Below are 144,179 nucleotides of genomic sequence, written 5' to 3' on the forward strand. Positions count from 1 at the left end.
TGCAAGTAGCCAATAATTGATCATAGTCTATATAATGTATCTGTTGTTGGTTAATAGCTTTCTCTACTTTCTGCAAAGCAATTCATCCCTCATCAGTTAATTGTCGAGGGGAATTAGGACTTGCATCCACCTTGAGGGTATCAAACAGAGGTTTACATTCTCCTGTAGTACGCTTAAGATGAAGTCTTAGCCAATTAACCTCTCCTGATAACCTTTGAAAATCATTCAGAGTAAGAAAATTATCTTTCCTTATTTGAATTTTCTCTGCTACAATTTTTTTGTTGTTGTTATTGTTTTTCTTTTTTGTTTTTTTGAGACAGGGTTTCTCTGAGTAGCCCTGTTGTCCTGGAACTCACTCTGAAGACCAGGCTAGCCTCAAACTCAGAAATCTGCCTGCCTCTGCCCCCCAAGTGCTGGGATTAAAGGCATGCAACACCACTGCCTGGCTACAATTTGTTTACGATATAACTGATATTCCAAATATTGAAAAAGATATTGCCTTTGAATCTTTTCTGGAGCAACAACTGCTCCCCAAAATTTTAAAGCCTATGGTAAGAGCAAAGGCCCATAATAAAACTCCATGAATTATATACACTGAAAGATTCAAGGTCCTAGCTTCTTGTATTGAAGCTGAGACAAAAGTTTTTTCTCACATAAGGTTAGGCTATTAGCCACTCCTTGAGGCAAAACTTTCCAATGATATTGCTTCACACACTCTTTACCATCATCAGGATGCAAATGAATAATGTAAAAACAATTCTCCTAAAACATAATAACTATATATGAGATAGGCAGACCAAATTTTAATGACATCATAAGTTCCATAGCCTCGTTAACCTTTCATAAATCTTAAATTTGAACTTTATTTTGAACAACACCTTGATAGATCTGCAACAATGCTGCTTTAGTCTAAGAGAAATTCATTGAAGGCAAGACAAGGACCCAATAAAACTTCCCTAGGCAAGGAGGGTCATGCAAGCCTTGAGGCAGCTCTGAGCTTTGCAACTTCAAGTGGAAATATTTCTTTACTGAGACTATTGCTTGAAGCCAGGCCCAAAGATTACTGCTGGACAGACTCCAGGGCAGCAATTCTACTTCCTGTCTATGTCTTTAAAATTTTTGGACAATCTTTTCCAAAATTATTTATGCCACATACTTAAATCATTCCTTATCACCTCAGCACTTCAAAAGCATTAATTGTACTCTAGATCCCTGCAAAGAAGCAGCCATAGCTAGACCCTGATTGCATGAGGGTCCAATTTAAGTATGTCTTTGCTTTGTATAGCTGGATGGCAGACAATATTAGCATTCTCATTAGCCAATTGTGTAACAAAAGAAACACCTAGTTGAGACTCTCCAAAAATTCCTCTCACTTTTTATTTTTGGCTATACAAAAATTCCTGAAACAGTTCATCAGGAGCTTGTTTGATACCAAATAAATTCCCAGTAAAATTTCCTTTCCAATCTTAGGTTAAATTTTGCTTCTACTACTGCATCCAATAAAGTTTGTGTAAAAGTGGTAGCAGGCCCATATTGACCACAGCTGTTTGTAACTTTTCTCACTCTTGAAATCATTCTAATTACAGAATATGGGTGAGTTAAAAATCATGAGCCTTGGATCGAACTGCAAACTGCAGTCGATGGAACACTGGCAGCTTAGCCTTAATTGTTAAGTTTCTTTTGCAATACTAGAGCATAACCACAACTTTGGAAGACAAAACCCAATTTTAAACAACCCATTCTCTTTAAAATCAGTAACAAAAGCATTACTTTCACATTATAAAGTTTGGCTGCCAGTTCTTATATATGAATGCTTGGCAGTGCAACTTTTAATAACACATTAAAGAAATATTTGTTTAATCTTATCCCTTATAACCCTAATTTTTAGGATAAGAATTGCACAAAATGGCACTCCGGACACTACATCTGGATCTGGAGCAGCCTGAGCCACTGGCCCTGTTCCCAAACAGTGCAGAGGGCCAGTGGTGCATCCTGAGGCTGGCTGCAGGGAGGCAGCTTGCACAGGTGAGTCCTGCATTGACAACAAGGCCAACTAACACCAGTGAGATCTAGATGGCAAAAGGCAGACATAGGAAAGTTACTAACAGAAATCAAGGCAATATGGCAGCATCTGAACCCAATTCTCCATTAATAACAAGTCCTGGATACCCCAACACACCAGAAAAGCAAGATTTGGATTTGAAATCACTGGTCATGATGCTGTTACAAGAACACATGAAGGACATAAATAAATATCTTAAAGAAATTCAGGAGAAAAATGGTCAAAACCTAGAAGCCCTTACAAGGGAAACACAAAAATCACTTAAAGAAATTCAGTAGAATATGAGACAAAAGATAGTAGCCAATAAGGAGGAAATGCAAAAATCACTTAAAAAAATACAAGAGAACTTCAATCAACAGGCAGTAGTGATGAAGGAGGAAACACAAAAGTCTCTCAAAGAATTACAGGAAAACACAAACAAGCAAGTGAAGGAACTGAGCAAAAATATCCAGGATCTAAAAACAAAGTAGAAACAACTAAGAAATCGCAAAGGGAGACAACTTTGGAGATAGAAAACCTTGGGAAGAAATCAGGGGCCATGGATGCAAATGTCAACAACAGAATACAAGATACAGAAGAAAGAATCTCAGATGCCAAAGATACCATAGAAACCATGGACTCAACAGTCAAAGAAAATGCAAAATGCAAAAAGCTTGTAACCCAAAACATCCCAGAAATCCAGGACACAATGAGAAGGCCAAATGTAAGGATTATAGGCATAGATGAGAGCAAAGATTTACAACTTAAAGGGCCAGAAAATATCTACAATAAAATTATGGAAGAAAACTTCCCTAATCTAAAGCGAGAGAGATGCCCATGAATATACAAGAAGCCAACAGAACTCCAAACTGACTGGACCAGAACAGAAATACTTCCCTTCATATAATATTCCAAACCCCAAATGTACTAAAAAAAAAAAAAAAAAGAATGAATATTAAAGGCAGTAAGAGAAAGACACAAAGTAACATATAAAGGAAGATCTATCAGAATCACACCAGACTTCTCACCAGAGACTATGAAAGCAGGATCCTGGGGAGAGCTCATGCAGACTCTAACAGAACACAAATGCCAGCTAAAACTACTATACCCAGCAAAACTCACAATCACCATAGATGGAGAAACTAAGATATTCCATGACAAAACCAAGTTTACCCAATATCTTACCACAAACCCAGCCCTACAAAGGATAATAGGAGGAAAACACCAATACAAGGAGGGAAACTTCACCCTGGAAAATGCAAAATAGTAATCTTCTTTCATCAAACCCAAAAGAAGATAACCAATCAAATAAAAAAGATAACATCAAAAAGGACAGGAAGTGATAATCACTATTCCTTAATATCTCTTAACATTAATGGACTCAATTCCCCAATAAAAAGACATAGACTAAAGGACTGGACACATAAACAGGATTCCACATTTTGCTGCATACAGGAAACACATCTCAGTGTCAAAGACAAACACTACCTTAGAGTAAAAGGCTAGAAGAGACTTTTACAAGCAAATAGTCTCAGGAAACAAGCTGGAGTGGCCATTCTAATATCAGATAAAATTAACTTTCAACCTAAAGTCATCAAAAGAGACACAGAGGGACACTTCTTGCTGGTAAAAGGAAAAACAGATCAAGAACAACTCTCAATCCTGAACATCTATGCTCCAAAGGCAAAGAACCCTCATTCATAAAAGAAAGTTTACTAAAGCTCAAAGCACACATTGCACCTAACACAAAAATTGTGGGTGACTTCAACACTGCCCTTTCTTCAATGGACTGATCAGGGAAACAGGGATACAATGAAACAAATTGAATCTTTGGACCAATTAGATTTAACAGATATATATATATATATATATGACATTTCACCCTAAAGCAAAAGAATATACCTTTTTCTCAGCACCCCATGGTAATTCTCTAAAATCGATCATATAATTGGTCACAAGATAAACCTCAACAAATATAAGAAGATCACAATAATCCCATGCCTCCTATCAGATCACTATGGTGTAAAAGTGGTCTTCAATAACAACCAAAACAACAGAAAGCCTACATACACATGGAAAATGAACAACACTCTACTCAATGATACCTTGGCCAAGGAAGAAATAAAGAAATAAATCAAAGACTTTTTAGAATTTAATGAAAATGAAGACAAAACATACCCAAATCTATGGGACACATTGAAAGCAGTGCTAAGTGGAAAACTCATAACCCTGAGTGCCTCCAAAAAGAAAGTGAAGAGAGCATACACTAGCAGCTTAATGACACCCCTGAAAGCCCTGGTGCAAAAAGAAGCAGATTCACCCAGGAGGAGTAGAAGACAGATAATCATCAAACTCAGGGCTGAAATCAATCAAGTAGAAACTAAGAGAGCCATACAAAGAATCAACAAAACCAGGAGCTGGTTCTTTGACAAAATCAAGAAGATAGATAAACCCTTAGCCAGACTAACCGAAGGGCACAGAGACAGTATCCAGATTAACAAACTTAGAAATGAAAAGGGAGATATTGTAGCCGCCTGCGGCCACATGCAAACTGGAAAACCTGGAAGAGAATTCTGGGGGTAACGGGAAGGGGGTGAAAGAGAAATGAGTCAAGAGGACAGTTGCCCATAGAGACTGACTTTACTATTATTTAGCCAATATATATAGTCTTTGGAAAACCACCCTGCCCCCCAAATGGCTGCAAATTCCTTGGATCTTCTTCTCAGTGGGTTGCCTGCTTCCAGTCATGCAGGTTTCTGCTGGTCTCCAGGTGAGACTGCCCTGAGGCACCCTTGGTAGTTAAGGTGAAAGTGGCTGTATTGTTCCCAACAGAACAAGGGCCAGAGATAACACTAGGGAAAGGGTGGAGGCTGCCAGCCAGGAGGCTCACAGCTATATGCTGTGGGGGGAAGGGACAATTCCCCCTTAATTATTAATTTTTAACAACTCAGTGGATATAAGTATATTTGTCCAATGGATGATGGGCCTTCACCAGTGAGGGAAAACAGAGGTCCAACCCCCTTAAACATTAACAACATCTTTTTCAGGGGAGGGGAAATAGACTGCCTTAATAATTTAAGGACAGTCTCTTAATGTCAACCCCATGCAGCTGGACGTGCTTTTCAGGGAAATTCGGAGACAGGATTTTTTCCTTTTCCCTTGCAGTGCCTCACTTTGCATCTCAAACTGATGCCCATGTTTGTTATATTAACAAACATGCATAGTTCCGAATACTATGCAGCCTCCTTTTTGAGGATCCACTGTAAAGTAAATGCTCTGTGGATAGGCGCTGGCTGGCTGGCTGGCTATAATAACCACCCATCCTCATCCTGGCAGCCATTGCTGGAGGAGCTTATCTTCTGAGTGTTATCTGCTTGAAATACAAAAGGAGATTAAGAGAAAAAACCTGTTTGGTCAGTATCGGAAGGCCCAAGACATTTAATTTGATTGAAAATTTGTGACTTCGGTCAAGAGGCCTGGCTTGCAACTTAACTGCAAGAACATCCACATGGGGAAAAACAGAATTTGCTCAAGTCATGCTTCTGGCTTTGGTGCCAGGTTCACATTAGTGGAGTGACTGCCAGTCCCACCCCTCACCTGAGCAGTTAATAAAATCTATTGCTCCTTGATGGATTTTTTTCCTGCAAGCTAGAATTGATCTGTCCTCTCTGTGATTTGTGGTGATGGTAGAAAAACACCAAACACCACCGGTTGCTGAGCCACTTTGGGGGTGCGGGGGGGAGGGGCAGAGGGTGAGTGGGGGGGGAGGTAGTGCGGGAGAGGGAGAAGGAAAAACAAAGCCAAAGAAATCTACCTGCAAGGCTTTGAGGGCATAGAGGGCTGGGGCTGCTGGGGTAATTTTATGTGATTTATTGGGAATAAAGTGGATCTTATTAACATTTTAATAAAGAGAACCTTTTTTGCAATGTGTTAGAAGTGGCTACTTGTCCCGGGTGCAATTCTAGTTCTTAGGGAAAGTGGAATCAGCTGGCATTGCCCAGCCTGATTTGTGAGGCTGGGCCCCAGGAGTCAAAAAAAAAAAAAAAAAAAAAAAAAAAAAGCCAATGTGCCTGTGCCACCTTCTTGCTCGGAGGGGGCTCTCTCCCTAAGAGGTGCTCGCCTCTATCTGCCATGCAAAACAAGGGAGCGTTATGAAGGAATCCCTCTTGTAAAGCCATTGGTCCTGGTCATCAGCCGCTACCCAATGCTTTCGTGATGCTGCCGCTAATCTATTTGGGAAGTTGGCTGGCTGGCGAGGCAGAGCCTCTCCTCAAAGGCTGGCTCCCACGGAAAATATGCTCAGTGCAGCCGCGTGTGTGAATACAAACACCGCCAGGCGCTTCTTCCAGTCAGGCAAGATGCAGCCGAGAACTCTGCTCACCCTGCGCGTCCTGCTGTCCCAGGTAGGGAATGTGAGCCGCAGCCAGCGCGCTCCCACCAGCTTTCTGCATTCAGATCGCCCTGCTCAGTGATGGCCAAGAACGATCGGAGGGTCGCGGGGCTTCTGCTAACCGCCGTGCAGAAAAACCCGGCTAGCTCAGATGGGAGGTCCACCCCCCCAGCTCCGATCCTAGAGGAGCCTGGCTCCTCTTGCTGGCTGGCTGTGTGTGTGTGTGTGTGTGTGTGTGTAAGCTCATTCTGGGGAGGACAGAGGCTTTTTGCAAGTAAAGGCAACATCCAGGCTGATATCAAGTGGGCTAACTTTGGTTCGCCTCCTTCAGAGGTTCATGCATCGGATATACGCTCCTTTCGAGGCGACTCCTAGGGATTGTGCTTGCTCCGTAGCCCAGTGCCTTAGCTGGGGGAAGAGCCATTCGATTCAGCCGTCTGCCTGGCTGGGAGAGGCCGGAGCTGGCATCACTGACTTACCGGGGCGCTCGTCCTCTCTTCGTCCAGCTCGGCTGGCGAGCTGCAAGGCACCTCCCGCCAGCGGATCTCCGCAGCCCGGCTGCTGCTGTCTTTCAAAGCAAGGCACCCGCCGCTCCCGCTTTGGGAGTCTTCCGGCTCTCCAGCTTCCGGCTCACAGGAGCCAGAGCACGGTCCCCTCTCCATAGCTCAGGCCCACTACCCCAGCCCTTGGGTCCAGACAGCAGGAGCTCCTGCCCTAGCCCAGGCTGCAGCCTCTGTTGTCTTCCCCCGGGCAGGCGGGTGGCGCTGAGCACAAGGAAAAGTTCAAGCCTCCTTACCATGCTGCAGCTGCCTGGCAGATAACCCTCCAGATCGCTGCGGTGCCAGGGCAAGGTTAGGAGAGCCGGGAGAGGCATGTTGGGGCTCTCCTCAACCCGGCTGAAGCTCGGAGATCCCTGGAAGTTTGGGTGTGGGAAAGCAATACTTAGGGGACAGGCACTGGAGGCTGAGGGGGCACGCCCAGCCCTCCTCTGGGGACTGAAGCTCCAGGGAGCCTACTAGCTCAGTCCATCGTCCTTTTAGACAGCCTCTAGGACCTAGAGCTGGCAGTGGGTGGGTGCAGAAGTGTAGGGCCATGCAGAGAGAACAGAGGCAGGGGTGGGGGGGGGTTATGCCCGAGGCATGGGTGATGAGTTTCTAGGCAGGATTCTTGGGTGCCAGTAGAAGAGGCACAGGGTTGAGCACGAAGTGGGGAACAGGAGAGGAAGTCAGGGTTCTGTAGGAAGCCTTCTAAGGGGAGATGGCTGCTGTAGAGGAGCCGGCACCTCAGAAATGCAATGACCATAGAAACGACCCAAGGGTGCGTGGGCATGTGTGTGTGAGAGTGTGTGTGTGTGTGTGCGCGCGCGCGCGCGCGCGCGACCATACCAGGACCCTGAGTAAGAGTAAGATGCTTCCTGCTGGGCAGGCTTTTCTGTCCTGACTTCTGACATCTCCTTCAGTGGACACACAGTCCCGGGGAACACAAAGTTGCTGCTCTTTTCTACCGGAGGTCTTCGAGCTGGTGCTCTAGGGCCCTGCTGTGGATCCTATGGTTGCTTCGGAAGCAGCTTCCCACATCTCCAGGGCTCTAACTAACCCTAAGGCAGAAGGTTGTGTGTCTCCTAACCTAGCAAGGTGGGGCAGAGCACACCTGGGTAGAAAGATCTAGACTGATCCTTCCTGCCCTCTGCTGCTACTAGACCCCAACGTGGGCAAGTTGTTCTCCCTAACAGAGCTCCCAGGCTCTTCGGAGTAGAAGAATCTATTCACCCAGCAGCCTGGGGCTGCTGGGTGAATATGGCAGCGTGCAACAGGCAGCCCTAGGCAGTGCATTTCACGAGTCCCGCCTCTCTGGGAGCAGTTGGCATCTGGGGCATGAGCTTTCGCCTTACTCTGGACTTTTATAGTTCTCCTCTCTTAGTATGTATGTATCAGGTTCCAGGGTTCATCCAAACGGATGCTTTTCTGTGGGCAAAGCAGACTGTGGGGGAGCTCCAGAGAACCTGTGTGTGTGTGTGTGTGTGTGTTGGGGGGGAGCTAGGGGCATTGTATGGGGTATCTCTAGGCAACCAGTGTGAGTCTTCTCCTGCAGGGCCAGCTGGCACAGGTGACTTTGAAAGTCCACTCAGTCACTTCTGAACTAGAAATAAGTGGCCATCCCTGCGGAGCCTATCTCTCACTTTGATTGTGTTGCATAATCAGAGCGCTCATCTGCATGAGGATAGTAACTGTTGTTATCTGGGCAGAAGCACCTGGAGGGGAAATAATCTCCACCCCTTGCAGGGTGCAGTTGAGTTCACCTACAAGAGTCTTAAATGCAGAGGGGTGGGGGTAGAGGGCAGGTTGTCTTTGTGCCTTCCAGAAAAATGAATGTGTGTGTGTGTGTCTCCGTGCTTTTGAGCCAACAAGCCCAACCCAAACTTTCCTGAGGTAGAAAGAAAACAGAGGAAAGACAAAAACAATGTGAAAAAGCATATTACTCACTGCCCTGCAGAGCTAGGGCAAGCCTGTGTGTGTTTTTCCAAGCAGTCAAACTACAGCAGGCACCGGGCCCAACTTGGAAGCTACCAGCCTCTCGCTGCTCATTTGCAAACTCATCACCTTCCACATTTGCATGCATTGGAGGTGGGGTAGTGGGGGCTTCTAAACAATATAGACTGGAAGACCTCTTTTCTCCCCCGCCCCCAGGGTGTTCTGGGAAAACCTGTCCCGGAAGTAGCAGCTGAAATTTGGCCACCAACACAAGTGAGCAGAAGTGTGAATTAGAAATTCCACTGTGGTAGGATTGCCCACTCCCAGGAGGCAGGACTTCCACCCAGCCCAACTTTGCACAATGCATGAGCAATCCCCCAAGAATTAATTTCTAGGGAGTGGCTCAGGTCTTGAGACTGTCCCTCCACAGAGTTCCCAGAAGTATTCCATGGGATTCTGTGCCATTGGTTTAAAGTGGAAAGTTCTCCCCGAGTGTGAGAGGCTTGCCTTTCAGGACTTTGAGTCTCAGCTGCTGCATTTTCTCATGTGGCCGTCACTATGCCCGTTCTATTTTAAGAGCTTGGTTCATGTGCGAAGCCTTTCCGAGGAGACTAAGGGCTCAGAGTCTGCGAGGGCACCGCCAGCCTGTGGCTCCTGCTTACGGCCGCCTGCACTAACTCAGAAGTTTTAGGGAACCAAGGATTCAAAGTGGTAAAAGTTCACATGTCTAAACATTATTATAAATATTTTTAGCAAATCCCAAAAATAGTTTTAATATACCACCAGGCTGCATAAGTGACCTGGATTTATGTAATTCCACCATGTTACTGGAAGCCGGTCTTAGCAGAAGGGCTAAGGTCTTCTTAGCAGATCTTCCTCTTCTACCTCCTCTCTTCTAGAAGTATCCTCTGTGTGTTAAAGTAAAATCACCCATTCCCACTCCCAACCCCCAAAATTATGCCCAGCAATGGTACTGTCTTCAGGAAGTAGGACTATGACAATCACTTGGAAATTAACTCTCTAGATGAAAGGAGAACTCAGGTTTTCAAAACCTCATCTCTCCTTTCTGTCTAAAAGCACAACTACCCGAGGAGCCCAGATAACTTCTATTTTGTGGAAGTCAAGAAAAAGACAAAGCTATGCTTTTGATTCCTACCTGGCTGACAGGCACATTATCTTAACAGTCAAAAATCGTTCAGTGGTTTTGTGTGGGTGTGTGCGCATACACATGCCCATCTTTGTGTGGTTTGATCTTGTTTTGTACCTGATGAAATTTTTCTCCAGAAGGGGGCTCCATCTACAGCCTTACAAAATCCCGAGCCTGCAGTTCTCATTCTGGAGAATTCCTGTGAAGCAAAGCTTGTCTGTCAGAATGAAACTCTCTTTATTCCGGATTCTCTGCTACTCACTGTCCTGGATGGGAGGTTCTATCATTCCCCATTGACTGCTCATCCTTCTCTCTTCCCTTCTTAGTGCTGTGGCCTCTGTTCTATCTTCACTCCTCCTCTACCCTTCCTTCCCTAGAAGGGTGGGTGCAGGAGTACATTTTCAAAGGACTTTGCAGACAAGTCAGTCTGGGCTATGATGAAGTTTGGACATTTCCTGACATTTTGACTTTGGTTGGATCTGGCTTTGTTCTTTGGGCAGCAGAAGCAGAAACCATTCCTTCTGGGAAGGAAGATAATTTTCCCCCAAGATACACACCACCCAGAAGAGTGAATCCCCCCCAGCACCTCTTGAAAAGGAGAGGGAAATATTCGTCTGTCATCCAATCACAATCATCAGTCGGGTAGAATCAAATCAAGTAGCCAGAGGCTTGGGCCCTCCTTCCATTTAGCTGTCAGCAAGGTGTCCAGATGCCTTGGAGAATTTGGCCTCCTGAGGAACGCTGCCAACACAATTCTCCAGAGCTTGTCTCCTCTGCCACCACAGATATGGGATGGCGGCTGTATCCTTGGGTTAAGGGTGAGAATCATCCTTCCCTCTTGGGTTAAAACTAAGGAGGAGAACTGGCATCTGAGACATCTCCCCACATAGGCAGGGCCCAGTGGGGGAGGTGGATTGGGTGATTAGCAGACTCGAGCTCCTGCCATCTGCTTGATGGGATCTGTCCCAATGTTTCCACTCTGGCTTCTGGACAGGACTTGCAGATAGGCAGTAGTTCCTGGTCTGCTTGAACCCATGGGGGCAACTGGTGCTCAAATCTTTTAAAATTCATGACATCGATACCTTTGAAAGATGGTCCAGGCTTCCTGCATTTCTTGAAAACTCAAGCGGCCCTGGCTATTTATTTGAGCTCTCTTTCTATGTGGTGCTGGCTGGCAACAGCTGAGACACTATTGCCCTTTTGGGGCAGAACCTGCTTTACAATTGGCCAGAAACCTCCTCAGCCCCTATCTGAAGCACAGCACCCACTATAGGAATTCCACCTAATTGAACCTATCACTGAATGATTCTGCTGTCATAAACCAAGGCTCAATGCAATCAATGTGGATAACTTTTTAGTGGTATGCTACTTTAAAAGGAAGTTGTGCAGGCGTGGGGTATTGGTCCTGAGGGTAAGAGTGTTTGTTGTATAAGCATCAGGACCTGGGCTTAAATCCCCTGAACCAATGTGCCTGAAACCATGGCTCGGTGACAGATGGAGGCAGAAGGATCACTGGGGCTTGGTGGCCACCATCCTACCTCCAAATTCAGTGAGAAAACCTATCTCAAGGGAACAGGACAGGGAGTAAGGAACAGGGCACTCTATGCTCTCCTGTAGACTCTGAACAACTGCACACAAGTGTGTGCACTCCCCCCCCGCATGTGTATACACACACACACACACACACACACACACCACCACCACCACCACCACCACCACCACCACACATTCACATAATAATAGTGACACACAGTAATGAGGAGGATAAAGGGGAGGAGCGGTGACTTTTGGATCCCCGTGATGAAATACACAGATGTGGGTGTGAGGGCATCAAGGCCACCCCTCCCCCCAGAATATTATTATCAGTGTTCTTGGAGATTAACAGTACCCAGACTGAGGCTCCACTCACTGTAGTGACACACAGACCAGCAGCAGCCTGCAGCGCTGAGTCACTGTGAGCCCTGGTATGTTAGAGATATGATATGTTGCACCCTCCACAGCCCCATGCATCAGCAGCCAGAGGGGCAGGAGCGGGAAGCAGAGAAATCACATTCTTAACTGCAAATACAAAGCAGAGAACAAACTTAGCAGAGGCAAGGCTAAAGAACCCAAAGCCTGCCCCAGTGATATACGTCTTCAGCAAGGGTACCTCAGCTCCCCAGACAGCACCACCAACTCGGATCCAAGCGTTCAAACCCCAGAGCCAGTGGAGGCTGTTCCTCCTTCAAACCTGCACGCTGCTGGTGATGTCCCACGTCTGTCTTGAACATTTGATACCCACCGTGGTCTTGAATACAGTGTCAGTGCTATACATGTTTTCTGGCTCCACAAACATTACAGTAACTTGTGTGTGTCTCATCCACTGTACTGGACAGGCCTCTGAGGACTCTTGTTTGCCATAGCTATAACCCACAGCTCCCAAAGGAGGGTAAAAATAACCACACAATCCAAAAGTAAAGTGATTTTTTTTTCACCTTGAGCCAAAGTCAACTTCTTGAAAATTAACATTAGCAACAGGCATGTTTCAGCATGTCACATCTAACATCAAAGACATCATCCAGTGTCACAGATCTTCTGTAGAGGCACAAAGACTCTGTGTCTCCCAGATGAATAAAAGCTGGGCTGGGTGGAGGGCAGAAGCCTTGACACATCATGCCCAGGGAGGGCCAGAAATGAGCTCATCCTCCTGCAGAGCCTGGGGATGTGCAAAGGAATGTGGCAGCCTTCATCTCTGCCTCTGGTCTGAGAGGCTGTTGCCTCCCTCCTAGGTGGAAGAGTACCACTTGTGCCGTGTGATCCAGGACAGAGATGGTAGCTATGTACTCCCGAGGCACATGCTTTAGAATAGCTGTAGAATCTAGAGCAGTGATGGGTTGGGTTGACTCACCCTCAACTGCCATGAGCTGTGGGCATCTGGGGACATCTGACTCAGAGGTGACAAGTTAAAGCCTATGGGCTGGTTCCTGACTGAAGCATGTTTTTATAAATAGTTTCCTGGGACCGAAGCCACACCTCTTTCATTTATAGAATGGTTATGGCTGTTTTGTGTTTTAACTACAGTGTTAAAACTGCCTGACCCTCAATGCCATCTGTCTCTTTGCAGAAGTCAGCTGGCCCTTGGTTTAAGTCAAAATTGCAGGCATAGAGACTTTTCAAAGGGGTGTGGTGAGGATTTCAGCCACCAGAGACTCTCCCTCTCAGGCCTCAGGACTGAAATAAGTGGCTCTTAGGAGAATTCAGTTTGGACCAGCATGCCCACAGATACCTCGGATTTCCGTGGTGGTCCAGTGTGTTCTGTGTAACAGTGGTGTCTTTAGGGTCCTGCTGCTAATATGGCAGATTCAGTTTCTGTTCTCTCGGGGCTCTGCTTGGCAGGGGGGATCAATATCAATTAATGAATAATTTAAAAGCAATGCAACCACTGTGAAGGAAAGCAACACAGTTGTGTGAGGTCTCACCACCACACATATTGTGCTCGTCCAGTCTTTATCTTTGGCCTCAAACTGAAATATCCACCCCATGATGGCACATATTGCTGTCATCTGATTCATCCAAGCCTGTATTTCTGTGGCTCACAACAGGGCCTGGCACAGCGTAGGCACCCAGCGAACACGAATGGATGAACAGATGGATATTGGGAGTAAGAAAGGCATCAGACCCAGATCAAAGGTCTAGGAGACTTGTCTGACAGCCTTGTGATGGAGCACCAAGCTTCCGGACAAAGGAGGGGTAATGAAGCTCAGGAGAAGGTGGGCATGGGAGAGGCATTCCACATGGAAGGATAAGTAAAGCCTCTGTGCAGCAGGGGCCAACCCAGCCTAGACTGTGGTAAGGGGTGTGGCCAAGAGGTAGCAAGCCTTTGGGCCTTTGTTGGTCACTTCAAGAGTTTCAGTGTTTGTTTCAAGTGATGGGCAGCTATGTAGATCGCAAGGAGTGACACAGTCTGATTTCAACTTTCAAAAGGACATCCAGCTTCAGGGTAGCAAATGTCTGGAGGGGGATATGACTGGGAGAAGGTATTATGGGCCTGAGCTCATGGAGGGGAGGGGGGGACAAGACACTTGAGATTAGTGGACCAGGGCACTAATGGGGAGGGCCTGCAGGGTATGGGGGTGCCTGGCTTAGACATGTCAGACAAGGGCTGAAGGGGAAGGAATCCTGCTTCTGTTCTGGATTTTTAAATGGGAACTTGCCGTTGTTCAAAGAGGAGCACAGGCACTTGAAAATAGCTGAGTCCCTGTGTGCCTGTGTGTTGTGGGGGTGCTAGCCAGACAGTACAGTGCATAGAATTGCATTGGATGCCAGTATAGGGGTGTCTGCAAACCCTGTGTATCCCTGGCTTGGGGATATGCACCATAGGAGACTGGATATGTCCTCCATTGGAGTGGCCCAGGTAAGGTCTCTTCAATTAACCAATCTCTGAGATTTTTTCATGCAAAAGATATTTGAGAGGAACCTTGCCAAGCCTTTTTAATGGTTTTGTGAACATTCAATAAGCAGTGCTAGAAATATTTCTAACACAGAGCAAATAATGATCTACCACTTCCAGAGTCATTTGATGAATGCTAGCAAGCCTGTCTTCCAGAGTAAGGTGTGTCGGCAGTACCTTCCACGTTCTGAGCCCAGGATAAGAATATCCAACAGGGTGCCAGGCAGTGGGGCTCTGCCAAATGCCTAACAACTGCATCTCTCTTTCTTTCCCTCTTTCAAAAAAAATCTAAACCATGTGGTTTGCACCATTTGACCATTTCTGTAGTGTAAATACTCCCACCGTGGGTGGTTTCCACCTACCAATCTGTAAGTTCCCTAAAACATCACAATGGCTGTCTCAGAAGTTATTATTAACTGACTCCCACACGCCACAAACTGGGAAGCTATTTCAAGCCTTCATCTCATTCACAGTGCAACCTTTAGCAAAGGAGCATCAGTGATCTCATTTATAAAATGGATCAGCTCATGTGGTTCAAACAGGCAGAGGGAAAGATGGGTGTGGTGGTGTGAGTGACCTTGTCTCAGAAACAAAGAAACAAACAAAATAAGCAAATAACCTTAGTTGACCCAGGTATTGTGGCACATGGCTATAGTCCTGGCACTCTGGAGGTAGAGGTAGGAAGCTCTCTGTAAGATCAAAGCTAGCTTGGTCTACATAATGAGGGCCAGGCCAGCCAGGGCTACCTAATGAGACTATCTTAAAACCAGATGAGAACCCCAAGGAATGCCAAGGTGGATGGTACCTGAGGGAAGGGGCATAGCTTCTACATGCATATGAATGCATACACATATATGTACATGAACCTACACAAATAGGTACTTACATGTCTGCTGGTTCACACACACACATACACTCATGAATTTGGAGCTGCAGAGAGGCCTGATAAGTGGTGAAGATACTTACAAATAACTATGGTCACGATTGCTGGAAAGAAAACAGGCTTCCTTCCCCCCATTCACCCACCACCCACCCCAGCTTTTCCTTTATGTAGAACTCCACTGCTATGTTATAGGCCCCCATGAAAGTCCATGGTAAGTTCCCAGAGCAGCATTAGGACAGGTTTGAATTTAGCTCTCATTAGTTATGGAGGCTGTATAACCCTTAAAACTTCCTTGTTATTCAAATGTACAGGCATGATAGTTAACTCAGTGTCTTGGTTTGAGTTCTCCCAAATAGCAATGGAGAGATACTAGGTTGGGTGCCAAGGATTACTCTGGAAGGTGAACCAAGGTCTTAGAAGTGAGTGCTCAGAGACAGAGTGACGGAATGCCACTAAACCAGTGTTGACTGTGGCATTGATCTGATACTGTTATGGAAAACAAGCTCATGATTGCTGGGGTCTGTACAGGAAGACTATGGAAAATCTGAATCATCCATCTGAAAGACAGACAGATAAGTAGTTGTTGCGTGAGCTCACCTGCTGGTGTTCTCTTCCTGGTGCCTCTGCTACCATGCAGTCCTCTGTATTTCTCTGGACCCTTTGCTGCTCTGGTGAGCATCTAAGGTTTGGGAGGTTCCTGAGCAGAAGAATGGAGAGGCATGCAGGTGTGTGGAGTATTGGTCTGTACCCTGGTATGAATATATGGTATCCCATTTACTATTGTCAGGAGTTCCTGGACCCCCACCCTCACCCCCTGCTCCCCAAATACAGCCAATAATGGAAGAAAGGACCATGGTAATGGACATTTCTTTTTAAGATTTGTATCTATCTATTTTATTTTTATTGTTGTGTGTGTATGCATGTTTACTTGTGAGTGGGGACATAGATGTATATGCATATTTGTGTATGGAAATGTGTGTGCATGCAGATGCCTGAAGCTGACACTGGTGTCTTCTTTGACCAGTCTTCTCTTTGAGGCAGGGTCTCTTGCTGAAGTCAGAGTTCACCAATTCTGCCTCATCTAGCTGGCTAGCTTGCCCTGGGGACCCCATCTCTGCCTCCTGAGTGCAGGGATTACAAGAGGCCAACATACGCACTTGGCTTTTATGTGGGTTCAGGGATCCAAATTCTAGCCATCTTGTTGAACTTCATCAACTGAATCATGTCCTCATCTGATGAGCATTCTACTGAGCTTTCTGATTTGGGGGTGGGCACGCATCTCTAGATACTCCTTTCCCCGCTAGAAGGTGGCACTGGGTGAATGCCTTGGGTTGCTGCCTTTGCCTTGTTTTCGATATAGAACATTTCCCCACTCCTTTGAGGTAATTAATAAGTAAACAAACTGAGGTGAGAGGAGTGAACTGTGGCTGTCTTTAGGGTAGCAAATGGGAGGAAAATAAGGAATCTGAAAGAAATGGCCCTCACCCACTCGTTCAGTAAGTCATCACTGCCAAGTACCTGCTAAGTGTAGCACCCTTCAAGGCACCAGGAATGTAGATGTGAAGAAGGTAGACCAGATATCTTTCAGTGAATAGTCACAGTGACACAACTGAGCAGGGGGATATATGCTGTCTATCATGTGGCAATGAGTGCTATGAAGTTTTATAAGGCAGGGAGAGAGAGAGAGAGAGAGAGAGAGAGAGAGAGAGAGAGAGAGAGAGAGAGAGAGAGAGTTGCCTCTCCTGTTGGCTCCTGGGTAACAGATTACTATACTCCCATGTTTTCTTAACTCACTTCTGTCACCCTCTGAGCCCTGTGATTATGTGGTTTACTTTCCAAGTGATGTTATGAGGCTGTGGAGAACAGAATTGGTGCTCTGTGGATAGATGTTGAACAATTGGTGTCAATTGCAGCCTCACATCCAGCTCTGGACTGTGGGTTGGTTGGTTGAATTCATCTAGAGAGATTCCACTTTGTTATTGTTGATTTAATTCATCTGGAATAATTCTAAATTGGTATTGTTGACATACAATGGAGTTGAATTTTACTCAGAGGTTGGGCTATAAAGTCAGGGTTTAAAGCAAACACAGAGTTGTCATTAACCTTGAAATCTTTGAAGTTGCCCATTAAAGTGCAGTGTGCGTGGTTTTGTGTATGCAAGCCTGTGCTGTAATCAATATGGAAAAATGTATAATGCATGCAGCCATGTACAGTGCATAACAAAGAATACAGGCAAGATATAATTTCACAACACTTAATTGCAGTAGTGACATTGTTCTTTTTCCTTCTGTTCCCCCCCACCACCCCCTTGAAAGAACTAGATTTGTGATCGTTAATGTGTGTATGATGAGACTCCTTGCATTCATTGAAGCTGGGCTCCTAGTCATACCTTCCACCCCTGGGTTTGCACCTTATTTTTATTTTTTATTCCAGCCAGCCTTTCAGTAAGGGCAGGAGAACTGCAAAGACAGAAATAATAACAGCATTAAAATGGCGGCTGTCTGTGTGGTATTGACGATGGGTGAGGAACCCTCCCTGTGTGGTGTTGACTATGAAGGACCATCTCCAGAGCTTTGAATGGGTCAGTTTACCAAGTCTTTGTAATGAAGAATCCACTCTGACTCCATTGCCCATATGGGGAAGACCCTGGAGGCCCAGTAAAGGTCACACAGCTTTGGGGTAGAGATTCAAACTCAGTCTCAAAAACAAAAGGCCACATGTCATGTGAATCTATGCAATGGAAAGAGCTGTTCTGTAACCTACAAAAACAGAAAGCAGGTTAGTGGTTGCCTAGGGCTTCAGAGAGGCCAGAGGAAGGGACTATGAGGATACAGGGTTTCTTTGGGATCATAGGAATATTTTGAAATGGGATAGTATTGGTGATTCACGCCCACCAGTGCTATGAACATATTACCTAAGCCCACAGCAAAGTATATTTTGACACAAATCATGCCGTATTAATTGTGTCCCAATGAAGTGTGAAGTGTGATTAGACAGAAAACCAAGCAATTCTGGATCATAGTTGTCAGGGCACAGGGCTCTGGGTGCTTGGTGCCTGCACATAGGACATAGGACCTTTGCTGCAGGCATGCGTCATGAATGGATCCACTGCACTTTATTTCCACAAACTTGGTTGCTGCAGAATATGACTGTATTCGTCACCCTCCCTCATTGTTGGCACCAAACACCTGACAAGAGGCAACTTGAGGAAGGAAAGGATTATTTTGACTCTGTTCACAGGCACAGTCTATTGCTGCAAGGTGTCATGGCGTCAGGAGCGGAGGCAGCTGGTCACGTGGCATTAACAGTCAGGAAGCAGAGAGAGATGAAGCTGTAATTCAGTGTGCATTTATCTTTTTGTTCAGTCCTGGAGCCCAGTGCAGTCCATAAGGTAGTGACCACCCACATTCAGGGTGGGCCTTTCTGATTTGTTTGAACCTTTCTGGAAACACCCCAGGCAGACCCAGTAGTGTGTTGCCCTGGTGATTCTGAGTCCAGTTGACCTTGGAAACTAACCACTGCACTTTCCTGTTCCCTCCACTAGAGAGATTGAGAGATGGTGTGAGAAACTTGGTGCTGGCAAGGTGGCAGCACTAAGATGGAGAACTAGATAGTGCGGGCCTGCATCTCACTCTTGTTGGAAGCACGGATTTTTCTCAGGCTGACTTCATCCAATTAAAGTCACCTGTATGACCCGAAGCAGCAGGTAACCTAAACCTAACCCTAACACTAACCCTAACCCTAACCCTAACCCTAACCCTAACCCTAACCCTAACCCTAACCCTAACCCTAACCCCTAACCCTAACCCTAACCCTAACCCTAACCCTAACCCTAACCCTAACCCCTAACCCTAACCCTAACCCTAACCCTAACCCCTAACCCTAACACTAACACTAACCCTAACCATAACCCTAACCCCTAACTCTAACCCTAACCCTAACCCTAACCCTAACCCCTAACCCTAACCCTAACCCTAACCCTAACCCCTAACCCTAACTCTAACCCTATCCCTAACCCTAACCCTAACCCTAACCCTAACCCTAATCCAATGGAGAGCCCATTAGGAACAAAGACAGGGCTCTCCACTAATCTTTTGCTGACTTGTAAAATCCATTAAGGATCCTCTTCATCCACAGGGTTCTTAGCCCAGCTCAGGCTCTCTGTCTAAAGGGCTGACAGGAAACTTGGAGGAGGAAGAGGTTCCTCACCCCAGGCAGCTCAGGAAGAGTGGGGCAGAGAGGAGGGCTTTAGTAGGCCCATGCATGGCAAACACTGTGCTAACAGGTTTTGCCCTTTGCCCTTCTCCTCCTTGCTAAGAACCATTAAATTGCCCAAGGTAATTTCTCTTATTTGGCCACTGATGTTCCTGAGACAAAACACCAAGGTTCAACAGTCAAAATTCATGGTTTGGCTAACATGTCTGTTCAGAATTTACTAACTCACGCTAGCACAGGCTCCCCCCACCCCCACTTTTCCCCTTAAATCCCCATTCCTGCAGAAACATCTTCTCTTGCTTTTTTTGCTTGAACTTGCCTGTTGCTGCCTCTGTAGCACCCTTGACCAATATGTGCACACATACACACACACACACACACACACACAGAGAGAGAGAGAGAGAGAGAGAGAGAGAGAGAGAGAGAGAGAAGAGAGAGAGAGAGAAAGAGACTGCTCACTGATTGCCCCTCTTGGGTAATAAATCTCCCTTATGCTGAGAATTTAGTGTCTGGATATGTCCTGTTTCAATTCTAGGGGATCGACCTCCCTTCCATGAGGGCAGGAAGAAGACAGAGGAATGAACTTGGTTGGCATGCTATAACTGGAATTATGCTCAAGTTGATACCATTTTAGGGAAGGATTTAGGACCTACCCAAATCAGCATGAGCCATGGCCTTATGTCAGTCAAAGACTCTGACAGACTGAGCAGTGATAGGGAGGGAATCTGAGCCTCATGTGGGTCTTTTGCCAACAACCAGCACCTCTTACTTTCCCACTTAAGGATACCCCTTCCTAACCCTCAGGAATCTGCAAGTTCCAGGCTGCCCACACTCTGGAGATGACTCCCTTTTCCTAACAGATGGGTTAGGTCTTTGCACGCGTGCGCGCGCACATGTGTGTGTGTGTGTGTGTGTGTGTGTGTGTGTGTGTGTGTGTGTGTGTTTAAGTACACAGTGACTGAGTCACTAGCCATGTGCAGTGCAACCAGAAAGAGCTGGTCTCCTGGCCAGGCTCAGTTCAGTGTGTTGCCATGTATGACTTTATAAAGGCAAAGCTTAGGAGCTATTTGTGCCTTCCTGGGTCTGCAGCCTCAAGGAACAGGTGTATTGGGACAGGCATTAATGTCTGGGGACATACAACTTCAGAGCTCGGGACAGCTTGTGATGGCACCTGTTAGCTTTGCCTAGTTCGTTGTGTGTGTGTATCCTACTCACTGAGTCACCTCTCCAGCCTTATTCCCTATATCTTAAAAAACAAAGATGTATTTTATTTTTATTTTATGAGTACAGGTATTTTGCCTGCATGTCGGTTTGTCTACCACATGCTTGCCTGGTCCCAGTGGAGGCCAGAAGAGGGCATCAGATCTTCTGGAGCTAGAGTTACAGACTTGCTAACTGTCATGTGACAGCTGAGAATCAAACCCAGGTCCTCTGGAAGGGCAGCCATCTTTGTCCCTGAGTCATCTCTCCAACTCTCTCTGTCTCTAGTTCATAAACATTCCAGAGAATAAGTAAACACACGTGAAGGTTTGATTCTGGTCTCCTTGGTCAGTTTTCTTGGTGTACCACCATGTAGTATGCCTTGAAGAGACACTGGGGTCCACAAGAGAGCTAATAACGGTGGTAGAGAATATAGCTGCAGAATCTGTTTTGGGAAACTCTGCAGTTTCCCAGAGAAGAAAGCCAGGTAGAGGTCAGTGCCTTAAAAATGGGCATTTCTGAGACTTAAGAACATATTTGAGCATTTAAAGAGGGGCTCTCAAGGGCTGCACACTCTTCCCAAATCCCTGGGTATAAGGAAATCTCTAAGGAAAGTTGTAGTACACACAGTAGCAAGCAAGCTGCCAGCATCTCAGATATGGGCCTCTAGAGATCTGTTCTTAGTTGAGAAGCACCCTAGAGCCTCAGAAATAGTCTCTGGTCTGAGCTGAGCCTCTGGGGGTGGACCCAGAGCTCTGTGTCTGCTGTAGTTTGGAAACTAGAAGAAGCTTTTAGAATGTTTTTGGGTTTTGTGAGCCCATCCAGAAGAATCCTTTGGGTGTCATTTGCCAATGCCTGGAGATGCTCTTGACATCTCTCATGATTGAAAGCATATGAAGTGAGGTCACAGGGGGCAACTGCTCCATCCAGGCACTTGGCAGTCATGTCTGGAGACTTGCAGTTTGGAGAGGGGAGTACTGCTGATAGGTGGCAAGCAGAAGCTAAAGACATTGTTCAGTACCCTAGAATAATAAGGAACAGCCCCAGAACCATGAGATTCTTCATTGCAACCCAAATTACAGTCAGCCAATTCACACCAGCCCCAAAGCATAGCTTCCTCAGTGTCCATCAAAAGCAAGGACCTTTCATCTTTCCCCACCCTGTTATCAGCTGGGGCCAGCATCTAAAGTAGGGTCTGTGGAAAGACACCTGGCAGCAAACTGCCAACTGGGTTTAAGTTTCCAGAGGACAAGTGTGTTCTCTGGAACTCATTCACTTCTAAGCAAATAAGGAAGATGCTTTGATGACTCCATAGAGTATGAAGAGAGCACAGGTGATTTATTATGAAGAATTAGAGGAATGCTAGGATAAGGTTGCAAAGTTGGGGCGAAAGTGGTTAGTGTGAAATATGATGCTATCTTCAGGGTCTCTGCATTATGGAATAAAAATTATTTGCATCTCTAATAGACAAAGTTGTTGACCAGTTGACGAGTGACTTCACAAAACCCGACATTTAATCAGAGTGAATGAGAGAAGTCAGAACTGGGCCTCCACACAGCCTTTCTGCTTTAGCCACACTTATGCAGTGATCTTTCTCAAGTTTTAACACTTGGAGATGAATACATGGAAGACAGCTGAGGTCTAGGCAGTAGGAAGAGGAAGTTACGGGAAGTCAAAGAATGGTGAGGTGGTGTTTCTTATCTGTCTTGAATGATCCATTCTGGGTGCTTCTGGTTGTCACTATGAGGTATCCCTTAACACTTTCCATTTAGAAGCAGTAGAGAGGAATTCTGCAGGTCGATTACACGTATGGTTGGAAGGAGATAAAAATAGCAAGAGATCAAGTCCACAGTGGGGAAAAATAGAACCTAGCCAAGAGAAGTGATAAGCTCGAGAGGAACTTAAGTCCAGATTCAAAGTAGAAGCAGTCATAGCATGTTCAGGAGGCAATGGAGACAGCTCTGAGAGCCAGTCAATGCAAATGCACCATGGTGAGATTAGATTGGTACAATGGAGTTCATCACTATTAATAGTATTATTGTTATTTTAGCCACAAGACCTTCTGTTTGCTTCCGGAAGTACCTGGAAGGACACTGTGGCCATTAAAGAGTTCAGAGACCAGTCAAGGTCTTTTAATCCCAGCACTTAGGAGGCAGAGGCAGGCAAATCTCTGGGTATTTAAGGAAGCCAGTCTCCAGGACAGCCAGGGTTACATAGTGAGACCCTGTTAAATCTTGGGGAGGAGAATTATGGCTTGAACCACATCCTTGCCACTGGTGACCTGGATGGCCATCTGCAAGTAGCTCACATGGGTTGTGGCCCTGTTAGGAAGCACTATCCAGACTATCACAAAGGAAGATAGAAGATCACATGAAATGTGTACTTTATGTTTATTTGAAGTGGGAAAAATTAAAGACCATACATGAATAGCAACCCTACACAAAGCTCTTGTTTCTGGATTAATCAATAGTTGTCAGTATTATTTTCCATTTATTCCATCTGGTTAACTTGTAAGACACTTAGATAAATTTTTGGCCAGTCAAATGCCAAATACATGAAGGCAAAAGCCACACTACCTTTTTGTCCAGTTATACCTCAGCCTCGAGGACAATCTCTGTTGTAAAACAGAGCATGCGCAAAGAAATCATATTTAACATAAAAGTACTGTACTCAGTGATTAGCTATCACAGAAACAATAGACTCTGAGCTATCACATCATTGCTAATAACAGCAGGCATTTAGCATAAGCAGAATATTTAAATCTTAGAAGATGTTATCATTTTACCCATATGTAAAATGCAGATGGTAATTCTTTCCAAAAAATGTCACAATCATGTGTTCTCAAAAGCAATCTGACAAAGAACCCACTCTCAGTCACACCTGTTTCTGAATGGTCACAGCAGTTGCCTGGTGCCTCTCTGTATTTCTGTAGTCCCTCAGTTTTGCCAAGTCAGAGATCCCCTCTAGTTCCTTTGCTGTATCCCTGGCTCCTCACCAAGAACTTGACAGAGAGTGGATTTTTGGGGACTAAATATTTGTCCATTGACCAACTGGTCTACTTTTTCAATATGAGGAGTATTATTATGCATCATTAAACGTTGTACTACTATTTTAGGCCAGGGAAGAACTTGAAGATCGGGAGGGCTGGGAATATGCTTCGCTAATCGGCTGGAAATTCCGCTGGAAACAGCGCAGTTCTGACAATTTTTGACGCAGGTGCTGGAGGAGAAAAATGGCTCCTTCTGAGACACACGGCACGGCTGCCATCTTTAAACTTGAAGGTGCCCTTGTAAGTAACCAGAAGCTGGAGTGTGATTGATAGTGGTGTAAGGGAAGTGTGTGAGTTAGGTAGAAAGCACAGCCAAGCCCAGAGAGGCTCTGGAACCCCAGTGCCTTCACAGCTGCAAAGAAGTTGGGGGAAAGGTATACAGCCTGAGTGTCCAGTGAATCCCAACTTAGGAAGAAACCACACGAGAGAGGTCCTCAGAACAGCAGTGCAGACACATCTCTTTCTCCCAGCATTTTTCTAGTATATCTGCCAGGGCCCTGGTTTCAGGAAGCATCTAGTAATTTTGCAGGAATGGATGGCTTGGTTGATTACGAAGATGATATGATGGTGATTGGTGATGAAGTTGGTGGTGATGATGATGATGGTGATGATGATGATGATGATGATGATGATGATGATGATGATGCTAATGGCAACAATGACAAAGACTTCCTCCTGCTTTAGGGGGCAGAAACCACAGAGGATGGAGACGAGAAGAGCCTAGAGAAACAGAAGCACAGCGCCACCACTATGTTTGGAGCAAACACGCCCATTGTTTCCTGTAATTTTGACAGTAAGTTTTAAGCACGGCTGTGAACTCTGTGTTTGTCACTTTTATCTCTAGAAAACTCTTCAAATCTTCAAATATTATATAATACAGCTACATAGACGAAGGAAACTTCCTATTCCTTCACTTCATGAAGAGTATTCATAAAATGCATTTAAAAAAACTATATCATATTTGGGATGAAGAATGACCAAATTACTGGTCTTAATTTCTATTTATAATATACTCATTGTGGCTAGAAAATGATAAATTATTATTTGAATTATGGGCAAAGGGTTAAAATTTTAAGGAAGATCTGATCTCAATGTCAGCCTTCAAGAATTTCAAAATGTTATTAATAGTGGCATATGTTTACATAGGACTTAAAATGTACTAGATATTCAAGCATTCACAGTTCTGAAATTCATGAAGTCAGTCACAATACTTTATTACCCCTCAAATAGTGTGTATCTATGTATCTGTGTATCCGTGTATACATGCATATATCTTCTGTGTACATACATGTGATACAGTGTACGTCAGTGTATGCATTAGTAAGAAGAGTTTGGACATTTTAAAAGTCAGAGAAAGTCTGAGCAGATAACTATCCCAGATATAAATCTCACATAGCACTGAGACCTTGCTCAGTGACTGCTAGAGATCAGGCTCATCTGAAAGTCTGTGATGAACAGCTGTGCACTAAACCTAGGAAGGCCACAATGGGACTAACATTCCTCTGATCGCCAGGCTGGCATCAGGATTGTTCTAGCAGTTATTTATTTGGTTTCATTTTCTCTTTGGAGGCGGAGTTTCTATGTGTAATCCAGGTTGCTTTGACTTCTTGCATGCTGGGATTATAGGTGTGCATGCACCCCAGTTGGAATATAGTAGTTAAAGTACACCCCCATTACACTCATCTGCCTCCTATCTGTATAAAATCTACTTTATGACTCCCTGCCAAGCCCACTTTTAAATCATCTAACAGACAGACAGACAGGCATGCATGCATGCATGCATGCATTCATGTGTTGATGCTTAATTTATATTTTAGGCACAGTAACAAATAAAGCATGGCAACTAATGATAAATAGTGAAGGTATTAAAATGCACTACAATAAAGTGGCCAGTACCATTGTTATCATGCTTTGGGCCTTTATTAAAATAAATCAGAGTTACTTAACACAAGCACTGCAGTGCTATTTACATCAGTCAGCTTGTGAACTGCAAGAAGGAACTACTGAGTGACTTGCAGGCAGGCAGTGACAGATACACTGGACAAATGCATGATCCATGTCCTGAGTGAGGGGCAGCTGGGTGCTTGGAGACTGGTCACGCTGTAGCGCTTACAATATGAAACTTGTGCATCATGTATGTCTGGACTGTGCTGTTTGGTGTTTGTGACCTGAGACTGATTACAAGCAACTGAAACAGGAGAACAAAGCCACAGATGTGGGGACTGTTGTCCTTTTATATGAGAGCACGTGTGGGGATCATGTGTGCTCTCTGCCATGGGGAAATGGGCCCGATTGGCCGGTGTGTCTGCAACATGCATCATCTCCAAAGAGCTGAGAAAAATCCAATTAACAGTTTCCTGTTTCTCATCACCTTCCCTTCAGGAGTCTACATCTACCACCTGCGCTGTTACATTTATCAAGACAGGAACCTCATGGCTTTGGACAAAGACAGCTTTTCAGGTGAAGGGGAAATCCCTAATACTATCTAACACAACAGACTAGATTGAATCTACCGCACACCAACTGGTATCTTGTTTTGTTTTCATTTCCTACAATAAAACCCTTTCCATATAAAGACAACTTTGGTATGCTTGAAGAAAACCACCTAGCCATTACTAGAGGAATTACCAATTGCTTTAAGAACTGTTGCTAGGTGCTAGAGATAGCCAGGATACACACGGCCCTAAAACGCTAATCATCACTGGTTGAGTGTCAAAGTGCCCTGAAGAGTAGCTTTTGGCCTCCTTTTGTGTGCATGTGGAGGCTTTTTGCTTCCTCTGCTGCCTCCCCCACCCTCCCCCCACCCCTCCCCTGGCTACCTTTCTAGCACTATGTAACTCTGAGGCTTCAACTCTGGTCCTCACATTGGTAGTTCACATGTTTTTCTGGCTATGCTCTGTTGGTGTGAATAGAATAGAGGCTATACGGGACTATTTAGGGACATTCCACTGTGAGACCTGCAAGCCAGTAACACTTCCCTGGTTCTTCTGTGGAAACAGCTCTTAAAGCCCTTATCTGACAATATCATGCACAGTGTCCGTTCTGATCCATGTCCCAAGAACTCCTCTTACCCAAGTCTTTGTGAATTATTTTCTTTGCTAATAATATGAGGCCAGATTGTCTAGATCTGGTCTAAAAATTAGATCAAGATTATCCTATTCTGTAGAACAAAACTTCAAAATGTTTTTGAGGACATTTTCAAATAGTATCCACCAGGGGGCACTCCCTCACTGTAGATCCAATCAGAATTCTTAGAAAAAAGTCTTCACTGAGGTTTTATACATAAAGCTCTAACCATGTTTCTCCCAGTTGGATACAAGATTTATCAGTGGGGAAAAAAATAAAAAATAAAAAACTACTGTTATCATGTTGCAAGCTGTAAATCCTCAGAGCAACTAAGCCTTTCTGATTTACTTACCACTATATTCTTGAAACCTGGCACTCAAAGATAAACATTCTGTATAGATAACGGTAGAAGAAAAAGCATAGAATAAACTTTATCAAAACAGAAACAAAAACATAAAAATAACTGGTGTTTATTGGTGACATTGACAACAGGCCCTGTTCTAGGCTGCTCCCCATCTTCATGTCATCCCATTTTCTACCCAATAGGAAAACAGATATTACTTTCATGGCAAAGAGGGAGGAACCAAAGCTTAGGAAGATTGAATCATTTTCTTCCAAGTTCATGGGGGCACAGCACATCAGATGTGTTGCCTGGTTGCAAAGATTGCATTCTAGATGATGTATGTGAAAGTTTGTGGATGAACCTTGTTGAGGAGAAGTGCGCTCCAGAGAGGCAATCCTTTGCACACTGTCAGGGCCTCCTGTTAGGCGTTTCTCACCAGGATGCCATCCTCTGTGGTGTCCTGCTTTCTGAACTCCTTGTCTTCAAGGGGTGGTGAGAGCACAGGACCACTATGTCCAGAAGAAAACACTTTGGTTGAAACGAGCTGTTGTAGGAATCCGACTTCTCTGAGACTCTACTGTTAATATTTTTTTTCTGTCCCTATATCCATACGCTCATGTCTCCTTCCTCCATCGAAGCAAAACCACTGAGGTCATCCACTCCACCCTAAATCCCACCTGGGACCAAACCATTATATTTGATGAGGTTGAAATCTTTGGGGAGCCCCAAACAGTTCTCCAGAACCCACCCAAAGTTATCATAGAACTTTTTGATAACGACCAAGTGGTAGGTAATCTGGAAGTTTAAGGTGACTTGGGGATATGACAGTAGTGTGCAGTGCTGTGTGATCAGGAATGCGAGTGTGGTCTCCTTCTCTAGGGCAAAGATGAATTTTTAGGTCGAAGCATTTGCTCTCCACTGGTGAAACTGAACTCAGAAATCGACATCACACCGAAGCTTCTCTGGCATCCCGTTATACATGGAGTCAAGGCCAGTGGGGACGTCCTGGTCATGGCAGAGCTGATTCTGAGGAACAAGGTATCGCATTGTTCTTGCTCATGGATTTCTTGAGGAGCTGCTTAGAGCGTCTCAGTCATTCCGGGCCCTCTTTGCCTTAATGAACGGGAAGTGCTGACAGCCTGCATTTATTTCACAGGATGGCTCCAACCTTCCCATCCTCCCCTCTCAGAAAGCACCAAACTTGTACATGGTCCCTCAGGGGATCAGACCTGTGGTTCAGCTCACTGCCATTGAGGTATGTGTTCTCTCCTAGTTCTACTTGACCAAACCAAAGGGTGTGGCTAAGAGCAAGGGCCATTAATGTAGGGCATGCATTGTGCTGAGAGCTTTCTTGCTGTTTCTAACTTCCTATAAAATCTGCTCCTCGCCTCCCACCCCCCTAGAAATAGTCATAGAAAATGGAAATCTTAACAAAGCAACAAGAAGCAGATTTCCAAGATTTCTTTTGGGGGGAAATTCACCAGAGGAAAAAAGATAACCCAAGCAAAAGTGCTGTGTGAACAAGGAGAAGGTCTGCCTAGGAGGCAGGGGTGGGGGTTGGGGGAGGGAAGCAACTGGACATTGGAGACAAGGGAGATAATTAGGGCAACACAGGCTGGTGGTGATAACCTTGTGGCTAGATAGACGGGATGCTGATAAGGATGCATTGTTATCCTCTGTCTTGCTGGGCGTTCCTGAAAACAGACCCAGGGACCTTCAAACAGCCGCTCCAGTTTGGAAGGCTTGAAGGTCACTTACCATGCAAGAGGTTTACACTTGGTCCTCCAAATTGCCTCACAGTAGATCACATGAGTCCAGTTCACAGATGAGATCTAGAGGTGCTGACTGACTCATCAGCACTGACAGCTGTGCTGCTTTGTCTTTAGCTATCTGACAAAAGGGAAGGGCCAGAACCGCTTTCTCTGTGTGTCCACAGGCACTTGAAGATAATATGCACTGGTATTTTAGACAAATGAGCATCCCTCCATACTAAAGACTGTACTGTGCACTGTGTAATGTGATTGTGATTGGATCTTTCCATATGTGTATTTGTGTGCATGTGTGTGTACAAATGTGTGCATGTGTTTGTGTTCATGTGTGTGTGTGTGTGTGTGTGTGTGATGTGGGTGTGTAATGTGTCAGGTTTACTTCCCTTCTCTTTAACTTGTTTCCCCAGATCCTAGCTTGGGGCTTAAGAAATATGAAAAACTACCAGATGGCTTCCATCACATCACCCACTCTCGTGGTGGAGTATGGAGGAGAGAGAGAAGAATCGGTGGTGATCAAAAGCCTCAAGAAGACACCCAACTTCCCAAGTCCTGTTCTCTTCATGAAAGTGGTACAGTATCTAGACTGTGCACGAGCCCACACGGAAAAACCACTTATAAGGGTGGAAAAACCCAGCCTTACAGTAAATGTGTCAGAGACTTCTCCCTCCTTAGAAAAAGTGATAAACAGCCCCAGGGACAGGGAAGTATCTATGAGCAGTGCTTGCTTCTTTTTGGTCACTGTTATAGGCCCTTAGTGAGCCCCTCAAGGTGAGATTGTTGACAGTGCAACTGCACACGGACCAGAACCTTCCTGCTAGAATCTGGATGTCTAGGGAAAGGACAGTTGTGGATGACTTCAGTGCGGGTGATGGGGCATGGCTCTAGCAGTCTGTGACTGAGTCCATGCCATGGAACCTTCTTTGACCCTTTGAAGTTTACCTCCTGTTATCAGAATTGTGAGGCATCAGGTGGGACTCGCACAGCTCCACCTGTTATAACTAGAGCAAGTGGAAACTGCCCAACTTGTCCATTTTGAAAAATATTAAATTCTTAACTTTCTTAGTTATCCCTGGAAGTCCTGGAAATCACGCAAGAGTGTAACAAGAAAAAAAGGAAGGCCAGGGGAGGAGGAGACTGCTCACAGTTTTTCTGACAGCAAAATAAACTGAGCATCTGGAATGAGAGGGATGTACGGGAACAATGCAAATACCAGAGCAAAGCCCTGCCTGTCTGCTGCTGACACGTGTACCTCAGCATCCCCTGGACCACACAGTCCATCCCTACCCCTGCATAGAACGGCTGTGGGATGATTTCTTTGTATCTCTGAAGAATTTACATATTAATGTAGATTCTATAGACAAGTTTTGAGGACAGAATGAAGTCTGTGGCAGGACCAGAGGTCCGGCAGACCCCCTCCATGGCACAGGACACAAGTTCCTGTATGCCCCTGCATCCTTCTGAGGGAGGAGTCAAGTCATTCTTGGGGCAGGGGTCTCTGATGAACAGAATAAGAAGGGAAGTGGGGTACAGAAAAATGGCTGTAAATAAGGTGCCTTATCGATCTTCCTGGAGTGAGGAGAGGGTATCCCAGGTGAAAGATGATAATGCTAAAATTAGCAGTATAATGTAATATTGTTATAGTACTAAGTTTTAAGCAACACACACTTACTGAATGGTTTCTCAGCATTTCTTCATTGGATGTTAGAATAAAATAGGTGATTTTTTTAAAGATTTATTTCTTTTATATATATATATATATATATGTATACATATACACATACATATACATATACATGCATTCTCTGCTTTCATGCACACTAGAAGAGGGCATCAGATCCCATTACAGATGGTTGTGAGTCACCACCTGGTTGCTGGGAATTGAACTCAGTGCCCTTAACCGCTGGGCTGTCTCTCCAGACTGTGATATGCATTGTTATAATCATTTCACAGAGAAGAAAACAGAAGGGCTAAATAAGTGGCATAGCTGGGGTTTGAACACAGGTATTCACCATGCTTTTCTCCTGAGCAGTCATGCATTCCCTCGTCGTCACCCTATACTAGTGTCTCCTGTTTGTAACATCTCCCCCCCACCCCCACCCCTCCACCCCCGACACACACACACACACACACACACACACACACACACACACACACACACACACATACACATACACACACACACACAGTTGTCTTCCCCCAACACTGACAAGGCTTGGCCATTCTTTGTTTTGAGTCTTGGTTTCTGGAGCAGCCCAGAAGGCCCCTGATGGCTGTGTGTGTGCACTCCTTTACTTAGAATGTATGAGCTGAGCTGCTACTTGCCTCAAGAGAAAGACCTGAAGATCTCTGTCTACGACTATGACACCTTCACCCGAGATGAGAAGGTGGGAGAGACCACCATTGATCTGGAGAACCGCTTCCTTTCCCTCTTCGGGTCCCACTGCAGCATCCCTGAGCAGTACTGTGTGTAAGTTGCTTCTGTGTGAGTGGAGGTTGTCTGCTTCACCGAGGCTCAGACCTGGGGAGGCTGGGGGTGGGGCTCTGCCTCCCTCAGTGTGGCGTGGCTCTTTTGGTCCATCCAGTGTCACTTTGGACAGGATTATCTGGGAACAAAACCAGGGCAAGCATACTTCCTCATTTATACTGGAGTCTGTTGAAATGGTGGTGCCTGGAGCAGTAGAGTGCCCTGTGTGTAACTCAAGTATCAGCGCTCAGAGAAACACCCCCTCTCCTGTTCTTGAGATCCTGGGGTTAGCGGGTGTTATGGTAGGGATTCTCTAGGCTTTAGGAAGAGGAATTGATTCATAACTATCAATTATCCCCCCCTAAGGATTCTATGATGCCCATCATCCCCCCCCCCCCCATGATAACCCGTGGCTAAGCCCTCGGTGGGACAGCATGCCACTTCTGGTATTTGAATTTGCCTCTATGATAGCAATAATCCTAGATTCCTCATTTTTCTTGAGGAGGGAACCAGACACAAAAAAAATAGACATGCTCTACAGAGTGAGTTCCAGGACAGCCAGGGCTATACAGAAAAACCCTGTCTCGAAAAAACCAAATCCAAATATTGCCTGAAGCCAAAGCAGTATGTGTGTTTTACACCTCTCTGGGAGGCAAAAAGGGTAAACATGTCCCTCCCCAGTTAGATGAGTGTGCTGGGACACACGTGTATTTGTGTGGAATTTGTGCACTGTAGTGTCTGTCATCCACAGTTCTGGAGTAAACACCTGGCGAGATCAGCTGAGACCCACACAGTTGCTTCAAAATGTAGCCAGATTCAAAGGCTTCCCACCACCAGTGCTTTCTGAAGATGGAAGCAGAATCCAATATGGAGGACGGGACTACCCTCTGGATGAGTTTGGTGAGCGCAGAGCTGTGAGTTGTACCCACAATATAATATCTCATTTCTGTGCTGCATTTGGGGGAGGAACATGAGTCAAGGCAGCACCTTGATGGTTTTCTGTGAGACTGTATGTCTGTCCTTACCAAAACAAAAACCTCAGTGTGGGAGGGAATTTTGTCCATCAGGCATCACAGTGGACACATTTTCTTATCTGTCTTATGTTTTACCTGTTCTTTTCAGATCGTAGCCATTTGAACTTGAACTCTAAAGTCCTAATAATTAGCCATTTTGTGTATTACATAATTAACTCACAAGTGGTGGTCCAATGGCAGTGAAAGAAATTCTGTCCCAAAGAGACTCCACCATAATTGACAGTGATGGTGCACGCCTTTTGTCCCCACACTCAGAAGACAAGAGAGTCATGGTAGGTCTGGCCTTTGAAGGAAGATTCATAAGGAATCTGAGTAAGAACATGTAGGAATGACAGTGGTTCCTGATCGTCAACTTGATTCTTGACACTGTATGAAACATGTTTCTCTTTCCATTTTGAAGACGATATCATCAATCTCAGGGGTGACTAGATGCTTAATGAGCTGCCAATGCTACAGGTCATGTATAAACTTGCAAAAGCAAAGGAGAATAAATGGAAAAGGCATTTTAATCATGGTCTGCTATTGGCAGACTACAAGGTGGCTGTGAGCCTCAGTATGGAAGAGTCCACAGCCAAGAGCTATTGGTATCTATTTAATCTTTCACCAGTCCATACTGACCCTGTACATGCTTGGTCATGCCTGTCCATTTTTACAAAGTCTGGGATGATGTGCTGTGAGTTGCTGGGAGCAGCATAGACGTGCGTGTCTGTACATGCACACAGGAGCAGCACAGACGTGCGTGTCTGTACATGCACACAGGAGCAGCACAGACGTGTGTGTCTATACATGCACACATGAGAGTCATTAGCCACAGCAAAACCAGTAAATGAAGAGGGCCGATTAGATTCGGACTTCAGATAAATCATGAGTTTCTTTTAGTATAGCTGTGACCTAAATATTAGAATATCTTATTCTAGATTTCTTCTTCTTTAATTTTTTTTACTTTTTATTTTATGTGTGTGGGTGTTTTGCTTGCACACAGTGGCCATGGAAGCCCAAACAAGGTGTCAGATCACCTGAGACTGGAGTTTCAGAGTCGTCCTGTGAATGCTAAAAATCAAATCCAGGTCCTCTGAAGAGGAGTTGGTGCTCTTAACCACTGAGCCATCTCTCCAGCCCCCGTATTTTATCTTCTGACCTGATGTGTGGGAGGTCAGGCAGGAGTAGAGAATCCCCATTTGCAAAGGACTTCCTTAATTTTGGAGTTTGTCTTTCCCCACATCAGGTATTACTATGCCTTTTATTTATGAACTAATTGTGATAGTTAATGGGCATGTGTTTGGTGAAATATAAATTAGCACCCTTCTTCAAGGGATGCAGCTTGAGGGTATAGCTCAGTGGTGGAACACTATTTGGGGCCCTGGTTACCATACTTGGCACTTTGGGGCAAAGGGCAGGGTTTTTTGTTTTGTTTTGTTTTAATTTTCTACCAAACTTTTTGAAGCCTTATAGGTTAGTGAAGTGTAAAGACATAAATTCTGCTTTGTTGCCTTTTTTGTTTGATTCTCAGGTTTCCTGGGATCACAGATAATGTAGGGGGGAGTATGACAATTATGTGTAACTTTTTGATTTGTGCATTTGTCTTTTCTTTAATCAGACTCAGTTTTCCCTTTCATTCTCTCTCATGATTGTCCTATTATATACCTTTTTGTTAGTCACAAAATTCTTCCCTGTAGAGAACTATCAAAATAAATCTCAGTAATTAGTATTCATGAGCAACCAATGAATTATTCTTCCCAAGTAAGCATCTCTGGCTGCACTTCCATGAGCAGAGGCCATCTCCACTGCAGGGCAGAAGCTAGCTACAGGTGCACAGTTGTTCCTTACAGCTTTTCATTAGTCTGTGAGGTTTCCCTTGGCAACCTGAGATAACATGATAAGGCGGCTTCTTTCCAGCTCTGCCCTGTTTCTCCTGGGGTAAGATAGGCACCATCCTTCCTTCCCACCTTTGAAGTCTCACTTTCATGCCCAGCCCTTACAAGACTCCTCCCATGGTGAACTGCTCACACTAAGTCTGTAATATTCTTTTCCCTGCACTGATTCTCTGTGCAACGGATTCTTTCTACTCAGGCCACCATTGACCCGGTGATCGGCTATACGCCACCTTCAGCTCAACATCCAAATGATCCGAGTGGGACTAGTGTGCCAGGCCTCGGAGGTAAGCTGACCCGCCTGACAGCCCCCTCTCACCCCAAAGAGACTGTTTCCCAAGGGGAATTGGCTCAGTACACAATCGGCTCTCTAGAGAAACAAACAAACAAACAAACAAATAAATAAAACAAAGATAAAAAAATCCAAAAATACTATAATTAAATATCTGCTGCTATGTTAATCTTTTGTGCTTCCACATTTTCTCTTTCCATGCTCTGTATTGTATTTCTTTGGTATAAATCTTTTAAAAGATTTATTTATTTATTTATTTATTTATTTATTTATTTATTTATTTAATGTATATGAATGCTCTGTCTTCAGGTGTGTCTTCATGTCAGAAGAGGAAATCAGTTCCAATCATAGATGGTTGTGAGACATCATCTTTGTGAGATTGTTTGTGGTTGCTGGGAATTGAGCTCAGGTTCTCTAGAAGAACAATCAGTGCTCTTAACCACAGAACAGTCTCTCCAACCCCTCTGTATTATATTTTTTAACTTACTCTAAAGATAATGTTACAAACCCTTTGTTCTGGTTTTGCAGTAACCTTTGTTTCAGTCATAAGATTCTGCCTTAACCAGTACAGACACTTAATCAGACTTCATCATAAGAGTACAGATTATTATCATAAGCAAAGAAAGGCAACATGGTAGCAATAGGAAAATGGTAAATATTGACCAAAGGGCTGGCAGGGAAGAGGCTATTCCAGAAAAGCTGTTTTATTAGGAACAGAAAGTTAAGTGGGTCATGGACCAGTGAGTGTGTAGGCACAAAGGATGGATGTGTGATGTGTAGGAGACTGAAGGAGACAGAAGAAGGCTGAGGTGACTGGGCAAGCACTCTTCCTCAGCTCATCCCTAGGTAGCCCGGTCTACCCTGGGAAGTCCTGTCAGGTTCTCCTACCCTGGCAGTGTGAGGGCAGATGGGTGACGGAAGCCGTCAGGGAATGGCCGGCAGATATGGTAACGTGTGCCATTTTTCCTCGAGGAGAAGAGCAGGATTCCTGGAAAGAGCAGAGCAGTTGTCACCCATCAGGTCTTACGGTGCCAAAGGCTAACATAACTGTACCATAAGGTGTCTGAGCACTGCCAGCTTTTCTGTGCTGAGTAGGAACTGTCCCTGTCACCTGCATATAGTAGCAGTCTTCAAAAATATTACTGTTGAGTTTCTGGGAAGAAGACTATTCATTTTAGGAATTAGGAGGATTCATTTGATTGACTTCACTGGCATTATGATGGGAGATCATTCCCAGGTATTAAGGAAACATCACTGGTAAAGCAAGTATCACATAAAGAGTTACTAGCATTTAAGAAGGGCACAGGTGATTAAAGCTTTTGAGGATTTGACAAGTAGTACTGTCCTCATGTTAGGAAGCAAGATGGCATTTGCACAGGGAACTGTGGAAGGGTTGGGGAGGGAAGGGAGGCACTATGAGGTACGATGAGTCAGCAGATCTGATTGTGAGCATTGGTCTGTTCTCAAATTGTCAATCTCTCTGATCCTCTAATTCCTTGCAACATCAGGGAACTGGATTAAATAATACAGATGGTCTCTAACTAAGAAGTTCCATTTGCCGTTGTTTCAAGGCAGGGTTCTACTCTAGTCCAGACTGGCCTAGAATCCACTGTGAAGTCCAAACCAGTTCTAAATACCAATAGGAGATAAGACCTATTTAAGTATGATAGTTGGTCTGAAGCTGGGAGTCACAGGTTATTTCAGGAGAGAACATGAATGCTAGTAGGAAGGTGGATTTGTAGTTGAAAGAAAAAAGGGAGAATTTTGCATCTGGACTTTGTTATCTCAGTGAAATAAGCAGAATTGTTAATGGAGAATGAAGCTTTCTAGGTAAGACTAACTGCTGGGTGTGGGAGGTTGGGGAGTGTAGCTTGGTGGTGGAATGCTTGCCCAGCTTATGCACTGTCCTAGTGCATTCTCAGCAATGCAAACCATAGGAGGAGGAAAGATGAACTGATTTGACCTTGGTGGCTTATAGTAGCCATCTCAGGTCAGGAACCAAGAAAATGTTGTCTTGGAAATGTTGGAGATATTCAGGAAGCCCCCAGAAGTCGACATAAAGCTTGTGAGACCAGTCAAGATGGTGTGTGCCCTTCTCAACTGGGTTGGGCTGCCTACGTGCAGAGGGAGAAAGAATATGATGTGTAGAGTTGAATAAGCGCGTGGGTAACATGCATGGGGAAGAGGAGGGATCCAAGGGTGTGAGGGGCAATCATCATGTCGGACCACAGTCTCTGAGAACCTAGGAGAGAACTGAAGAAATAAAGGGGGTTCCAGGCAGGAAGATGGTGTAGGTGGTGAGGACTGGGGCTGCCTGTGTAGAAGAGTTGAGCAAACTAGGAAGAATCAAGAGATGCTGTCTCCAGTGGGTTGAGTAATGCCCCCTGAAAAGTCATGTGTATGTGAAATTTCAGACACATCATTTGGAAACAGGATGTGTATGTGGTTGTTTAAGATGAGGTTGTCCTGGATTGTGGCAAACTTTAATCCCGTGACAGGTGTCCTTCGGAGATGAAATAAGGACATTCAGATATGCAGGGAGTAGGTCACATGACTACAGGAAGTGATTGGAGTGATTGGCATGGTTGCTAAGGAACTCTAGGAGCCACTGTGTGGGAAAAGGCAGGAGGACTCTTTCTTAGATGCTTCATGTGGACTATGCCTCTGCCAGCACCTGAGATTTCCCTTTCAGAGTCTTAAGGTGCCAGAGAACATCGCATTAACCCACCCAGTTTGAAGATCTTTGTTAGGATAGTGCTGGGAAGACTCACACCCATTCAGTCAGCAGTTCCTAGCCTGGCATTGTCCTTTGCTGTCATGACAGTCAGTCATTGTTTGTACCTCTGGGTGACATCCAAGCCTAGGTCTCATTAGTGTGCCATGCCAGCATAGGCACTGGTGTGTTGGTAAGGAGACAACCTGTGCAGAAGGGTGTGCTTAGCGGGCTTTGGTGTTCCCTCCTCTTTCATGGAACACCTACTGTTGTTCAGCCCTGAAGGAAGAGCTCCAGAATCCAAAGGTGGAATGGACAGATGCTGCTATTTTTCACCTTCTAGGTTCTCTAAGATTATATTCTATATATAACCAGGTGGTTGAAGTTTTGGTGTATGTGTGTGCATGCACATGTTTGTGTGCGTGTATGTGTGTGTGTGTGTGTGTGTGTGTGTGTGTGTGTTTCCTGTGTGGGCTTGCACAGCTAGAGGTCAATGCCTGAGGACATCTTCAGCTGCTCCCAACCTTACTCTTTGAGATGGGACTCTCACATTGAATCTGAGGCTCACTGAGTCAGCTAAGCTGTTTAGTCAATGAGCTCCAGGGATTTATCTGTCTTTGACTCCCTCAGCACTAGTGCATTTTATGGACTAAACCATCTTCCCAGGCCATTTTTGTCTCTTAAGAAAAGCTAAAGTTTGCCAATAAGTTTCAAAGATTTAGTAACTAAAGAGAGGGAAGAGGTTGTAGGCAGAGTTGAGAGTGTGTTTTAGAGAAAGAAAGGTTCCGTGTAGCTGAGGGTTGAAGTCAGGAGGAAGGTGGCAGTGAGAAGGAGCCATTGAGGGACCTTAGGAGCTAGGGGACATTTGTGGAGAAGGATCTAAAGGACAGCAGAGAGTGAGGACATCAACCTATTGTGTGGGGGAAACTTTCTCCCTTGAATCTGTGGAGTGATTGGGAGGTAAAGGAGGGGACAGATGGGTGTTAAAGTCAGAAACAGAAGACAAGATGAGGACATGGACACTGAGGTGCTCAGCAAGAAAGGGGCTACGAGGGTTATCTTGGTGAGCCTGGCAATTGTAACTTAGGAAGTTTAGCGGGTGGGATCCCAACATGGCTCCTGGGTTGGTTTCTAGAGGAAGAAGCAGTGAGAAGCAGGGCATGGGAGAATGGGAGGTTGGGGCTTGAAGTTTAGCTTTACATTTGGTTCTCCCTGGCATTTCTTCATCTTTTAGGCCCCTGATCTCAGGCTGACTCCTCAGGTGAGCGCTTGCTCACTATAGCTGTTCCAGACCACAGCTCTTCTCTCACTGTCCTTGTGCTCTCTGGTGTTCTCTTGTCTTTGCAAAGATGGCCTGACCGAAGGTCCTAATATACCATGAATGCATTTTCTGAAAGAAACTGTCTTAAGCACCAAGATCCCAGTCAGTGCCACCAAATCATTTCCTTTACCTGCTACCTTGGGCACAGGACAAGTCCAGGAGACCAGGGTCCTAGGTAGACAGCTGCAGGCCAAGGACCATCGCTGTTTCCCCTTCTGTATTTCAGAAGAAGAGGAAGAAGACCAGGGGGATGAAGACAAGGTAGATGGCATGATCAGAGGCCCTGGGCCCAAGGGGCCATCTGGGATAGTGTCAGAAGGTCAGCTTGCTCAGAGGATCACCAAAGAAAAGAACAGTCGGAGGATGCTATTCAACAAGCCTCAGGATTTCCAGGTGGGAAGGGCTTTGCTGCTCTGTGCACCAACTGCCACCCCCTGGGCCCACAGCCCAGCCACTGCTATGATATCGTGATAGACATAGTCCTATAGACAGAGCCTCAGCCACTGGAAAAGGATATAAGGACCTGCACCCAGAAAGGAGAGTCTCTTGTCTATAAGCACGAAGGGTGTACATAGTCAGAGTAGACAAGCTGCTTCAGAGGGATGTAATGGGAACGTTCCTTTCCTCTGGAAGCAGGCCAGGGCTGATTAGCAAAGACTAGCAGCTGCTCAGGCACCAGTTGCACGTTTCTTAGCTCTCAGCATGAGTGCATCACAGGGGCACTTGAAGACCAGGCAATGGGACGCAGTGCCTGAATCTCAGGCTGCCCGGCTTCTCCCAGGCCAGCTCTGAACCCTTTCTTCTGCTCAGTGAGCAGCGATAGCTCCTTCCAGACTAGGAAGTCTCAGTACCAGTTTTAGCCATCCTTATGAGCCAGAGAGCTAAGGTGACACCGGAGGACTTCTTTGTACCACGCCCTGGGGAAGCTTTGGTAAAACCACCATTTTGTGCTTGCAGATCCACGTCAGAGTGATCGAGGGTCATCAGTTATGTGGCGACAACATAAGGCCTGTGGTAAAAGTCCACATCTGTGGTCAGATGCACCACACGAGGATCAAGAGAGGGAACAATCCATTTTTTGATGAGGTAGGTGGGTTGAGAGTGCACAGCCCTGCTTGCCCAGTCTGTCCTGTTTGGACACATCTCCGTCTGCCAATTTCACCCAGTTCGCAGAGGACGGCAACACATGGGCTAAGAATGGGAAAGCCCAGTACAGGCCTCCGCGTGATGCACAGAGAGGTCACATGACCTCAAGCCACCTAACTAGCTTCTGCTGATTTCCAATTGCCCTTGTCTCCCTGTCATTTCTAGTTTCCCCTAGGACCCTTTATCCTGGTGATGGAACCTGCATCCACTCAAGCTCCTCTACACTACAGAATGACTCTGAAGGTTCACTGTGACCTTGTACAATCCAGGATTTAAGAGGTGTCAAAATTTGTTTGGCTACAAAAAAAAAAAAAAAAAAAAAATTCCTATTAAATGAAATCTACATGAACAAGCAATGTAGTCCGGTTCCATTGACTTCTGTGACACGCTCAAAAGTGTTTAATTCCTCACCGGTCACCTCAGACCCCACAAAATCACATTTGGGCATAAACAGAAACAATGTAGGAGCCCCTCAGAGTCAACCCGTGCTATGCTCGGGAGACACAGCTTTCAGATGCCTCAGCCTGGGTCTTTCCTAGTTTCTCTTCTTCCCTACAGTATCAAATCCCAGTCCCGATTCTGGCTCTGTCCTTTTTTTCTGTCTACATTCATAAGAGAAACCAGTTTATTCTCTTCTGGCCCCTGTCCCTTGTCTTATTCAAGTGAGGTAAGGGACCAACCCCATTTCCTTCAAACCTACACTGATGACAACAAAAGCATATAGATGCCTATGATGCCAGTGACTGGAACTTTAGACATGAGACATGTCGGTTAATGCTTTCATGATATGGGATGTATGTTAACTAAGCTACTATGAGGAGTGCAGCAAGGGTCTCCAACTTCCTCAGGCTTTTCATATCCGTCATCTTAAGTAGGTAAGTGTGGTACCAGAGTCTGAACCTGGAGCATCAAACTAGAGTACCCATCATACACCATACTAGGTGTGTCCTTAGCTATAGCCTCAGACCCCTCACCTCTTTACAGGGCCCCTATGTCTCGGTAGTACAAAAAAGTTCCATCTACTGTGTGCTGTAGATAATATGTCAGCAGCTATCAGATTGTGGAGATAGAGAGAGAGAGAGAGAGAGAGAGAGAGAGAGAGAGAGAGAGAGAGATAGACAGACAGACAGACAGATAGACACAGATAGATAGATAAATAGACAGAGATAGATAGATAGATAGATAGATAGATAGATAGATAGACAGACAGACAGGCAGACAGATTTTTTCAGTCAGTTTCACTCTGTAGCCCAGGCTGGGCAGAAATCTTGACTTTTTTACCTCAGTGTCTCAAGTTCTGGGATTGCAGGTATATAACAGTAGGTACTATGCACTAGCTGTGGAATATTTTATAAAACAATTGAGAAAACTCAAGAAAGATACAACTATTCTAGATAAAATGGAACTGGAAAGATAGGATCCAGATTTAGTTGTGATCTTTGTCTGGATCCTAGATTTGGAGGAAAATCCAAGAATTTGTGTTTTGACATATATTGAAAAAATCTTAAAATCGATTGCCTATGTGTTTATTTTGGGGATATGATAATAGCATTGTGATTATACAAAAAAAGGTGCCCTTACTCTTATGAAACGTGCACAAATACACTTTGAAGGAATAAATTACCATGATATCTAAACTTTGTTTTGAGTGATTCAGTTAAAAATTAAAAAACAAAGAAAAAGCAATAAAGCAAAAAAAAAAAAAAAAATCAAGAAAGACTAGCCTTGCTTTAGCTTTTCTGGATATTTTAAGATGGACATAGTCATCTTAAGTAGAAACTTATTTTGCTTCCCAGTTTGGAAAAACTGTAATAAATCTATTTTCCTGAAAAGTAAAACAAGACCTCTGGGTGGTGGTGGTGGTGCACACCTTTAATCCTAGCACTTGGGAGGCAGAAGCATGTAGATCTCTGTGAGTTTGAGGCTAGGCTGGTCTGCAGAGTGAGTTCCAGGACAGCCAGAGCTTCATAGTGAGACTCTGTCTCAAGAGGAAGAGAGAGAGAGAGACAGAAACAGAGACAAGACAGAGAGAGGAAGAGAGAGACAGACAGAGAGAGGGGGGAAGAGAGGAAGAAAGGAGAGGAGAGGAAAGAAAAGAAAAGGAAAAAGAAAAGAAACAAATGTCCTATGTCCTACTATATTAACAAAGACAAAAGGTATTGTTTTTTATTTAAAATATTTCCACATAAGAATTTGTCGAAAATGATTTTGTTTTAGTAAACGCTACTTTTTAAGGTCCTCATTGTAGCCCAGGCTAACCTAACTCACTGTGTAACTCAGGCTGGCTTCCAGTCATGGCAGTCCTCACACCTCAGCCTCTCATGTGCTGGGAAAGAGGTGGTGAGGCTTGACTGAGAAGGAATTACCCCAGTTGAATGGACAATGTTTTCCTTAAAGGCATTAGACAGAAATGATAGAACTGAGAATGTTAGTGAACCGATTGGGCATCCCAGCCGTCAGCACGCACTGTAGTCAAAGTATCAATGTAAAATAATCTAGATCCTCACTTTAGTTAGCTGTAAATATCCCATGCTAAGTGAGCAAGTTTGCCCATGTCAACTATTTCTCATGTTTTCCTTTGCCAGCGTGCAGAGATGGGTAAGTGTTCACCCCGCCATACCTAATTCCGAACATGGTTAGCAGTTTCCTGGCAAACCTTCAGCATCAGCTCCTTCTGGCCTTCATACATCTTCTCTACTTTAAAAGTATAACACTAATAACATTCCAAAGCACATGCTTTGGGATGTCAATGAAGGCCTGTGACAGGCAGACCTCGGTCATACCCTGCCTGTCACTGGAGTGCATTCTCTTAACCACTTTGATCCTTGGTCGCAGAATGGAATCGTAGAGACGGGTAAAGACATCATGGAACCATCCAATCACCGATTAGATTAGTATTCACATTAGGACTGACTGGAAAGGAAGGAAGGTTGGACAGGAACGGGTGAGGTGATTTCCTGTAGGATGATTTCCGGTCCCAGTTTTTCTGGCACTTTCTATGTGGAAACTAAGAAAGTCTTGGGAAAACTGGGACATGCTGGTCACCCTGCTTCCACGGTTTATTCCAACCCGACATCTAGCTCACCCATTCAGTAATGAACCATTCAGAGTCTTCCATATGTCATACATCAGGTAACATGCTGATACCAAGTGAGTGAAGCTGGAATTTAGATCTTGGAAGTTTAAAAGTGAGGGCATCGAATCTAAATATAATGTGGGTTTTTTTTTTTTTTTTGTCTTTATTTTCCCCAGATTGATGTTGGATTTGTTATGATGAACCTGGTAAGTCAGGTCCCCCCCCCCCCATATAATCAACTTTACTTGCATTACTCCTTCTAATTCTGAAGAAAATCCTAGAGCTTAAGAAAATCTCAGAAGAAATTTCTTGAAAAGATTTCTTTCAGTGGTGGGGATCAAGCTAAGGCCCTTGTAAATGCTAGGAAAGAGCTCTCCCATAGAGGCATGCCCCTCAAACCCATCACAGGAATAAGAAAACACTGTTTCTGTAATGTTGAGGATACTTAATGATCACAGCTGATAACAAATACAGATGTCTTATATTTTTAATCTTAACATGCATAAATAGATGAGTTCTTTGTTTTGTGATGATCTCATAATCTTATTAAGATCAAATTGTGAAACTGTTATAGTGCTCAGAGAGTCTCTCTTGAGTCACACCAGGATAGGAGGGCAGGACTAAGATGTGTGCAGAGCAGGAGATGTGGATCATCTTAGAGTGTCCCTGTCCTTTTGCGCCTCTATGTTAGGCCTTGCTGTCATGAGTTAATGGCTGCTTCTCAATGACCCAGAAGACACCAGTTCAGGTGCAAAAGGTTACATGAAAGTCAGCATGTTTGTCCTGGGGACCGGAGATGAACCCCCTGTAAGTACCTCACCCTCTACCTTCTGTTCTTAAAAACGCAATTAAGCAGTGGGCTGTGAAATGGAACTCAGATTCCAAGCTGGGACTCCTATCCCTGATTCCTCCAATTCCAAGTTGTCGTTTGCTGATCACAGATTATCATTGCAGCTCGGATACCTTCTTAGCATGTCCTAGTATTTGTTAGTCTTTCTTTTAGGGGGCAGGGGTGTTGAGTCAGGGTCTCATATAGCTCAAGCTGGCCTCAGATCTAGTTCTGTAGTTAAGGTTGGCTTTAAAACTTCTGATCTTCCTGCCTCCAATTGCTATGTGCTCTGCTGGGGTTACAGGTGTGCATCACAGCACCCAGGGGTAAGTATTTAATTCAAGACATGTTTGTGTGTGTGTGTGTGTATATGTGTGTGTGTGTGTGTGTGTGTGTGTGTAACTTCCTTGTTTCATTAGAAAGACTTGAATTCATCTTCCATGCAAAGATTCATTATCTCATCACTTTCTTCCACCTGATGGGTTAGTGATAGTTCCAGAAATCAGATGGCAAACTAGAATCAAGAATAGGCCAGAGAGAAACCAGAACAGAGGAGTACACATGCATCCTCAGTGCTGGTGCTCATGAGACTACAGGGGGGTACAGAAACACTGAAGCACTGATATTGTAGAGGTTTTAAGGCTGAAAGGAAAGTCAGTGACTGAACGTTTAACCGCCAAACATTAGAGGTCATAATGGAGGCAGTCTGGATATCAATAGCTTGGCTTCTTTTAGAATTGCTTCTTCTTTATGTGTGTGATTTTGACCATGTGTCTCTCATAGCCTGAGAAATGAGACCATGACAATGACAGTGATGACGTGGAGAGCAACTTGTTACTTCCAGCTGGCATTGCCCTCCGGTGGGTAACCTTCTTGCTGAAGATCTAAAATTGCCGTATATATGGTAAGATATAGCTAACTATTTTACACAATAGAATTACAGTCGTATAACTAGTCTGTTCCTTTTTGTCAATGATGTCAATTGTAGTCATTTGAAAATCCTTTGACTTTTCAGCTAACCTTAATTTCATGACATCAGAATGCATGGACTGACTGAATCAGGGTTTCTAGAGTGACTAGAGTGACTAGAGTGCCAGTGGCATAAGACTTGCAGGTGTAGTAAAGTAATTGTGTATCCACTCCTTGCCTCTAGCTAAGGTTTCCTGAATTGAGTTTGGGCAGATGAGGGTGGGAAGTTCCCACTCAATCCTCAAGTACAGTGAAGTCTGAGGCGACTGCACAGTGTTTGAGGTCTAAAGTCTTCTAGCTCTTCACTTAATATTATTTATTAAAGCTATAACTTTATAGGCAGAAGACATAACCTCTTGTTTTACACAGGGCCCGCCTTACCAAAAATGATGTAGTTGGGACAACGTACCTGTACCTCTCTAAGATCGCTGCCTCTTGGGGAGAAGTAGAAGGTGAGTGATCAAGCGACCTGAGGATCAGAGCTCAGCAGGATTCAAAGCTTCTAGAAAAGAACAATGTCAATTGCAATGCTCAGGTAGTGCGATGGTCATCGATCGAGTAGTACACAGAATGCATGAGCTGTGGCCGTCACTTAGAAATCAGGCTTGATGCCTTAAAAGGCAAAGGTATCTGGGCCTGATGGTGCAGGACTGCCACCCCAGCTGCAGAGGAGTCTAAGGCCGGAGAATCACACTTGGGACCTGTCTGGACTACATAGGAAGTGTCTCTCCAACCTAGACCACTTAGTAAGACCCTGTCTCAAAACAGGAATGGGAGATAAGGCCGGAAATGTGGCCCATCTTTAGAGTGAGTACCTAGAGAATAAAAAGTACTGGACTCAGTCCCTGGTGTACACACAGACACACACACACACACACACATGCTCACACACACTCACACACATTTACACATGCTCACACATGCTCACATACATTCACACATGCTCACACACACTCACACTTACACACATGCTCACACACACATACACACACTCACACACATGCACACTCACACATACGCTCACACATATTCATGCTCACACACACACACTCTCATTCTCTCTCTCTCTCACACATACTCACACACACACACACACACACACACACACACAATGAGGCCAGTGAGCCTTGCCCATGATGTTTTGCACAATAGCTAACTATGGAAGCAAATATCAAGCTATACATTTTCATCCCTCTTGCTCCCATCCAAAACCTTTTGCCAGGAGCTGTTTTAGAATTGTCTGGATTGACAGTAGAGTGCCCGCAGATGCCTGGACCTGTTGTTATGGGTTGGTCCATATCTAAGGACTGAAGTAAAGAAAAGAAAAGCAGTTAAAATAATAATAGAAAAATGAACACCAGCACATTAATACCTGCAGATTGAGTTTTGCAAGAGCCAGTATATTAAACATACAGGGTAAAGTGAGGTAATTTAGAATAAAATTTTGTCTGGAGGAACTGAAGTTTTTCTTTTTATGGTTGTTTTATGAACATCGATGTTTGAAGAGCATCAATATGGGAGTGGAGAGATGCTCTGGGATTGAGAACACTTACTGTTAATGTATTGCACAGGCCTCAACATGGCTGACAAACCATCCCTAACTGTAGTTCTAGGGGAACTTAATGCCTTATTGAGGTTTCTGCAGGCACTGTATATATGTGACCCACATACAAACCCACACGCACACCGAATCGCCAATGAATGTAAAATAAGAAAAAAATAGTATCAATCCCAACCAATGTCAAGAACCTGGGAGATCCTAGAGATAGGATAAAGAAGACACTAGTTTCACATCTTAAGGCGTTAAGAAGAAAGACAACTATAAATCTCAGGGACAATGAAGAGTTAGACAGAAATGCATGGCTCAAATATAAAGCCACATGGGGCATGATTTTAAGCAGAGGGTTGAAAGCCAGCAAGAGATTCCATCTGCGTGTTCTCTGCTGAAGGGATCATAAGACTGGGGAACCGCAGCAGAAAACAGGTATTAAAATGGTTACAATGTCATAAGAATGATTTGTTTTGTTTTTGAACAAATGTTCCCAGCTGTGAACAGAACACAAATGCTAGCACCCTTCTGAAATGTAAAACACAAGCACAGAAAATAGAGATTAAGAGGGGACAGAGGAAGGGCAGGCATGCTCTGGTCTCTTTCTGCTGAGTGGGTAATATGGATGGTTTATCATTTGGGGCTGTGATTAATGGACACTGGTGAATGTCCTTCTTATAAAAGTAATAAGTATCTCATGGAAGAGGCATTTACATTCTTCACTCCTAATGCAGACCTGCTACTCAGCTGATAAAGTGTTAAAAGAAAGAAGTCTTACTCTTCTTATATCTTAGAAATAAAGACTACAAAAAGGATCAGAAGACCAGGCACCTTTAATCTCAGCACTCAGGAGGAGGAGGCATGTAGATCTCTGTGACCTTGAAGGCAGCCTGGTCTATACAGTGAGTTCTCGGTCAGCCAGAGCTACATAACAAGATCCTATATGAAAGAGAGAGAGAGAGAGAGAGAGAGAGAGAGAGAGAGAGAGAGAGAGAGAGAGAGAGAGAGAGAGAGAGAGAGAGAAGGATCCTGGTGACTGAGTTATACAGTGGGGTAAGTGAAATCCCACAACCGTCCACTCAACTTCACATTAATGGAAAACATCAACAAAGCAGATGACCAATGCTGGTCTCCTTCTCTAATGCATATTCCAGATCTACGATGACATGACTGTGGAGACCCTGAGCTGTGCTTGAGCACCGTCTCACAGATGGGTAAGTCTCTTTTGACTGCAGTAGAAGTTAAATGTCTCTTGGTCATTTCTGCCGCACCCCCACTCCCGGTGCTCAAAAAAAAAAAAATATGATAGAAAGCTGTGGCTAGGGGACAGTGAAGACAGACGAGGACTTGAGAGCCTTCTGTTTCTCTCCAGAAGATTCTATGGGCAACCACTATTGAGTAGGATGGGAGGAGTATCTACTTTTGACTTCCATATTTTAGCACACCAAGGGCATCTTGGTCTTTTGCTTCCTGAAGAGTCTGGGACTTGTCTGGTAGCCACACGACAGTTTCTTTATTATGAGAAGAGGAGAAAGGGATCCACGTTCATAAATAGACAAAAATGCAGGGTTGTTCCCGATGACCTGAGATGGAGGAGACTTGGAGCCTGTTCTCCTCCACTGCCCTGCTTCAGAGACGGCATCCAGGTCCAGAGTACGACGGCTTCAAAGCCTCCAGCGTTGGTCAAGCTAAGACCCTTTTCCTTTTCTACCGTTGCATCTCATGGCATCATTTGGAATCCATCTGAAAGTTAATGACTCTTCCTTTAGATATTAAAGACTTGTTTGTTTGTTAAAGTAGTGTTAGCCTGATCTGATACATAAACTTTAGCTGTGGTCCCTGTCTATGGGAATAATTTTGTGTTCTTGCTTTTTTAGGGAGAAGGGGTGGCCTACAGAGGCAGAATCTTGGTTGAACTGAACATGTTCCTTGAAAAGAAACCACCAGAAAAGAAGCTTGAGCCCATTTCAAATGATGACCTTCTGGTTGTTGAGGTAAATGTCAGGGTGAACATAGCACAGGATGGAAGGGATTGGAGAGACTAAGAGTCATCTGTGGGAGAGTTGAAGAAAGATCTGCAGCAGAGAAAATCATTCCAACATTCCCTTGATATATCCATGACAGCCCTATGAAGATAATGAGGTTTGCTTCAGCTACTGCGATGTTAATTGGTATATTAGTCTTTGGTAGTCTGACCAAAATTGAAGAATAGACAACTTCCAAGTAGAAGGATTAATTTTGGCTCACTGTTTCTGAAGGTTTCGTTCATGGTTGTATAGTCCCATGTAAACCAGATAGAACAGGATTATGAAAGGCATGTGTGACTGAGGAGCTTCTTCATTGTGGATACGCAACAGAGAGAGGGAACAGAAAAAGATGGCAGTATCTTACACTCCCTTGTGACTTGGGTCCTGTACCTCTTACTGTCACCAACTCCTGACAGTGCAATCATGATATAAATTCAGCAAAGGATAATCCATTAATTATATCCAAGACTCCATGTCTCTGGAAACACCGAGAAATACCTATAGGCATGACTAATCTCGGTTTGTTAATCCAGTCATTCTTGAGATAAAGACTGGCCACCACATATATGTTTATAAGGACAGAGTACCCAAACAGTGCCCTTAGGTGGAGAAGTTGTGAGGAGGAGCTCTTCCCCTGGACAGCTTAGGTACCAGAGTTACCCCATTTCTACTTTCACAGGCAGCTGCTACATCTCAGGTTTCATAGCAATAAGGGCATGTCTGCTTCCTGCTGACCTTACAATGGCTTTAAGTCCCTTTTTCCTTCAAGCCAGAAAGTCTTCTAAGTTCACCTCTCTCTTCCTGAGACTCTCAGGTCAATGTTCTTGGGACACACAAATCTGAGCTGTTTGGCAGAGCAGCTGACTCTCAGACACTCCTCTGCCCAGGTCTCTCCTGGCTTGTTCTAGATTGCCCCGGGCCACCAACTCCCTCAGGGTGCTGCACCCTCCATTGGGAGAACTGAACATTTCTCTCATTTTCCCATGTTATAGAGAAACCAAGCAGCAACTTTAGAAAAGATGTCAGCTCTGAGCCAAGTAAACAGCAGGACAGCTGACATGAAGTGGCTGCTGTCAGAGCCGTGACCTGGGGCAGCTCTCTCAGTCTCTGTTTATCAGCCTTCCAGTCCATTTCCAACCTGCCTTCTTAAAGCTTGGCCCAGTCAGCGCCTTGGGCACATTCTTATCTCCCCTCTCAGGTCCAGCTCTCAAGAGTTCTCTGCTGAGCCAGTGCAGTTTTCTTCCTTGAAGTCAACTAATGTCTGACAGTTTAAAGTCTGACCCCTTTCAGGATGACCAACAGGAAGAATATCCACTTACTGCAGCAGAGATTCTCCCCTCCCCCACCCTCCAAGGCCTTGTTCATGGACTGCCACCAGGATGATTAGGTCAGGCTGGTAGCTGAAGCAGTGCTGATGGACCTGAGCATTTTTGTCACCCCTAAAGTCATGTGTTCAAATCTAACTTCCTGAGTAAATGAGTTAGGAATTAGCGCATTCCAGTGGTGATCAGAGGAGGAAAGCGCTAGCCTCAAAAGGGCATTAGTCACCTTAGAAATAATGCCCTGGAGATGAGCTTTACTCCTACCGCATGAAGACATATTGAGAACAAAGGCCAAGAGAAGGTCCTTTATTAGATATCTAATATATCAGTTCTCCAGAACTGAGACAAATACATAGTCACCATTTATTTGTTATACAGATTATGGTATGGTATTTCTGTTATGGATGCCCAGGTGGATTAAGATATAATTATACCAGTTTACTAGCCAAAAGGATTAAGAGTAACCAAATGCCTGGGCATCTCATGCTGACTTGTCAAGCTAAATCCTATAGAGCAGGCTCTTTGTTGGCTCTTCGGGAGAGCCTCTTTATTTGGATTCCATGAGTTCATGCTGAGAGACACAGGGCAAACCCATTTCCTGCTGGTTTTTACAGCAGACATGGAGCTCAAAGAAATGGACCCCCACTTCCTGCACTACGGCCATGGCTAGAGTCTTTATGTCCACTTCACAACATTTTCAACCCTATAAAGATTTTTACCACATGGTGAAGATAAGTTAGGAGAGAGATAAAAAGAGGAGCAGGCAGGTGGGAAAGTGGGACATCCCCATGTACTGCTTAGTGCAGGATTGCCCAGGAGGAGAGCTACATGTGTCCTGTGGACCTTCAAGGAAAGCTGAAGAAGGTGGCTGACTGCTTGGTGACAATGAGCCTGAGCAGTCATAGACTGTACCTGAGTTTTAAATATGTCATCTGCTTGGGAGGCAGAGGCAGGCAGATTTCTGAGTTCAAGGCCAGCCTGGTCTACAGACGGAGTTCCAGGAGAGCCAGGGCTACACAGAGAAACCCTGTCTCGAAAAAAAAATAAACAAATAGATAAATAAGTAAATAAATAAATAAATCATTTGGATCTAAGGGTTATGGAGAAATGCCATGATGACCCTCTAGCTATTATAATATTCTGTGGGCTTTTGTTTATTTGTTGATTTGGGGGTTTAGTTGTCATCAGCATGCAATTACATCCAGGCCTCTTCTGTTCACACTGAACAACCGTAATGAAAGAAGGAGAACGGGAGTGGGTGAGAGATCTGCTGAGCGCCAAGAGACAAGAAGGCCCGTTTCCTTCATTTGCTTAAAAACTGAAGGCCAAAAATGAAAAGTACCAAGGATGTATATGAGCCACTGCATCCGCCAGCAGTGGCCAACAAAGAACAGCCTGCCATTAGCCAGAACAAAAAACAGAATATGTTCTCTTCGTAACAAATAATTATACACAGATAGTGAAATAACTTATACCACACACTTAATTAAAAAAAAATGGGGGCGGGGGGGGGGGGGAAACAAACAACCCAAAAGAGTAAGCCAAAAAACAAAAACCAAAAAAAGACAAAAACAAAACAAAACAAAACAAAAACCACAAACAAACAAAAAACCCAACCAACTAGCAGTTCAAAGGCAAGAGAGAAACTTGGGGCCTAAGCGCACCCCAGCCATGGCACAGCGGGATCTGGGGCAGAGTGAAATGGACATCTATGCTCAGCTCAGCCTAGAACGTGATCCTGGTCATTGTCCTACAAAGGCTGTGTGTTTGGGGAGAGCTCTGAGACCGCAGTGGAAAGGGAACTTGTTTGTCAGAGTCAAGAGTGACCCACTCCCTGGAGCAGAACTGGCCTGGTTCTGGGTGGGCCTGATGGATGGATCTCACCAGGGGACAGCCGCAGGTCCAGCCTAGTGCTTCCATAGAAGGCTCCAGGCAGAGAAAAGAAGACCAAAGGTTTTAAAGGCAGCATTATTCGAGCACCTACTGCCTTTGTGGGCCTCTGCCGTAGTTTTCTCTTTTTTCATTGTCATTCTCTGGTCTGTTTTCCGTTTTTGCTTTGCACTTCCTGCTTTTTTATTAACCCATACACAGTTACTTGTTGTATTGTCTTATTTTGCTGAAGCAACAAGTCAGACAATAAACACTTGCTGCAGTAATGTCTGTCCAAGTGGCTGACTATAAGCTTCAGAACATGTATATCCAAAGGGCATTTTTAAATAAAGGTGATTAATTTCACCATTTTTGTTTATCTTATAGCATTTCAGGACAGACAGCTTACCCCACCCCCTCTTCTGTTTACACTTCTTGGGGGTGGTGTAAGACTTCTTCTTTTCCTAACACTTCCACAAAGTCTCAACACAAGGAGAAGGAGAGGTAGGCTATTTTTAAATGTTGTAGTCAAAGTATGTCCACCTTGCAGCTGCTTACCAGCAAAGATCAGACTTGCTCGAAACATTCCTTCCTCATCCTGATTCTAGGCCTTTACATGTCTATAATTTAGCTTTCCTTGATAGTAAGCAGTTTTGCCCTAAAGATTTGCTACACAGAGAGATCCCAGAACCAAAGCTGAAGAACCCAGTGTCTCTAAATCATGTTTATGTTTCTACCTCTCCTTACCCTGAGGTCACAGGGCAAGTAGGAAAGGATTGAGTCCTGGCAAAGCTCTCAGTTACCTCATCTAAAGAAGCCGGACTCTGGGGCAAGTGAGCAGACGGTAGTGGAGCTCCTCATGGCGCTCGGACTTGTAAAGTGGTCCAAAGTGGGGTCCATCTTTGTCTGACAGTGTATGCCAGTCTTGGCTAATTGTGGTGATTGCAAGAAGCCCAAACTTCTTTCCAGAGGTCAGGTGTCCCAGCGGGAGGAGCCTGGGAAGCCTTCTGTGGGCAACTGTGCAGGCATTGCATGAGAACATCCCGGGGTTCCTGATGGAATCTTGACTTGCATGTCTGTGCAGCACAAATTCAGCCAGATACATCGTCTTCCCCACTCAGCGAATACCCCATGCAGTTTCTTGGTTCCCTTTGGACCAATCACAAACCTTCTTTCTGGATCCTGTATTGGGTTTTAGGTGTTTTGTTTGTTTGTTTCTATTGCTGTGATGAGATACTGGAGAAAATCAACTTTAAAAAAGAGGGGTTAATTTTGGCTTAGAGTTGAGAGTACATTCCATCGTGATAAGGAAGAAATACTAGCAGGAGATTGTGCCAGCTACTCACACCAATTACCTGGTGCAGCTTTAGTCTGGATATTTGAGTTTATAAGCTTCCTATCTTAGCCTTCTGCTCTGGTACTGGACTTGCTGGGGACACTAAGGCCATTTATCAGGGGCCTGATGCTACTGAGCCATCCTTGCAGTGAAGTTCCCTGAATTATACATGATTCAAGAATGCTGGAGATTCAGAAGCTTAAATTTGAATTTTCTAAGGATTTAAAATAAAGAAGTTCAAAGTCAACATCGGGAACTATGGCAACAAGTTTGATGCAACCTGTAAACCTTTGGCATCAACAACTCAATATAGCCACGCAGTGTTTGATGGTAAGAGTGGTGTGAAGTTCTCTCCTGTTCATGCTTACATAGGGTCCATCTCAGGACAAGAGGCACACGCTATATTTAGTTCTGATGGCTATTATCCCCAGCATCTCATTAGATAATGTAACAAAGAGCATTGGACGTTAGGTACCCACAAGAGTCGTTACACCCATGGGCCAGTGTCCCAGGCTGGACACCAGAGTTCATGAAATCCCAAGGTGATGACCCCAGTATATACCACACTCCCTCAAGCAGCTGTACCCCACCAAGTGCAAATCCCCTTTAGATTCCGCAGTTGACAATGGTCGCACTCTGGCTCAGACACTGGAAAAGCCAGGCTTTTGTTTCTTACTAGTAGTTTCCCAGTTCTATCACCTAGTTCTCTTTTAGAAGATTTTTTTTTCTTTTTAATTGTGTGTGTGTATCCGGCTCTATGCACATAAACAGTCCAACAGAATTGCTATATTTTTACCTAAATTTTTTTTTTTTTTGTCCATGCTGACTTAAAACATAAAAAGCCCTAGTAAGTGTCAAGGGTTTAGTCTTAATTGCAGAAAGTCTCTTGAGTAATGCCAAGCCCGTGCCAGCAGCCGATGTTTGCAAAGAACAGGGGATGGGGTGGTGTTGCTCTTCCAGCTAGAGCAATAATTTAAAAGAACAGTTTTCACACAGAGAAAGTGAGTCTAACCCCCAGTGCTCTCTGCTCTACCACGCCATATGATGTAACTGTCACCCGTGTTCAGCTGTATGGTCCTGAGCCACAGACAGATCCTGATCCGGTTGCCCTCGGTTTGCTGGCGTTTTAGAACAATTTGCTAAACAGATGAATGGACCATCTATTCCTCTGTTGCTTGCCTGATTAAAACTGATGAGTCAGAATAGTTCCCCGGGTGAGGCTCAGCAGTAGAGAACTGTCCTAGCTTGTATGAGGCCTTGGGTTTAATTTCCAGCTCCCCAAACAACAAACAAACCTTAGCCAAGACCATTCTCCAGGCCATTCATTAATGAGTAGCTCCATCAGCACATCTATGTAACAAATATGTTGTCCACTTCAAGCGTCCCTGTTTTCTGACTCCTGACTCTCCATATCAGGGAACTACTATTACTACTTATCTTGGGCCCACACAAAGCCAAATCGTCACCCTGACTTCCTACTGGGAGGATATTAGTCACCGCCTGGACGCAGTGAATACTCTCCTAGTCATGGCAGAACGGCTGGTGAGTTATCTGTCCAGCATTTCCTTTTAGCAGACAGTAAGGTAAGCATGGGGTAATACACACCCTTGGCAACTGTAGCACCAGGTCTCCAACACACAGTGGTCAACAGTAGAGCAGATTACCAACAACGGAGGGAAATGGTACCCGTGCCTGTGCTTTCCCCTTGGCCATTCTACCCTTTACTAAGGAGTTACCTCCGTCCATCCCATAGACACAGCCTCACCAGGACACCCACCCTCCAGCATAAGAGGAGGAAAAAAACCGAGAATGTGACAAGAGTCTCTCTTTAGGAAAAACCCAGATTTCTGCTCACTTTCCATTCACCAGAATTCCAGTGGTACAGCCACACCCACCACAAGGAAGTCTATCTTAGGTTTATGTGAGTGCTTGCTTTCTGATTGAGAAAGAAGGGAGGATGCCACAGGGCAGAGGAAAGGGAACTGGTGTCAACATGATTTGCATATAAAGGGCACCTTGTTCCAATACCCTGGTTTGCAATTTGTATGACTTTGCTCTATTACAGAGATAATTTCTGCTATGGGAAGGCCCACCAGTCTCTGCTCTTGCTTCAGACTGGGGGAACACTCCTTTTCTGAAGCCTGGAGGAGGTTGGGGGGCGTTTCTCTGGTAGACCTGCTTAAGAACAGACATGATTGTCTTCTTGACACTGGTAGGCTACAAGAGTGAGGAGAAAGGGCCACGTTTGAGACACGTCTACTTAATGTAAGATACTAAGCTATTTCTATAAAACCCACCGAGCATTAATATTAATTTAGAGTGCAGGTGGGTAGGTGGGGAAGGAGTGTTTGGACATAATCAATCCATCTCATATGTATGGAAATATCACATTAACCTCATTAATATGTGATTAAAATAAGTTAATAACAATATTGTTTCAGTTTACAGTATTTTATAAATGTTAGACCAAGATATATGAGGAAATATCTGATGAAAAACTCTATAGCAAACTGAAAATATTGCTTTTTGATATGCAGGCTGCTTTATATCAAAGATATATATATATATATATATATATATATATATATATATATAGATATATATATATATATATAGATATAGATATAGATATAGATATAGATATATAGATATAGATATATAGATAGATAGATAGATAGATAGATAGATAGGTATAGATATAGAAACAGATACAGATATAGATAGATAGATAGATAGATAGATAGATAGACAGACAGACAGACAGATAGATATAGATGTAGATGTAGATGTAGATATAGATATAGATATATAAAACCATCTTTCTATACCACCAACATGGTGCATGTGAATGTCCTGGCTGATGCCCTCAAGAATAGCAACAAGGCATGTGCCAGGTCCTTAGTAGGTTCCAAAGCCATAGTCTGGTTTCGGCCTATGGCGAGGGATGTGGTTGCATGAGGGAACTTGAAATCACTGATGACCGCAGAGCTGAGAAGACAGCGGTCAGAAGAAAGAACCTCACAGGCAGTGAGTGATCAGAGTGTGGAGGCTCAATGGAACCTGCAGCTTCAATCCATCACTTGGTTTCATTTGGCTGATAACCCCAGGGAGCAACACAGACCAAACATCCTTACGAATAAGAGGCCTCCACGTCTCGGGAGTGGGCGCACCAATATAGAAGGATGACTGGACTTTAGTGTGATTTCCCGATTAGTAAAGATGGAATGGAGGCAATGGATAGATAGTCCTGTGACTAAGAGTGTTTGCTGTCTTTCCAGAGGACATGGGTTCTCTTCCTAGAACTCACAACCACCTGTAGCTCTCATTCCAAGGGATCTGTTGCCCAATTTTTGGTTTCCAAAAGCACCAGGCATATGTGTGGCACACAGACATACATGTTGGCAAAACACTTGTGCCCATAAAATAAAAAAATGAAAAAAAATTAAATTTAAATATTTGTACATTTTAATTTATAAAATTTTTAAATTAATATTTGTAAAAATAAATAAAGTTGAAATTGAAATGCAGTATCTTTTTTAGATTTATTTATTTATTTTATGTTTTTGAAGACACTGTCGATGTCTTCAGACATACCAGAAGAGGGCATTAGATCCCCTTACATATATGGCTGTGAGCCACCATGTGGTTGCTGGGAATTGAACTCAGGACCTCTGGAAGATCAGTCAGTGCTCTTAACTGCTGAGCCATCTCTCCAGCCCAAAATACAATAATTTTTTATTAGTTTCCATTTTCCTTCCTCAAGGGAGTTGGTGGAGAATCAGCCAACCTTCTAATTATGTTGGGGCCATTCTTCAGGGTTTTGTTTTTTTGGTTTATGCCCTGGTTCCCCTTATCCTCTTCTTCCACTGACCGAGTTGTCTGAGCTCAGGCTGGTCTTGACAAAGAGAGTGACTTCCCTGACCTTGGCTAGGGAGAGCAGGCACTCCCTTCCTCTCTCTGTTGGCAGATGCTCAGCTCTAGCACATCAGCATATTCTGGGCTTAGCTTGTACTTTCCCAACTCCAGCCCTGAAATAACCATTTCTCTGAGATGCTGTGGTCATTTTAATAGGAAGTGACATTTGAAAAACAAGATCTGGGTACTAGAGTGCTCATGGCTACTATACTGTTGCTTATAGGCCTTGTGGCCAAGAAGTTCATGGTCACACTCATATGCATGTGCATATACATACATACACACAGATATATGTATAAACTTATTTATATATCTGTTAAAATATTGAAGGCCAGAATGGTACCTCCAATTTTAATCTACCACCAAGGACTTAGTCTATCTTTCCTTCAGTGAGATCCCAGTTTCTGCTATCCTAACTGTAATCATTCATTTGTTCAAACTTAAACTCCACACATCAGCCACTGTGAGCAAGTTCACAGTGATTCAAGTTTGATACTTTTGGATTTCCTTTGCCCTGAAACTAAGGAGAAATAGCTAAAATACTATTTTCATAGGTTACATGGGTTAGTTCAGCTGTCCATCTGAAATATAACTGAGCCCATACTATTTCCACGTATATCCTTTTGAGGGTTCCCTCACCTATTCCTGATGGTTTCTTTCTGTTTATTTTTGGAGTACATAAAATATTTACATAGTTCCAAAGGTCAAGAGACAGGATAAGGTTTTTGCTATTGCTTAAACTTATCAGTGTCGATTGCATTTTGAATAAAGGTAAATAGCACAAAGCTATGGTAAATATCACTGAGTGAGAAACAAAGCCCTCTGGCTTTCTGTAACTAAATCTTTTTATGTCCCTGACCCCATGCCCACCCTCTAACCTCCCTTGGAAATAACACTTTCTTGAGTATAATGGCAGAGTTATCAGTTCTCTGTCCTCTTTCTTAATTCTTCAGCAATCAAATATAGAGGCTGTAAAATCAGGGATCCAAGGTAAAATTCCTGCAAACCAGTTGGCAGAGGTGTGGCTGAAGCTGATAGATGAAGTCATAGAAGACATGAGGTACAGTAATCGGCCTCCTATCTCCTCATCCCAGCATGCCCTGAATTCTTAGACTGTAATTGCTTCTCGAATCTTGTCAAGTTTTTCTCTGAAAAGGAAAGGAAGGAAGGAAGGAAGGAAGGAAAGAAGGAAGGAAGGAAGGAAGGAAGGAAGGAAGGAAGGAAGGAAGGAAGGAAGGAAGGAAGGAAGGAAGGAAGGAAGAGAAATCCATTTGGGCATTGTTTTGGGCTCCTTGAAAGTCCCACCCCACCCCAAAAGAAGTTTCTGAATCACACAGAAAACCTCCATTCTCTGGTTCGGTGCCAAGTCTAAAGTAGCCCAGGGAGGCCCAGGCTGGACTCTGAGAATCTGGCCCAGCAGTCTGAGGCAAAGGGTGGGGGATGGAAGAGAAGGAGGAGAGATAGCCTGAGCTACCCTCCTGAAGAAGGACTTCTGACTTCCACAGAGAGATAGGATCATGGCTTCCACAACTCGGGACAATGTTCCTAATTCATGTCTTTAGAAATAGCTTGTTTGTGCTGTAGTTGTTGTTACTAAGTGTTTCAAGCACTCTGCGCTCCTTACGAAATACTTAACACTAAAACAGGAGTAGCAGATAGTTAGAACAGCCCCTAAACAAGGAAGACATGCAAATTCATTATATACTAAGAAACAGAGAAGAAACAACAACAACAACAGCAACAACAACACTAACACACACACATGCACACACACACACACACACACACTCACAAACACTCCAAGCTAAGTTAGACAAAGCCAGGACACAGGCTTAGCCAGAGGACATTTCATAGCTGTGACTTGAAGTAACTCAGATCTGTTGGCATTTAGAAATCAAAAGGGAAAGTGACTCATTCCAACCTCATTTTAAATGTTGCCTAATAATAAAGCAGAGGACAAGGAAGGTCAAAAAGAAAAGAGCATGGAGTACTCTGCTCTGTGGAAGTAGACATTTCCCCTTCTAGGGTAAGGCCCTTAGTCCCCCTGTCCAGTTGCGCCTCCTAGTGGTTCATTCCCATCATTGACGAACAGCTAAAATCAAAGAGTCACTGGCTTTGTGAGCATTCAAAGCTCCCACTGACAGACTTAGGCATCCTAAGGAGTGACCTCTTAATTACAGATAAGGAAGCAGGGAGGCCCCAGTGACGTGGAGAATGATTTACCCACTTAACACTTCTGCCCCTCTCACGGCCAGCTTCTCACTTTCAAAGGGCTCAAGTGTTGACTTCTGAGCGCAACAACATTCCCGTAAATTTTTGCCTTACGCGCAGCCACTGCAGGATCTTAACCCTTTATACACGTGTAGCCTCAGTTGTTAATGAAATCAAACAAAAACATGCAGTTACAGCTTTCACTTGGAAAATGCCTGTGAACTGTGGGATTTGCCAAAGAAAGCACAGGCGTGAGAACGCAAACTATCTTCAAAGAAGCTTTCTAAATGTTGTGTAGCAGGAAATTCCATGTTTGAGGAAAACCATGCTAGAATATCCTTCACACAAGGAGTTAGGTGGCATGCAAGTGACGGTAAATTTTAGGTGGAGGCAATATGAGTCGAATTTTCTGGTACTGGTGACAGTCTTGCCCTGTGGTCTCACCTATGCCACGGTGAGAGGGAGGCTCAGCTGGCAGGGGTCTAATCCACGTCCCTGTTTTTCTTGGGGAGTCTTAACTTGGATAGACATTGTCCTATACATGTTATTCTTCCTATCTTCTGGAACTCTCGGAGAACCTTCTGATGAAGATGATGGCGCTGGGAACATTTAGACTTTGCAGATTTAATTTTTGTGTTCCCTTTTCTGTTCTGCCAATGCCACAGACATCCTCAACTACGGTTTAAAGCAAGCAGCCCCTGTAGAATCAGGAGATTACAGACATGTCGATCTACGTGAAATGGCATGCAGACATACATTAAACATGTGGGCAAACATAAGCGAGTTTTGAAGCCTAGAATGTCATTCTTAGCTTTTGTTTCTCTTCTCTTCTTATAGATACATCTTGCCTGTCACAGAAGGAAAAACCAATGTCACAGTTCTAGATACACAGATCCAAAAGTTGCGGTCCAGGTTTCTCTCGCAAATACATGTTGCAGCTCTGAGGATGTGAAATCCACCTTGCTGGAGATCAAGGAGTGGCTCTATAAATTGATGCAGCTTACTGAAGAGGTAGACCTTGTCATCTGTTTCCAGAAGGATTCTTCGGATAACACGAAGGGTGGGGCAGGTGGTGGGTGGGGCCTCAGGTATGATATCTACCACTGGGATTGGATCTTATCAAAAATAAAAACAAGGATTTATTGGACTGAGGAGGCTACTGAAGGATGTATGGGGTAAAAGTCACGCAAAATTTAAGTTGGGTCCCAGAGGAACCTGCATGAAAAGCATCATGTCTGCACTGCTGTCATAGAGTATTTTGCATGATGGAATACTAAAGCACAACACAGAGAATTAAAATGTTATTGTAGTGTGGATGGGAAAAGCCTGAGTTTAAATATTGAATCATGTGTGACCTTGGGCAAGCTCTTCGATTCCTGTCAGTCCATTTTCCCTACCAGGAAAAGGGAGAAAAACACAGTCCTTAGGTGGTAGAACTGTTGTTGGATTTAAAGATGATGATCACAAGGAACGACAAAAGAGGTGAGGTATACAGTAGGTGCAGGATAAGTGTCGATGCAATACCCCACACCTCCATGGCTGAAACAACAAGAGAAAACAGACACCTTTGAGTATCTAGGGTAGTGTCTTAGTTTCTTCTGTGCTGCTGTAACAGAACAGTGCAGGCGGGGAAGTTATAAAGAACAGAGGTTTCTTTTCTATGGTTCTAGAGGCAGGATGAGTCAAGATGTAGAGACCTAAACTTAACAAGAACTTTTTTTTTATTGTGTTGTATCACTGGAGAGGAATAGAGGAACAAGAGAGAGTAAGCACCATGCACCTGGGACTGGGCCTACCCTCACACAATGCCTGTTCATATGCTAACTAAACCACTCCTGCAATAACAGCACAAATAAAGCTTCAGACATATATCCCTGAGGAGCACATTCAAACACACCCGAAATGGCTGCTGAAGGCTGCTTAGAGCTTTCTGATTAAAGCTTTCTGAATAAATCCACTGATGGTTTTCTTCAGGTGATGCTTGAGGGGCAGAGGATACTTCCTAAAATACCTTTCAGATCCAAGTGAGTTACACCTCTTCTTCTTCTTCTTCTTCTTCTTCTTCTTCTTCCTCTTCCTCTTCCTCTTCCTCTTCCTCTTCCTCTTCCTCTTCCTCTTCTTCAACTTCTTCTTCTTCTTCTTCCTCTTCCTCTTCCTCTTCCTCTTCCTCTTCCTCTTCCTCTTCCTCTTCCTCTTCCTCTTCCTCTTCCTCTTCTTCTTCTTCTTCTTCTTCTTCTTCTTCTTCTTCTTCTTCTTCTTCTTCTTCTTCTTCTTCTTCTTCTTCTTCTATTTCTTCTTCTCCGTCTTCCTTTTCATCTTCTTTTTCATCTTCTTCTCCTATTTGCCTCCTTCACTTCTCCTATTCCTCTTCCTCCTCCACTTCTTCTTCTCCTCCTCCTCCTCCTCCTCTGGGATTTACTTGATCCTTCCCAGAAGAATCTCTACAAAGATGTGATGCTGGAGACCTACTGGAACCTCAATGTTATAGGTAAGACTGTGAATTTACTTTTGAATTTCAAAATAAGTGACAGATGTTTCTTTGTTATTGGTGATCTTCTTTACTTTAGTTGAAAATGAGGAAAAATGAGCTGAATAAACAGGTTCAGTGCTGTCGAAATTCACATTACCTTGATCTTTACCTAATTTCCTATCATTCCTTTTCTGGAACTGTATTTTAGGTTCCTATTGGGAAGACCATCATATTGAAGAACAAGGTCAAACTTCTTGAAGTCTTGAAAGGTAATTTCCATGTGCAAATTGATGCAAAAATGCCTCTGTTGAAATTTTAATATTTTCTGGAAGCTCTAAAGAAAAGCAACAATATTAAAATTCAGTCCTTTAAGTGTAGCTATGATTATAATATTCTCTCAAAACCATGCACAGCATTGTCGGTTATCTGATTCATGTTTGCAAGGAATTCCCTTAAGAAAGAAGACAAGCAAACCAATGCCTTTAGAGATAACTTTATCTGATTTATAGTTCCATTAGAGCTATGCGGTGAATCTTCTAATCCATATAGTCTCAAAAGATGTTACAAATTAAATAGTGATAAATATATGACCAAAACCCAGGAATATTAATAGTCCATGGTAAAGTAGATATTCATATTCTTGTAGTGACATCGCTAAGTTTATTGAGAGGTCAGTTTATGAGAGTGTAGAATGATGTCATGAAGAAACCTTAATCCATATATCAAAAGTCTATGAGAAACAAAAAGTCAAACAGTGTGAATGCAATGTGTGGGAAGAGCTTTCATTCAATCTTCTTTTAGTTACTTTGAGCAGCTGCTCAGTGCTGGAAACTATTTCCTGAAACACTTCCAGACTGTTCCTTGACTGTTCAGTGAAAAGCAAAAATAAAACACTAAGTGGGTTCCTCCAACCTCTCTGGCTTTTCTTGGGGCTTAAAATGAAGAGGTGCCTGTGCAAGAATCAATTTCTAAGACCAACTTGGAAGCAGGGTTAGTCACAGTACAAAAAGGGTTGCAAGAGAGGTGAAAAGCTTTCCTGCTTTGACTGTGATTGGTATTAGGAAAGAATTGGGAGGTAACTAATTTTAGATGATCAATAAATGTCCTGACTGGCCATTTCTCAGATCTGCACACTAGACAATCAAGGATCTGGATCAAATACTGAACTTAAGTTAAACCAAATTATTGTAGTTACTCTAGTTCAACCAAAAGAGGAAATCCAGATATCCTGCATGTGGATCTTACTTGTAAGTGGTCAATGCTGAGGGCAGAACTTGTAGAAGATTCCAGAGAAACCAGCGCTATCAAAGTTTGGCATCCTGCCCATCGCATTTCTTCAAGCAAGCCCCTGGTCCAAGTATTTTGAGCAGATTCAGCCCTGATAGTGAAGTTATTCAGAGCCACGGCCTGATCTAGCAAGGGAGGAGCACCACAAGGGACCTCATAGGTGCAAACATCTGGCTACACCTGGCCGACACTTCTCATGCAGATCTAGGGAGGACCAACCACCACTACTCCCACTGCTCATATGTCTGCTCCTCCTTACTATGGGCAGCGACACTGTGGTCAACATACCTCAAAAATGGAGCTTACTTGAGGTTCCCTTACAGCACCTCAATTTTATTAGGATTATTTTCCATGTAAATCTCCAATTTTATCAAAATTTTCTAATTTCCTCTTTATTTAATTTAGAAATATTTTTAAGTCTATCCTTTCAGAGGTATCCCTTTGTAAATCTGCAATTTTCACACTTTTTTCTATGTATTTCTTCATTTTTACTAGGAATATTCTTGAAGAAAATTTTCCCTTTCATCCCAATTCAGAAACCGCCGGCCGCGCCCCCTGACATCCCCCGATCCCCGCCCCCACCCCGTGATTGTGAACCTCAGCCCCTGTCTGGCGCCATGTTGGCGTAGTTGTCCATCACCAGGCAACCACTGGCACCACCCCTGACATCACTGCAGCACCCGCCCTGCATCCAGCCTCCTGGACTGTTGTCATTTCCTGTCTTTAATTTTTGTGAATGAAAGTGGGCTGGGAGTTTGAATGTGCGCGTTGGTCAGAGGTCTGGCAGAGGGGAGAAGGAGGTGAATGCATGCATTTACAGCTGCTGGGATTGCTGAGCTTCCTGGGCTGAGCAGCCGGGCCTGGAATTGTGGAATGGGACCTCATTCGCATGCGCATTCAGATGAAGATAGTGCTCCATACTGAGGGTTTTTTTTATTTTGTTTTTTTGTTTTTGTTTTTTTTTGGTTTTTTTTTGTTTTTTTGTTTTTTTGTTGGTTTTTTGTTTGTTTGTTTTTTGTTTGTTTGTTTGTTTTGCTCTCTTGAGTAACTCCGCACTATCCTCTTGTCATCTCTGCAGACAGGGCCTGTGAGTTTGGAGAGGCCTGGCAAGACATGGGTTAACCCCTCAGGAAAGTTTGCAGGGGGACTGAGTGCAAACCCTCTCTGTGCTCCAGGCAGGGACAGTGGACAGGCAAGGCGCGGGCTTCCCTCTCTGGAAAGTTTGCAGCAAGGCGGAGTGCAAACTCTCTCTGTGCTCCAGGCCAGGACAGTGGCACAGGCACCTTCTTTAGTTTAGGAAATTTTCATTTAGGATTTTATTAGAAATGTTTTCTAGACATTTATGCTGATTGATCTTCTTCACTCTCACCCTCACCTTCTCCTTCTGAGGTGTTCCCTGTGGGTGTGCAACTTGAATGCTTCTCTGTGTCCTGCTTTGAGCTCTGCTGTTGTGTCCTGTGAGGGGACCCAAAGTACAAAAAGGGTTGCAAGAGAGGTTAAAAGCTTTCCTGCTTTGACTGTGATTGGTATTAGGAAAGAATTGAGAGGTAATTAATTTTAGATGATCAATAAATGTCCTGACTGGCCATTTCTCAGATCTGCACACTAGACAATCAAAGATCTGGATCAAATACTGAACTTATGTTAAACCAAATTATTGTAGTTACCCTAGTTCAACCAAAAGAGGAAATCCAGATATCCTGATGTGGCCCTATCTAAAAGGACTATTATTTCATAGCTTTAAAATGTTCTGCCTGAAAGAAAAACTATCAGTAAACTTTATATGCTCTAATACAAAATCCTAGACTCTGTACAAATGGCCATAAAGCCAGTTACATTTTGCAGTTATATTGGGAATATAATTACAACATTTCTTTCCTGCCTTCCATGATTACAGAATCATGATACCTAAAGCCTAATGCTGGGGAGAAGAAAAGTAGATGGTGCTTCAGTTCCCAGGCTTGGAGTCTGGGGTTGAGACCATGAAGGAAAGAGAAGATGAAGAAAGAAGCCTGTGCCATGGGGTAGGTGGATTGGCCAGGAGGACTGGCCTGGTGTATGAGCAGTCTAGGTAGAACATGGAAAATGATATCTCACAGCTATTAACAGGAAGTATACAAAATAGTCTGTCCAACTGCAATAATTTAAATCTTATTATAAATACCAAGTCCTTTGTGCTCTATTTGGTACCTTTTAGATTCAAGTGTGGTAATGAATAAATAAAAAGTAATATTTACCACATCAAGGTGGCTTTAAATATCATTTCTGTCCAATGATTGAAAGGGAATGAAAAATTACGATGGCATAGGCTACTCATTAGTCCTTGTTCTTGTTCTTTCTAGAAAATGTCACATTGTACTGTAAATCATCTTTTTTTTTTCTTTAAGAAGACAACAGGGAAGGATTGTTCCTGTAAGCTGTTATTAGATGTGGAAGTTGAAAGGCAGCCTGCTGCTCCCTGTGGTAGTGCATGTCTAAATCCTCAGAACTCAACGGGCACAAGGGCACAAGAGGAAAATCACAAGGCCAAGACCCAGCTCAGCTATCTTATGAATTTGAGGCTAGCCTAAGCCAAATTAAACCTTGTCTCACTTCCGCCTCAAATATATTCCTCAAGAGTAGATAGAAAAAGTGTCACATGAATACATACATTCACATATATCCCTTTCTACCATGTGTTTTTCTATGTGTCTAATAGCAGTGGGAAAATAATTATAATCAATAACAAAATATTAACATAAATTTTAATGGGGGATTTAAGTTTTCCTTTTGCGTTGCTTCTTTTTCATCTGTATTTGTTCATTTTCTGTATCAAGCATGGATTCCTTGTGCAGTTTAATCAAAGGCACAAGCTGTGAAATATAGTCTACACTACTTGTGTGGCCTATATTGTGCTATAATTTCATTCTAATCCCTATGGATTTTTAAAAAATAATTATTAAATGCACATTTATGTTCCAGCTACAGAAGTCACACATGGATCTGGAGGGTCCCTAGTAGGGGAAGGCCAAGAAAATCTGCAGTGTAAAAGATAAATCACAAAATGGCCTGCATGAGATTTTTAGTTTTCTCATTAAGCAGCAGCAAACTCTGCTTCTGAGCAAGACACTGACTTTGCTTATTCCAAGCAAAGCTTAGTTAGGTGAAAGCAGAGATTGAGAGCAAAATCATCTGAATATGAGAAAGAAATCAGAAGCCTGTAGAGCAGTTCATAGCCTAGATGTCAGCAGTGTGATGAACAGTGAAGAGGGGAGGCAGCTAGGTAAAAAGATGACTTAGTGCCATCCTTACCTCGCAGATGAGCACATCTGTGGAACATGGTGTGCAGTTACTGATCTAGTAAATGCCTTTTCACCACCTTATCTCCATTAACATCACCAGAATCAATTGGCTTTATTTGGCATTGACAGTTATTGACTGTAAAGGCATATACCTTTACAGTTTGTCTTGAGGATATATTATGTTTACATGCCTGTGTCATAACTAAGGCAGTAGGGATCTCTATCATCTGTGTCTTCCAATAAAGAAGATATTAATAATCTGTAGTGCACATTAGGTAGAAATTACCTACAGGGCACAAGGTGTCTATTGATTTGGACTCATTGGTAACCCATAAGTGCATCAGAGGACTGAAAATAGATCCAACTATAATTTAGTAGTCTTCTAATTCAGTAAAATGCTTAGAAATCTAGTGGTGTAGCGTATTCAGAGACATTAATTCCAAGGTGAAAGATAAGTCATTGCACTGGGCCATTGCACTGGGTAAGTAGAAGTTTTCTGGTAAAATTGAATAGTTCCATGGAAAATATTTCTGATTAAATTAAAGAAATATATAGAAAAAACTAAACTAACTGCAGTGGTAAGTAGAAATATTTTCAAATTGTCAATTTTAAAACATTTTCTCACGATATTTCTTCAATTTTATCAGAATTATTTTACATGTATCTTTCATTTTATCAGGAAATGTGTGTCCTTCCTCCTTCAATTTATTTAGAAATGTGTTTTAAATCAATGAATTTTTCGCTATTATTATCCATGAAAATGGTCACTTTTAACACTTAAAAATACTTTCCTTGTTAATCTTCAATTTTTTCATATAATGATTTTTGTTTCTTTTTCAATTAATTTAGTAAAATATTTATGCCTGCATTTTTGTCAGTATAATTTTCCATGAAAATTGACAATTTTAACATGATTTTCTACATTTCTTCCATTTTATCAGACATACTCTCCATGGAAATGTTGCATTTTGATATAAAATGTTTATTATTTCATTTTCAATCAATTTACTAATGCTTTTTTGTCTACAATTTAATCTGTATAATTTTTCATGAAAATCTTTATCATAATTTTTTTCTTTTTTTGAATTAATTTAGCAATGATTTTTATTTTTAGCATTTTATCTGTATAATTTTCCTTGAATTCAGAAATTTTAACATGTTTTTGATATATTTCATCAAATTTATCTGAAATATTTTCCATGTAAATCTGTACTTGTGTCAGTAAATATTTATAATTCCACTTTGATTTAATTTTGAAATATTTTTATGCCTTTCATTTTATCTGTATAATTTTCTATGATATTCTTCTATTTTAACATGTTTTCCTATAAATGTCTTCAAGTTATCATAAGTATTTTCTAGGTAAATCTTCATTTGTATAATAAAGTGATTCTACTTCATTTATCAACTAATTTATCAACGGTTTTTATGTCTACCATTTTATCTGTATAATTTCCTGAGACAATAGTGTATTTTAATTTGTTTTTCGATGTATTTCTTCATTTTTTTCTGATTTAATTTCCATCTAATTCTGTAATAGTGTCAGTAAATACTTATAAGTCAACTTTCAATTAATTTAGAAATATTTTTATGCCTACCATTTTATCTGTATGATAGTCCATGAGGATCTTCAATTTTAATTTTTCCTGACATTTCTTCAATTTTTCTTCAGTTTTCATAAATATTTTTGATGTAAATTTTCTATTAAAAAGAAACCCTGTCTTGAAAAAACAAAAATAAACAAATAGATAAATGAGGGGTTAGGGTTGGGTCGTGCAGTTTCTTTATGTAGAAAATCCGTTGCTTGAGAGCTGTGAAATACACTCAGATTCAAACTGTCTCTGTGTGTGTGTTTCTGTGTGTCACCAGGGAATCCTTACCTCATCCAAGGGCTGGCACCATGTTGGCATCCCTGTCTGTCACCTGGCAACCGCTGGCCCCGCCCCCGACGTCACCCTACCCCACCCCAAGTCCTTCCCTTTCAGCCCTAGGCGGGTGCCTTGTTGACTTCCCTGTTCAACACCCACCGACCACTGTCTCAGCCCTTGACATCACTCAGAGCCACTACTCCTCCCCTCCTCCTTCCATCTCAGCCCAGGGGGTGCGCCTCCTTGGTGTCCCTGTCCATCACTTGGAGATCTCTGGCCCTTCTCCTGACTTCACCCTGGCTCCGCCCCACGCCCAGCCTCCTGCATAGAAGTCATTTCCTGTCTTTCATTTTAATGAATGAAAGTCTGCCAGGAGTTTGCACTTGCGAGTGGGTCTGTGCAAGTGGGTCCGCAGCGTGGCAGAGGCATAGAGAGGTGAGCGTGCTTTTAGCGACTGCTGGGACTACCGAGCTTCCCAGGCACTGAACGGCCTGGTGTGGAATAGGGGGTCAGGAACGCATTTGGATGAAGATAAGTGCTCCATGCTGGGGGTATCTGTGAGCTCTGGAGTGACTCCACTATCCTCCTGCCATCTCCACAGACGTGGTCCATGACTTTGGAGAGGCCTGGCAAGGCGCGGGCTTCCCGCTCTGGAAAGTTTGCAGCGGGGCAGAGTGCAAACCGTCTCTGTGCTCCTCCAGGCAGGGACAATGGCCTCCTGGCATGACCCTCCTGTGGGGACTGAAACCTGATCTTAGCCAGGGAATGGTGCCGCCCACTAGTTAAGATAACCAAGGCTGTCCCTTACAGCCACGCCCCGAGGAACCTCCTCCTTGTTAGGATTCTGTCTAAGCTCCACCCCACAGTTACCAAGCAACAGCCAGTTATGCCCCTCCCCACTGTTACCTGGCAACAGCCAGGTAGGTCTGGTGCACTATAAAAGGGGCTGCTTGCCCCTCCCCACTCTCTTATCCTCTCACTCTCAGCTTCCCTCTTGCCCCTTCTTGGGCTTCTCTCCCTTCCTTTCCCCTCCCCCATCTCTCCACATGGTCATGGCCGCCTCTGCTTCTCTACTCTCTCCTTCTCTCTGCCTTTCTCTGCCTCTACTACCCTCTTGACTCCCATCTCCATGCCCTGAATAAACTCTATTCTGTACTATACCATCTTGTGTCTGGTAACCTCTGGAGGAAGCGATGCCTTGGCATGGGCCCACTGAGGCATGCCCTTCCCCCACACCGCCATTAGAACATAGTCTCTCATCCCTTTCTCTTTTTATGACCACAACACCCCTGGCCATTCTTGATCTTATCAAGTAGACAGTTGGGGTTGATCATCATGGTGGCTGTGAGGCTCGGTCTATTTATCTAGACACTGGGGTCTTCTTTCTCACCTTGCAAGAGTATATGAAATCATTTTCTCAGATTAATTATAATATATAATATATATAATTATATATTATAATATATAATATATATAATTAATAATATAAAATAATAGATTTTATATTAAAATATTTTATATTTCTAAAATCTATTTATTGGAATTTGTGCATTTACTAGCTTTCCCACCAGATCTTAAATGTATTGTGTGACTGTGCCTGACAAAATAGACATTCAAAAGTTAAGGGGCTGGGTGGGTACAAACCAGGCCTAGAGACTCCTACATATTCTGCTCCTTGCTCCCCTCTCATTTCCCTCCTTACCAGGGGTAGTATTTTCCTTCGTTACTGTAATTAACATGGCTGCCCAGTGGCTTCATGCCACAGAGATCAAAGCTCTTCATAAGCTTTACCTCAGTTTCTCCCCTTGGTCTGGGAGGGGCAAATTGCTAGTTAGCCTAGGATGACCCCTCCCACTCCACAGAGGAGAACAAGGGCAAGGACTCAGGAACTGACTCGTGGGTGGAGGGAGCGCCTGGTGGCTGCCTGCCAGGGAAACATGGCTCCCTAAGGACTGTGTGGGTGACTTGGGTTTCCCAGATGGCATTGCCACAGTGAGCGAAAATGGTCTCAGCCTCCACTCCTTCCCCCAAAGAGACTCCCACTGTTGACGTCTTCACATCTCTGTGTAGGGTTGTCAGTGTTATGTTTTGTAACAGGAAGTCAAGGGTGTGTTTGGTGGAGGTGCAGTGTGGGGTGGGGGAAGGGGGAGCCTTGGTGGACCATGCTGAAGCACCACTTCCCCCTGAAGGACCAGCCACAGGATGGTATAGTATAGAATAGAGTTTATTTAGGGCATGCGGAGGGGAGATGAGGGAGTAGAGACAGAGAAAGGCAGAGAGCGAGAGAGACAGAGACAGAGACAGAGAGACAGAGAGACACTGAAACAGTGAGACAAAGAGAGAGGAAAAGGGAGAGAGAGGGTATTTTTATTTCAGTTCTTTTTTTTGAGACAGGCTTTCTCTGTGCAGCCCTGGAACTCACTCTGGAGACCAGGCTGGCCTCAAACTTGAACGCAGAAATCTGCCTGCTTCTGCCTCCCAAGTGCTGGCATTAAAGGATTAAAGGCGTGCACCACCACTGCCCATAGCCACAGTAGCTGATGAAACAGCAGGTGGGCTGCAAACCACACTTCCCAGAAGGCCTCGGGTTCAGAAGAACACGTCCACATAATTCCCTGAATTTAGAGGTTCAAGAACTACAATTCCCAGCATGTACCACTATAAGGACCAAAACTTCCGCCATGCATGCATCAGTGACAGGGAAGCTTGCCCTTCCTCTCCACCCACCTCCAGCCAATAAAAAGGCTCTGTACTTCGCATATGGCACCATGGGCTAGTTGAGAGTCTAGAGAAGCTAAAACTGCACCACAGTCTTTGAGAGGTCTCTCTCTCTCTCTCTCTCTCTCTCTGTGTGTGTGTGTGTGTGTGTGTGTGTGTGGTGTGTGTGATCATGGAGGTTTACTATTCTTTATGTCTGCATGTATTCTTCCTTTCCAATCCCTCATTACTTTCAGAGAAATTTGGAAACACAGTTCTGTCATTGGGAAGGCAGAGGTGAAACTTAGTGGATCATTGAAGAGCTTCATAGCTTTCCTTTAAAAGAACAAAACAAAACAAAACTAGAATTGCCCATTTGTTGAGCCTGTAATAAATAACAGTGAAAAATGTATATCAGCACTTTATCATCATTATTATTATTATTTTGGAATTTTTGTGGGTTTTTTTTTTTTTGAGACAGCGTTTCTCTATAGACCAGGGTTGCCTCAAAATCAGAAATCCGCCTCCCTCTGCCTTGAAAGTGCTTGGATTAAAGGTGTGTGCCACCACTACCTGGCATTATTTTGGATTTTCAAGAGAGTTGGGTTTTTCTTTGTTGGTTGGTTGGTTTGTTGGTTTTTGTTTTTGTTTTGTTTTTTTCTGTGTAACCCTGGCTGTTCTGGAACTTGCTCTGTAGACCACACTGGCCTTGAACTCACAAGAGATTCGCTTATGTCTGCCTACAGAGTGCTGGGACTAAAGGCTTGCATTACCACCAGCCGGCTTAAGAGTTCAGGAGGAAGGTATTTCACTTCTTTGGTGACATGCTGATCATCATGTTTGGGGAAATTTAATTTACAGTTATGATGGGAATTAAGTATCTGGGTGTTAAAGGAATGTGAGTTGACATCACTTCATAATGGCTTTCCCTGTTGTGCTACCACAGATGACAGACAAAGCAGCTCCCTCAGCATTGCTGATGGAGTCCATGCTGACAGCAACATGGGCTGAGTTGGATCACACGTGTGTGTTAAGCATTAGGGATTCTGTACAGCACTAGTACCCTGTACAGAAATCACTTTGATAACTGTCATGGCTGCTGCTCTTGCCTGGTGTGGCAGAGATGATGAGAGTTTATATATTAAACAAATGAGATAGTGGAGTTGATGTGTTAAGCAGAGAGCCTGGCATCTAATCAGTTATGGAGTGCTCAGGGCATGGTTATATTGAAAGGTTAGTCTGAGCCTTATTCAAGTATGCATGCATATATTTTAAAAATAGCAACAGTGCATTTAAAATGTTGACAGACCCTAAAATTAAATTTCTTACAGGAAATAGGACATAGTTTCCTCTTCATTTTGAGAACACAAATAAAATAATAATGAGTGAATGTCGCAGATGTCTAGAAAAGATAAAGATGTATAAGTTTTGACATTTTTTTTTCTCCTTAAAGACCTCCATAATAGACATGGTATGAATAGGATTTGATTAAAAAATTAAAACCTTAAAATATTTTTTATCTACTCAAGTGCATGTTTGAGACAGGTGGAACCTTTTGCATGCTTGTCAAGGGTGTTTGTTTGTTTGCTTGGCTTGTTTTTGTTTTTGTTTTGCTTTTCGTTTTTTTGTTTTTTGTTTTTTTTTGAGACAGTGTTTCATCATTAGCCCTGGACATCCCTAGATCTTGTTCCGTAGAACAGGCCTGCCTCAAACTCACAAGAGATCTGCCTGCCTCTGTCCCCCAAGTGCTGGGATTAAAGGTGTGTACCACCACTGCTTGGCTGTCCAAGTTCTTCTTAAATATGGGAGAACATAGCCTAACTGGGAACTCCACCTGAGACCTGAGACCACATGGCAACTGCTAAACCTGCTCTTGCTGTCCTAATGTTTAGTTGAAGTAGATATACTATAGTGAATACATAGTATACATAGTGTATGTATACATATACACTATAGTGAATGAATGCTATTTGTTGTGCTCTAAAACCTATATTAAGTATACATATACATACATTCAACAATTATTTATCAAGAGAAACCTAACAGAGGCAGGGAAAAGGGGATGCAATAGGGAATTTCAGGAAGGGGGTACCTGGAAAGGAGAAAACATTTGAAATGAAAATAAGGACAATAGTCAATAAAAAAATCATTTTAAAATGACTTGAAATGCTGGGTGGTGGTGGTCCACGCCTTTAATGCCCGCAATTGGGAGGCAGAGGCAGGCAGACATCTGAGTTCAAGGCCAGCCTGGTCTACAGAGTGAGTTCCTGGATAGCCAGGGCTACACAAAGAAACTCTGCCTTGAAAAAAAAGTTCAAAAAACCAAAAAATATTGAAAAAAATTAAAAAAATCAACAGTTGTACAGTCTCCCACTAGGTGCAGACAATGCCGTCCTCTGCTATATATGTTCCTGGAACCATGCACCAGCCCATGTGTGCTCTTCAGTTGATGGATTCGTCTCTCTGAACTCCCAGGGGTCTGCGTTACTTGATACTGTTGGTCTTTTTAAGGGATTGGCCTCCCCTACCTATCCTTCCATCCTTCCCCTAACTCTCCCTAGGGATCCATGACCGAGTCCAATGGTTGGCTGTGAGTATCTGCATCTGTGTCAGTCAGTCGCTGGTGTTCCTTCTCAGAGGACAGCCATGCTAGGCTCATGTCTACAAGTACATAGATGTTTTTCCATCTCAAATGGCTGTCACCCAGTGTAGTCTGTCCCATGTGGCAGGACTCAGCTTTCCTCAAGTAGAAAATGGGGACTTCAGGCGCACAAGGCCATACTGTTGGTTGTGACTCTATAATGATCTTTGAGCAGCTTGTGATACACCTGTCTTTTAATAAGAACATGTGTGCTGTTGTGGGATGTACACCACAGTTGTCTCCTTTGTTATAATTTGGAGATAGATTTCTAAACAAACCTGGTGAACAAACATGTGAATCCCAGCCTCCTAGTCTCAAACCACCCTGCTTAGCACACTTCATCCGTGGGGTGTTTTTAAGGCCATCCTCCATCCGCTAAATGCTACTTACTGTCACTATTCCTAAGCTTGGTAAGTCCTTTACATCACAAATTCTACTCTTGTACATCTCAGTTTAATATGGCAATGCTCCCCAGTATATGAGAGGCCTTTTAACTGCTCTACAAAATTAATTGCACGTGGATCTTACTTCTAAGTGGTGAATGCTGAGGGCAGAACTTGTAGAAGATTCCAGAGAAACCAGTGCTGTCAAAGTTTGGCATCCTGCCCATCGCATTTCTTCAAGCAAGCCCCTGGTCCAAGTATTTTGAGCAGATTCAGCCCTGATAGTGAAGTTATTCAGAGCCACGGCCTGATCTAGCAAGGGAGGAGCACCACAAGGGACCTCACAGGTGCAAACATCTGGCTACACCTGGCCGACGCTTCCCACACAGCTCTAGGGAGAACCAACCACCACTGCTCCCACTGCTCATATGTCTGCTCCTTCTTACTATGGGCAGCGACACTGTGGTCAACATACCTCAAAAATGGAGCTTACTTGAGGTTCCCTTACAGCATCTCAATTTTATTAGGATTATTTTCCATGTAAATCTCCAATCTTGGATATCAAATTTTCCTAATTTCCTCTTTATTTAATTTAGAAATATTTTTAAGTCTATCCTTTTAGAGGTATCCCTTTGTAAATCTGCAACTTTCACACTTTTTTCTATGTATTTCTTCATTTTTACCAGGAATATACTTAAAGAAAATTTTCCCTTTCATCCCAACTTTTTCTATGTCCTTGGTCGTTTAGTAAAAATAAAATTGTCTAAGATTTTTTTAACATTATTTTCAAAAAAGTTCTTCAATTTTAACACATTTTTGTATATACTTCTTCAATTTTATCAGAAATGTTTTACATGTAAATTCTCAGTTTTATCAGAAAATGTTCTACTTCATTTTTCAACCATTTTAGGAATTTTTATGTCTACCATTTATCTGTATTATTTTTCAATTAAAACCTTCAATATTTCAAATTCCACTTCATTTTTTCACAAATATTTTCAGTGAATGTTTCTACTACCCTTTTCAATTAGTTTAGAAATATTTTATATGTCTAACATTTTATCTGTATTATTTTTCTGATATCTTGAATTTTAATACATTTCCTGTATATTACTTCAATTGATTAGAAATATTTTCCATCAAAATCTTCAATTTTATCCAATTTTTTTTCTAGGTTCTTGGACAATGTTCTAGGTATATTTTCTATGTCTACTATTTTACTATTATTATTTTCCAACTAATTCTTCAATTTTAACACATATCTATATATATTTCTTCAATATTCCTTGAATATTAGTTAAGAGAAACTTTAATTTTATCAGAAAATATTTCTATTTAATTTTTCAATTATTTAGAGATGTTTTTATGTATACAATATTATCTGAATAATTTCCCATAAAAAATCTTCAATTTAACACTACTTTTCAATACACTGCTTCAATTTTATCAGAAATATTTTCCATGAAAATCATCATTTAATAAGAAAATGTTTGTAAGTGCTTGATTTCGTAAGGATGATTTATCTTTTACCATTATTATTTTCCAACAGATTCTTCAATTTTAACACTTTATTTTTCAATTTTTTCCTAAAACTGAGTTTGCCTTCACATTTAGTTTTCTTTGTCAACTTTTTATGTGTATTTATTTTCAATGCCAAATCTCAATTTGAAATAAAATTTCTGTATATTTCTTCAATTTTATAAGAAGTATTTTGCATGAAAGCCATCAATTTGATTAGAATTTTTTTACATGGTTTGTCAGTTAGTTTTGATGTATTATCTGTGTGTCCACTTTCATGTGTATTATTTTACATCAAATTCTTCAATTTTAATACACATATTTATATATTTCTTCAAATTCAGTGAAAATGTCACATTGGCATCACTGTCAGTCACTCAGAGACTGCTGGCCCTGCCCCTGACATCAAGCCAATCCCGCCCCTCGCACATCTTTCTCAGCCCCTGGCGGGAGCCGTGTTGGATTCCCTGACTGTCACCCAGCAACTGCTGGCCAAGCCCCCTGACATCCCCCGAGCCCCACCCCCACCCCGTGACCCTGCACCTCGGCCCCTGGTGGGCTCCATGTTGGCGTCCCTGTCCGTCACCCGGCAACCACTGGCACCACCCCTGACGTCACCGCAGCGCCCGCCCTGCATCCAGCCTCCTGGAATGTTGTCATTTCCTGTCTTTAATTTTTATGAATGAAAGTGGACTGGGAGTTTGAATGTGCGTGTTGGTCAGAGGTCTGGCTGAGGGGAGAAGGAGGTGAATGCGTGCATTTAGCGTCTGCTGGGATTGCTGAGCTTCCCGGGCTCTGAGCAGCCGGGCCTGAAATTGTGGAACGGACTGCATTCGCATGCGCATTCAGATGAAGATAGTGCTCCATGCTGAGGTTTTTTTTTTTTTTTTTTTTTTTTTTTTTTTTTTTTTTTTTTTTTTTTTGAGCTTTTGAGTAACTCCACACTATCCTCTTGTCGTCTCCACAGACGCGGTCTGTGAGTTTGGAGAGGCTTGGCAAGAAGCAGGCTTCCAGCTCTGGAAAGTTTGCAGGGGGACGGAGTGCAAACTCTCTATGTGCTCCGGGCAGGGACAGTGGACCGGCAAAGCGCGGGCTTCCCGCTTTGGAAAGTTTGCAGTGGGGCGGAGTGCAAACCCTCTCTGTGCTCCTCCGATGGCTGGGCAAGGCGCTGGCTTCCCGCTCTGGGAAGTTTGCAGCAGGGCTGAGTGCAAACCCTCTCTGTGCTCTGGGCAGGGACAGTGGCACAGGCACCTTCTTTAGTTTAGGAAATTTTCATTTAGGATTTTATTGGAAATGTTTTCTAGACATTTATGCTGATTGATCTTCATTCTCGCCCTCATCTTCTCCTTCTGAGGTGTTCCCTGTGCGTGTGCAGCTTGACTGCTTCTCTGTGTCCTTCTCTGAGCTCTGCTGTTGTGTGCTGTGAGGGGACCTCAGGGAAATGCTGAAATCAAGACATGGTGAGTACAGGATATCTGCCCACAATGGGGAGGAACATGGGACTGCGCAGAGGGTGCTGGTTGTGCTCTCATCAGAATGGCTGGTTGCTATGTGTGTGAAATAGTGTGGATAACTGATGTGGGAAGGGTCTTCCACTGAGGGTGACAATATTCATAAGCAAGTGGGCCTGGGCTGGATGAGAGAGCTACCTGAGCATGGGACAGTGTCCAAACATGGAAGGAAGCCAGGAAACAATGTTTCCCATGCTTTAGCCTTCAGATTGTAGCTTCAGTTTCTACTCTAAGCTCCCAAAGTGATGAATTGTGATCTGACAGAACCATTCACCATAACCATTTGTTACATGAGAGGCTATTTCTCAAAGGATTCCTTCACAGTAGAAGAGTTGCAAGTTAGAACAACAAGAAGAAGACTGGTACCAATAGGTCATAGGTGATTGGACAGAATCTATGTTCCTTTTTTGAGGGAATGTGGAAAATATCAGAAATTGAGATGACAGAAGACATAAAAACCTGTAAAAATTTCTTAATCAATTGTTCACATAGGACTTGCAAGATAGGAGTGTTGAGAGAAATGCAGCCAGAGGAAATTGTGATCACAGAATTTCAGAGGAAAATAGATACTGTGTACATTTTAGTGAGAGTTCTTTGTGTGGTATTTTGTTGAAAAATCTTTACTCTGTGTCTTACACCTGAAATGTAGAGTGGGGTACATTTTAAAAATAATGTGCTGATTTCTAAATTTTCATTCTATTTGTATTTATTTATTCACTTTGCTCACTTATTTATTTATTATTTATTTCTTTAATTTAAATTCTACTTTCTCCCATCACTCCATTCCACCCTACACAGTCCATCATCCCTGACTCCTTTTATCTCTCCAAGGAGCACAGGGACACTGTAGTATCAACCAATCGTGGCATTTCAAGTTTCTGCGTGGTTAGACATATCTCTCTTATTGAGGTCAGACAAGGCAGACAAGTGAGAGGAACTCTGTTCTGGCTAGTTTTTTGTGTAAACTTGAAACAGGCTGGAGTTATAACAGAGAAAGGAGCATCAGTTGGGGAAGTGCCTCCATGAGATCCAGCTATGGGGAATTTTCTCAATTATTGATCAAAGGGATAGGGCCCCTTGTGGTTGGTGCCATCCCTGGACTGGTAGTCTTAGGTCATATAAGAGAGCAGGCTGAGCAAGCCAGGGGAGGCAAGGCAGTAAGAAACATCCCTCCATGGCCTCTGCATCAGCTCCTGCTTCCTGACCTGCTTGAGTTCCAGTCCTGACCTCCTTTGGTAATGAACAGCTGTATGGAAATATAAGCTCAATAAACCCTTTCCTGCCCAATTTGCTTCTTGGCCATGATGTTTGTGCATGAATAGAAACCCTGACTGACTATGAGAAATTGGTACCAGGATAGTGGGGTATCCCTGTGACAACCTGACCATTGTTTTGGGGAGAACTGTGGAAGGATTTTGGATCTTTGGGCTAGAAGAGCCATTGGTTGTTAAGAGCTCTGTGGAATGTTCTGTAGGAGTTTGTATGATAATGTTGAGAACAGTGCAGAAAATGATGGACTGGCTTGTAAAATTGGAGAGGGAAAATTTAAGAATCTTATCAGGGCTATTGCTGTTTTGATTGTGAAGATTCTGTGGCTTTGGTTTGCTGGGGCTGAAGAATCACCTGTGATTAACAAGATACTAGAACTACTAAAGCAAAACCTTTTACATTACTGGGACTATTTATGGCTTCTTATCTGGTGCTGAGAAATGAGTGGTGATTAAGAAGAGACCAGCACCACTGAGGTGAAATCTTCCGGGAAGTGTGTTCTGAGAGCACAGAGGCTGTGTTCCAGAGATAACCACGGTTGTACATTGTGCTGTTGTTGGAATAGGTAATGTGTAAGTGTCACATTGACAGTACTGGTTTTGAAGGCATGAAGGGGTCATGAAGAACAGCTGAGGCTTGGCACTGTGTGAGGCCATGGAAGGCCATTGTTGAAGGTGCAATCTCAGTTGAACTTGATGGCCCAGAAATGAAGGGGTCATGCATAGGAGTTGAGGCTTGGCATCATGAAGAAAGCCTATGAGAGGCTATTGGTAAAACATAGTTACAGCAGAAAACAGCAGTGTTTTGGAGATGCCAGTGCCATCTAATGACCACCAAGAACAATAACAGCAGTGGAGTACAGGCATCTGGGTCCTAGAAGGCAAGGTTGTGCTACAAAGGGCATAGCTGGAGAAGTGACCCAAGCCCTTGAAGGAGCCCGGAAGATGGTGAGCAGGTGATTTGGATTCCAGATATTGGAGTTTGAGTTTTCCTTTTGATTGAGACTGTATGCTGATATTTTTCTTTCTTGAAGGAAAATAGTATTTTAATGGAGCCCACAGTTAAGAGACTTTGAATTTTTAAAAGATGTTGGACATTTTAAAGGGATAGAATTTTTTAATATATAAAGCCTGTGGAACTTTTATTCATCTTGGGGATGAATAAGAAAGTAAGGGTTGAGGATTAATAGTGATATGTTGGTGTGTCAGGTTCACAAGGGTTCTGATGCACTGGCTGGTTTTGTGTGTCAACTTGACACAGGCTGGAGTTATCATAGAGAAAGGAGCTTTAGTTAGGGAAGCGCCTCCATAAGATCCAACCTTGGGACTTTTTTTTTCAATTAGTGATCAAGAGAGGATAGACTCTTGTGGCTTGAGACCATCCATGGACTGGTATTCTTAGGATTTAAGTCTGCTTAGCAGACTGAGCAAGCCAGGGGAATCAAGCCAGTCAGGGAAATTCCTCCATGGCCTCTGCATTGGCTCCTGCTTCCTGACCTGCTTGAGTTCCAGTCCTGACTTCCTTTTGTGATACACAGCAGCATGGAAGTGTAAGATGAATGAACCCTTTCCTCCCCAACTTGTTTCGTTGTCAAGCTGTTTGCGCAGGAATAGAAATCTTGACTAAGACAAGGGTAATGAAAATGAGTAGCAGTTGAGCTTTGCCCATGTGAGAGGCCAGGAAAGATTAGTGGAGAGGTGAAGACACAGGGACAGTTGAAGATTCAGGATTGAAGATATTTTGAAATGAAGCTGGGTTTTGCAGAGCTCTGTGTGTGTGTGTGTGTGTGTGTGTGTGTGTGTGTGTGTGTGTTGGGGGGACATGCTTGTCCCGATCTGGATACCCATTTTCTTTATCTATTTTCTTATCGTGGAGGTTTACCATTTTTTATGTCTGAGTTTATTCATCCTTTCCTTTTGGAGCAATATGTAAACACAGTTTTGCCATTGGGAAGGCAGTGGTAAAACTTTTTGGATTGTTGAAGAGCTTCCTTGCCTTCCTTTAAAAACAAAACAAAACTAGAATTGCCCATCTGTTGAGTCTGGAATTCAAAACAGTGAAAAAATATATTACAGTACTTTATCATCACCATCATTATTATTATTATTATTGATTTTGAAGACAGTTTGTGTATGTGTGTGTGTGTGTGTGTGTGTGTGTGTGTGTAGCCCTGGTTGTTCTGGAACTTGCTCTGTAGACCAGGCTGGCCTTGATCTTACAAGAGATCCACCTGCCCCTGCCTACAGAGTGCTTTGATAAAGACTTGCACCACCACCACAAGTCTTAAGAGTTCAGGAGGAAGGCATTTAACTTTTTTGGTGACATGCTGATCATCATGTTTGGGGAAATTTAATTTACAATTATGATGAGAATTAAATATCTGGGTGCTTATATTGTTCATCTACCTGTAGAAAGGATTGTAAGTTGACATCACTTAATCATGGCTTTACCTGTTTTGGTCACACACATGGCAGACGCTGCAGTTCCCTCAGCATTGCTGATGGAGACGGTGCTTATAATAACATGGGCTGAGTTGGACAACACATTTGTGTTAGGAATTAGGGATTTCATACAGCACCAGTATCCAGATATCACTTTGATAACTTTCATGGCTTCTGCTTATGCCTGGCATGGCAGAGATGATGAGAGATTTTGGTTAAACAAATGAGATAGTGGAGTTGATGTGTTAAGCAGGGAGCCTGACTTCTGTGACACGCTCAAAAGTGTTTAATTCCTCACCGGTCATGTCAGACCCCACAAAATCACATCTGGGCATGAACAGAAACAATGTAGGAGCCCCTCAGAGGCAACCTGTGCTATGCTCGGGAGACACAGCTTTCAGATTCCTCAGCCTGGGTCTTTCCTAGTTTCTCTTCTTCCCTACAGTATCGAATACCAGTCCCAATTCTGGCTCTGTCCTTTTTTTCTGTCTACATTCATAAGAGAAACCAGTTTCTTCTTTTCTGGCCCCTGTCTCTTGTCTTATTCAAGTGAGGTAAGGGACCAACCCCATTTCCTTCAAACCTATACTGATGACAACAAAAGCATATAGATGCCTATGATGCCAGTGACTGGGGCTTTAGACATGAGACATGTCGGTTAATGCTTTCATGATATGGGATGTATGTTAACTAAGCTACTATGAGGAGTGCAGCAAGGGTCTCCAACTTCCTCAGCTTTTCATATCCATCATCTTAAGTAGGTAAGTGTGGTACCAGAGTCTGAACCTGGAGCATCAAACTAGAGTACCCATCATACACCATATTACGTGTGCCCTTAGCTATAGCCCTAGACGCCTCACCTCTTTACAGGGCACCTATGTCTTGATAGTACATAAAAGTTCCATCTACTGTGTGTTGTAGATAATATGTCAGCAGCTATCAGATTGTGGAGATAGAGATAGATAGATAGATAGATAGATAGATAGATAGATAGACAGAGACAGATAGATAAATGGACAGAGATAGATAGATGATAGATAGATAGATAGATAGATAGATAGATAGATAGATAGACAGAGACAGATAGATAAATGGACAGAGATAGATAGATAGAGAGATAGATAGATAGATAGATAGATAGACAGACAGACAGACATATAGACAGACAGGCAGAGAGACAGATTTTTTCAGTCAGTTTCACTCTGTAGCCCAGACTGGGCAGAAATCTTGACTTTTTTACCTCAGTGTCTCAAGTTCTGGGATTGCAGGTATATAACAGTAGGTACTATGCACTAGCTGTGGAATATTTTATAAAACAATTGAGAAAACTCAAGAAAAATAGAACTATTCTAGATAAAATGGAACTGGAAAGATAGGATCCAGATTCAGTTGTGATCTTTGTTTGGATCCTAGATTTGGAGCAAAATCCAAGAATTTTTGTTTTGAAATATATAGAAAAATCTTAAATCGATTGCCTATGTGTTCATTTTGGGGATATGATAATAGCATTGGGATTATACAAAAAAGGTGCCCTTACTCTTATGAAACACGCACAAATACACTTTGAAGGAATAAATTACCATGATATCTAAACTTTGTTTTGAGTGATTCAGTTAAAAAATAAAAAAGAAAGAAAAATCAATAAAGCAAAAAAAAAAAAAAAAAAAAAAAATCAAGAAAGACTAGCCTTGCTTTAGCTTTTCTGGATATTTTAAGATGGACATAGTCATCTTAAGTAGAAACTTATTTTTCTTCCCAGTTTGGAAAAACTGTAATAAATCTATTTTCCTGAAAAGGAAAACAAGACCTCTGAGTGGTGGTGGTGGTGCACACCTTTAATCCTAGCACTTGGGAGGCAGAAGCAGGTAGATCTCTGTGACTTTGCGGCTAGGCTGGTCTGCAGAGTGAATTCCAGGACAGCCAGAGTTTCATAGTGAGACTCTGTCTCAAGAGAAAGAGAGAGACAGAGACAGAGACAGAGAGACAGAGAGAGAGGAAGAGAGAGACAGACAGAGAGTAGGGGAAGAGAGGAAGAAAGGAGAGGAGAGGAAAGAAAAGAAAAGGAAAAAGAAAAGAAACAAATGTCCTATGTCCTACTATAGTAACAAAGACAAAAGGTATTGTTTTTTAATTAAAATATTTCCACATAAGAAGTTGTCAAAAATGATTTTGTTTTAGTAAATGCTACTTTTTAAGGTCCTCGTTGTAGCCCAGGCTAACCTAACTCACTGTGTAACTCAGGCTGGCTTCCAGTCATGGCAGTCCTCACACCTCAGCCTCTCATGTGCTGGGAAAGAGGTGGTGAAGCTTGACTGAGAAGGAATTACCCCAGTTGAATGGACAATGTTTTCCTTAAAGGCATTAGACAGAAATGATAGAACTGAGAATGTTAGTGAACCGATTGGGCATCCCAGCCGTCAGCACGCACTGTAGTCAAAGTATCAATGTGAAATAATCTAGATCCTCACTTTAGTTAGCTGTAAATATCCTGTGCTAAGTGAGCAAGTTTGACCATGTCAACTATTTCTCATGTTTTCCTTTGCCAGCGTGAAGAGATGGGTAAGTGCTCACACCGCCATACCTAATTCCGAACATGGTTAGCAGTTTTCTAGGCAAACCTTCAGCATCAGCTCCTCCTGGCCTGAGCCACTGCTAATGTCCCATGTGTTCTGTGTTGTTTTGACAGTTATTTTTCTACAATGTGCACATCACACCCTCTGAGCTCATGGATGAGGTCATGAGCATCCGGATAAGGGGCAAGGGCAGGAGGACACTGCTCGCTGACCACTGGACGAAGGTCGTCAGCTCACCGTTCTCCTTTCCTCCAGGTTTATAATTCCCATTCTTTGAGGGCAGATTGTCTGATGGGGGAATTCAAGGTAAGTGACAACAGTGTACTACTTTCAATGATACAAAGATGAAAACTCTCCTAATAGGGAATCTGATTCACAGCCAGGCCTCAAAGCACACATGGCGGTGACATCTTTAGGGTTCTAGGTAAAGGGCAGACACCATTATTTTTGCTGAAGGCTTCATATATCTTATCTACTTTAAAAGTATAACACTAATAACATTCCAAAGCACATGCTTTGGGATGTCAATGAAGGCCTGTGACAGCATCAATCTGTCGATGGAAGCAAAGATGTTGCTACAAAGGACTCGCTTGGTCTTGGCAGAAAGCCCCAACCAGCTCTGCTTACCAACAGTCCCAGAGTTCTGTCTAAAAAGCCGGCTGTAAGTCTAAAATGAAAACAGACAAGAGAAGCTACACTTTTTCAGTAGTGCTCACTGAGCAGATTCTTGACTGGCACTTCAGCAGTCCCAGAGGATGAGCTACCTTTAGAAGGAAGAAGAGCCAGTCATTAACATGCTTCCAAGATGATCTGGTCCAGGCAGACCTTGGTCATACCCTGCCTGTCACTGGAGCGGATTCTCTTAACCACTTTGATCCTTGTTCGCAGAATGGAATCGTAGAGACGTGTAAAGACATCATGGAACCGTTCAATCACCGATTAGATTAGTATTCACATTAGGACTGCCTGGAAAGGAAGGAAGGTTGGACAGGAATGGGTGAGGTGATTTCCTCTAGGGTGATTTCCGGTCCCAATTTCTCTGGCACTTTCTATGTGGAAACTAAGAAAGTCTTGGGAAAACTGGGACATGCTGGTCACCCTGCTTTTACGGTTTATTCTAACCCGACATCTAGCTCACACATTCAGTAATGTTCCATTCAGAGTCTTCCATATGTCATACATCAGGTAACATGCTGATACAAAGTGAGTGAAGCTGGAATTTAGACCTTGAAAGTTTAAAAGTGAGGGCATCGAATCTAAATATAATGTGTTTTGTTTTTTTTGTTTTTTTTTTTTGTCTTTAAATTGACAAGACTGATTTTAAAATCTATTTAACTTGTTTTTTAAATTTTCCCCAGATTGATGTTGGATTTGTTTATGATGAACCTGGTAAGTCATGTCTCCCCCAATCCCCCACCTAATCAACTTTACTTGCTTTACTCCTTCTAATTCTGAAGAAAATCCTAGAGCTTAAGAAAATCTCAGAAGAAATTTCTTGAAGAGATTTCTTTTCAGTGGTGGGGATCAAGCTAAGGCCCTTATAAATGCTAGGAAAGAGCTCTCCCATAGAGGCATGCCCCTCAAACCCATCACAGGAATAAGAAAACACTGTTTCTGTAATGTGGAGGATACTTAACGATCATAGCTGATAACAAATACAGATGTCTAATATTTTTAATCTTAACATGCATAAATAGATGACTTCTTTGTTTTGTGATGATCTCATGATCTTATTAAGATCAAATTGTGAAACTGTTATAGAGCTTGGAGAGTCTCTCTTGAGTCACACCAGGATAGGAGGGCAGGACTAAGATGTGTGCAGAGCAGGAGATGTGGATTTGTGGACTTGCCTGGGGAACTGACTGGAATCACAATCCTGGCAGTACATCATCTTTAGAGTGTCCCTGTCCTTTTGCTCCTCTATGTTAGGCCATGATGTCATGAGGAAATGGCTGCTTCTCAATGACCCAGAAGACACCAGTTCAGGCGCAAAAGGTTACATGAAGGTCAGCATGTTTGTCCTGGGGACTGGAGACAAACCCCCTGTAAGTACCTCACCCTCTACCTTCTGTTCTTAAAAACGCAATTAAGCAGTGGGCTGTGAAATGGAACTCAGATTCCAAGCTGCGACTCCTATCCCTGATTTCTCCAATTCCAAGTTGTCGTTTGCTGATCACAGATTATCATTGCAGCTCGGATTCCTTCTTGGCGTGTCCTAGTATTCATGAGTCTTTCTTTTAGGGGGCAGGGGTGTTGAGTCAGAGTCTCATATAGCTCAAGCTGGCCTCAGATCTAGTTCTGTAGTTAAGGTTGGCTTTAAAACTTCTGATCTTCCTGCTTCCACTTGCTATGTGCTGTGCTGGGATTACAGGTGTGCATCACAGCACCCAGGAGTAAGTATTTAATTCAAGACATGATTTTGTGTGTGTGTGTGTGTGTGTGTGTAACTTCATTGTTTCATTAGAAAGACTTGAATTCATCTTCCATGCAAAGATTCATTATCTCATCACTTTCTTCCACATGATGGGTTAGTGATAGTTCCAGAAATCAGATGGCAAACTAGAAAAAGGAATGGGCCAGAGAGAAACCAGAACACAGGAGTACACATGCATCCTCAGTGCTGGTGCTCATGAGACTACAGGAGGGTACAGAAACACTAAAGCACTGATATTGTAGAGGTTCTAAGACTGAAAGAAAAGTCAGTGACTGAACCTTTAAGCGCCAAACATTAGAGGTCATAATGGAGGCAGTTCTGGATATCAATAGCTTGGCTTCTTTTAGAATTGCTTCTTCTTTATGTGTATGATTTTGACCACGTGTCTCTCATAGCCTGAGAAACGAGACTGTGACAATGACAGTGATGACATGGAGAGCAACTTGTTACTTCCAGCTGGCATTGCCCTCCGGTGGGTAACCTTCTTGCTGAAGATCTACCGAGCTTAGGACATCCCCCAGAGTATGTACTGCCTTAGTCATGCATTGGAGGGGGGGTTCATTAGTCTTTGGAATGGTACATGTTGAACTCATACTCTGAATACTGATGGATGCTCCTTCAATAAGGTTCCCTTCTGAAAGACCCACTGAATTAGACTACTCTGTGGGCAGAAAGAAAGGTTTATTGGGATCAGCCTGCAAAAGCTGTCTCTCAGGAGGCAGAGAAAAGAGAAAAATAGCAGAAAAACAAGCAGATATTATATGCAGCCATATAGTATCTTTGGGGTCTTTGAGCTGATATAGGCTGTACAGATTGACCCAGAACTTGATGCCCTTGCCATAGGGAAGTGATCTTTGAAGGCAGACTGTTGTGTGATTTATTTTGTATGCCTGGCCCTTTAAAAGATCCCCAGTGTCTGCTCAATTAGTCTCATAATACAATAGAGAAAGACATAGTTGTTGCCTCTTGGACTTCTGGGAAAAGAACAGAGGAGAATATGAAAAGTCAGTAGAGGCTGAGAGAGGTTGTGTAAGGGAAAGTAGGGTTGGAGTAGGCAAATGAGTAGGGTCCAGGTGAGAGAGTAGGGTTAGAGAAGAGGTGCTAGAAGAAAGAAGATTGAGTCAAGCTAAGGAAGAGTAGAAAAGGCATTGAGGAGAGTGAAAATAAGAGACTGCTGATCAAGGAGAAACTGAGCTGAGCTAGAGAAGATACAGTTAAAGATAAAGATACAGTTAAAGATAAAGATAGGAGACAGTTAGGAGAACCCACACAAAGTAGCAAAGCAAACAAACAAACAAACAAACAAATAAACAAAGGCAAGCCACGGGGACTAAGGGAGATTCCTGGTAAGCATCTTTGGGCCTCTGTTTACCCAGCAATGATCCTTCTGTTTACCTCACCAAAGTCCTTCTATTTAGGACCTTGTCACCAGCGCTGCCATTTTGGAGGTCCCAATTTGGACCTAACGGGGTCTCAGGGATCAAGCTCAGGTTGTAGGGCTTAGTGGCCAGTGCTTTACCCACTGAACCATCTCTCTGGCCCTACCTAAAGAAAGTGTAAAAATTTTTGTAACAAAAATACGCTTACTGTTGGACTATTAAATATACCCGAGCAGCTCCAGGAAAATGGCTCAGCAGGTAAAGGAGGCTTGCCTGCTTTTCAAGCTTGATCTGATTCCAATTCCCCAGGACCCATGTAAAAGCTGCAGGCTTGTGTCTCCAGTCCTAGAACCTCCTAAAGCTAGATGGGATACCAAGATAGGAGGCTACCCCTGAAGTTGGGTGGCCCAGCTAACCTGAAGTACATGGCAGAGTGGCAAACAAGAGACACCCTGCCTCAAAAACAAGATAGAAGTTGTCGATCAACACCTAACATTGTCCTCTGACTTCTATGTTCATGTTGTGGCATGCATGTGCCCTCACACACAAAACATGTATACACACATATGCACATACATAGTAAAAATATCTTAAGAAGTGTTGAGCAAAGTATAGTCTCAGCAAGTGTTTGTCCCTACTGTCGTATGAGCCACGTTTGCTGAGAGGTCTGACCCTTTTAAGCAAATGAGTTACAAGGATTCCATTTATAAGCAGCAAGCTGACAGCCCAGCATCCTTCCCGCCTCCTCTGCCTGGCTCTGGGGAACAGGACTCTTCCCCAAGTTCCCCAGGTGGCAGGCCACTCGTGCTTCAGGTTTTTCTTCTTCCCCAGGAACCCATCTGTCCTTTCAAAGATTCTAGAATGTTCCCATTCCATCTTTCTCTTGGGAATGTCTTCCATAAATGACATTCAACTTCACATTCTTCTTCCCCCCCCCCCCCCCCATGTCACTCTCTCACAAGACAAAGAACATTTTTGCGGCTAGTTCTTACCACCACAAAGAACAGTTCTTCTTCAATCTCTTTTGATGCATTGCGGGAATTTTAAATGGTGTTGAATGAGTTTCGCTGTTTTAAGAGAGTAGATTTCATGTCTTCTGTGTGGTCCGTTCCTTTGCAGTGGATGATGCCTTCTCACAAACAGTGAAGGAAATATTTGGTAGCACTGCAGATAAAAAGAATCTCGTGGATCATTTTGTGGAAGTCTCCTTTGCTGGGAAAAAGGTTCGTATGTGGTCTAAATGTGTGCATCTCTTAGAACAGTCATTTCTTGTTGGTGAATTCTTAGTGATCTTTGGTAAATGGCCCCTGGTCAGTGAACCACTCTGCCGAGACACTGGTTATCTAAATCTGGATATGCCAGGCTTCTCCACAACCTTATTTTAGAGTAAAAAGCATACAGGACTCAATTTTTTTTAAAAAAAAATCTGTCTTTTGGAGTTTAGTGAGACCAACACTGGACTGTCATAGTTATTTCTCGGGTTCAACCATTCCCTTAATCTTGGGTGACATCCCAAGATTTCACCAGTCAGCCATTAATCATTTCTAGCCTTCATTCTGCTGCTGAGGTAAAAACATCTGACCAAAGGCACCGTAGTGGAGGAAAAGGTTTATTTCAGCTCACAGGTTTCAGCCCATCACTGAGGATAGTCACATGGGGATGTAAGCAAGAACTCAAATGAGAAAGCACACAGGAACACAGCTTACTGGAGCAGTGTCCGCCTGGTTCCCAGGCTCACGCTTAGCTAGCTTTCCTACACAGCCCAGGATCTCCTGCTTAGGGAATGGTGCTGTCCACAGTGGGCTACATCCTTCTATATCAACTAATAATCAAGACAGTCCTCCACAGACATCCTCATGTGCCAGTTAGAGCTAGATAATTCCTCAAAGGAGACCAGTGGTTCTCCTCCTTCATAATGCTGTGACCCTTTAATACAGTTTCTCAGGTTGTGGTGAGCCCCATAAATTTATTTTGGGGTTCCATAAAATTATTTTTTTATTATTTTACTATTTATTTTTTTATTATTTATATTATTTTATTATTTATTATAACTTTAATCATTATTTAATTATTAGAGAGCAGAGCAGAAAAGCCCATCTCAGACTTCTGGAAAAATCAGAAAGACCCTTGGTGTAGGGGAGACCACATCCATCACAGAGATGGTCCAACATGGAGCTTTTATCCCATAGAATGGTATGCCCTGGACGGTTACAGGAACCTCAGCATCTTCTTTGTGTTTGAGCTATTTAGTTACTAAAGCAGGAATCCATACATAGCACCCATGTGACCACATGTGATTTCCTAGGAGGGTTGTTGTAGACACAGTGGGAGCCCCTGTCCCTGGGATAAGATGAAGTCTGATTTGAACTGTAGACTTAACTCCACAGTCAGCCTCAGCCCTTGACTGCCTCTGAGTTTCACTTTCCTAAGCTGTGAATGTGAGTGCTAATGATCTCACAGGGGCTTTGAGTTGGTTAATTAGTTTCAGAAGTCATCTGCTTCATGTCCTGGGAATGTGGAAAGGAGCACATGGACAGTGATAGTTCTCGCAGAGCCTAGAAGACATAGACTGTCTTAATCTGTCTTCTGTTGCTGGAACAAAATATCCAAGGCTGAGTAATTTGTAGAGTAGAAGTTTATTTGGTTTTGAGGCTGGAAAGTCCACAAACACAGCATAGATATCTGCCCAGAATCTGGTAAGGACCCTCCACTTCATGGAGCCATGGCAGAAGGACCCGTGACATGAGAGGGTAAATGGGCCAGTTGAAATCTCTCTACTAATACCATCATGAGATCCCCACTCTTGTGACCTACCTCCTCACTTTCAATTTCCTTCCCAAAGGTCCTACTTCCAAATCCTATGCACGTAGGAATTTCACTTTGGGTGCACAATGAAATTATCACATAGTAAATGAGCAAATGAGAACCGAACGGTTTTAGTCAGTGCTGAGAACTACACAGAAAACAAAGTGACAGCAAGTGAGAGATGTGTGTCTATGTATTAATCTGTGTGTGCTTGAATATGCACATGTGTGTATGTCTGAATGTGTTTATGGGGATATGTGTATGTGAAGTTATCAACTGGGATGCCTTGGATGAAGTAACGTTGGAGCAGAGGGTGGGTGTTTAATGACCCCAAAGCCCGGGATTTCCAAGCAGGAAGAGGAGCAGATGAAGAGGCCATGATGGAAGCCTCCTTCCAGGGCGGGGAAGCCTCTGTGGCTGGAGGAGAGAGAGCCAGGAGGAAAGTGAGACACGAGGTCAGCAGGGGTGAGTTGGGAGGGCTTTACACGCAGAGAGAGACAGAGAGCTCTGAACTTCCTCCTAAGTGGACTTGGAGGGCTCACAGTAGAGTGGTGCCAGGAGTAATCTGGAAGCTGGTCAATTAACAACCATAAGATGCTTATCAAAGAGTATACAATAAATGTTCAGTTACCTCAGTTCCTGTTATGGTCACCTGTTAGATGATTAGCAAGTGGAGACAGATAAAAACAACCTTTATCTGGGCTGGAGAGATGGCTCAGTGGGTAAGAGCTCTGTCTACTCTTCCAGAGGTCCTGAGTTCTATTCCTGGCAACCACATGGTGGCTCACAACCATCTATAATTGGATCCGATGCCCTCTTCTGGTGTGTGGGCGACAGGAAGCTCATACAACATTAAATAAATAATTCTTTTTTAAAAAAAAAACCTTTAGTGGACAGGAGAAGCAAAGGCCAAGGTTAAATTCAAACCCATGTCATATTTAACATATTTATTGTCAGGAAAAAGAAAGATTAGGTTTGATGTACATGCACTGTGTGCACAACGTCCCGGTTCAGTCCTGGTCACAGAGAGAAGCGGAGGAGTCGGGAGAGTGGGAGACAGAGAGGAATAGACGGGAAGGAGGAGGAGAGAGGAGAGAGAAGAGGGGCAGAGAGGAAAGGGAAGGACGAAGGAAAGGGAAGGGGAGGAGAAGGAAAAGAAAGAAGGAAAAAGGGACTGAAGAATGAGTGGAGGGAGGCTTTATAGGTTACTAAGTGTGTAACTCAAAGGTAGACCCCTGAAGTCATAATCATGCATGTGTGTGCATGTGCATGAACACACACACACACACATTAGCAGTTAGAACTGTGACTACGTACTTTCTTGTGTGTGTGATCTTTGCAGGTGTGCACCAACATAATTGAGAGAAATGCAAACCCCGAATGGAATCAAGTTATCAATCTTCAGATCAAGGTTTGACTTTCTTTTCTTTCATAACAACTAAGAATATGGGGGGTGGAGGAAGAGCTCTTTGAGAGGCACTGGGAGGGGAGCAACATTCTGGATGTAAATAAATAGAATAATTAATTGATAAAAATAAAATTTAAAAAGTAATACAAAAATAACTTGAAGAACATTGGCTCCACTAGTTAGCAAATTAATGGAGAAATAATTACCGCTTTCTGTTTCTCTTTAACAGTTTCCCTCCATGTGTGAAAAAATAAAACTAACAGTATATGACTGGTGAGTTGCAAGTGTGTTGGATTCAGCATTTACGAGTTAAACATCTGGCTACCAAGAGCATCACTTCAGCACCTTTTAGTGATTTTGCAATTCTACAAGAAAGCTAAACCTGGAAGTGGGCAGCAGAGGGTTCTTTAAACATAAAAACAGTAAGGCAATGACAATAATAATAGAAAAGGCTTTTCAGAAAGGTTTTAGAAATCTTGGTTCAGTTGTTCATAAACAAAATAAAGAAGGTAGTCACCTGAAAATGCTCAAAGATAAGAAATTAAGAATCTTATTTCCATTAGGCTGTCCAAATAGGCCAGAAATAGAGTAAACCAATTTTTAGGAAGAATCATCAAGATGTCTAAAAACAACTCTTTGTTATTATTAAAAAGGAAAATTGAAAAAGTTGCTTACCTGAAGTGGGGAGAAAAAATTATCAAGTTAGGCATGGTAGCACACGCCTGTGATCCTGGCACATAGAAGGCTGAAGGGAATTGTGAGTTCTAGGCTATCCTGGCTACATAGTGAGACTAAGGCTCAAGAAAAGAAGGGAAAGTAGAGGGAGGAAGGAGGAGGAAGGGGGGATTTATTGAAGAATTCTTATTAGATCAACCTCTCAGGAACCAATTGGTCACCGTAACCATTCATAGGAAGTTCTTGTTGGATGGAGTGTTCAAATGACAGCCCTCAGCCCTCTGAGGAAGAGGCAGAGGAACACATGTCATCCTCATCTCCATGGTAACACTGAGGGGCAGGGACTGTTCTCAGCCTCAGCCTACAGTGAGGACATTGAGGCTCAGAGGGGCCAAGGTAGCTTGCCCACAAGCACTTGATGATTACAGGCCCAGCCAGGCTCACATACTGTGAGGTAACCCCACATTGCACATTGCTTTGGTCAAATGCATCTGACTTTCATGTTAAGACAAGCTAGGTGGAGGAGAGACTCTTGTTTAGTGGCCATGTCATAACTGAGAGCTGCAGCTGAGATCTGAGGACAAAATGTCCCCTTCTTTGTTTTTTTGGGTTTTTTTTTTGTTGTTGTTGTTTGTTTGTTTGTTTTTGTTTTTTTGTTTTTTTGTTTTTTTCAAGACAGGGTTTCTCTGTATAACCCTGGCTGTCCTGGAACTCACTCTGTAGACCAGGCTGGCCTTGAACTCAGAAATCCACCTGCCTCTGCCTCCCAGAGTGCTGGGATTACAGGTGTGCGCCATCACCGCCCGGCTTAAATGTCCCCTTCTTTAATGTAAAAATTTCAAGACATTGTGGATCCCCAGGTCATATGCTGCAAGAGATTCCAGGGCCTGAGGGACCCTTGAGAGTATAGATTTAGCCCTAGTTTAATGGCTTTGGTAGAGTCTATTGACTCTAGAACTGGGTGACTGAGCTATACCAGCATCACCTGTGGTCTCTATGAATGTGGGCGTCCCTGCCCTTTGCTGCTCCCTTCAAAGCATGGGCATAGATAAGGACACACAAAGAGTCCCAGCTTCCTTGGGGGATCCTTGGGCCCAGATCTGTGATTGCATATACTGAAGGGCATTGAAAAACAAAGGGAAGGCTAAGAATTCTAAACCTATCTGATGAGTCAGAAAACATTCAAACCTGTGCTTATGATTGACTAACTCTATCTAATATTTCTCTAACAAATTACCTCGAATGGTTACTTCCTATAAAATATTATGCTATGATATTTCCCTCAAACAATGAGGCTTAGGCTTCAGAGAGTGTATGCCATTACATCGTTAATGAATAAAAGGAATAAAACAGATCAATGTTCGTAGTACATTCCCAACCTGAGGCCTCTCTAGGATGGAAAGGTACTCATTCATATTTGCACTTATACTGAATATTGGCAAAAATATTTCCCACAATGTAGGTAACATTTAAGCTTTAGTCATGAAGATGTGCTCTGAGAAACAAAACCTGTCATATACTAGGTGATCAATGCACATTTCAATTTAATTAATTGATAGATCTTTAGATACAGCCCATTATACTTAAGCCACTTTAAACGCCATAAAATTGCCGTATAAATGGTAATATATAGCTAACTATTTTACACAATATAATTCCGGTCGTATAACTAGTCTGTTCCTTTTTGTCAATGATGTCAATAGTAGTTATTTGAAAATCCTTTGACTTTTCAGCTAACCTTAATTTCATGACATCAGAACGCATGGTCTGACTGAATCAGGGTTTCTAGAGTGACTAGAGTGGCATAAGACTTGCAGGTGTAGTGATAAAATTGAGAGTTTACATGTAAAACATTTCTGATAAAATTGAAGAAATATATACAAAAATGTGTTAAAATTGAAGAACTTTTTGGAAAATAATGTTAAAAAAAAACTTAGACAATTTTATTTTTACTAAGTGACCAAGGACATACAAAAAAATGGGATGAAAGGGTAAATTTTCTTTAGGTATATTCCTGGTAAAAATGAAGAAATACATAGAAAAAAGTGTGAAAATTGCAGATTTACAAAGGGATACCTCTGAATGGATAGACTTAAAAATATTTCTAAATTAAATAAAGAGGAAATTAGAAAATTTTGATAAAATTGGAGATTTACATGGAAAATAATCCTAATAAAATTGAGGTGCTGTAAGGGAACCTCAAGTAAGCTCCATTTTGAGGTATGTTGACCACAGTGTCACTGCCCATAGTAAAAAGGAGCAGACATATGAGCAGTGGGAGCAGTGGTGGTTGTTAACAGTTTTTCTACAGATAATCAGGTCAAATGAACTTACCATTTGAAACTATCCAAAGGAAAAGTAACATTGATTTGTTCCTCTAAGATGTGATAATACGTGAGCAGAGCAGGATTGATACATCACTGTCCAAACCGATGTTGAATTGGTTGGGATTATGCTATACAGAATGGCATTTATTGAGTGATAACTATGTATCAACCACACAGTTGTGTGTCTTTTAACTTGTCCTCTCAGATCACAAGTGTGTTTAGAAACTATTAAAGGGCTAGGGATGTAGGTGAATGGCAGAGTGCTTACCTGGTAGTCACAGAGCCCTAATGAGCAGAAAGGCTAGGCAAGATACTGGGGCCCATAAGTGGATTTTTGTTTGAGAAATTGAGAAATGTTCAGATTTTGGACTATTTGGACACACATACACACACACACACATTTGTGGCATTATGGCATCCCCAAAATTTCAGCATGGCATACTTAGTGTTTTCAGATTGGGGTGTTCAACCCTGTGACAGTCACAATAGCAGAGAACATCTGTGAGCAGAGAGAGGAGCTATGTTCTTTCCTAGCAAGTTATTTTTTGCTGATCACACAGATGTATCTCTTTTGGGTAACTGGTCTCAAACTCTGTTGCAGGCTGGGAGTATGGAATCACCATTCCTCCTGATAATAAGCCCAAATCCTGGGTCGCAGCAGCGAAGATGTATGACACTCACAGGCGGCGGAGACTGGTCCGAAAACGCAAGAAAGATTTGACATAGACGGATTCTATTACTGCAAGGGTAAGAGGGGCGGGGGGAGGGAGCTGGACCTGGTGCTCTGCCTGCCACACTGCGCAGAGATTTGCCTTAGGTCCTATCTCCAGGAAGTAACAGAGATGACCTTGGAACCCAGGTTAGACTGATTCTCAACAGGAACTCTTCCTATTGCTCTAAAGGCTCAATTCTTATTGGAGCTATGAAATTTTACTTAGAAGTTAACTTCCAGAGAACAAAAATAGAGCGACATCATTTTGGTGTCCCCCATATCATGTTACTAGGACAGCTGTGGTAGAATCAATGAATCTTAAACACTACATTGTCTCATCCTGATTGGATGAGACTTTCTAGACTTGCTTTCCTTTCTCCTTATACATGAGCACCAACATGACTCTAGAAGAACACAGGGCCCCCAGTCGGAAACCCCAGTTCCACCCATGAGCCTGGCCGGGACTTCAACCATATTCTCTAGCTTGCTTCATTCTCAGTCACACAAAATATGTCATCATCACTATCCAGACTATCACAAAGGAAGATAGGAGATCACATGAAATGTGTACTTTATGTTTATTTGAAGTGGGAAAAATTAAAGACCATACATGAATAGCAACACTACACAAAGCTCTTGTTTCTAGATTAATCAATAGTCGTCAGTATTATTTTCCATTTATTCCATCTGGTTAACTTGTAAGATACTTAGATAAATTTTTGGCCAGTCACATGTCAAATACATGAAGGCAAAAGTCACACTACCTTTTTGTCCAGTTATACCTCAGCCTTTAGGACAATCTGTCGTAAAACAGAGCATGCGCATAGAAATCATATTTAACTTAAAAGTAATGTACTCAGTGATTAGCTATCACAGAAACAATATACTCTGAGCTATCACATCATTGCTAATAACAGCAGGTATTTAGCATAAGCAGAATATTTAAATCTTAGAAGATGTTATCATTTTACCCATATGTAAAATGCAGATGGTAATTCTTTCCAAAAAATGTCACAATCATGTGTTCTCAAAAGCAATCTGACAAAGAGTCCACTCTCAGTCACACCTGGGTCTGAATGGTCACAGCAGTTGCCTGATGCCTCTCTGTATTTCTGTAGTCCCGCAGTTCTGCCCAGTCAGAGATCCCCTCTAGTTTCTTTGCTGTATCCCTGGCTTCTCACCAAGAACTTGACAGAGAGTGGATTTTTGGGGACTAAATATGTGTCCATTGACCAAGTGGTCTACTTTATCAATATGAGGAGGATTATTATGCATCATTAAATGTTGTACTTCTATTTTAGGCCAGGGAAGAACTTGAAGATCGGGAGGGCTGGGAATATGCTTCGCTAATCGGCTGGAAATTCCACTGGAAACAGCGCAGTTCTGACACCTTTCGACGCAGGCGCTGGCGGAGAAAAGTGGCTCCTTCTGAGACACACGGTGCGGCTGCCACCTTTAAACTTGAAGGTGCCCTTGTAAGTAACCAGAAGCTGAAGTGTGATTGATAGTGGTGTAAAGGAAGTGTGAGTGAGGTAGAAAGCACAGCCAAGCCCAGAGAGGCTCCGGAACCCCAGTGCCTTCACAGCTGCAAAGAAGTTGGGGGAAAGGTATACAGCCTGAGTGTCCAGTGACTCCCATCTTAGGAAGAAACCACACGAGAGAGGTCCTCAGAACAGCAGTGTAGACACATCTCTTTCTCCCAGCATTTTTCTAGTATATCTGCCAGGGCCCTGGTTTCAGGAAGCATCTAGTAATTTTGCAGGAACGGATGGCTTGGTTGATTACGAAGATGATATGATGGTGATTGGTGATGATGTTGGTGGTGATGATGATGATGGTGATGATGATGATGATGATGATGATGATGCTAATGGCAACAATGACAAAGACTTCCTCCTGCTTTAGGGAGCAGACACCACAGAGGACAGAGACGAGAAGAGCCTGGAGAAACAGAAGCACAGCGCCACCACTGTATTTGGAGCAAACACGCCCATTGTTTCCTGTAATTTTGACAGTAAGTTTTAAGCACGGCTGTGAACTCTGCGTCTGTCACTTTTATCTCTAGAAAACTCTTCAAACCTTCAAATGTTATATAATACAGCTACATAGACGAAAGGTAACTTCCTATTTCTTCACTTCATGAAGAGTATTCGTAAAATGCATTTTAAAAAACTATATCATATTTGGGATGAAGAATGACCAAATTACTGGTCTTAATTTCTATTTATAATATACTCATTGTGGCTAGAAAATGATAAATTATTATTTGAATTATGGGCAAAGGGTTAAAATTTTAAGGAAGATCTGATCTCAATGTCAGCCTTCAAGAATTCCAAGATGTTATTAATAGTGGCATATGTTTACCTAGGACTTAAAATGTACTAGATATTCAAGCATTCACAGTTCTGAAATTCATGAAGTCAGTCACAATACTTTATTACCCCTCAAATAGTGTGTATCTATGTATCTGTGTATCCGTGTATACATGCATATATGTTCTGTGTACATACATGTGATACAGTGTACGTCAGTGTATGCATTAGTAAGAAGAGTTTGGACATTTTTAAAGTCAGAGAAAGTCTGAGCAGATAACTATCCCAGATATAAATCTCACATGGCACTGAGACCTCACTCAGTGACTGCTAGAGATCAGGCTCATCTGAAAGTCTGTGATGAACAGCTGTGCACTAAACCCAGGAAGGCCACAATGGGACTAATGTCCCTCTGATTGCCAGGCTGGCATCAGGATTGTTCTAGCAGTTATTTATTTGGTTTCATTTTCTCTTTGGAGGTGGAGTTTCTATGTGTAATCCAGGCTGCCTTGATTTCTTGCATGCTGGGATTATAGGTGTGCAAGCACCACAGTTGGAATATAGTAGTTAAAGTACACCCCCATTACACTCATCTGCCTCCCATCTGTATAAAATCTACTTTATGACTCCCTGCCAAGCCCACTTTTAAATCATCTAACAGACAGACAGGCATGCATGCATGCATGCATGCATTCATGTGTTGATGCTTAATTTATATTTTAGGCACAGTAACAAATAAAGCATGGCAACTAATGATAAATATTGAAGGTATTAAAATGCACTACCATAAAGTGTCCGGTACCATTGTCCTTGTGCTTTCGGCCTTTATTAAAATAAATCAGAGTTACTTAACACAAGCACTGCAGTGCTATTTACATCAGTCAGCTTGTGAACTGCGAGAAGGAACTGCCGAGTGACTCCCAGGCAGGCAGTGAAGGATACACCGGACAAACTCATGATCCATGTCCCGAGTGAGGGGCAGCTGGGTGCTAGAAGACTGGTCACGCTGTAGCGCTTACAATATGAAACTTGTGCATCATGTATGTCTGGACTGTGCTGTTTGATGTTTGTGACCTGAGACTGATTACAAGCAACTGAAACTGGAGAACAAAGCCACGGATGTGGGGACTGTTGTCCTTTTATATGAGAGCACGGTGTGGGGATCATGTGTGCTCTCTGCCATGGGGAAATGGGCCGATTGGCCGGTGTGTCTGCAACATGCATCATCCCCAAAGAGCTGAGAAAAATCCAATTAACAGTTTCCTGTTTCTCATCACCTTCCCTTCAGGAGTCTACATCTACCACCTGCGCTGTTACATTTATCAAGACAGGAACCTCATGGCTTTGGACAAAGACAGCTTTTCAGGTGAAGGGGAAATCCCTAATACTCTCTAACACAACAGGCTAGCTTGAATCTACCCCACACCAACTGGTAATTTGTTTTGTTTTCATTTCTTACAATAAAACCCTTTCCATATAAAGACGACTTTGGTATGCTTGAAGAAAACCACCTAGCCATTACTAGAGGAATTACCAATTGTTTTAAGAACTGTTGCTAGGTGCTAGAGATAGCCAGGATACACACGGCCCTAAAACACTAATCATCACTGGTTGAGTGACAAAGTGCCCTGAAGAGTAGCTTCTGGCCTCCCTTTGTGTGCATGTGGAGGCTTTTTGCCTCCTCTGCTGCCTCCCCCCACCTTCTCCCTAACCCCTCTCCTGGCTATATTTCTAGCACTATGTAACTCTGAGGCTCAACTCTGGTCCTCACATTGGTAGTTCACATGTGTTTCTGGCTATGCTCTGTTGGTGTGAATAGAATAGAGGCTATACTGGACTATTTAGGGACATTCCACTGTGAGACCTGCAAGCCAGTAACACTTCCCTGGTTCTTCTGTGGAAACAGCTCTTAAAGCCCTTATCTGACAATATCATGCACAGTGTCCGTTCTGATCCATGTCCCAAGCACTCCTCTTGCCCAAGTCTTTGTGAATTATTTTCTTTGCTAATAATAACAGGCCAGATTGTCTAGATCTGGTCTAAAAATTAGATCAAGATTATCCTATTTTGTAGAACAAAACTTCAAAATGTTTTTGAGGACATTTTCAAATAGTATCCACCAGGGGGCACTCTCTCACTGTAGATCCAATCAGAATTCTTAGAAAAAGTCTTCACTGAGGATTTATACATAAAGCTCTAACCATGTTTCTCCCAGTTGGATACAAGATTTATCAGTGGGAAAAAAAATAAAAAATAAAAAACTACTGTTTTCATGTTACAAGCTGTACATCCTCAGAGCAACTAAGCCTTTCTGATTTACTTACCACTATAGTCTTGAAACCTGACACTCAAAAATAAACATTCTGTATAGATAACATTAGAATCAAAAACATAGAATAAACGTTATCAAAACAGAAACAAAAACATAAAAATAACTGGTGTTTATTGGTGACATTGACAATAGGCCCTGTTCTAGGCAGCTCCCCATCTTCACGTCATCCCATTTTCTATCCAATAGGAAAACAGATATTACTTTCATGGCAAAGAGGGAGGAACCAAAGCTTAGGAAGATTGAATCATTTTCTTCCAAGATCATGGGGGCACAGCACATCAGATGTGTTGCCTGGTTGCAAAGATTGCATTCTAGATGATGTATGTGAAAGTTTGTGGATGAACCTTGTTGAGGAGAAGTGCGCTCCAGAGAGGCAATCCTTTGCACACTGTCAGGGCCTCCCGTTAGGCGTTTCTCACCAGGATGCCGTCCTCTGTGGTGTCCTGCTTTCTGAACTCCTTGTCTTCAAGGGATGGTGAGAGCACAGGACCACTATATCCAGAAGAAAACACTTTGGTTGAAATGAGCTGTTGTAAGAATCCGACTTCTCTGAGACTCTATGTTAATTTTTTTTTTTTCTGTCTCTAGATCCATACGCTCATGTCTCCTTCCTCCATCGAAGCAAAACCACTGAGGTCATCCACTCCACAGTAAATCCCACCTGGGACCAAACCATTATATTTGATGAGGTTGAAATCTTTGGGGAGCCCCAAACAGTTCTCCAGAACCCACCCAAAGTTATCATAGAACTGTTTGATAACGACCAAGTGGTAGGTAATCTGGAAGTTTAAGGTGACTTGGGGACATGACAGTAGTGTGCAGAGCTGTGTGATCAGGAATGTGAGTGTGGTCTCCTTCTCTAGGGCAAAGATGAATTTTTAGGTCAAAGCATTTGCTCTCCACTGGTGAAACTGAACTCAGAAACCGATATCACACTGAAGCTTCTCTGGCATCCCGTTATGAATGGAGACAAGGCCTATGGGGACATCCTGGTCATGGCAGAGCTGATTCTGAGGAACAAGGCATCGCATTGTTCTTACTCATGGATTCCTTGAGGAGCTGCTTAGAGCGTCTCTGTCATTCCCGGCACTCTTTGGCTTAATGAACGGGAAGTGCTGACTGCCTGCGTTTATTTCACAGGATGGCTCCAACCTTCCCATCCTCCCCTCTCAGAGAGCACCAAACTTGTACATGGTCCCTCAGGGGATCAGACCTGTGGTTCAGCTCACTGCCATTGAGGTATGTGTTCTCTCCTAGTTCTATTTGACCAAACCAAAGGGTGTGGCTAAAAGCAAGGGCCATTAATGTAGGGCATTCATCATGCTGAGTGCTTTCTTGCTGTTTCTAACTTCCTATAAAATCTGCTCCTCCCCCTCCGCCCATAGAAATAGTCATAGAAAATGGAAATCTTAACAAAGCAACAAGAAACAGATTTCTGAGATTTCTTTTGGGGTGAAATTCGCCAGAGGAAAAAAAGATAACCCAAGGGAAAGTGCTGTATGAACAAGGAGAAGGTCTGCAAAGGAGGCAGGGGTGGGGGTTGGGGAGGGAAGCATCTGGAAATTAGAGACTTGGGAGATAATTAGGGCAACACAGGCTGGTGTTGATAACCTTGTGGCTAGATAGATGGGATGCTGATAAGGAAGCATTGTTATCCTCTGTCTTGCTGGATGTTCCTGAAAACAGACCCAGGTAGCTTCAAACAGCCTCTCCAGTTTGGAATGCTTGAAGGTCACTTACCATGCAAGAGGTTTACACTTGGTCCTCCAAATTGCCTCACAGTAGATCACATGAGTCCTGTTCGCAGATGATATCTAGAGGTGCTGACTGACTCATCAGCACTGACAGCTGTGCTGCTTTGTCTTTAGCTATCTGACAAAAGGGAAGGGCCAGAACTGCTTTCTCTGTGTGTCCACGGGCACCTGAAGATAATATGCACTGGTATTTTAGACAAATGTGCATCCCTCCATACTAAAGACTGTACTGTGCACTGTGTAACGTGATTGTGATTGGATCTTTCCATATGTGTATGTTTGTGCATGTGTGTGTACAAATGTGTGCATGCGTTTGTATTCATGTGTATGTGTGTGTGTGTATGTGTGTGTGTAATGTGTCAGGTTTACTTCCCTTCTCTTTAACTTGTTTCCCCAGATCCTAGCTTGGGGCTTAAGAAATATGAAAAACTACCAGATGGCTTCCATCACATCATCCAGTCTTGTGGTGGGGTATGGAGGAGAGAGAGTAGAATCGGTGGTGATCAAAAGCCTGAAGAAGACACCCAACTTCCCAAGTCCTGTTCTCTTCATGAAAGTGGTACAGTATCTAGACTGTGCACGAGCCCACGTGGAAAACCCACGTATAAGGGTGGAAAAACCCAGCCTTACAGTAAACATGTCAGAGACTTCTCCCTCCTTAGAAAAAGCTACAAACAGCCCCAGGGACAGGGAAGTATCTATGAGCAGTGCTTGCTGTCGTTCCTTTTCCATGGGAGATGATGAGCAATTGGCCATGAAGGGATCCTCCTGGGCTAACCCTGAAACTTAAAGTCAGCAACTTGTCTTGGATGCTCTTTAAATATGGCCCATTCTCTTCCCTAAATCAGTTCTTTATAACTGAAAGTAAGCATGAAGAAACAGACTAAATATCTGAATTTAAAATTATTGAGGCTGTCGAAAGTTTTTTTTTTTTTCAATTCCTCTCTCCAAAATTGCACTTAAACTGTGATTACTTAACCCTAATCTTGATTTGGAAAAGAGTTAACAAAACGTATTGATGCATCTCTTTCTCTCTGCCTCCTCTGGCACTTCTGTTGCAACAAGGGTCAGTCTAGACAGAAGTACCAAGGACCTGAAGAAGCTGGGTGGCTCTCCATACAGCAGCCACAAAAGTGCTGTATGGAAAGATTAGGATTTCAGAAAAGGACACTGTGCTCTCAAGCTAGCCCAGAGGGCTAGCTTACCATTGTCCCAGCAGAAAACTCAAACTCCAACAAATTCCTAGGCAGTCCCTGCCACTAGGAGGGGTAAATCCTCCAAGCAGAAATCCAAGTGGAAGGATTTGGCTAGTGAGAAACCTGACTTCTTTGTATTAGAAGAGTCATTTCCTACCAGTATTTAAGTGGCATTCTTACATAGGCATGGGGGAAACACAGGAACGTTGCTAACATGATGACCTTCAGCCTTGCGCACCTTGTAACAGGAGAGTTCTTGAAGGGATAGAATGAGGTCGTATTGGGGGCATGCTTTTGTGGCTACGTGTAATGAGAGGTTGGGGGTGGGAAGATGAACCTTCACAAACCCTCCTGAGCACCCACTGTGTTAGCTGATCATAGTCTAGTCCTACCGCACTCAAAGCCAAGCCATTCATGTGTTTTCAGAGAAGAAATCTAAGATATACTCAATGATAAGATGATCTTAACTAAAGTAATTAGGCAATTTGTATAAATGTTGATAATAAGTGTGCAGGAAAATAATGTTTCTTACTCTCTCTCTAAACCTAATGTTCAAGGGATCTTAAACTAAACATCCACGTGACTCATATATATGATGTATCCTGCCTCTTACCTCATATGCCTAGTTTTCAGAAAAGGTAACTATTGTATTGATGCTTGCACATCTAAGATTCATGGGGTGAGGGATGCTGCTTGGGAATAGAGAGCTTATCTCTGCATGTGCAAGGTCCTTGGTTCAATTTTCAATACATGTATTTTCTGCCTATAATTGGAATGCAACATTTTTCCTAACTCCAGGAATGTATTGATGCAAAGGACTTTGAATTCGTTATAACTGTGTGTGCACACATGCACACAAATACACACACTTGTATGCATGAATATAAATGTAAAGACATATACAAAGTTATACATGTATTTAATTATACACATAAATCTACAAATACTTGTCCTCATGTACAAATGAGAAACAACCTTTTTCGTTTTTAATTATTTCATTTGTATGAGTGTGTATATACTTGAGGGCATGTGCACATATGTGCAGGGAGTTGTGGTGTCTAGAAGAGGGCATCAGATTCCCTGTAGTTGACATGCAAGCAGTTGTGTGTGTGCTGGGAGTTGACCTCTGATGGTCTGCAAGAGCAACAATTGCTCTCAATGTCTGAGCCATCTCTCCAGCCTGAAACAGCCTCTCTTACTGCTTGTTGCTCTCCATCCTACAGAACAGGAGGGTTATAAGAGGTGATGCTTATTTTTTGAGCGCATCACTTTCTAAGGCAGATTAGAAAAAGCAGTAATGTGAGTCTCATCCAGATATGACCTTGTTATAAATCAGAGTGGAGGTTGGGTGTGGTACCTCGCACCTGTAATCATAGCCCTTTCGAGGCTGAGGCAGGAGGATGATTAGTTTGAGGTCAGCTTTAATTATATATCAAGATCCTGTGCAGAAAGGGAGGAAAGAAGGAAGGAAGGAAGGAAGGAAGGAAGGAAGGAAGGAAGGAAGGAAGGAAGGAAGGAAGGAAGGAAGGGAAAGAAAGAAAGAAAGAAAGAAAGAAAGAAAGAAAGAAAGAGAGAGAGAGAGAGAGAGAGAGAGAGAGAGAGAGAGAGAGAGGAAGAAAGAGAGGAAGAGAGAAAGAAAGAGGAAGAGAGAAAGAAAGAAAAAGGAAGGAAACAAGCAGGACAAAAAGTGAGAAAGGGGAAAAGGGAAGGAGAGAAATAGGGAAGGAGAAAATGTGAGGAACTAAGCAGGCACTGGCCTATGACTGCCTCATTTATTATCTCTTCTTCCGAACCAAGAACACTCATTAAAACAAGAGATTCAAGGCTCTGGCTGTAACTGAAATCACCTGGGGCATTTGTTTGAATATAATGAATACCTAGTTTTCAGCCCACACTAACTGAATCAGAATCTGAGTGATGGGGTGAGAGCCACTAGTGTACATGAACCACAACCCACCACCACCTTTGTTTCCTACTTTCAAGGTCTCAGGGTTCTTTCTCTTCGTGATCTTATCTGAATCAATTCGATGTGGCAGATGGAGGCAGTTGTCACTAGATGAAGTAACTGAGGGCTAGAGTCCTAGAACAACTTGCCCAAGGCAGCGTGGCTTATAACATAAGGACTGGAACTAGAACCAGCTCACCCAACGCTTAAGGGAGATTTGTACTGTTGCTAGAAGAGCTAAGGACATGGGATCAAAGCAAGCATATGTTAGAAATGTCATTCTGATTGACTTAAGGATGCAAACTTTAACAGTAAAGAAATGAAAAGAGACAAATAAATAGAGCACGAGGTCTAGGAAAAGCATCTAATACAGATGTGGGTGTTGAAGCAAAGACGGCTCACCAGGGGCTGGGAAGATGGTGCAGTGGGTGAAGTGCTTGCTCACAGTCTCAGGGACTTGAGTTCTAGCTCCAGAATTCATGTGAAAGATGCTGAGCATCGTGGCAGAAGTGGAGACAGAAGGATGACTGCATTTGCAGGCCAGCAAGTCTAGCCAAATAGTGAGGCCCAGGCATCAAGGGACCCTGTTCACAGGAGGTGAACAGCAGTCACGCTATGTCACCTGAGGTTGTTCTCTGGCCTCCACATGTACTCCTACATATGTGTTCTCCTCTACACACAGGCATCTACACGCACACACATACCACATCCATGTCATTGGTTGAGTTGAAGTGTGGATGTGTTGTCCACTGTGCATGTAAACAGAGACAGATAATCTCAGAACCATAGGTAGCCTTCCCTTTCTCATCTGCTCCATAGCAATTTTTCTGTAAGAAATCAGAAATCCAGACTGTCAATAAATATTTTTTTTTCATTTGGACGTGGCTTTAGGAGGAAGAAATCGTTGACTGGTGGAGTAAATTTTATGCTTCCTCTGGAGAGCATGAAAAATGTGGACAGTATATTCAGAAAAGCTATTCCAAACTCAAGGTACTTGGACCTGTGCTCTTATGAGTGGGGAAAAACCAGTTCCAGCATGCCTTAGAACCTAGGTTTCCAAGCCTCATGGTGGGTACTGATGGAGAGGGGCCAAGAGTGCTTCTGCTTTCCTGGAGAGCCTGCCTGCAACAGGCTTGGCTTTGCCAAGCACCAGGGATTGAGGAAAGTTGCTGAGTTATGGTTGCGTGACTGCCACTTTGGGAATTGGGGGCATCTGGCAGAAGGCTAGGCATGGGTTAGTCCCATACTAATTAGGCCAACAATTATCCAGAGTTGCTTGGCTCAGAGAGACCCAGAAGTCACTGTGTCCTTTGCAGAAAAAAAAAAAAGCCAAGACACTTCATTTTGTCTTCCAAACAGTGATCAGTTTTGCTAAAATAAAAGATGATTCTGTTACATGTATGCCTTGTCACCTCACGGCCGTGGGGCACACATGTGCAGGAGGACGCTGCGGAGCCGGCCAGGGATGACTATCTGGACTATTCTCTTCATGGTCTGAGCTGTCCAGTTCTTTATTCAGTTGCTCTGTCAGCTGCAAATCCAAAGTAGTCAGGGCTAGGTAGAGGAGAAAAATGACATTAAATGAGAAACATCTATTTATTAAAATTATTCCTCTATCAAAGAAGGATCTCTATACCCTTGCTTATTGATGGCATTATGTATTTGTTTAGTGTAAGGAAAGCCAGCATGTTAGCGATCACGTGGAAAAAGGATGAGACTGGGGTGAGGGGACAGACTTACTGTCCTTCCTCTTCTTCCTTCCATCTTTCTCTCTTGTCCAACTTTTCTTTTAAAACCATATAATTTATATGCCGTAAGCTGATCCTCCCAGATGTGGTGTTGTACAGATCTGTGTAAAGCAGCACCCACAGCAAGGGGAAGATCATTTTCACACACAGGAAGCTCCTCTGTGCTCCTGTCAAGCCAACTCTGCATGAACTGCACCCCTAGGGTGCACAGCGGATCTGATAGCTACCATGATAGGCTGACTTCACCTGTTTATGTGCTCCAGATAACCGGACTCAAACCATACTCATTCTGTATTTGGATCCTTTGGTCCCAAAGGAGTCTTGTTGTTGTGGGTATCACAAGTTTGTTTACTCTTGCTGAATCCTATTGGATCAGACTGGGTTGGAAGTGTGTCATGCTCACACCTTATCTCCCCTCCCCCTCCCCTTCTTTTCTCTCTCTTTTCCACGGTTGTTGACTCATTCTTCCAACACTGGAACTTCTTGAGCCACATGGACGTGCTCTTGTTTCTCTGGTAAATTCCTAAAAACACCATTTCTGGATCCTAGGATAGTTGGGTATTTAAGTCCCTAAAGGAAGTGTGCCAGTTTTTCCAAGTGGCTGTTCTATGCTGTACCCATGAGGGTCCCAGGAGTTCTGTCCATCCTTTTTGTACTCAGGCCTGTTGCCTGGAGACTCTACTTCTGTCTTAAAGAGAAACTGAGAGTCTGCTGATGGTTTTCAGATCTATGACTGTGAACTGGAGGATGTAGCTGACTTTGAAGGCCTGACAGATTTCTCAGATACCTTCAAGTTGTACAGAGGCAAGTCCGATGAGAATGAAGATCCATCTGTGGTAGGACAGTTTAAAGTGAGTAAAGTGTGAGTGTGTGTGTGTGTGTGGGGGGTGTACATGCACTAGTGCTTTGGGTGTCTTGTTGAAAAATCCATCTTCTTTTCTTCTGTTGATCTCGGATGAAAGGCAGTTGATGTCTGCAGCTGGACATGTCCTCTGCTCTCTGCAAGAAGGACAATGCCCTAGGGGAGCCATGGTATTGCTGTTCCCTGCTTGGGCTGGCCGGACTCAAATCCTCCCAGATCAAATCTTCCCAAGACCTCCTTTCTCCTCTGTTCTTCTGCCCCCTGAGGTTTTAACAGGATCACTGAGGCAAATTCCCAATTCAAGGTCTTAGCCACCTTTCTGCTCCTCACCATAACCAAATTCATCCTCCCTCTGAATGGCTTAAACACACCTCTTGCATGTCACAGCTCAGGTCTCAACTCCTATCAAAGCTGAGCTGTCCTTTCACAAGCCATGGGTCCCTCCCCACACACGGAAGAGCCACTCCCAAGTCCTAAACACACTTTGAAAGTCTTGGGCTAGCCTGCCCTTCCTTCCCTGGGTGCCCTTCCTTTCCTCTCTGTATCTGACAAAGCCCTGCTCATGCCCTAAGACATCTCAGATGTCAGTGTTTGTCAAGAGTGCCCTGGTTGCTTTAGGCAGCATGACTCACCCATGCTCTGGGCTCCCACAGGCCTGCGTTCACCCCCTGTCAGGTTTGATTGCTGTTTCTCCTCCCAAGCACAGTTGGCAGGGCCTGGGCATCTAATACTGCCTCTTCCTAATCCTTTGCCAATAGCAGACATGGCTAATGCATCAGGGAATTACACCCATCACAGGGTCTCAAATCCTCCCCATCCCAGCCTCCCACTAAACCCACAATAGGGTACAGAGTAAAGCTAATCTAGCATCTTGTGCCAACATTCTGTTTCTTGATTTTGGGGTGCTCCACACTCAGTATTCAGTGGGTGCTTGCTTCATGACATGTTCCTGAATGCAGCTGGCCAGAATAAATGCCCAAACATCCTAATCCCAATTTCGATACCTTTCCCTGTACTTAAGCTGGTTTCAAAATAAGAGTATGCAGTCTTTTTAGCTGAGATCTGAAACAGAGCATCCATTTTCTTGGGAGTGGGGCCCAGGCAGGTAGGGAGACACCAGAGTGAAATCACCTCAGGATTTATTCCTGTCTCCAAAATAATCTCAACTCTTTACCTTGTCTTGCCACCACATCCCACAATGCTGACCACTCACCTCCATTTCCTACCTAGATTATCGCCAGCTTCCTGTTGCAACATCTTCTGAAATGATGGCTATAGACTGCTGGCATGTCCCCTACTGGAATCCCACAAGAGCCAATACATATAATGTCAAAAACGCTTGACATCACCCAACTGTGTGGGATAGAGGGTGCTCTGTACACTCTGAAAAGGGGCATATTTCCCAAGCTGCCTCTAGTAATCAGTACATGTCTCTCTCCCTCTCCCTCCCTCTCTCTCTTTCTCTCTCTCTCTCTCTCTCTCTCTCTCTCTCTCTCTCTCTCTCTCTCTCTCTCTCTCTCTCTCTCGGCTCCTTCTGAATCTACCCCTTGCTGGATGACCCCAGTGTGCCTGTCCCTCCCAGGCAGTTTCGGGAACTGCCTGACAGTGTCCCACAGGAATGCACGGTTAGGATTTACATTGTTCAAGGCTTACAGTTCCAGCCCCAGGACAACCATGGCCTGGTAAGAGTTTGGGTGTGGGACCTTCTCCTGAAGCAGGATAATTACAGTCATCAGCCATGGTAATTGTCACCTTCTTTCTTTCTGGGCTTCTGTTATCTCCAAGGAGAAAGATACTCTATCAAAACAATGTGAACAGAAGGATTGTCCCCATGGGGATTTACTCAAGGGCTTTGGCTGGGGTTGGGGGCGGTGCTTAGGGTTCCCTAGTTCATCCTTCTCGTGTTGCTGATGTGACCCAGAACAAGATTTGCTCCAGTCACAGGGCCAGTATGAGCAGAGTCAAGTCAACCCTACCTCCACCCCATCCTACCTTTTCACCCACACGGATGCTTTGAAGGCATGCTGGCCCACTGCCACCCAAAGGAGAACCTTGCACTGAGCTCATCTTAGGCCCTCAGGTCTCCCAGCGGCCGCCTTTGTCATCACTTGGAGTATAGAAGCAAGCCTATCCCTGAAATTGACTTCAGTTTGCACCCTGATGATATAACATCTCGCCTGTCTTGTCTCCACAGTGCGATCCTTACATAAAAATAACCTTGGGCAAAAAAGTAATCGAAGACTGAGATCACTACATTCCCAACACTCTCAACCCAGTGTTTGGCAGGTAAATGCACAGTTCAAAATATTCTTTCTTCATGAAATGTGCCCTGCTCTGTTTGAAGTCCTAACGCCAGGAATGCATACAGATACCTTCGTCAGAGAAATAGGTAGAAGGACTGGGAGGGCCCAGGAGGACAAAAGTCACAAGATGGGTTTCTCTGAGTGGAGATCTGTTCCAAGCCCTTGGGGGTGGAAACCAGGCCCCAGGGTGCATGGAGTTTGTGGAGGGGCTCAGCTGCTATAAAATCCTGTTTTCATGGCCAGGAGATAATTCAGATAAGGTGAGGTGGGGTGGAGGTAGGGACGACCTGACTGGAGGTAGGGCTTACTGGACTGTTAGAGTTCTCTCCTTTTGATGTTTCACTGAGGGAGGATGCCAAGCAACAAAACAAATATACCGTCTTATTGGTCTTTAATGTCCCCAGGAGCCTTGACACATTCTTGTTCTCTCCATGGTCACAGCCTTGTTTCTGGTCTAGACTATGTATTGTATATTTTTAAAAAGTTTTTATTCATGCCACTTGTGAACGTGTGCGTGTGTGTGTGTGTGTGTGTGTGTGTGTGTGTGTGTGTGTGTATGTGTGTGTGTGTGTGTGCACATATACATATATGCACACTGGTGCATGTAGAAGCCAGTGTGGCAGTGAACACCCATGTGCATGTGGCGGTCAGAGACAACTTAGTTCTCTCCTTCTACTGTGTGGGTCCCAGGGATTGATCTCAGGTCGTCAGGCTTGACCGCAGGAGCCTTTACCCATGTGTGGGTAATGGTATGTAAATCTTATCAGAGCCATTTCTAGTTCCCAACGTGATCACCAAGTAAAGCCAGCATTATTCAGCCGAGAGCACCTTCCATATTTAATGACACTATTTGCTGACCATGCAGAGTGAGGTCCTCTCACTCCTGTCAGGAGAGGTCCTCTCTCTCCTGAGCCATTTTGTAGAAGACATGTTAAAATCTCACGGAGCTCTGATGGCAACAGAAACTGAGGCCCCAAAAGAGTGTGTGCCTAACACCCTTCTGACCACAGGCTGTGGCCATGATTCCTCGTTTTTGTTGAGGAGGGAACCAGACACAAAAAAATAGACATGCTTTGCCTAAAGCCAAAGCAATATGTGTGTCTTACACCTCTCTGGGAGGCAAAAAGGGTAAGCATGTCCCTCCCCAGTTAGATGGGTGTGCTGGCACACATGTGTATTTGTGTGGAATCTTGTGCACTGTAGTGTCTGTCATCCACAGTTCTGGAGTAAACACCTGGCGAGATCAGCTGAGACTCACGCAGTTGCTTCAAAATGTAGCCAGATTCAAAGGCTTCCCACCACCAGTGCTTTCTGAAGATGGAAGCAGAATCCAATGCGGAGGACGGGACTACCATCTGGATGAGTTTGGTGAGCGCAGAGCTGTGGGTTGTACCCACAATATAATATCTCTATCTGGAGATTCAAAGGGAAATGATGCAGAGTGTACTTTTTTCCTAGGAGAGAGATCTGAGACCAGAGGGGATTGTGTTTTTCAGTGCTACTATGGTGCTTGCTGATGTAAGGGATGAGCCTTCAAATCTCAGGGGCTTGTTCCCCTGAGTGCGTAGGGCAATGGTCCATCTAAGCACATCATGGAGAGGGTGCAGTTCTCCTAACATTACATTAAATGACTTCTTAAAACAACATCATCTTTTACTCCAAAAATAGCAAAATATTTAATATGTCAGTTATAAACTTGCAAAAAAATGTGAACAACAACTTGAAAATCTTAAGATCCTTTTTAAATAGCATTCTTTTTGTAAGGATAAGTTTGTCTGAATTATCCCAGTTTGTTTTTGTTTTTGTTTTTACTATCTTAAAGCTATAGTAAAATACAGCAGGTCCCTTAGCATTCATAATTCTCACTAATGCAACTAATTGACCAACTAAAAGAAAAATTTCATTCCACCTAACTGACTAATAACTAATATTTATTTCCATAGTTGGAATGTTAAAGATCTAGAATCTAATAATGCTGTTTACTTCTCAGCAAATACAGGTGAGACAGAAGTGGGCTTTGTCCCAACGTTTGGACCTTGTTATTTGAACCTTTATGGAAGTCCCAGAGAGTACACAGGATTTCCAAATCCCTATGATGAGCTGAATACAGGAAAGGTTGATTTATCATTTGGGGCTGTGATTAATGGACACTGGTGAATGGGATCCCTTCTTATAAAAGTAATAAGTATCTCATGGGAGAGGCATTTACATTCTTCACTCCTAATGCAGACCTGCCACTCAGATGATAAAGTGTTAAAGGAGAGAAGTCTTACTCTTCTTACATCTTAGAAATAAAGACTACAAAAAGGATCAGAAGACCAGGCACCTTTAATCTCAGCACTCAGGAGGAGGAGGCTGGTAGATCTCTGTGAGCTTGAAGCTAGCCTGGTCTATACAGTGAGTTCTCGGTCAGCCAGAGCTACATAACAAGATCCTATATGAGAGAGAGAAAGAGAGAGAGAGAGAGAGAGAGAGAGAGAGAGAGAGAGAGAGAGAGAGAGAGAGAGAGAAAGATCCTGGTGACTGAGTCATACAGTAGGGTAAGTGAAATCCCACAACCATCCACTCAACTTCACATTAATGGAAAACATCAACAAAGCAGATGACCAATGCTGGCCTCCTTCTCTAATGCATATTCCAGATCTACGATGACATGACTGTGGAGACCCTGAGCTGTGCTTGAGCACCGTCTCACAGATGGGAAAGTTTCTTTTGACTGCAGTAGAAGTTAAATGTCTCTTGGTCATTTCTGCCCCACCCCCAATCTCAGTGCTCAAAAAAAAAAATATATGATAGAAAGCTGTGGCTAGGGGACAGTGAAGACAGACGAGGACTTGAGAGCCTTCTGTTTCTCTCCAGAAGATTCTATGGGCAACCACTATTGAGTAGGATGAGAGGAGTATCTACTTTTGATTTCCGTATTTTAGCACACCCAGGACATCTTGGTCTTTTGCTTCCTGATGATTCTGAGACTTGTCTGGTAGCCACACGACAGTTTCTTTATTATGAGAAGAGGAGAAAGGGATCAATGTTCATAAATAGACAAAAATGCAGGGTTGTTCCCGATGACCTGAGATGGAGGAGGCTTGGAGCCTGTTCTCCTTCACTGCCCTGCTTCAGAGACGGCATCCAGGTCCAGAGTACGATGGCTTCAAAGCCTCCAGCGTTGGTCAAGCTAAGACCCTTTTCCTTTTCTACTGTTGCATCTCATGGCATCATTTGGAATCCATCTGAAAGTTAATGACTCTTCCTTTAGATATTAAAGACTTGTTTGTTTGTTGAAATAGTGTTAGCCTGATCTGATACATAGACATTCTTTAGCTGTGGTCCCTGTCTATGGGAATAATTTTGTGTTCTTGCTTTTTTAGGGAGAAGGGGTGGCCTACAGAGGCAGAATCTTGGTTGAACTGGACACGTTCCTTGAAAAGAAACCACCAGAAAAGAAGCTTGAGCCCATTTCAAATGATGACCTTCTGGTTGTTGAGATAAATGTCAGAGAGAACATAGCACAGGATGGAAGGGATTGGAGAGTCTAAGACTCATCTGTGGGAGAGTTGGAGAAAGATCTGCATCAGAGAAATTCATTCCAATATTCCCTTGATATATCCATGACAGCCCTATGAAGATAATGAGGCTTGCTTCAGCTACTGCAATGTTAATTGGTATATTAGTCTTTGGTAGTCTGACCAAAATAGACAACTTCCGGGTAGAAGGATTAATTTTGGCTCACTGTTCTGAAGGTTTGCTTCATGGTTGTATAGTCCCATGTAAACCAGATAGAACAGGATTATGAAAGGCATGTGTGACTGAGGAGCTTCTTCATTGTGGATAAGCAACAGAGAGAGGGAACAGAAAAAGACGGCAGTATCTTACACTCCCTTGTAACTTGCGTCCTGTACCTCCTACTGTCACCAACTCCTGACAGTGCCATCATGATATAAATTCAGCAAAGGATAATCCATTAATTATATCCAAGACTCCATGTCTCTGGAAACACCGAGAAATACCTATAGGCATGACTAATCTCGGTTTGTTAATCCAGTCATTCTTGAGATAAAGACTGGCCACCACATATATGTTTATAAGGACAGAGTACCCAAACAGTGCCCTTAGGTGGAGAAGTTGTGAGGAAGAGCTCTTTCCCTGGATGGCTTAGGTACCAGAGTTACCCCATTTCTACTTTCACAGGCAGCTGCTACATCTCAGGCTTCATCGCGATAAGGACATGTCTGCTTCCTGCTGACATTACAATCCCTTTTTCCTTCAAGCCAGAAAGTCTTCTAAGTTCACCTCTCTCTTCCTGAGACTCTCAAGTCAATGTTCTTGGGACACACAAATCTGAGCTGTTTGGCAGAGCAGCTGACTCTCAGACACTCCTCTGCCCAGGTCTCTCCTTGCTTGTTCTAGATTGCCCCGGGCCACCAACTCCCTCAGGGTGCCACACCCTCCATTGGGAGAACTGAACATTTCTCTCATTTTCCCATGTTATAGAGAAACCAAGCAGCAACTTTAGAAAAGATGTCAGCTCTGAGCCAAGTAAACAGCAGGACAGCTGACATGAAGTGGCTGCTGTCAGAGCCATGACCTGGGGCAGCTCTCTCAGTCTCTGTTTATCAGCCTTCCAGTCCATTTCCAACCTGCCTTCTTAAAGCTTGGCCCAGTCAGTGCCTTGGGCACATTCTTATCTTTGCTCTCAGGTCCAGCTCTCAAGAGTTCTCTGCTGAGCTAGTGCAGTTTTCTTCCTTGAAGTCAACTAATGTCTAGCAGTTATAAAGTCTGACCCCTTTCAGGATGACCAACAGGAAGAATAGCCACTTACTGCAGCAGAGATTCTCCCCCCACCCACCCTCCAAGGCCTTGTTCATGAACTGCCACCAGGACGATTAGGTCAGGCTGGTAGCTGAAGCAGTGCTGATGGACTTTTGCATCATACACATTTGGAGTTTGGGACATTTGGAGCTCAGCCTTTGGGTTGCACAAATTTCAGTCCTTTGGCTTCTTCCAGAGCAGAGGCTAATGTTCCCCCATTCTTCCCAAGACTACCTTTCTCTTTACCCCTCACTTTGACTCTCCTGGGAACAAGGTACAGGGAACAGCTGTACACAGGGGGGAAAGGCAAGTTAGCCAAGGTCATAGCCTGGGCAAAAATGTTGTCCTGGAAGTTTATGTTACCATATAGGATGACTCCATTTAGGTAATAAAAATAGTGAAAGAACTATAGTAGCCATTTGCTTTTAAACCCATGCATGAAGATTGCCAAGAGGAAGGACATGTGATCTGTCTTGGATGTACGTTCACATGTCTGCCTCTAGAATCCAGAACTGCTTACAGCTTTTCTCATACTTAGCCAATCTCTTAAGGCAGGTTCACAGGCTATCAAAGTAAGCCATTAGGAAATAACTGCTAAGAAATCTCTAGTCCTTCTCCATCACCTAACCCCAGATATTAAAAAAAAAAATTCTCCAGTAAATGCCTTAGCACCATTCTTGACTTTGGGTTTTGTTAACTCCTGAGTTATTACATTCTCTTGGTGTATAGCATAGAATGGTTGTGCTAAGATGAGACTTTAAATTAAGTATCATCAAAGGCGAGTATATGAATGCCCCCCTAGACCTTCTCAACCACAAGGCATGGTCAGCAGGGAGAGGGAGGCTCTGTGGTCCATTAATCCCAACACAGGTGCAGCAACTTTGCATTAAGATCAGAAAATGTCCCCCCTACTCCTAATTTTCAATTACTTTGTTATAATTCTTGGGAATATCCCAAAATGTGATGAGGCTGTTATATTCAGAGAATTGCTATAATCTCAGAAGACAGACCTTGTAAGTTAGTATGACCTGAGCTTTTTTGTCACACCTAAAGTCATGTGTTCAAATCTAACCTCCTGAGTAAAGGAGTTAGGAATTAGGGCATTCCAGTGGTGATCAGAGGATGAAAGCTCTAGCCTCAAAAGGGCATTAGTCTGTCATTTAGAAATAATGCCCTGGAGATGAGCTTTACTCCTACCACATGAAGACATATTGAGAACAAAGGCCAAGAAAAGGTCCTTTATTAGATATCTAATATATCAGTTCTCCAGAACTGGGACAAATACATAGTCACCATTTATTTGTTATACAGATGATGGTATGGTATTTCTGTTATGGATGCCCAGATGGATTAAGATATAATTATACCAGTTTACTAGCCAAAAGGATTAAGAGTAACCAAATGCCTGGGCATCTCATGCTGACTTGTCAAGCTAAATCCTATAGAGCAGGCTCTTTGTTGGCTCTTCGGGAGAGCCTCTTTATTTGGATTCCATGAGTTCATGCTGAGAGACACAGGGCAAACCCATTTCCTGCTGGTTTTTACAGCAGACATGGAGCTCAAAGAAATGGACCCCCACTTCCTGCACTACGGCCCTGGCTAGAGTCTTTATGTCCACTTTACAACATTTTCAGCTCTATAAAGATTTTTACCTCATGGTGAAGATAAGTTAGGAGAGAGATAAAAAGAGGAGCAGGCAGGCGGGAAAGTGGGACATCCCCATGTACTGCTTAGTGCAGGATTGCCCAGGAGGAGAGCTACATGTGTCCTGTGGACCTTCAAGGAAAGCTGAAGAAGGTGACTGACTGCTTGGTGAAAATGAGCCTGAGCAGTCATAGACTGTACCTAAGTTTTAAATATGTCATCTGCTTGGGAGGCAGAGGCAGGTAGATTTCTGAGTTCGAGGCCAGCCTGGTCTACAGAGTGAGTTCCAGGAGAGCCAGGGCTACACAGAGAAACCCTGTCTTGAACAAACAAAAATAAACAAATAGATAAATAAGTAAATAAATAAATAAATCATTTGGAACCCAGTGTCTCTAAATCATGTTTATGTTTCTACCTCTCCTTACCCTGAGGTCACAGGGCAAGTAGGAAAGGATTGAGTCCTGGCAAAGCTCTCAGTTATCTCATCTCAAGCAGCCGGACTCTGGGGCAAGTGAGCAGATGGTAGTGGAGCTCCTCATGGCGCTCGGACTTATAAAGTGGTCCAAAGTGGGGTCCATCTTTGTCTGACAGTGTATGCCAGTCTTGGCTAATTGTGGTGATTGCAAGAAGCCCAAACTTCTTTCCAGAGGTCAGGTGTCCCAGCGGGAGGAGCTTGGGAAGCCTTCTGTGGGCAACTGTGCAGGCATTGCATGAGAACATCCCAGGGTTCCTGATGGAATCTTGACTTGCATGTCTGGGCAGCACAAATTCAGCCAGATACATCGTCTTCCCCACTCAGCGAACACCCCATGCAGTTTCTTGGTTCCCTTTGGACCAATCACAAACCTGCTTTCTGGATCCTGTATTGGGTTTTATGTGTTTTGTTTGTTTGTTTCTATTGCTGTGATGAGATACTGGACAAAAGCAACTTTAAAAAAGAGGGGTTAATTTTGGCTTAGAGTTGAGAGTACATTCCATCGTGATAAGGAAGACATACTAGCAGGAGCTTGTGCCAGCTACTCGCACCAATTACCTGGGCAGCTTTAGCCTGGATATTTGAGTTTAAAACCTTCCTATCTTAGCCTTCTGCTCTGGTACTGGAGTTGCTGGGGACACTGAGGCCATTTATCAGGGGTCTGATGCTACTGAGCCATCCTTGCAGTGAAGTTCCCTGAATTATACATGATTCAAGAATGCTGGGAGATTCAGAAGCTTAAATTTGAATTTTCTAAGGATTTAAAAGAAAGAATTTATTTGTATTAGTCATACTTTTTCTTTATTATGGCTTCGTTGTAAAGCAGGACAAGGTGACTGTCATAATCAGCTCCCTTTTTTCTTTTTGATCTGCCCAGAGCCCTACCTCATACACGGTGATGGTCTCACAGTTAGGGTAGGTTGTCTCGCTTCCATAAACCAAGTCTAGAAATTCCATCTCAGACTCAGGGCCCAAATCATAGTTCCTTTTTTTAAAAAAACAACTTCCCTTTTCTTAAATCATGCTTAGCACTTTATAAAGAAGAAATTATGTTGCATATAAAATTATGACTACAATTGAATGTGAAGCTGAGATCGCAGCCAATGATTTAGAAAGAATTCTTCAAGAGCTCAGAGGAGTTTCTGACAGAACTTTCTTAGGGAGTTCTGCTTTATCTGCTAGGTCAAAATGCCTTTCACCAAAATGGCGACTTCATGGTCATGAGCATTTTAGGGGACTGCTCCCTTCTCTTTCTACCTCTACAAGACTATAAGATGATAAAAGTTCTCACAGCAACCAGGCATGGCGAGGCATGTTTATAATCCCAGCACCTAGAGACTGAACCAAGGGGTTGTGAGTTCAAAGCCAGCCTAGGCATAGTGAGAGCTTGAAACAAAATAAAGCCCGTTCTTAAAGCAGCCCCCTCCCCACCAAAAATAAAAATAGAATCACTGTAGAATCTGGCGGTTTTCGTCTGAGTGCAGACTCAAAGGGATTGGAAGCAGGAGTGTACACACCCAGTGTTGTTCATCATAGCCAAAAGTTGGAAGCTACTATCCAATGCTATCATCATAGCCAAAAGGTGGAAGCTACATGTGTATCCATCACTGGGTTACTAGATAAACAAATGAAGTGTCTTTATATAACAAAATAGTACTGGGGAAAGGGTTATGTGAAGGTATATGTGCTGCAACACGGATGATATAGAAAACATTGTGCTAAGTGAATTATGCACAGCACAGGATGGTGTAGTTGAATTCAGAAGCAGAAAGAGAATGGTAGCTGCCCAGGGGCTAGGGGAAAGGAGAGATGCAAAGTTTTTATTTGAACTTCAGCTTTGCAATGTGAAAAGAGTTCATTTGAAAAGATGCAAATGTGCCTGGGTGGTTGGTGATGTGAATGTACTTGAGTCCTCAAATGGTAAATCTTTATATGTATATGTATGTATGTGCATATATATATGCACACATACACACACACATAGACACGCACATACATATATACCATGGTTTTTAAAATTGGTGTGTAATGGGGAAAGTACCCTCTATATAATGATGGAGACATACATTTATGTTATTTAGAAAAAGACCATTGATTTGGGGGTCAGAGGGCTGGATAGATGATTCAGCATTTAGGATCTCTTACTGCTCTTGCAGAGGGTTTGATATGAGGCCTTACAACCGTCTATAATTCCAGTTTTAGGGTACCCAACACTTTTATAACCCCTGTGGCTCCTGCAAAGACGTGATTCACATTAGATACAAGGCACTCAGGCACACATACACACACACACACAGACACACACACACACACTCTCTCTCTAAAGTAAACATGTTTTCAAAAAAAGATAATTTAAATAAAGCCATAGGACCTGGGAGGAGTTGAGGGGGGATGAATAGCACAACAATACACTGTGTAAAATTCTTATCAGCTAATAGAGCAGTGGCAAAAAAAAGCTATAATCAATGACTAGATGGTAACAAGATGTTTGCTTGGTTTTGATTGAATTGAGGTGGAAAGTGTCTTTCAATATTGAGAGGGTTCAGACTTCGGATCACCTCAGTTGGTAAGATGCATGGGAAAGGCTCTCCCTTTACCAGGATGTTTTTCTCAAGTACTCCCTTTAGTGATGTAAAGTAGATGCCTCTTCAGGAGCACTGGGGAACTGGAAGGGCACTGTGATAGCTTGAACATGGATGTATGAGCAAGAAAGAAAAAACTTGTAAATAATTATGTCTGGTTATGCTTAATAAATAAAAAGAATCTTGGTTTAGTTTAGTTTTGTTTTTGGATGTTTTTGAGGCCATTGTTTGGGTATCTCTATAAATAGGTGTCCAAAGTTGTGCCTCATACAAGCAAGCCCCACCCAATTAGTGATTCATTTGGTTGAATAAAGACCATGGTACAGATAAGAAGAGAAGGAAAGGATCAGTTAAGTTACTTAAGAGAATAGACAGACAGACAGAGAGACAGAGAGACAGACAGAGAGACAGACAGAGAGAGAGAGAGAGAGAGAGAGAGAGAGAGAGAGAGAGAGAAGAGACTGAAGGTGCAAGAGAAAAAGAGAGGGAATATAATTCCACTCATTTTTAAGTTGAAAATTAAAATCTTTATTGTTATTTTTGATTAGGAAATTAATACTTAAGCGACTCAAAATATCAAACACATATAAGTTAGAAAGTAAAGTTGCCATATCTCTCCGCCTTTTATAGTATTGCTGTTATATTCTTCCAGACCCTCTACCTGTGCATCAATATTAAAAAAAAATATTTATTAAATGAATTCACTTTAAAGATATTCTTTTGGAGCAGGGGATATATTTCTCTGGTAGAGTACTTGCCTAGCATGTATAAAGGTCTGAGTTTAATCACCAGCAAAATAAATAATAAGATAAAATATTTCCCTTTCCTATGCTTGCACTAAGGCTTACTTAAGTTGTTATGAGTTTTCATCCTATTATAACAGTAACATAATTTATTTGAAGCATGACTTGCGGACATTTGCATTGTTTTCCCCTTCTGTTAATCATTTCTATGGTGACAATCCTTTAGTCTCTGCCCACTAACAAGAGAGGGAGAGTCAGGGGATCTGAGAACATAGTCCTGTGGCATTTAGTACAGCATTAATTAACTAGGCTTAGCATTTGGTCTGCTGGAAATCCATGTATAAATACAGACATGTGAGACGGTCCTGAACCTTATGTGTGTTCCTTCTGTTTAGAAATACCAGCGAAGGTGGAAGTACAGCCTGTCCGCCGTCTTCCATTCAGCCACCATGTTGCAAGATGTCGGTGATGCCATTCAGTTCGAAGTCAGCATCGGGAACTATGACAACAAGTTTGATTTAACCTGTAAACCTTTGGCATCATTTAAAACTTTTATTGAAAATAGACTCTTTTTTGATACAATACATCTTAACCACTGTTTCCGTCTGTCTACTCTTCCTAACTCCCACACACATGATCCCCTCTAATCTACACCTACTGCCATCTCCACTTCCTTTACAGAAAATAGTAGGCCTCCAAGAGATGACAGCCAAATAGGATAAACCAAAACACAGTGAGCCAGGGCAAAAGTCCTCATGGTGAGGCTGGACAAGGCAACATGAAAAGATGAAAGGCATCTCAAGAGCAGGCAAAAGTGTCAGAGACACGCCCACTCCCACTGTTAGGAGTCATACAAAGCCACCAAACTAACAACCATTATCTATTTTCAGAGGATGTGGTACAGACCTATGCTTAACAGTTCAATTTCTATGAGGCCAAGCCATCCCTGTTTAGTTAATTCAATGGGCCATCTTCTCCTGGTTCCATGTTCTCCCCCATAACCTCTGACTCCTACAGTCTTTCCTACTCTTCTATTCTCTTCTGCAGGGTTCCTGATCTCTGATGGAAAGGACTTGATGGAGACCTTCAGTGTAGACTCTCTCTTTCTGTGTAATAGGTGACTATGGGTCTCTGCACCTGCTCCTATCTTCTACAGGAGGAAGCCTCTCTGATAATGACTGGGCTAGGCACTGATCTGTCTGTGAGTATAGCAGAGTATCATTAGGAATAATTTCATTGACATTTTTTGTTTTTTTTTTTTAATTGTTTTGTTTTGTTTTGTTTCAAACCAGTCCTGTTTGGTTCTACCTTAGGTCTCTAAGGATCAAACATCCAGTTCTTGGTCATTCAGGCAGTGTTCAGTTATCAGCTCCCTCTTGTGGAGTAGGCCTTGAGTTAAATCAGACATTGCTTGGCTGCCTGTACAACTTCTCTACCACCATTGGCTCAACAAATCTTGTGAGTAGGACAGGTTGTAGGTTTAGGGTCTTGTGGCTGGGTTTGCTGACTAGGTTTCCCTTTGCATATCCCACAGAGAACCTACTGTGACAAAGAGATTAGATTACAGGAGTGAAGACTCCAAGCCTGCATCAGCTCAACTTCCTTGTGTTCAATGAGCTGGCTGAAAATTGTCCTTGGCAATAGGGCCCTGCTGTCAGATTTCATAAATCTATCTTCTGTCTTAGCACCAAACTTGGTTCCTTAGAGATCTCCATGGGACCTCCTCAGCCAACAACTCAATCAAATGTAACCCAAGGCCTCCATTGGACACATTTCCTGACTACAAAAGGTGACAGTTCAGAGTCTGAATTCATTAGTAGGAGCCTGCAATAGTGTTACACTCAGAGATTCAATAAAGTTTCTACTGCACTAGGTTTCTACATCAGCCCCAAATGCCTCCCAAATCTGGCTGCCTCTCCCTACACATTCTCTCTCTCTACCCCCCTACCACGCACATACACACGTTTCTCCTATTCCTGTCCCCTTCTCCCCCAGCCCCAACCACAGCCACAGCACATGGGAAAATCTAGTCTATTTAATACTCCTTCCCAGGGAAACCCATGCTTCTCTTTATAGCCCTCCTCTTTACTTAACCTGTCTGGATCTGTGTATTGTAGCCTGATTATCATTTACTTAACAGCTAATATTCACTTACCAGTGAGTGCATACCATATTTGTCTTTCTGGTCCTGGGTGACTTCACTCAGGATATTTTTTTGAAGTTTCATCCATTTGCTTACAAACTTTGTGATGTCATTTATTTTTAACCACTGAGTAATACTCCATCGTATAAATGTTCTATATTTTCTTTATCTATTCTTTAGTTGAGGAACATCTACATTGTTTTCAGTTCCTGGAAATTATGAATAAAGCTGCTATGAGCATTGATAAGCAAGTGTCCTTGTAGTAGAATGGGTCATCCTTTGGGTATATGTCCAAGACTCGTATAGCTGGGTATTGAGGAAGTTCGATTTCCAATTTTCTGGGGAACCAGTATTTTGATTTCCACGGGGGCTGTACAAGTTTGTACTTCCACCAGCAATGAACGAGTGTTCCCCAGGCTTCACATCCTCACCAGCATATGTTGTCACTTGTGTTGAAAATGTAACATCTTATACAACTTCTAGAAACCTAACTTAAGTTTCAAAGTTGTATTCAGGTATGTATATTGTAGAGAGTAAATAAGCTTTTTATTCTTAGAAAATTCCATACACTATATTTTTATCATATTTCTGTCCTGTCACCCAACTCCTTCTAGATCTACCCTCATCTATACCTGCCTAATTTCTTATTCTTTCCCCCTTAAAACAAAACAAAAACAAATGAAGAAGAAATTGCTAGACAGTCAATTTGTGTTGGCTAAGTATTCCAAAGCCATTGTGTGTAGTTGATAAATGCCAACTGTCACTTCATCAAAAACAACTTAATTTTAGTTTTCCTAACAGCTGTTTATTATTCTTGTCTGTCTGCTTGGCTCGGATAGGACCCTGAGATCATTTCTCTTTCTCCATTCTGGGATTTTGTTTGGTTTGAGCTTATGTGAGTCTCAGATAGGTTGCCTCAGTCTCTGTGAGTTTGTGAGTACACATGGACTATTGGAACTGGAAAATAATGTTGTTTTCTTAAGATCATCTACCATCTCTAGCTCTTACAATCTTTCTCCCCCCTCTTTTGCATATATCTTTGAGTCTTGAGACGATGGCTGTTGTATGAATCATTTGGAATGCCTACAGAGGTGAAGTGGTTAGGAAGAGACAATAAAAGAATATCTTCCAAGGACAGGGAGATAAAGAGAAAGTTAGAAAAAGTAGATTGAACAGGTCATGGGTAGGAGAACAAGATAAAGGAAGAAGTACAGTGAGGGGTAACTGACAATAATGGCTTTTTGAAAAAAACACATGAAAGCCTACTAGTATAGAATCTTCCTAATTATATAGCTATATAAAGAGAATTTAAATTGAGTTACTATATAATGTGGAAGAGAGAGCCCCAGCTAGATATCATATGCTACCACGAAATGGGTTATCTTTTTGCGTTATTGGTCAAAATGGAGAGTCCCATATATTCCCCCAAATGCTACAGGCTATTTCCAATGCTATTGTTTAAATGTGTATGTAAAATATTTAAAAGAAGATATTCAATAAATTATTTCAATTGTAATTGTCAATTATTTCAACAAAATATATGTTTGGGTACATCAAAAGTTTTATGTGGAAGCAAGTAGAACAAGATACTTCTCAATAGCAAACAGTGGAATATCTGACCCTAAAATATTAATCAACCAGTTCCAGACCTAACCTTGACATCATACTCTGACAGTCATTTTCATTTCATAATAAATATTACCATGTGTTGGAATTCTTTATTTCATCCAGGCAAGTTGGCTTAGAGATACGGATTATTCCTCATTCAGGAAGGTATGATTCTACAACCTAAGAATTAGTGAGTAATAGACATAGTTACTCAAAGAAGTTTTATGTAGTAGTCAACTCTTTATTGGTAGTTTTCTCAGAGAATCAGTAATGTCAGTGTTTAATCATATTAACCTACCCTAGGCCCTCTAATGTATCTGTATAATTGGCATTGTTTTGGGGAACTCACAAAGTAGGAATTGTGGTAAGTAGCCTAATGTCTCTCTCATGCCATCCCTAAGACTCCCCCGACCAATAACTTTATGGAAATATATTTGCAAGTATGCAATATTATATAATAAAATAATTTGCATGTGTAAAGTTACTAATAAGTTGCTCCAAAAGTAGAAAGACTTATCATGAGGTCTCTAATGTAGTCATAAGATCTTTTTTTTATTTTATTTTTATTTTTGTGTTTCCTCTTTAAGGGCTTCAACCTTTTGATCTATATTCTCTTGTATTTCTTTTTTTTTTAGATTATTTATTTATTTATTTATTTATTTATTTATTTATTGGTTGTTGAGAAGAGATTTTTTTATTTGATATATTTTTTATTTACATTTCAAATGATTTCCCCTTTTCTGGCCCCCTACTCCCCGAAAGTCCCACACACCCCTTTCCCTCCCCCTGTCCTCCCACCCACCCCTTTCCACTTCCCTTTTCTGGTTTTGCCCTATAGTGCTACGCTGAGTCTTTTCAGAACAAGGGGCCACTCCTCTTTTCTTCTTGTACCACATTTGATGTGTGGATTATATTTTTGGGTATTCCAGTTTTCTAGGTTAATATCCACTTATTAGTGAGTGCATACCATGATTGCTCTTTTGAGACTGGGTTACCACTGAGGAGAGTGGAGTGTTGAAGTCACCCACCATTATTGTGTTAGGTGCAATGTGTGCTTTGAGCTTTAGTAAAGTTTCTTTAACAAATGAGGGTACTCTTGCATTTGGCGCATAGATGTTCAGAACTGAAAGTTCTTCTTGGTGTATTTTTCCTTTGACCAGCAAGAAGTGTCCTTCTGTTTCTCTTTTGATGACTTTAGGCTGGAAGTCAGTTTTATCTGATATTAGAATGGCTACTCTGGCTTGTTTCCCGTGACCATTGGCTTGTAAAATTGTCTTCCAGCCTTTTACTCTAAGGTAGTTTTTGTCTTTGACACTGGGGTGTATCTCCTGTATGCAGCAAAATGTAGGGTCCTGTTTCCTTATCCAGTCTGTTAGTCTATATCTTTTTATTGGGGAGTTGAGTCCATTGATGTTAAGAGATATTAAGGAATAGTGATTATTAATTCCTGTCATTTTTGATGTTATTTTTATATTTGAGTGGTTATCTTATTTGGGTTTGATGAAGGAAGGTAAACTATCTTGCATTTTCCAGGGTGAAGTTTCCCTCCTTGAATTGGAGTTTTCCTCCTATTATTCTTTGCAGAGCTGGGTTTATGGAAAGATAGTGTATATATTTGGTTTCATCATGGAATATCTTTGTTTCTCCATCTATGGGGATTGAGAGTTTTGCTGGGTATAGTAGTCTTGACTGACATTTATGTTCTCTTAGAGTCTGCTTGAGATCTGTCCAGGATCTTCTAGCTTTCATGGTCTCTGGTAAGAAGTCTGGTGTGATTCTGATAGGTCTTCCTTTATATGTTACTTGGCCTTTTTATCTTACTGCCTTTAATATTCTTTCTTTGTTTAGTACATTTGGGGTTTTGATTATTATGTGATGGGAGGTATTCCTGCTCAGGTCCAGTCTGTTGGAGTTCTGTAGGCTTCTTGTATATTCATGGGCATCTCTCTCTTTAAGTTGAGAAAGTTTTCTTCCATAATTTTGTTGAAGATATTTGCTGGCCCACTCAGTTGTAAATCTTCACACTCATCTATACCTATAATCCTTAGGGTTTGGTCTTCTCATTGTGTCCTGGATTTCCTTGATGTTCTGGGATATAAGCTTTTTGAATTTTGTATTTTCTTTGACTGTTGTGTCAATGGTTTCTATGGTATCTTTGATATCTGAGATTCTTTCTTCCATCCCTTGTATTCTGTTGTTGATATTTGCATCAATGGCCCCTGTTTTCTTCTCAAGGTTTCCTATCTCCAAAATTGTCTCCCTTTGTGATTTTTTTAGTTGTTTCTACTTCTGTTTTTAGAGCCAGGATCATTTTTCTCAGTTCCTTCATTTGTTTCTTTGTGTTTTCCTTTAATTCTTTAAGAGATTTTTGTGTTTCCTCTTTCATGACTTCTGCCTGTTGACTCAAGTTCTCCTGCATTTCTTTAATTTGTGTGTGTGTGTGTGTGTGTGTGTTTCTTCTTTATTGGCTTCTATCTCTTGAGCCTTATTCTCCTGAATTCCTTTAAGTGATTTTTGTGTTTCCATTATATGGGTTTCTAGCTTATTCATGTTTCCCTGTATTTCCTTAAAACATTCATTTATGTTCTTTTTGTGTTCTTCTAGCAGCATCATGGCCAGCGATTTTAAATCCAAATCTTGCTTTTCTGATGTGTTGGCATAGCCAGGACTTGCTGATGTTGGAAAGTTTGGTTCAGATGCTGCCATATTGCCTAGATTTCTGTTAGTAGTGTTCCTGCGTTTGCCCTTTGCCATCTTCTTCTCTGGCGTTAGTTGGTCTTGTCTCTGGGTGGTGTTTGAGCCTCCTGTGAGGCTCTAGGGTTATTTCTGCAACACTGGATGGCTGGGTTTCCCCTGTCACAGATTGCTGATGTGCTGTCCTCCTCTTGGGTGCCCTTGGAGCCCTAGTGTGCCTTGCCCCAGATTGTCTGTGAACCAGGTGGTGCCCATTTGCTCCTTCAGGGAGTGCTGATGGTGTATGCTGCGGGACCTTTTCCGAGTGATGATCACTCTGCTGGGCAGCCGATCTCCCAACCGGGTTGGTGCACACAAGGCTAGCCTCCACAAAGTCTTTAAAATAACAATGAACAGTCTGTGACTTGTGGTAGAATGAAGAAGGGGAGGCAAAGAAAGTCAATCATGGGAGAGACAGATATTTTCCCTATTCAAAGTATAAGAAGGGTTTGAAGAAAAAAGGACTAGAGATCTCAGTCCAGTGATCATGGAGATTTGAAATTTATCCATGACCCAAGTGAACCCAAGTAGGTTTCCTAAATGACACAAATTTCAATCGACAGATATGAGGTCTTCAGAAGAGAAAACAACTCATCTACCAGGAGATGGTTTCCACTCATGAGGACTGTTATGGTTTGTATATGCTCAGCACAGGGAATGGCACTATTAGAAGGTATGGCCCTGTTGGAGTAGGTTTGGCCTTGTTGGAGTAGGCATGGGAGTGTGGATGTGGCCTAAAGTGACCCTAATCTTAGGAGCCTGGAAGTCAATATTCTGGTAGGAGCCGTTAGATGAAGATGTAGAACTTTCAGCTCCTGCCTGGATGCTGTCAGGTTCCCGCCTTGATGATAAGGGACTGAATTTCTGAACCTGTATGCCAGCCTCAATTAATTGTTGTCCTTTATAAGACTTGCCTTGGTCATTGTGTCTGTTCATAGCAGTAAAACCTTAACTAAGACAAGGACTTTTCAACAAGTTATGTTATAGGGTAATAACAAAAGTTGGGTTCTATTGTTTGATAATATCACCACCTAGCCTACAAATAAACTAAAACTTGTCATTCACTAAATACAATGTACTAAATACATGGTACAGAGCTAAAATAGTAGCTCTATACCATGGTCTCCTACCTATTGTGGATGGGCCTGGTGCTGTTTGTATTTTGATGTTAATTTCCTCTAATCAATAAAGGAAGCAATCACTGGGCAAGTAGGTGGGATTCCAGGTTGGAGAGAGGAAGAGAAGAAATAGGATTCGCCTCGGGAGGATTTGGATTTACTATGGCTTACAAGATTAGGATTCTAGTTGTTGAGCCCAGTGACTGAGTTACCATTATTTTGAACTAAGTTTGTATGGTGTATTCCTTCACACAGCAGCTCAACTGGGTTCCAGAGAGAAAGGTAGAGTGGCTAAGTGTGGGTTTGCCAGAAGTGCACCACAAAAGGCCATGAGAGTTTTGAAGCTGGTGGGATAGTGACTCACCATTGAGAACTTAGGGAGCTGGGTGGGGAGATTTTGGAGCTCTGAGTCAGTCTCCTTGAGATGAGAACAGGCCGGCCATGGCCACCATGTCCTACCGGCATAGCATGAACTGCATCTTTTAATATTTCTCACAACACCTATCCATGATGCTATTATGCCAATTTTTGATCTTGTGTTCATATCAGCAGTTGAAACCTAGTGGAACTCAAAATTACCTGAAAGGGTTTTTAATATGCAGTTACCTGGCTATCACCCTTAATTTCTGATTAAGCAAATCTGGAACATGGTTAAAAGTATGTACCTGTTTTGCAGCATCTGAAGTAATACTGTTTTTAGTTCTCCAGTAATCCCACAGAGGAAACGACTGTTTTACAGGATGTTTCTGTTCCTCTTCAGTGTATACTTCATCTTCCGTGGAAAAGGCTTGTTATGTATGACTTACAGTTTCTGTGGCAGTTCTTTGGGTGGCAAATGAGTATTGTCATGGTGCCTGGAGCCCAAATGCTCTTCTGTGCCTGAGAAATGGAAAGGAAGGATTTATAGTATCTACCTAAATTGCTTTTAAAGAACGCTTGATGAAAATCATTTAATTCTATTTGTGGCAACAATGTTAACCACATACCTGCCTTCACCAGATTTCCCTCAAATTCAGCAAGCAATGGGTTTCTGTTTGTTTCCTCTGATGGTCTTAAACCTAGAGTGCATATCAAGTCCCTATTGTCAAGATCTTAAGAATTAAAATGTCAATTAACAAAAAACAGGAAATCTATGTCTTAGAAATTTCCCAAGAGAAGCAATTCAAACAAGGTATCAGGCCCTATAGAATAATGTTAATAAACAATTGGTTTCACTTGAGAGAATAAATCCTAACTGGATATCTGTTAACATGTGCAGAAGCACTCTATCCATTTTGTACCTCAGGATCCCAAAGCAAGTAATCTTTATGCCACATCAAAGTGTCTTTTGACTTTCTTTTAATATTGAATACATTTTCAATATGTTTAACACGTTTATTGAAGTATGGTTTATTTATCATAAATTTCTCTGATTTTAACCTTAACAGTTTTTGTAGTATTTACTGAGCTGTTTTGAAACATCCCACTGATAAAGTTGCTAATTCTAAACATACCAACAAGATCACTTGTACTAGTTTAGAGTTACTCTGCATGCCTGTCTCTAGTTCTTAGTTTCCTTCTATATTTATTGATTTGACTTTTCTGAGTATTTCATATAGTAATAAATGGAACTACCTGATGTCAACTTTTTGCCAACTGTCTTAGTCAGAGTTTCTTTTCCTGCACAGAACATCATGACCAAGAAGCAAGTTGGGGAGGAAAGGCTTTATTCCGCTTACACTTTCATACTGCTATTCACCACCAAAGGAAGTCAGGACTGAAACTCAAGCAGGCCAGGAAGCAGGAGCTGATGCAGAAGCCATGGAGGGATGTTTCTTACTGACTTGCTTCCCCTGCCTTGCTCAGCCTGCTTTCTTATAGAACCCAAGACTATCAGCCCAGGGATGGCACCACCCAAAAGGGGCCCTCCCCACTTGATCACTAATTGAGAAAATACCTTATAGCTGGATCTCATGGAGGCATTTCCTCAGCCAAAGTTCCTTTCCCTGTGATAACTCCAGCTTGTGTCAAGTTGACACACAAAGCCAGCCAGTACACCAACATATACAGATCTTGTCTACTGGCCCTAGTATCTGAGTACCTGAACAAATAGAGCTGACTCCAGTCTGATACTATCAACAACCTTACTTCAATTTCAATGTACTTTTATGCATGAATGTACGAACAAAGAAAGCAATGATCCAAAGAAGGTTGTTTGAATTAAGAAAATTATGATTAGAGAAACATGTAAATAAACTTCAGTAAGCACATACAAAATATTAACAGTGCATCCCTTTCCCAGAACTTCCTCAGGACAGACCAATTGAAGCACATGCACCTGGAATGTACTAGAAATTACATCAGAGACGGCACAAAAGAGGTTGGAAGGCCATATACAGATTCAGGGTATATTCATCATGTTGAGTTCTGTAGACATGTTCTGATGACATCCAACAAAAATAAAATAAAATAATCAAAATGATGAAGAATTTCAACATTACTAGTTTTATATCTTGAGAGGGCCTCTGCTGAAAATTTGTTATGATAAAAATGGAAGCGTGAATTCAGAAACTTTTAAAAATGTGGTTGTCCTGCTGATAGACGATATGACAGATTTTGTTTGGCTCAGGCTTTTTTTTTTTTTTTTTGTATGTTTTTTTCCTGGAGTTTAGTTTATACTCAACTTTTGTGGTAGCTGAAGGCTATCTCCTAGTCAGTTTGATGGGAGATGGGTTTTGGCAGGGCCAACATCAAATGGGAACTTCTAGGTCTCATATTTTTCCCAATTCTGCTTCCTGGATCTGCCATAATAATATCGAATACTATAAAATTGGAAAACAAAACTTTTGGCACTAGGTAGATCTAAATGTCAATTATGTCTCTATCTAATTAACTTTTTTCAATCTCAGAATTCCTGGGTATCCTGAAATCTCAGTTATGGCTATACTACAACCTCAAATCAATATAATAAAAAATATGCATACTGCAATATCTAGGGTCTTATAGTCCTCAACACTGGTTGAATTTTACAGTAGAAGAGTTGTTGGTCAATCAGGTATATTTTATGACTTTAATTTTGCCTCATCTCATTTTAAAAGCTTTTAGTATCAAAGCACTGCTTGGAAAAATACTGAAAATTAATAAATATGTTTTGATGCTACCGTCCCAAGTATAAATATGACAAATTAAAAAATATCAACATTTAAATCTTCACTAATAGGTCCGTAATAGGTATTTTAGGCAGAGGCAAAAAAAGAAAGAACTCCTTTTTATAGATCTACTTGTCATAACAGTCATATCTGAAGATTCACTTCATGTCTCTAATTATAAATGAAAGCCACACATTAAACAAAGAGACCATGGAGTTCACACTTCCTTAATTAGAGGTTCACAGGGATGCTAGGTTTGTCTACGCTAGCTTCATTTTCATTACTACGCATTGACATTCTCCGGTAACCTCACCATAGGTAAGTTTTCTTCCCAGCCATGTACTTTGTGACAGGTTAGCAACAATTCCAACTTCATGCTCCATTTTCTCTGCCTCTGAGGCAGTTTCCTACCCATGCACTTTGTTATTTCCTCAGCTTTATGGCTCCGACCTGCAAGGTACTTCATGATGGGAGCTACACTTTGACTATCAACACTTCAATTGCTCTCCTGGCTGAATACTATCTATGTCACTTGCAGGGGAGGATTTTAATATACAGGTCATCTTACATTAAATAGCTTGTCAAGACTATGGACTGAGTTGTTTCAAAAATAAATCTCATCACACCTCACAGGCTTTTGTCATCATGAAACTGAAAGTTTCTGATCTGGTTCCAAGTCTCCTCTTCCACCACTGCCTTGTTAGATGTGATGGGAAATGTTGAACTCTGTGATATGCCCTAAATTGATGATGGCATTTATAGTGCTATGTCTTTCTGCAGAAGCTGTTTTCTCTACTTCTGAGATTCTAGCTTGTCCTGTGCTCTGTACTTCTTAAGCAAATGCTGCCTTCTGTGATTCTTTTTGAGAATTACTTCATGCTGAGTGGTCTTTGTGATTCACTACATTCTACTCCCTGACCCTCAGCTGTCTTAGAACTCTTCTTGTATCCTTACAGCCCCCTGGTTATGACTCAGTTATACAGTACAACTCACTTGGCCAAGGCCTTTTTTAAAATCTTAATTCATTTTACAATTTGACAATGAACTCCTGTGTCCATGTCGAATCTCTGTGCATCTCCAACACATCTGTGCTTTGAGCCCAGTCAAGATACTAAGTGCTTACTTCACTGGTTGACATATTAGAAAGAAGCAAAGAAAAATAATATTTTTATTATAGATTTTATCTTGTCCCACGTATTATATTAGCATAGGTTGAACAAAGACAATTATTATTAAGTTTTTCCCTTAGATCTTTAAAATCTAGATGGAATAAGATACAAAAAATATAACCATTCTAATTATTTTTAAGAAAAGTTTTTAATATAGATTTATGCATGAGCATGAAGGGAAATCAAAGGGCTGGGAATGTATGTCAGTTTGAAGAGTGACACAGCATACCCAAGCCTTGGGTTTGATCCCAGAACCACATAAACTGAAAGTAGTGGTATTAAGTCTGTAGATATAGCTTCGGGGAGCAAGAGGATCAGAAGTTCAAAGCAACCCCTCAGCTGTATAGCAAATTCCAAGACAGCCAGGGATACAGAAGGAGTAGGAGGAGGAAGGAAGAGGGGGAGGAACAGAAGCAAGAGGAGGAAAAGGAGGAGGAAATTTATGAAACATCTATGAATCCAGTATCTTTTTTATTTTCTGCCATGCTGTATATTAAAACCAGAGACTAAGCTGGGCCGTGGTGGTGCAGCCTGTAATCCCAGCACTCTGGGAGACAGAGGCAGGCAGATTTCTGAGTTCTAGGCTGGCCTGGTCTACAGAGTGAGTTCCAGGACAGCCAGAGCTACACAGAGAAATCCTGTCTCGAAAAATCCAAATCCAAAAAACCAAACCAAACCAAAACAAACAAAACAAAACAAAACAAAACAAAAAAAAAAACAACACAGACTTGCTTTTGGATGAGCAGTGCACTGCAGAGCATGTTCCAGCCTCCAAAGCATTGTGATTGTTATTAGTGCACATTGTCACGTAGGCTCTCAGAAACACATCAAAATGAAATTTTTACAAGAATGTATGGAGAGCAATGCAAGCTTCAAGTTGAAGAGTATCCCTAATCTGAAATCTAAAATCCAAGTATTCTAGAATCCAAAACTTGGAGTGATGACCATGAGATTCAAATGGTTTTTGGGTTTTCTACATTTCAGGATTTCAAATTTTAAGATTATAAATTCTCAAAATAGTAAAGGATGAGAAAAGAGACCAAACCTGAAACTACCAAAACTGGAAATTCTTTTAGCTCAAGCCTTTCAGATAAGGTGTATTTAACATGTACCATTAGTAATAATAGCTAAGTGAAATTCAACAATTATTATTTTTAATACAGTATTAGCTGCTTACTATACATTGAGGTTTCAACACTGTCTTTCTTATTTTTCACATTTTACTTAGGCATGAGTACTGTTTTAACTGTTCTTTGAAGGAGATACTAAGCCACCAGAGAACAGTATTAACTTGTCCTTGAAAGACAATTCTGTATGTAAGCATTGTGGGGTTGGGAAACAGGACTTTTTTCTAAACAATTGTTTTTACTAATTCTTTAAAGACTTCATACAATGTATTTTGAGCGTATTTGCTTCTATTCCTCCAACTCCTCCCATGTCCTACCTATCCATTTTCCCTTTGAGGGTTCTTCTTCCATACCCATCACATCCTGTTTATGTTACTTGACTAGTCTTAGGTGTGGAGCATTCTTACCATTAAGGAAAACTGATTCCTCCTCTTCTGGCAAGTAGCAAATATCAATAGCACCCCAACTAATAATGAGACCATGTAGACAATATACTCTTTCTTTCTTTCTTTCTTTCTTTCTTTCTTTCTTTCTTTCTTTCTTTCTTTCTTTCTTTCTTTTTTTCTTTCTTTCTTTCTTTCTTTCTTTTATTAGGTATATTCTTTGTTTACACTTCAAATATCCCCTTTCCTGGTTCTCCCCTTCCCTGAAAATCCCATAAGCCATCTCCCCTTCCCCAATCAACCTACCCCCGCTTCCCTGTCCTGGTATTCTCTACACTACAGTATCAAGTATTTCCAGGACTAAGGACTTCTCCCCCATTTGGTGTCCAACAAGGTCATTGTCTGCTGCAGATATGTCTGGGGCCATGGGTCCCTCCATGTGTACTTTTTGGTTGATGGTTTTGTCACTGTTAGCTCTGGGAGTACTTGGTGACTCATATTCTTGTTCCTCCTATGGTGCTGCAAACCCCTTCATCTCCTTTGGTCCTTTCTCTATCTCTTCCACTGGGGAACCTGTGCTCAGTTCAATGGCAATATCCTCTTTCTATACTAAAATTTTTGTCTGATTTGAGCTTGCCAATGTCTTGTGCATGCTATAACAACCACTGTAAGTTCATATGTGCAACTGCCCTGTTGAGTCTGGAAAACATTACTCCCCTCATTCTTTCTACCACCACTGGCTCTCCTAATCTTTCTGCCCTCTCTTCTATGAAGATTTCAGAACCGTGAGTAAGTTGTGTATGTTCTTTCTAGGACTGAGAACATGCACAGTCTGTTACTCTCTGAATATTGATACAGTTATTCTCTATGTTAATTGTCAGCTACTGTAAAGAGAAGCATCACAGAGGATTTTTGATGTATCTTTTTTTTTATTCGATATAATTTATTTACATTTCAAATGATTTCCCCTTTTCTAGCCCCCCCACTCCCCGAAAGTCCCGTAAGCCCCCTTCTCTTCCCCTGTCCTCCCACCCACCCCTTCCCACTTCCCCATTCTGGTTTTGCTGAATACTGTTTCAATGAGTCTTTCCAGAACCAGGGGCCACTCCTCCTTTCTTCTTGTACCTCATTTGATGTGTGGATTATGTTTTGGGTATTCCAGTTTTCTAGGTTAATATCCACTTATTAGTGAGTGCATACCATGATTCACTTTTTGAGTCTGGGTTACCTCACTTAGTATGATATTCTCTAGCTCCATCCATTTGCCTAAGAATTTCATGAATTCATTGTTTCTAATGGCTGAATAGTACTCCATTGTGTATTTATACCACATTTTTTGCATCCACTCTTCTGTTGAGGGATACCTGGGTTCTTTCCAGCATCTGGCAATTATAAATAGGGCTGCTATGAACATAGTAGAACATGTATCCTTATTACATGGTGGGGAGTCTTCTGGGTATTGCCCAGGAGTGGTATAGCAGGATCTTCTGGAAGTGAGGTGCCCAGTTTTCGGAGGAACTGCCAGACTGATTTCCAGAGTGGTTGTACCAATTTGCAACCCCACCAGCAGTGGAGGAGTGTTCCTCTTTCTCCACACCCTCTCCAACACCTGCTGTCTCCTGAATTTTTAATCTTAGCCATTCTGACTGGTGTAAGATGAAATCTTAGGCCAACCCTGTACAATCTTTAGCCATACAGGAGGCAGCCACTTTTGGAATCCCGAGAGTAACAGAATTTAATGGGTAGCACTGAAGAGAATAATTATTGGGTTTCTTGTTTAGAAAGTGCTATAGTGTTTAGAAATATCGGGAGAATGACAAAGTACCTAGACCCTTCATCCTGCTCCTTTGCTGAGGCTAAAAGGAGAGAATAAATAACAGCTTGGAGAAAAGATCAGTGAAGGCCTTGCCTGCAATAACAGATGGACAGTACGAGGCCAAGGGAAATTATAAATGCTACAGAACCTCATTCCTCATCCTTTGAACTGAAGGTCTATTCTGACCAGAGCATTAAAGATCAACTGCAGCTCTTCCCTTGAGCACAGGTGCTTGCTTTACTTATCATCCTGCCCAGCAAGCTAGCAGGGCACTGAGAGCTTGTCAGCAAACACATTGCAGCCTTTCTCTCAGGGCAAATCTATAAACTTCATAAATGTTACATTTATCTATCAAGACCCACGAAGTTCATATTATCCACAGTAGGGTATTTACTTCTCCTTCTTCCATTAGGAATAGCATCAAGCATAGTGAGCTGGCCAGATCCAAGGTGCTCAGGACACACAGCCAATTGTTTCCCTGCCTCTCACTAGTGATGGATAGAAGTAACTGAGTTTTTCATCCAGAGCTACCACACTCCTTTAGATTGTGCTGTAAGATGACAGGTCTTCTGCCACTGCAGTTTCTTGAGCATGATGGAGTGAGGTCATTTTCAGCTGAGTCCTGAAGTCCCGTGGAATCCATCTTGGAAAAATCAATCCATAGGTAATGGCAATAAACATGGTGCTGAGGGTTTCAATTTTATGCCTCTGTTCCTGCATGTACTTCTTTATAAAAGAGCTAACATTACATTTGTTTGTGGTGACACAGGCTGTTATGACTGAAGATCTTCCTTAAAATAATAGTGTTGGTTCTTGTGATGGTGGCTAATGTTCACTTTCAACTTTCCTGGTGCTTACATATCCTACATTATACAACACAACATAACTTAACACAACATAACAGAATGCAACATAACATAATATAAAAATAATGTAACATTGAACCTAACAACACAATATAAACATGATATAACATTATACATTTAAATGTAACATAACATAAACTTATCATAACATAAACATATTCTTAAATGGAAGCAAAGATTTACCACGTAAATCTATGAATGAATAAAAATAATGGAAGGATTAGTAAAGTCCAACAAATATCAATATCCATTACTGATGAGCATCTGTGAACACAGTGTAATGAGATGTCTCAGGCACCCAGTCGTCATGCCTTCCTCACCATGATGGTCTGTTCTTCAAATATGATCTGCAGAGTCCAGCCTGGCATCACAGGGTAAACCACAGTAGGCAATGAAAAAAGGTGGATATGGAGTCAGCTATTGTGGCCAAAGCTTCTTTACCTTTGGCAATTTCTATCTTCAATTGCATGGCCAAAAACTGCTTACTTTTTGCAATTTCTACCTTCTTCAACTCTTTACTCTTCTGTGACCAAAAGCCACTGGTTTGTGGCAATTAACTCTTGCCCATAGTATCATGGGTTTAAGAAAATGGTTTAGTTATCTGAGCTCTTTTCTTTCAGACTCAAGTACCCCTCACTGGCGATGAGAAAGATTAGAGTTCATTAACTCTTCATGAGCCAGAGAAAGAAAGGGATTAAAGGGAGAAAGTCAAACACACGTGTGGGCACGCACGCATGCATGGGCACACACACACACACACACACACACACACACACACATACACACACAGTTTGGCCAGGATATGTATATATATATTCACATATGTACACTTTTGGTGGATGAAACAGGTCCCAAAAGCCACAGTTTATCACTTTATTTCTTTTCTCTGGTGATTAATATTATTTTTGCTGTTGTTATTGTTATTATTATTATTATTCAAAAGTTTTTTACATAAAATTAACTCATATTTAAAATGTTAGACAAAAAGGGAGCTACAGAAGGATGTGGAAAATAACTTCAAAGTAGTGTTTCATTCTGTAAGCTTATTATAAGTTCAAATTAAGAATTTCACATGGCCTTGCTTTACCATAGTGCACACTTGTGGCTTCATCCTTGCACCTGGCTTAGAATGAATGTTTTTCCTTGATCACAAATATGCATCAATCTTGTTTCTTTCCTTAGTGCAACTAATGAAAACTCATCGTGTTCCATATCATGCAGTATTTTTGTTGTTGTTGTTACTATTCTGTGAGGAAGGAGCATATTCTAGTCTTGATTCTAATGTCATCATATCTTTCTGGCATAAACAACTAAAGCCATATCCTTAAGCTTTCTTCCTAAAATTATTGGAATCAAGTTAGAAATTCTATAAATTCATTAATTCATCTAAATAGCATTAATTCATGAATGATGTGAGAATGTCATTAAAGTCATATCAGCAGGGAGAAGAAGTCCTGGATTCAAGTCATTGGGGCTGTGCCTCTCCAGAGCGCACCCATGGCAGCCATGAAAACCTGGACCATCTCCAGAAAACTCGCTTGTTTCCCATAGTCTAGATGGCTTCTGTCAATGATCAAAATACACTCTTTTTCCTTTAAGCTGCTTTCATTAGCTATTTTAACACCAAAACATGAAAACTCACTTACTCAATAATTGAACTCTACATTGCTTAACATCTTATTATTAGGGTAATTTTAAAAATGTAGTTCTCTATGTCGTAGACATGCTACAAATAAAAGTACTATGTTAAATATGAAGTGCTGAGTAGTTGTTAGCTCAACTGGCTACTACTCTGGCATACTCTAATTTATAAGTAAAGGTGATCTTATTAGCTATCTCTTAACTGGCTATCACATAAGATGATTTCTATAAACACAGTTTACTTTCTTTGGCCATATTATAATTAATTTTATTTTTTAATATTATAATGCAATTACATCATCACCATTTTCCTTTCTTCCCTCCAGTCCATTCTTGTAAGCGGTGATTCTGATGCTCTGATCAGGAATCTGTGTGTGAACCCTGAAGTTCCTATTCCCTGATTGGTTCTTGATTGATCAATGAAGATGCTAGTGGCCAATGACTAGGAAGAAGAGGCAGAACTCCTAGTTTGCCACAGACAGGATAGTAGATGCAGGAGAGGAGAGAAGATTCCTCATACTTCAGAGGAAGGAAGAGCCACCAGTCATGTAAGATCTAGGGTGGGGTGGCCATTGGCTGCTTCCCCTACTGGGCCTCGGGGAGCACAGTCTCAGAACAAACTCCCTGATTCTCAGGCTCCCATAATCTTTATGTCGCATCTTCTGCAACATTCCCATCTCTTCATGTCCTGCAAAAGATTTTTAAAGGAAATATTTCTAGAGGCAATCACCATGATCTATAAAACACAGAACTAGGAAGAGTGGAATCACTAGGTGGGCATGTCATTTAGGGAAAAATTCTGAGAAGATCAGTTTTATCTTAAAGATATAGATCAAACCTAGGTGTTGTCACTGTTAAAGTAAGATGAGGTTTTGATATTTCATTATAATTTACAGTTAGAATCATGCCCTTGCCCTGTAAATATTAGTAAAATATATAAATAGAGTAATATTTGTTGAATTGAAAGCCAGGGTTATTCTCTATATGAGCATTGCTAAGTCTGTTTAGAATATTACATTGATCTGAAGCGTTCCCACAAAGAAGCACACACACACACACACACACACACAATCACAAGTATCATCAGGATCAGCACTACCTCCACCTATGCAGAATCATGTTTGCTGTTCCTTGTCATGGACATTATGATAAAAATTCACAAAATGGGAGTGGAACTGTATGTATAATCCTACCATTCAGGTTTTATTTTGCATTCTGAGTATTCTGTGTAAACTTGAGTCATGGGTTATATCTTCCCATTAGGAACCGTGGTATCCACCTCTCCAAGTCCAATGGTATCTTTTTGGTCTCATTCCGTAAGCCTTGGTTTTGAGTCTGTTGTCATTTCTTCCTTTACCTGAAGAAGGTTATTCATCAGTGTATGGGTGAGATGAACAAAAATCGACAGGGAATTCTTGTGGACCTGGACAAACAGTGGCAGAAGAAAATGAATAGGATTGCCCTAAGGTGATAAGTCAACTGTCAGTAGCAACCTCATCAGAAGTCTGTCCAATGCAATCTGTACCAAAATGTCATGACATGTATGGCCATTAGATACATTTTACAATCACACAGAAAAGTAAAAACAAGATATAAACCTATGCTGTATATGTCATACCACAGCCACTCTCTCCTCACCCCACAAAGATGCAGTAGAATTACTGCAAGTAGGTATTTACATCTTACATGGGAAGAGAAGCATTGCTATTTTTTTTCAGAGATAGCACAAATTTATTGTTGAATGGATGACTATTTGCCACTGTAAGCTCAGTGTTTCCTTTCCTACCTCACCTTCATATCTTTCCTTTCTTCTTTATTTATATTCCTCTCCATTCCACGTTCCCTTCTTCCATATTTTCTTTGTTTTCCCCTGAGTTCTCTGCACACAACATTGGTTACTCAAAAGTACCTGAGGTAAACCTACATATCATCAAGGGAGCAAACTGGCATGCAACTATTACTGTGTGTGAATCTAGAAGTAGTCTGACCACACATGCCTTAGATATCAGACTCATCTAAGTTTGAATCCTGTCACATGTCTCTCATACTCACATGACTTTCATTGAGCTATTTTAACCTGAACTCAACAATAGTGACTGTGTACGAACTTGGTAAACACAGAAAGTCATAAAATCCATGCAAAGTGCGTATAGTTATGAGTTAGAGAAATTACAAACAATAGATATCACTTATAAAATCTTCCTCAGTGACATGGCAGTGGTAGAGATCATCATTCTGACCTTTTGAGAAGTTTTAAGAAAGCATTGGGGAAACTCAGCCTGAATAATAGAACTAAGGAATAAAACTGGAGCAGCAAAACAGTAGGTTCATTACAATAACAGCATGGTGTTTCTGAAACTCTAAGCAGGGAACCCTAGATTGTACACAGTGCTAACTGTGCATATTACTGGATTTACAGTACAATTAGGTTGCCACCGTAGCTAACGTTTCCAGTCACTGTGCTAGGTAACTAGTCAGTTCAGCTCTTGACTGATTTACACATTATGTTACAAATTCAAATTTTTGTTTCTTCTTTTTTAAAAGGCATTCTTTAACTGGAATTTTATACAATGTTGCCTCTGTAGAAAATGTTAGTAAGGTTAGGAGTTAAAGAGCCCTAGTTAAACCATCCTTTACAAAATTTGGTGTGGTGGGAAACAACTTTAATCCCAGCACTATGTAGACAGAGGCAGGCAGATCTCTGCGAGCTTGAGGCCATAGTGAGTTCTAGAACAGCCAGGGCTATGTAGAAAGATTGTGTCAAAACCAAACCAAACCAAACCAAGCAAAACAAAACAAAACAAAACAAACCAGGAAAAAAAATTGCTTATAAATCAGTTTCCTTGTGAGTAACTAAAATCCAAGCAATTGCATAGAAGTGGAGCATGCTGCATCTGTTCCTAAAGGTAACATGTAAATAGGGATAAGCTATAAAGTACCAAAATAAAGTACAGTAAAGTCTGCACTAACTCGTCCTTCTACACAAGGATCTACTACAGTACCAGTAATTTTACGCTGCTATATTTCAACTTATTTCTTTACATCATGCTGCTCAATTTAAAAACAAAAAGCAGGAAAAAAAAGCAAAAACAAAAACAAAAACAAAAACAAAAAAACCACCTCAGACCTCTGAGAAAGTGATTTCCCACGTCTAATTCCAACCAAGGCTTCTTTCGTAGTACATTATCTCTTAACATTGCACACTTCTAGCAAGCTTGCCACCTTATGCACGTTCTGGATTTCATGCATGTACTTGCAGTTTTGACCTTTGTTTTTTTCTGTTCTCACTAACTCTGATGTGTGTCATTGTGGGTTAAAATGGTAGCCTGTGTCTGGCCAGAACTCTGGCCGCTGGGTGAGGTGACAGGTTGTGAGAAGCCACAGGACACTGCTTCCGGGTGGGGAAGGACAGTCTGAGGTCCTCAAGGAACCTGCAGAGCTAGGCTAGTGGCTCCCCCAAGCGCAGCAGGGGCTGGGAACAATAGTTTCTCAGTCTTGGGCACCGCAGAAGCCACTGAATGCATGAATTCATTGTTTTTAATAGCTGAGTAGTATACCACTGTGTAAATATACCACATTTTCAACATCTGTTCCTCTGTTGAGGGACATCTGGGTTCTTTGTGTTTATTGTAGAAAGGCAGAAAGAGGGAGAAAGGAGAGAAGTAGAGGCTGGCCATGGCTATGTGGAGAGAGGAGGGAAGGGAATGTGGAAAGGGAAAGCAAGAGAGTGAGAGGCAAGAGTAAGGGAGTCAAGAGAGTAAGAGAGGAGGGGGCAAGCATCCCTTTTTCATAGTGGGCTGGGCCTACCTGGCTGTTGTCAGGTAATTGTGTGAAGGAGCATAACTGGCTGTTGCTAGGTAACTGTGGGGGTGGAGTCCAGACAGAATGCCAGGAGCTTGGGTCATTGCTCTACTTGACTGATGGCCACAGAATTATGGAGCTGGGGCCTCATGTCAGGATCCTAGGGTCTGAGAGCATAGCAAATGGCCTTCTGTCCAGAATTATCTGGTGGGTCTTTGGGGGTTTAAACCTAGCTCAACCAGAAAACAGGATGCCTTTCCCACTCCCACATGTCATCAGTCTCAGTCCTCAGCACTATTGCTGGAGTTGTATCTGTCAGTAAAATATTAGATGCCTTCAGCCTCCTGTCTACCAGCTTTTTCTGCCTGACTTTTAACGATGGAGCTCCTTGGGTCTCAATTTTTACTCCCTTAATTTTATCTTTCTTGTCTAGACAGTTTTATTCCTTCTCCAATTTTAATTAGTATCCATTTTGATGACTCAAAAATTTATATGTTCAGCCTAAACATCTCTTTTAACTGTGGAGTCTTACATATGACGACTGCTTTTGGTAATACTATTTTAATATATCTAGGACACATAAAAGTCAGTGTGTGACCAATGGAAATCCCTGAGCAGCCCACACATCAAACCAAATGACCACCAGTGGCCCTAAAGTTATAAAAACCCATTTTTACTCATCTGCTGCCTTGTCCCAAATATGTGAAAGTATTTTTGATTGGTCTTTCTGCATCTAACTTTTCTTAGGTGAACCTTTAGCATATTTCACAATTTCAGCCTCATTTGTCTATGAACAGAATTCAAATACAATTGAACTTTACATCTTGTCTTAAACATTTACTGTTCTAATTATATTGCTTCCAACTTTATAATATCAATTTACACAATACAGACTACATAATCTTTGTAAATGCATTTATGACCTCATGGCTTTGAGACTTAAAAACAAATGAAAATAAAACAAACAAACAAACAAACAAACAAACAACAACAACAACAAAACAAACCACCTTTAAGCTAGGTTGCATTGCACTTCAAATACAGTGCAACTTTCAAGTTGTCTTTGTAAACTGTATCATCAAACTGGGTCCTCCTCTCTGGGCACTTCTCATGACACTCTTCCTTCTTGAATATGACACTTTCTCCAGCTTGTAATTCTCTCTAAATGCCGTGATCTCTGTAGGAGTTGTTCCTTCTCTTCGTACATTGCTCATCATTATTGTTGCTTCTTCAGAAAAGTTAACTCTGAACCAACTAAGAACACCTCATTAATTTTAAGGGAACCTTCTGCTCCATCTTTATAAAGCACTTTTGTAAATTATTCTTCAAATTTTTTATATTCTAGCTTGGTCATTAGCTATAGAGTTTATGAAACATAAACATTACACATAAGTGCTGAAAATTCTGTCTTCCATTCTTAGATGTCAAGATAAAATATTTTTTCTCTATTCTTTATAGGTATAGTTGTATCTCACACATCTGTATTCAGATTTCTCCGGTACTTCAGAATATTAACTTATTTGGAAATTAATTAGTTAAGATGATGAGTCATACTTGACTAAGGTGGTTCTTAATATAACATAATTTATATTCTTAAAAGAAGGCAAGAGAAGCTACAACAGGAGAGTTTAATGAAGGAAGATACAAAAGCTTTTGTTTTGTTGTTGTCTAGATAAAAGCTGAGATGAAGAAAAATAAAGGGACACCTCTAGAGAAAGATGGTGCTTACCACAGTTTCAGAGGGAATGAGGCACTGTTATCCTTTGATTTTGAGTCTTCCACAAGTATGAAAATAACTGCCTTTTACTTAAGTGATGGAGTTTGTAGTCCTGGTTTGTTACAATGCCCTAGAAAATCAATATGCCTTCTATCCAAGTCCTCATGCCTTCATTATTATTATTCTTATTAATTAATTATTTTATTTGTTTGTATTCCAAATATTTCTTCCTTCCCAGTCCCTACTCAAATAGTTCTAATATGCAGTTCATTCTTCCACTCTGTGAGCATAATATATATTTGTTAATAAATGATAGTATATTTATATATTCTGTATAGACACAGAATTTATTACCATTAATGTAAACAAATGAACAAACAAAAAGTTGACATAAAAAATTACCTGACCTCCAAATCTTGCCTTTACATCTTTAAGCGATATTTAAGTACAAATACTTAAAACAGTAGGATGCATCCTAGTCCCAAACCATAGATTCTGCAATCAATGGTGCACTGTTGAATAATAAATTGTAAGCTGATGCACAAATAATATATACCAATCTTGAGAGGTCACCTAAGAAATAAAATCCTTGGGAATGGAAAAGTTTTGGTTTCCCAGGGAAGCAGACTGGGCTCCTAGGAGAGAACTGCTGGCAATGGGCTTATAATCATTGATGGCTCTGACAAAGGAAGGATGAGCTGAGAGCTGAGACAGTTCCTGGGATATTTGGCTCAAGGAAACAATGAGGCTATAGCTGAGTAGGTTCCTCAAAGTCTTACCAAATATAATGGAACTAAAATGGCAGCCAATCAGAAGCTGACCTATATTACTTTCTCAGCATCCATTAATGGAGTTTTATATTACCTAACCTTTGATCAAATTCCCTTAATTTTCTATAAAAAGGCTTGTGTGGTTTTGTCTGGGGTCTCCATTTTGACGAATGGTAGATCCCTGTATGCTGGATTTCAGCAGAATAGAAGCTCTTTAATTTTGCATACTATTTAAGTCTGGGTTGTTCTTCATTGACTGAATCCTTACAACCTCAAATGCATTACTGTAAATGAAAGAACCTAGCCTCAAACACAGATACCATATATGCCATCCATTAACTTCTGGCCATGACGTTCTAGAAATGATAAAGCTGAAAGAAGGAAGAACACAAAAGTGTCACTGTAGTTTGTAGTGAAAACAGCATTTGAACATGGAAGCTGAACACAATATCTTTTCTTAAACCTTCTTTGTTTTGTTTTTTGGGTTTTTTGTTGTTTTTCATTGTTTGTCTTTTTGTTATAACTGTTTTTGTTTTTTATATTCTGATTGTGGTTTGTTTATGAAAAGCAAACACTTTGCTTATAGAACTTAAAACTAACTTATAATTTTAAGTTTCATGCAATGAAAGGACACAGCACCAAGTTAAATATGTGGGGAAATAACTTTTGAAACTAAAATAATCTGCATGTTTTATGTTGTTTTTCTTTGTGAGAAAATGACTCAGTTTTGTTTTTTTTTTAAACAGCCATCTATAAGTTTCAAAGACATCAATCAGTACTATATCCATTGTAAAATAAAAATATGCTATGTGGAGATATTTTCTACCC

The 144,179-nt window shown here is 42.3% G+C and overlaps 2 protein-coding genes across 2 annotated transcripts; both read left to right on the forward strand.

Moving 5' to 3' along the window:
- Positions 1-7,688: 7,688 nt before the first annotated feature.
- On the forward strand, positions 7,689-32,604 carry LOC127688022 (myoferlin-like). The gene is given in 11 exon segments (XM_052186765.1): positions 7,689-7,748; positions 23,892-24,065; positions 24,510-24,618; positions 26,208-26,285; positions 27,839-28,020; positions 28,114-28,272; positions 28,391-28,489; positions 29,411-29,577; positions 31,300-31,470; positions 32,219-32,381; positions 32,590-32,604. Coding segments are annotated over 11 exon segments (1,377 nt in total).
- Positions 32,605-32,674: 70 nt separating this feature from the next.
- Positions 32,675-111,041, forward strand: LOC127688023 (myoferlin-like). The gene is given in 34 exon segments (XM_052186767.1): positions 32,675-32,773; positions 34,572-34,659; positions 38,925-39,091; positions 39,656-39,784; positions 48,145-48,261; positions 53,055-53,151; positions 54,238-54,278; positions 54,280-54,363; positions 57,690-57,796; positions 59,785-59,888; positions 59,891-59,958; positions 61,381-61,435; positions 61,626-61,672; positions 75,533-75,681; positions 82,860-82,872; positions 83,000-83,110; positions 84,245-84,275; positions 84,816-84,931; positions 85,716-85,792; positions 87,784-87,926; positions 94,516-94,661; positions 95,928-96,101; positions 96,532-96,640; positions 98,227-98,304; positions 99,859-100,040; positions 100,134-100,292; positions 100,411-100,509; positions 101,422-101,583; positions 105,057-105,155; positions 106,639-106,764; positions 108,302-108,457; positions 108,970-109,061; positions 110,298-110,446; positions 111,022-111,041. Coding segments are annotated over 34 exon segments (3,594 nt in total).
- Positions 111,042-144,179: the final 33,138 nt, after the last annotated feature.

The sequence above is a fragment of the Apodemus sylvaticus genome, chromosome 6, assembly GCF_947179515.1.
Source record: "Apodemus sylvaticus chromosome 6, mApoSyl1.1, whole genome shotgun sequence".
Taxonomy (NCBI): Eukaryota; Metazoa; Chordata; class Mammalia; order Rodentia; family Muridae; genus Apodemus; species Apodemus sylvaticus.